This window comes from Carcharhinus amblyrhynchos, chromosome 1, assembly GCF_965287045.1.
Source record: "Carcharhinus amblyrhynchos chromosome 1, sCarAmb.v2.hapA, whole genome shotgun sequence".
NCBI classification, from domain to species: Eukaryota; Metazoa; Chordata; class Chondrichthyes; order Carcharhiniformes; family Carcharhinidae; genus Carcharhinus; species Carcharhinus amblyrhynchos.
In genome coordinates this window covers 177,367,957-177,478,665 of record NC_137324.1, presented here as the reverse complement: position 1 = coordinate 177,478,665, position 110,709 = coordinate 177,367,957, and the positions used below count along the sequence as shown (strand labels likewise).

At 46.4% G+C, this 110,709-nt stretch overlaps 2 protein-coding genes and 1 long non-coding RNA gene across 3 annotated transcripts; all 3 read right to left on the bottom strand.

Annotated features, from left to right (window-relative positions):
* Nucleotides 1–3,913: 3,913 nt before the first annotated feature.
* Nucleotides 3,914–40,135, bottom strand: LOC145342897 (uncharacterized). The gene is made up of 18 exons (XM_080188516.1): nt 39,994–40,135; nt 39,116–39,394; nt 37,455–37,531; nt 35,243–35,367; nt 33,250–33,309; nt 31,908–32,013; nt 30,669–30,861; nt 27,502–27,659; nt 25,546–25,632; nt 24,161–24,253; nt 22,430–24,058; nt 20,812–20,952; nt 19,358–19,524; nt 17,213–17,279; nt 12,086–12,171; nt 9,785–9,968; nt 8,360–8,459; nt 3,914–4,970 (listed from the first exon to the last, which is right to left on the bottom strand). The coding sequence occupies exons 1-18, from the start codon at nt 40,133–40,135 to the stop codon at nt 4,756–4,758; spliced, it is 3,909 nt and encodes a 1,302-aa protein (XP_080044642.1). The 3' UTR covers nt 3,914–4,755.
* Nucleotides 40,136–40,911: 776 nt separating this feature from the next.
* LOC145347866 (uncharacterized) lies at nt 40,912–49,565 on the bottom strand. Its single transcript, XR_013887865.1, has 3 exons — nt 49,472–49,565; nt 44,145–44,275; nt 40,912–41,063 (listed from the first exon to the last, which is right to left on the bottom strand). It is a non-coding gene; the product is annotated as an uncharacterized LOC145347866 (long non-coding RNA).
* A 4,410-nt stretch (nt 49,566–53,975) lies between these two features.
* On the bottom strand, nt 53,976–108,698 carry LOC145342839 (putative E3 ubiquitin-protein ligase HERC3). The gene is made up of 7 exons (XM_080188379.1): nt 108,671–108,698; nt 106,512–106,564; nt 102,686–102,769; nt 63,384–63,657; nt 59,067–59,223; nt 57,111–57,187; nt 53,976–54,211 (listed from the first exon to the last, which is right to left on the bottom strand). The coding sequence occupies exons 1-7, from the start codon at nt 108,696–108,698 to the stop codon at nt 53,976–53,978; spliced, it is 909 nt and encodes a 302-aa protein (XP_080044505.1).
* Nucleotides 108,699–110,709: the final 2,011 nt, after the last annotated feature.

Below are 110,709 nucleotides of genomic sequence, written 5' to 3'. Positions count from 1 at the left end.
TAGCATGGCCAATGCACCTAACCTGCACACCTTTGGACTGTGGGAGGAAACTGGAGCACCCAGAGGAAACCCACGCAGACACGAAGAACATGCAGACGCCACCTAGACAAGGGTTGTCTGGACTCAAAACGTCAGCTCTTCTCTCTCCTTACAGATGCTGGGACCCTGGCGCTGTGAGGCAGCAGTGCTAACCACTGTTTTCTCTCTCTCTAACCTCCTCCGGACCTTCTCTATCTCTCTCTCTGTAATCAGGAAGTATCTCTGTAACTATCACAACTCCCTCACACCCTACCCAGCTCTGAAACCATTTCCAGCTCTAAATCTCTCGGAGATCTCTGCACTCCTGAAATTCTTGCCTCTCCCCGATTTTATTCGCTTCAATTTTAATCGGTCCACCCATTGGGTGGCTGAGCCTTCAGCTGCCTGGTTTGTAAACTCTGGAATTCCTATCCTAACTCTCTCTTTAAATCCTGTCTCTCTCGGTCTGAAATCCTATTTCCTCCTTATGTTGTTTGATGGCCCTTGTAGTAAATCGACAGTGACTCGATGGGCTCGAAGTAGCAAAGGTTTTATCGCCAACGACAAATAAATATTTACAGGAAAGGGGCAGACAGAATGAGCTATGCGACTGTACAACGCTCCTGCAACACAATGTCTGCATTGACAAGCTTCTGGGAGTGTTCTCCCCCAACATCGAAACAAAGTTTCTGTCCTCAATGCTGTCTTCCTTTTCACAGGCACCCACGCTCAGGCCCTCTTTCACGATAGTGGTTTCCCACAAATGGTTTACCTCGTTCTAACTCGCTTACACCCGATTCTGCACATTCAGTAACCCAGACCAAGCCCACCGCTTTTTCTTAAGAGATTTTGGTTTGAGCCAGTACCTTCTCCTGTGTGGGAATAAAAAGCAAATTACTGAGGATGCTGGAATCTGAAAGCAGAAGAGAAAACGCTGGAAAATCTCAGCAGGTCTGGCAGCATAGGTAAGGAGAGAAAAGAGCTGACGTTTCGAGTCCAGATGACCCTTTGTCAGAGCTCCTCATCTCTGAGCTTTGACAAAGACTCACCCAGACTCGAAACATTGCCTGTATTCTCACTCCACAGATCCTGCCAGACCTGCTGAGATTTTTCAGTATTTTTCTGTTTTTGTTTGAGATTCCAGCTTATGCAATATTTTGTGTTTATTTTTATCATCATAGAATCCCTACAGTGCAGAAGGAGGCCATTCAACCCATCAAGTCTGCACTGACCACAACCTCACCCAGGTCCTATTCCCGTAACCCCTCGGATAAGAACATAAAAACATAAGAAATAGGAGCAGGAGTAGGCCATCTAGCCCTTCGAGCCTGCCCTGCCATTCAATAAGATCATGGCTGATCTGTCGTGGCTCAGTTCCACTTTCCCGCCCTCTCCCCATAACCCTTAATCCCCTCTCTTATCAAAAACCCATCAACCCGCGTCTTAAAAATATTTAGCGAGGCAGCCTCCACCACTTCAACGGGCAGAGAATTCCAGAGATTCACCACCCTTTGAGTGAAGAAGTTCCTCCTCAACTCCGTTCTAAACTGCCCCCCTTTTATCTTGAGGCTGTGCCCCCTAGTCCTACTGTCCTTTCTGAGCGGGAAGAGTCTCTCCACCTCTATCCTATCCATCCCATTCATCATCTTATACGTCTCAATGAGATCTCCCCTCATTCTTCTAAACTCTAACGAGTACAAGTTCAGTTTATTCAGCCTCTCCTCATAGCTCAACCCCCTCAACTCCGGTATCAGCCTCGTAAACCTCCTCTGCACTCCCTCCAAGGCCAAAATATCTTTGCGCAGGTGCGGTGCCCAAAACTGCACACAGTACTCCAGCTGCGGCCTCACCAATGCCCTATACAGCTGCAGCAAGACCTCCCTACTTTTATATTCAATCCCCCTCGCTATAAAGGCCAGCATCCCATTTGCCTTCCTGACCACCTGCTGCACCCGCAAGCTGGGTTTTTGCGACTCATGCACACGGACCCCGAGGTCCCTCTGCACCGTCGTCTGCTGCAGTTTTTCGCCCCGTAAGTAATAGTCCTTCCTACCATTATTCCTACCAAAGTGGACCACCTCACACTTGCCAACATTAAATTCCATTTGCCATTTCCTGGCCCATTCGCCCAGCCTATCTAGATCCTTCTGCAGACTCTCCACACCCTCCGCACAATTTGCCGTTCCCCCAATCTTGGTGTCAGTATGTGCCCTGATAATCCCCCTAACACAAAGGGGCAACTTATCATGGCCAGTCCACTTAAGCAGCATGTCTTTGGACTGTGGGAGGAAACTGGAGCACCCGGAGGAAACTCACACAGACACAGGGAGAATATGCAGGCTCCACACAGACAATGACCCAAGGCTGGAACTGAACCTGGGTCCCTGGCGCTATGAGGCAGCAGTGCTAACCACTGTGCTGCCCCAATATACTGAAATTTTACCTCGTCCTTTGTCCCTCAGCTTCTGGGGAACTGAGTCCTCACATCACCAGCTCAGCAACAACACTGATATTAACAGAAGGATGGGAGGCGGAGGGATGTCCTGACCATTGTTAGCAGCAGGGCCTCACCTGATGAAGGAGCAGTGCCCCGAAAGCTCGTGATTCCAAATAAACCTGTTGGACTATAACCTGGTGTTGTGAGACTTCTTCCTGTGTCTACCCTAGTCCAATGCCAGCATCTCCACATCATGGCTGATAGGATGGGCAGCACATTCTTTGTGACCAGTATTATCTGGTGCCTGACAAGCTAAAGATTGCAAGTATTTTCCTGCGGAAGTCCTGAAGATCGTCAACTTTGACTTTTAAAGTTACTACTGCACACAAATCTCACTGTGCATCAACCACCCTCTCTGCTACTATCTCTTATGAGGAGACAAGTTGGAGACTCAGTGTCTGGATAGTGAATGTGCTGATGGCAAAACTCCTCGGCCTTCTGGAAATGCCCAATTTTCACCTCTTTAATACTGAAATTGGCTTCCCACCGCGGATGGCCAGGTTGCCATCCCCAGGTGCATCTCGTCCTGGGAAAAGCAAGAGGATGTTCAAACCTGTTGGGGTGCCTGCCCACTCACGTTTCCTTGTGGGTGTCACAGTGGGTTAGCACTGCTGCCTCACAGCGCCAGGGACCTGGATTCGATTCCCGGCTTGGGTCACTGTCTGTGTGGAATTTGCACGTTCTCCCTGTGTCTGAGTGGGTTTCCTCCGGTTGCCTCTCACAGTCCAAAAGACATGCTAGGTAAGTGCATTGACCTGAACAGGCACCAGAGTGTGGCAACTAGGGGAATTTCACAGTAATCTCATTGCAGTGTTAATGTAAATCTACTTGTGACACTTAGTAGTGTTGAATTTACCTGTCTCATCCCCAAACCCTCTAATCCCACCTCGAGTGGCCGGTGAAAACTTCCTCAGCTGCAGGAGCTGAAACATTGAATACCTCCTGTCATTCTATCCGACACATGGTACATTTTATAAACTTAACACCGCCAGAATCCACAGCAGAATAAAAAGACACACAGGAAAGTGATGAAAGATCAAAGCTTTATGATAGTCATTGTCCTTATCACCGCTGACTCACACATTGTCAGCTGTGAGTACAACACCCACAATATGAATATGCAGCCAGTTAACTAAAAATAAAACACTTGTATATGTCCATGGAAAAGAGAAGTGTTTGGGACCAATGTTCCACGCAGAAACTTACGGGTTGACTTGTACAAGAGCAATATTCTCCAGGGATTTCCTTGAACTGGGCCCACACTGCATCCTGTCCATAGACTGACAATCTAGAAAAATCCAATGAATCATAGAAACCCTACAGTGCAGAAAGAGGCCCTTCGGCCCATCGAGTCTGCACCCACCACAATCCCACCCCATCCCTACCCCCATATCCCTACATATTTCACCCGCTAATCCCTCTAACCTAGGCATCTTAGGACGCTAAGGGATAATTTTAGCATGGCCAATCAACCTAACCCGCTCATCTTTGGACTGTGGGAGGAAACCCACACAGACACGAGGAGAATGTGTAATCTCCACACAGACAGTGACCCGAAGGCGGGAATTGAACCCGGGTCCCTGCAGCTGTGAAGCAGCAGTGCTAACCACAGTGCTACTGTGCCACCCAATGATTGGCCTGCTGTCTCTAGTTTGTTGCTAAGACATGGATGGGTGTATCCTGGCATGGGTGAGCGTACTTTGGCACAGGGTGGGCATACCTTGCCAATGTCCACTTTGCCACATTTGAACAGATTGCACTGTTTAGTTCTGAGACCCCGTGTGACAGGATGAGAACAACAGATCGGTCAGTTGTGGCAGTGCCTCCCGCAGTAGTGATGTTGACGGAGTGTAAATTCAAGGAGAAAACAAGCAGATCCCCAGCAAGGCTTTCGAAGGGCAATGTCTCCTCCCAATTTCTCAGTGAGCGTGGGAAGGGATCCTGGGGGGAGTGGGAAGGGGAGCGAGGAAGATATTATTCTGTGATCCCTGAAAAACTCAGGTCAACTTTTACATGAAGTGCATGGAAGTATGATCCTTGGCCCAAAAATAACGGGTCAACCTTTGCATGAGATTGACTTCCAAATGCTTGCGAATGATAACAAGAGGTTGTGCTTGGAAAGAAAGGGCTAAGAAACCAAGTGAAACCCAGATAGATTCAGTTCTTTAACAATCGATTGTCAACAAAGACTATATTGGGCATTAGAGCTAATGTGTCGGGACGCTTTCCTAGTTCCGTGGTCACTGAATGCCAAATGCTCGACTGCATCCAATTGCCCGGAGGAACCTTTCTCTCAGGACCTCCATGCTGCTGTACTCGGGAAGATCCAGTGTCCTGTTACAGGTGTGGGCAGATGGAAAGTACAAGTCAGGATCATCTCGTATGTCGCGGTGGATGACAATACTGAGGCTCTCCATGCCTCTGACTGGAACCCTGTCACAACCTGTCAGGAAGACTAGTAACAAGAAGCAAATGGGTATGAGTCAATGATCGCGACGCAGCAGGGTATGTTCCAAAAGACTGGCTTACTCAAACAACGACGAGACAGAGTACAGGAATGAGATAGAGAATCTGGTGAACTGGTGCGGCAACAATAATCTCTCCCTCAATGTCAACAAAATGAAGGAGATTTTCATCGACTTCAGGAAGCGTAAAGGAGAACATGTCCCTGTCTACATCAATGGGGACTAAGTAGAAAGCGCAACAGCTTCAAGTTTTTAGGTGTCCAGATCACCAACAACCTGTCCTGGTCCCCCCATGCCAACACAATAGTTAAAAAAGCCCACCAATGCCTCTTCTTTCTAAGAAGACTAAGGAATTGGCATTAGCTATGACTGTCACCAACTTTTACAGACGGCCCATAGAAAATATTCTTTCTGGTTGTATCACAGCTTGTTATGGCTCCTGCTCTGCCCAAGACCACAACGAACTACAAAAGGTTGTGAATGTAGCCCAGTCCATCAAGGCAAACCAGCCTCCCATCCACTGACTCCGTCTCCACTTCCCACTGCTTCGGCAAAGCAGCCAGCATAATTAAGGAACCCACACACCCCCGACATTCTCTCTTCTACTTTCTTCTGTCGGGAAAAGATACAGAAGTCTGAGGTCACGTACCAACCAACTCAAGAACAGCTTCTTCCCTGCTGCTGTCAGACTCTTGAATGGACACAACTTGCATTAAGTTGATCTTTCTCTACACTCTAGCTATGACTGTAACACTACATTCTGCACTCTCTCATTTCCTTCTGTATGAACGGTACGCTTTGTCTGTATAGTGTGCAAAAAACAATACTTTTTACTGTATACTAATACAGTATTAGTGACAATAATAAATCAAATCAAATACTCAGGATCATTCTCTTTGTAGAATTTCAAGACATTCCAAAGCCCTTTAAGGGTAGTCAGTGTTGTAATCATGATGTGGAGATGCCGTTGTTGGTCTGGGGTAAACACAGTAAGAAGAACCTGGATCTTGGGTTCATGTCACACTATCTGTAATCCCCATGACTGCCTGAACTTGCAACATCTCACTTACTGTCCTGTCTGGAGACAACACACATTTTGTTAACCTATGCCTAATGCTATCTCCACTCACACTGTCTGCATCTTTAAGACTTGATTAGCAGGTTAGCTGTAAAGACTCGCATTCTAATCAGTATTCTGCACTCTGTGTGTGCCTTTATGTGCTCTGTTTGAGACCAGAACTCTCCACTCACCTGACGAAGGGGCAAACCCCGAAAGCTTGTGGGTTTACTAACAAATAAACTCGTTGGACTTTAACCTGGTGTTGTGAGGCTTCTTACTGTAATCATAGAGCCCAGGAGGAGGCCATTCAGCCCATCGAGTCTGCACCGACCACAATCCCACCCAGACCCTATCCCCATGCATTTACTCTAGCTAGTCCGCCTGACACTAAGGGGCAATTTAGCAGGGCCAGTCCACCTAACCAATGTGTCTTTTGGACTGTGGGAGGAAACCGGAGCACCCGGAGGAAACCCACGCAGACATGGGGCGAATGCGCAGACTCCACACAGACAGTGACCCAAGCTGGGAATCGAACCCAGATCCCTGGTGTTGTGAGGTAGCAGTGCTGACCACTGTGCCACTGTGCTGCCCCATTTCCTAACGTAGGAAATGCAGTAGCCAATTTGTGCACATCAAGATCCCACCAATAATGACTCGGTAATTTGTTTTAGAGATGTGTTAATTGAGAAATGAATATTTGCCTAACTCCCCGCTCTTCTACAATTTAATGGCTGAGGGATGTTTGATATCCACTTGAGCAGGAAGATCTGGGTTTAACATCCCGTCAGAAAGTCAGCACCTCCAGCAGCTAATTACATCAGGAATGCCAAGAGATTTTGTCCGTGGAGTGGGATTTGAACCCATAATTTTCCGAGCCTGAGACAAGAGCGTTAACCACCGAGCCAACCCTGTTTCCAATGCCAACTCTCCTCCCAATCCCAATTCTGTTCCCAATCCCGACCCCTTTCCTAATCCCTACACAATTTCCAATCGTGACCACATTCCCAATCCCAACCCCGTTCCCAATCTCGACCCCGTTCCCAATCCTGGCCCCATTCCCAATCCCGACTCTTTTCCCAATCCTGACACCGTCCCCAATCCCAACTCTTTTCCCAAACCCAACCCTGTCCCCAATCCCGACCCTGTCCCCAATCCCGACCCTGTCCCCAATCCCGACTCTGTCCCCAATCCCTACCCAATCCCAACCCTGCCCCAACCATGACCCAAACCCGACCCCCTTCCCAATCCTGACACCCTTCCAATCCTAACCCCATTCCCAATCCGGACCCCGTCCCCAACCCTGAACCCCTTCCCAATCCCGACCCTGTTCCCAGTCCTGACCTCATTCCTGAACCCGACCCTGAACCCAACCCCATCCCTAATCCTGGCCCCATTCCCAATCCCAACCCCAATCCTGACCCTATTCCCAATCCCAATCCCAACCCTGAACCCCTTCCCACTCCCGACCCTGTTCCCAGTCCTGACCTCATTCCTGAACCCCACCCTGAACCCAACCCCATCCCTAATCCTGGCCCCATTCCCAATCCCAACCCCAATCCTGACCCTATTCCCAATCCCAATCCCAACCCCATTCCCAATCCTGAGCCCATTCCCAATCCCAATCCCATCCCCAATCCTGACCCCCATTCCCAATCCCAACCCCAATCTTGACTGTTTTCCCAATCCTGACCCTGTTTCCAGTTCTGACCCCATCCTCAATCCTGACCCCCATTCCCAATCCCAACCCCAATCTTGACGTATTCCCAATCCTGACCCCATTTCCTGTCCTGACCCCATCCCCAATCCTGACCCCATTCCCAATTCCAACCCCATTCCTAATCCCAATCCCAAATTCATTCCCAACTTCAATTCCAATCCTGATCCCATTCCCAATCTTCCCCCTTTCCCAATCCAGACCCCGTCACCATTCCAGGCCCCATTCCCAATCCCGATCCCAATCCCAACTCTGTCCCCAATCGTATTCCCAAATTGGACCTTGTTCCCAATCTAGATCCTACACCCAATCTAGACTCTGCCGCACTCTCGACCTGGTATCCAATCTAGATCCTGCTCTCGACCCTACAATCCCATGATCAAACAAACCCCCTCCCGATCGCTGATTCTCTGCTGATCAACCCCCAGCCCAATTGTTACAGCCTTCAATCTGCCTGATAATCGGCAGGAGACAGAGAATGAGATGCTTTGTCTAATTCAGCGATTCCCTGGGGAAAATCCACCCTTCTGGGTTTCCTGGTTGATTCTCACTTCCCTGGTATTCCCAGAGTCTCTGTAACTGTCTGTCATGGGAAGACCACTCACCAAGAAAACACTTCTTCTCTTCCTCCGTCAACCCATGGAACATCTCCCAGAAATTTACAATGATCCTATCCGTCTTTGAGTATCCACTGTACTGTGTGCCCTGTCAGAGAATGCAATGAAAACAGATATTAACGGAAGCATCACTGTGCACAGAACAGTTTCCAAAAGTTGTTTGAAAAATTGCATCATTTCCACAGGAGCAAACATGGCTACAGGTGTCGCCAAGGACACTAATTCCCTTAACACTTCAAACCATTTTAAGATGCTTTATAGCAGCAGAATCGGTGAAAGATTTGATACGGATCTCCGTAAGGAGGTACTCACCCCAGGCGAACAAATGCTAAGTCAAGGAGGTTAAGTAGTTTTTAACAAGTGTCTTAAAGGACGAGAGAGAGACTTTAGGGAGGGAATTCTAGAATTCTATGATGTGCAGGAATGGCTGTCAATGGGATGGTCAAGAGGACACTGAGGACTCAAATTTTTGTAGGTTTGGAAGGGGTAACATTAAGGGAGGGTCAAGGTCATGGGAGGATTTGAAAGCAAAGGTTCCAATTCCAATTCTCTCCCCGTGTCTATGGTGCACTATCTGCTTCGTAACTGGTAATTCTCCAACGTGTCACTAGTCTGTTGCCAGGGGGCTTATAAGTTGAGGGACACCACCCCACATCGAGCCATGGCCTCCCCCACTCTTACTGTCAGCCATCGGGGGCAGTCGGGGGGATTTGATCGGGCGTGGTTGGGGGGATTTGATTGGAGGCGGTTGGGAGGATTTGCAGGTTTACACTCAACCTGGTTGGCCGTGTTATGAACACACTTTCCAGAAAGCAAGGGTGAGAGTTTTAAAGTCACCCTGAGAGCCAGTGTTGGTCAGTGATGGGTCAACGGGACCTGGTGTGAGTTAGGACATGGGCAACAGATACTAGAGGGGGTAAGATGTTGGAGGCTGGACCAGTGACCATTTGCAATAGTTGTGTCTTGGTGGGGGTTGGGGGGTGGGTAACAAGAACAAGGGGGAGGGTTTCGCAGCTAATGGGAAAATAGACAGGTGCTGGGCAGGGCAATATGGAGCAGGCGGTTTTAGTAATAGGTCAGTTATGAGGTCGGAAGCTTGTCCAGGGGTCAAATGTGCCACCGAGGTAGTAAACAGTCTGGTTCAGCCTGACACAGTCGCGAGGAAGCGGGATGGAGTTGGCGGTAAGACTGTGAGGTTTCCCTGGGTGACCAGGCAGAGGCAGCAATCCCCAGTGTAAGATCCCTTCGAAGCAGCAACACTGTCAATCCACTAACCCCATTCTGAAACCTTTATAACAATGTAATGGTTGGTCTCCAGAGAGTTCTAATCAAGCTCTTGGTTGCTTATTTGAAATTCAGCGATAACAACACTTAAATACACAAGGCCCCAGGTAGGTAAAGGTGATGGCTCACTTCCACAAGTAGTTGCCAGTCATATTTGGTGTCTCCTTGGATCAGAGCCATTAGCTCAATGGGAAGAAATATGTCTACAATTGGCAGTGGGAAAGCCAATCGAAATCCGTCGGAAAATGCTTGAAAATGTTTTTCCACTGAAGTATTAAATATGTAATCCACATGGCAATCAACAAACTGCTTCCTGAAACAGAGAAATGGAAACAGGGCATTGATTAAAATAAATAATCCAAAATGCTTGCTAAACCCGGGACATAATACCTAACGTTAGATATGGACCTGTCATTGGACAGCACTTGCTGCATTATACCAAGTGTGTTCAGGATTACACTGACAATATAATGATGGCACAGTGGTTAGCACTGCTGTCTCACAGCGCCAGGGACCTGGGTTCGATTCCTGGCTTGGGTCTGTGCGGAGTTTGCACATTCTCCCTGTGTCTGCGTGGGTTTCCTCCGGGTGCTCCGGTTTCCTCCCGCAGTCTGAAAGACATGCTGGTTAGGATGCATTGGGCCGTGCTAAATTCTCCCTCAGTGTACCCGAACAGGTGCTGGAGTGTGGCGACTAGGGGACTTTCACAGTAACTTCATTGCAGTGTTAATGTAAGCCTACTTGTGACACTAATAAATAACCTTTAAGATTGGATGTGTTTGTTGCCAATACTGTATGTGTGTATTTTATTCTGGGTGGGGTTTAGGAGCCTGGGGGTGGGGGTTATGGTCAAGAAACCAGGAAGTGTGGATTTGTTCGACTGTCTTTGAGTTTTAATTGGATGAAAGCAAATGATTGGGATGCTGGAGTCTGAAACCAAAAGAGAGAAAGCTGGAACTATTCTCTACCTTTTATTTCTTTATTGTCTTTCTTTATTTCCCCCACCCCACCTTTCCCCTTTATGTTATCCCCCCATTTCCTACCTTCCCCCTCTTTCCTCCCCTTTTTTTCCAATTTTACCTCTGTCCCATCCATTCCCCCCCTTTCTCCTCACACACCTTCAGCTGTCACAACTCACCTTCTGATTCCCGCTCCTCTGCTGTTTGGCCATTCACCTTATATTCTCTCTATGGGCTGCCATTAGCAGCCTTTTCCCTTGTTTTTGTGACTGTGACTCATCTTTTATTCCCTCACTCTGCAGTATAAATATCTCCCGCTTTCTATACTTTTTAGCTTTAACCATGAAACCATTGTTGATTGTCATAAAAACCCGTCTGGTTCACTAGAATCACAGAATCCCTACAGTGCAGATGGAGGCCATTCAGCCCTTCGAGTCTGCACTGAACACAACCCCACCCAGGCCTTATCCCCCCATTTATTCTAGCGAGACCCCCTGACACTAAGGAACAATTTAGCATGGCCAATCCACTTAACCTGCACATCTTTGGACTGTGGGAGGAAACCGGAGCAGCCGGAGGAAACCCACACAGACACGGGGGCAATGTGCAAACTCCACATAGACAGTGGCCCAAGCTGGGAATCGAACCCAGGTCCCTGCCTAGGGAGGGCCAGACATCCAGCTTTAGGCCAGACAGTCTGTCTTTTGAGCACTCTGTCCTCTGTCCAGCACCACCTCGAGCCGGGCATTAATTTGTCCTCCTTTTTTGGGTCTGGCTAAAGGCTGTGACCGGCAGCTGGGAAAACCAATCGGAAGTTGATGCATCACGGTTATCCAATGGACACTCTGTGCCCACTGACTGACAGCTGCTTTATCCAATCCGTGAACTCCATTCCACTGAATTTAAAAAAACAATGAAAATGACACTCCCCGATTGAAACCAATCACAGAACACGCTGCTAATAACACACACCCCTCCGTGTGATTGACAGCTTCCTTAGCCAATCGCAACACACTAAGCTTGCATGACTCTCTGCCCAGAGTCATGGCGTCATTCAATTTGAACCAGGGCAATGTTCTCCTTCATTGGAAATGGCCACCCTACCCCTGGCACTGTGTGGCAGCAGAGCTAACCACTAATAAAGTGACCGTGACAGGACTCGAACCTGCAATCTTGTGATATCATCACTTCCACGATCACCAAAGTCAGACGCCTTATCCATTAGGCCACGCGGTCAACACATAAAGAAATTAGGCTCGAACTTGTAACCTTCAGAAGACACTGAAATCAAATGCCTAATGTCCTTCAGAAAAGGAAATCTGCTGTCCTTACCCAGCCTGGCCTACACGTGTCTCCAGAGCCACAGCAATGTGGCAGCCTCTTAAATGCCCTCAGGGGTGGGCAACCGAAGCTGGCCCAGCCAGTGACACCCACATCCCATGAATGGATCAATAAAAAAGGGAGGTCTTACCTGTTCTGCCTGTTTACGGGAATGTTTTTACCACCTGGAATTAGCTCATGCTCCGTGATTGTACCATCAATCATTTCCCTCTCAACCTGAAAGAGACGACAGGAGGAAACCAATTGGAGTATCGCTAACAACATGGATTTTGTTACAAAAGACAGGAACCTGGTTCAGAGGCGATTTTATCACTCGAGAGTTTGACACATTTGTATCACCCTCTCCGGCAACAATTTTAGCACAGGTATCAGCCCATTGGATGGGTCATAGAATCCCTACAGTACAGAAGGAGGCCATTCGGCCCATCAAGTCTGCACCAACCACAATCCCACCCAGGCCCTACCCCCATGTATTATACCCACTAATCCCTCTAACCTACACATCTCAGGACACTAAGGGGCAATTTTTTTTAGCACGGCCAATCAACCTAACCTGCACATCTTTGGACTGTGGGAGGAAGCCGGAGCACCTGGAGGAAACCCATGCAGACACGAGGAGAATGTGCAAACTCCACACAGACAGTGACCCGAACTGGGAATTGAACCTGGGTCCCTGGAGCTGTGAAGCAGCAGTGCTAACCACTGTGCTACCGTACGCTCCTGCTGGTGGGTCATTCTAGGAGGAGAGGTCATAGTCTGAGGATAAGGGGCAGCAAATTTAAAACAGGGTTGAGGAGAAACTATTTCCCCCAAAGGGCTGTGAATCTGTGGAATTCGCTACCCCAGAGTGTGGTGGATGCTGGGACAGTGAGTCAATTTAAGGAGGAGGTAGACAGATCTTTAATTGGTAATGGGGTTGAAGGGTTATGGGGAGAAGGCAGGAAAATGGGGATGAGGAACATATCAGCCATGATCGAATGGCAGAGCAGACTCGATGGGCTGAATGGCCTAATTCTGCTCCTACATACCTTATGAACTTATGAATTTATTGGGCATTACTTTGACTTGGTATTTTTGTGTGATAATCAATATATATTACTTTATGTTTCAGGCTAAATTTAATGTCAACCCCATTTATTTTACATTGGTCAATTCTCTCAGTAGAATAAAGAGGAATTCAATACACAGAATCCCTGCAGTGCAGAAGGAGGCCATTCGGCCCATAGAGTCTATACCAACTACAATCCCATCTAGGCCCTGTCCCTGTAACCCCACATATTTATCCTGCTAAATCCCCTGACACTAGGGGCAATTTAGCACGGCCAATCTACCTAACCCGCACAACTTTGGGCTGTGGGAGGAAACCAGAGCACCCGGAGGAAACCCATGCAGACACGGGGAGAACGTGCATCTACACACAGACAGGGACCCGAGGCCGGGAATTGAACCAGGGTACCTGGCACTGTGAGGCATCAGTGTTAACCACTGTGCTGCCCCACCAGGACTGCCAACCCTCCAAATGACTTGAAGAGGAAACTTCACACTCCCGTGCTCCAAGCCAGGAGATGTTTCCGTGGGACGAGTGGATGACAGCACCGACTCTCCATCACACGCTCCATCTGGGCGTCCCTTCCCACTGGGACTCCCAACCCTCCAGGATTGGCCTGAAGTCCCGGGAGTGACCTCCAGAACGCTGCTCTGAGAAAGAAATCCCAGAGGGGAAAATCATAAATTGTCCGGTTTTTTTCCCTTTCCTTTCCTTCACTAAGTTACAAAAATATTGGAGTTGGAGAAGGTGGCTGTTGGGTCTAAGGGTCGGGAATCAGTCAAACACTAGAGTCAACTCCACATTCCACTGGGTGGAGGGAGGAGGAGTGTCCTAAAGTTGGGCATGTTGGATGCCTAATGGCAGGAATATGTGGTGGGACAGGGCAGGCAGAGGGGAGGGATTATTTGATGAAACCTCCAGGGATACACACAACCAGAGTTGGCAACCCAACTTTCCACAGGGTGGTAGAATTAATGGTCAAACAATAAAAGCGCTTCTAGTTTTATGAATGGACGTGTCAGAAATGTCTGCGTGTAAAAGTGCAAGGCGATGGGCCAGGTTCTGGAACGCGGGGTTAAAACCAGTGGATGGTATTTTTCTCTCTTTTTTGGGTGGCACGGACACGATGGGCTGAATGGCCTCTGTCTGCACTCTAACTTTCCCGTGGTCTCAACAGAGTCCTGCTCCCAATGTGTTCTGACACAACTGTGATTAATTCCGATCCCTTGCCAAAACCATTGACCTTTTAACTAAAAGTGTGGATGGTGCAATGGAAGAATGGACTTTGACTGTCAAACACTTTCATCAGATATTGAAAAATACCACTGATAGACAGGCCTACCGTCTAATGAATTTTTCTAAAATGCTTTTGCTCCTTTACGCCTGGGCTTGATCTAATGGGAATGGAGAAACTACAACAAAATGAGAGCATGAATAATTACAAATTAGGCAGTTAATTTCTTAAGTTCTAATCTATGATTTGTTTGCTGGATCTGGGCCCCACTTATAGGCCATCCCAGTTACTGTACCATCGGGTGGCGCCCACTTCACGGGTCACAAGGGGTTGTCGTGGGAGGTTGCTATTCTCTGAAAGATGTTACTGACTCAGTGGGGTTTTTGCAACATTCCAGTCACTTTCACAGTCATTCACTTTGTCTCTGATATAGAACTGTACAGTACGGAAGGAGGCCATTTGGCCCATCATTGCCAGTACTGGCTCTTTGAAGTAGCAACCCAATTTAGATCCACTCCCTCCCCCTTCCCCCTCCACCACCCCTAGTTCACGTTTAAAACCTGCTGGGTGGGATCTGAGGTGGTTGGTTAACTTCCCTCTGGAACGGTTTAGTCAGCCACTCAGTTTAAAGGGCAGGAAAAGGGATGAGTAACAAATGTTGACATTTCCCACAACGTCCACACCCCCATCAAAAATAAAAATGTCCCAATCCCTGGGCAGTTTGGTGCTGCACCCTCTACCTCGCTGTGGCAAGGTTCTGCTTTCCCAGTTTTCAATTCCGTCCACACGCGCCCCACTTCTCCTGGCATCCAGAATCTCCTCCAATCCCACCAACCCATCACCATCTCGGTCCCCCTTACTTGTCCTCCATCGCTCCACCATTGGTGGCCGTGCTCTCAACCTCTTGGGTCCTAAGTTCCCTCCCTGGACCTCTCCTGCTCCATCATTAACTCAATGCAGAGACGTCCCTTCCGCCTCCCTAACCCCCCCCCCCCACCCCCTACTCCATACCTGGTCATCTGTCTCTTGGTCTTAAGGTTGTTGTACTTTTGTTGCAACCTCTTCCAGCGACACGAGAGAACCTAACAGCTTTTTCCCTCTCTCTCAGTTCTGATGAAGAGCCAACTGGACTCTAATGAAAGGGATGGATAGGGTAGAGGTAGAGAGATTCTTCCCGCTCAGAAAGGACAGCAGGACTAGAGGGCACAGCCTCAAGATAAGGGGGGAGGGGCAGTTTAGATTGGAGTTGAGGAGGAACTTCTTCACCCAAAGGGTGGTGAATCTCTGGAATTCTCTGCCCGTTGAAGTGGTGGAGGCTACCTCGCTAAATATATTTAAGTCACGGGTAGATAGGTTTCTGATAGACAGGGGAATTAAGGGTTATGGGGAGAAAGCGGGAAAGTGGAACTGATCCACTTCAGATCAGCCATGATCTTATTGAATGGCGGGGCAGGTTCAAAGGGCTAGATGGCCTACTCCTGCTCCTAACTCTTATGTTCCTATGGACTCGAAACATTGGCTGTGATTTTACAACTTCGCTCGATAGAAGCTCGTAAAATCCCGCCCGAATTCCATTCTGCGAGCCGTGCGCATGGAGGTAAAATTAAGAACATAAGAACATAAGAAATAGGAGCAGGAGTAGGCCATCTAGCCCTTCGAGCCTGCCCCGCCATTCAATAAGATCATGGCTGATCTGTTGTGGCTCAGTTCCACTTTCCTGCCCTCTCCCCATAACCCTTAATCCCCTCGCTTATCAAGAACCCATCAACCCGCTTCTTAAAAATATTTAGCGAGGCAGCCTCCACCACTTCAACAGGCAGAGAATTCCAGAGATTCACCACCCTTTGAGTGAAGAAGTTCCTCCTCAACTCCGTTCTAAACTGCCCCCCCTTTATCTTGAGGCTGTGCCCCCTAGTCCTACTGTCTTTTTTGAGCGGGAAGAGTCTCTCCACCTCTATCCTATCCATCCCATTCATCATCTTATACGTCTCAATGAGATCTCCCCTCATTCTTCTAAACTCTAACGAGTACAAGCCTAGTTTATTCAGCCTCTCCTCATAGCTCAATCCCCTCAACTCCGGTATCAGCCTAGTAAACCTCCTCTGCACTCCCTCCAGGGCCAAAATATCCTTGCGCAGGTGCGGCGCCCAAAACTGCACACAGTACTCCAGCTTCCGGCCATTAACTCTGTTTCTCTCCCTCCGGATGCTGCAAGACCTGCTGTGTTTATCCAACAGTCTCAGTTGGTTTCAGATTCCAGCATCCGCGGAATTTTGCTTAATAAATTCAAGTGCTCGCTCGGAAATGGAGTCAAGCGGATCAAAGAGTCACAGGGTCATTGTCCAATCCCAATGGTCCGAGTCAGGAACGGGATCATTCCATTGCCATCAATCATCCCCAGCAGATTCGCCAACAGTTCGAATATGTCCGAGAGTCTCGGGGAATTCATAGAATCATAGAAACCCCACAGTGCAAAAGGAGGCTATTCAGCCCATCGAGTCTGCACTGACAATAATCCCACCCCAGGCCGTATCTCCACAACCCCACACATTTACCTCGCTAATCTCTCTGATCTACACATCCTTGGACAATAAGGGGCAATTTTAGCACGGTCAATCCACCTAACCCGCACATCTTTGGGCTGTGGGAAGAAACCGGATCACCCAGAGGAAACCCACGCAGACACGGGGAGAATGTGCAAACTCCACACAGACAGTGACTTCAGGCTGGGATTGAACCTGGGTCTTTGGCGCTGTGAGGCAGCAGTGCTAACCACTGTGCCACCATGCCGTCCAGATAAATGGAAGATTGAATAAATATTGGCTCCAGTCTTCAGCTGTTGGCGTTCCAGAAATAACACATTATGCCAGTGAAGATTATTTAGAGCTTGTGCGACCTTATCTCAGTGAATTCGTAACCACACAGAGGAGAGAAAGAAAATCAGGGAAAGATGAAAAAAAGCAAGAGGGACCTACTGTGAAATCAAAGCAGAATATCTCTTCGATATCATCACCTTCATAATTGAGAAGATCCTGTAGATTTCTACAGCAAAAATAGAAAAATTAATGAACAACTGTTACCAAGAAAACAAACTGACCTTTCATGCATCTTCCATTTTAATCACTCTGTCTTGTGTCCCTACTTTTTAGTACCTTAAAACTAAGCTCTGGAATTCCTCATTCTCCCACAAAACCCAGAATCCTTATAGTGCAGAACCATAGAACCATACAATGCAGAAAGAGGCCCTTCGGCCCATCGAGTCTGCACCAAACACAATCCCACCCAGGCTCTACCCCCATATCCCTCCATATTTACCCATTAATCCTTCTAACCTATGCATCCCTGGACACTAAGGGGCAATTTCATTGGATAGGCATATGGATAATATTGGAATAGTTTAGGTTAGAGGGTCATTAGATTGATTCCACTGGTTGGCGCAACATTGAGGGCTGAAGGGCCTGTACTGCGCTGTAATGTTCTATGTTCTATCTATTTCTCAGCATGGCCAATCAACCTAACCCGCACATCTTTGGACTGTGGGAGGAAACCAGAGTACCCGAAGGAAACCCATGCAGACAGTGACACGAGCCGGGAAGCAGCAGTGCTAACCACTGTGCCACCCAGAAGGAGGCCATTTGGCCCATCCACCACAATCATAGCTGGAACCTATCCCCACAACCCCATGCATTTCCTGCAGCCCGTCTCCCTGACACTAAGGGGCAATTTAGCATGGCCAAGCCTAACCTTTGGAGTGTGGGAGCAAACTGGAGTGCCCGGAGAAAACCCGCACAGACACGGGGAAAATGTGCATGCTTCACACAAGCTGTCACCCAAGGCCGGAATTGAACCCTGGCACCATGAGGCAGCAGTGCTAACCACTGTGCCACCTCACCACCTCTCTTTAAAACCTAAAAATGTTAAAAGCTTTGGGTGACCAGTCCTAATACGTCCTTGTGTTGCAGAGTTTTCATAGTGCGCTTGTGATATATTTACCATTTGAAAGTTGTTATATAAACACAAGTTGTTCCTTTTTTAAACTTAAAGAGATGAACAAATGCAATTTTAGTTTTAAAATATCTTTTCTCTGCACTAAGAACAAAGGAACAAAAGGAAGCCATTTATCCCTTTAGCCTGCCCCGTGAGATCGTGGTTGAACAGAGAGAGACCTGCCTTCCTGAATATCCCTGAATAGTTAAAGATAACAAAAACCTAGCAATCTCATTAACTACTGATCTCGCAGTTTGTGTGAGAGTTCTGAATGTCTTTCACCCTTTGTGTGTGAACCCCTTCAAAAGGCAAGTTGTCGACCATTCGGTAACACGGACTATATTAATGTTTAGAGAATGGCGTAAAAACAGAAAATGCTGGAAAAACACCACAGGTCTGGCAGCATCTGTGGAGAGAGAAGCAGAGATAAGCGGTTATGGAAAAGGGTCATGTGGAGACATGACGTGAACTCTGTTTCTCTCTCTCCGCCGATGCTGCCGGACCTGTTGAGTATTTATTTCAGATTTGCTAGGGCTGATTCTCTAGCAGCACCACAGGCTGGGAGACATCCGCGGGAGGCCACTTAGGGGGTTCCCTGCTAGGGCACCACAGGCCATTCTCCAACTCCAAGTTTTCTGATGCATGCGCAGTGGCCCACTCAGCATTACACCGCCAGCTCTCCAGCTGAAAGAGGCCAGATTTGCAGCACATATCCCACCAAGGAGATCCGCAGTGCACAGACTGTGGGAGATGCATTCTGACAATCCTCTCTAAAAAAAAAACCAGCGGGAGTTACTCCAGTTTTTAGAACTTTTTCGGGAGAATCACCCCCTAGTATCTATATGTTGCTTTTATTTTAGGCACTCAGCTAACCCAGCTGTAGTAGTTAATAAACTGTGTTGAAGATTTTCTAACTAGAATACAGAGCAGCAGGTATAAAATCCAATGTGGAAATGTATTGAACCCAGATTCAACTTGTCAAATGGAGTTTGGATAATATGACTTGAACATTGCCAATGAATCCAAGCAACCAAATTGGTGGAAACCCATGTGACTACAAACTACAGGGTCTGTTAAGGATTAAAGGCTGTACGCCTTTTACAGAAGTTAATGAAACATTTGACCTGACTCACCGTCCTAATGTTGGTGAGAGATCCTTCAAGTCTTCCAGCGTTGGTTTAACATTCAGCAGCTTCTTGTAAAGGGCCAAGGGGAAGTGAAAGTCAGCGACATAGCCATGGAATAGAGCAAGCCAGCAGATCATCCCCATCAGGCGAAATATATCATCGATTTCTGGGTTCTGTGTAGAAGTAAAACTGACACTGTAACTACTTCTGTTCAAAGTCTGAATGTAATTTGGTATTCCTGAATTAACCAAGAATAACTCAGGGGGTTAGCACTGCTGCCTCACAGCGCCAGGGACCCAGGTTCAATTCTAGCCTCTGGTCACTGTCTGTGTGGAGTCTGTATGTTCTCCCTGTGTTTGCGTGGGTTTCCTCCGGGTGCTCCGGTTTCCTCCCACAGTCCAAAGATGTGCGGGTTGGGTGGATTGGCCATGCTAAATTGCCCCTTCGTGTTAGGGGGATTAGCGGGGTGAATATGTGGCGTAATGGGGATAGGGCCTGGGTGGGATTGTTGTCGGTGCAGGCTCGATGGGCCAAATGGCCTCCTTCTGCACTATCAGGATAAGGTGAGCATCTGGTTCGATATCTGATCTGTAACTTAGTTCCATCCACTCACCTGGGCCCCATGTAAAAATCTCTGGTTTTAAATGACTAATTCAGCTCGCTGCTACTGTTTTTCTCTGGAGTGAGTTCCACCTTTGTGTTTTTTTAACGCTTTCACAGGATGTGAGCTTTACTGCTTAGGCCCAGCATTTAGCTCCCACCTCCAGCTGACCTTGAGAAGGTGGTGGTGAGCTGCCTTGTTGAACCGCGGCAGTCCCTGTGGTGTGGGTACAGTGCTGTTAGGGAGGGAGTTTCAGGGTTTTGACCCAGTGACAATGAAGGAACGGTGATGAATTTCCAAGTCAGGATAGTGAGTGACTTGGCGGGGAACCTCCAGGTGGTGGCTGCCCTTCTAGATAGAGGACTCTGGTTTGGAAGGTGCTGTCAAAGGAGCCTTGGTGAGTTGCTGCAATACAGCTTGCTGATGGTACACACGGCTGCCACTGTGTATCGGTGGTGGAGGGAGTGAATGTTGAAGATGGGATTCAAATCAAATGGGCTGCTTTGTCCTGGATGGTTTTGCGTTTCTTGAGTGTTGTTGGAGCTGCACTCATCCAGGCAAGTGGGGAGTATTCCATCACACTCCTGACTTGTGCCTTGCAGATGGTGGACAGGCTTTGGGGAGTCAGGAGGTGAGTTACTCACCACAGAACTGCCAGCATCTAACACCCGGCAGAATGGACGACCCCAAAATCCAACCCTATGATTCATTCTGCCCCAGAATGCTGTGTACTCAAGTCCTGGAAATATGAATACAAAATGCAGACTAAAGCTACACTGCAGTGCCAAGTGAGTACTGCAGTGCCAGAGCGCTATACACACCATCTTGACTTGGAAATATAACTTTAAGATTCACACACCCATTCTGGAAACCAAACGAGCCTGGATTCCTTGTAGGTCTTCAAGGTCTTCGGTTGCGTGCACAGTTTCTCGGCAATGACGGAGAAGAATTCCTGCGACACTCCACCGCAATCAAAAGCTAATTCATTCTTAAAACAGACCTGGAATAATTGTAATAAACAGACCAGAAGTAAGAAACTGCAATCTTACTTTCTTCACCCTTGCACCTTCCTATTTTTTCTCTTTAGGCTTTTTGAGTGATTTGAAGAAAAGGATGAGGATTTTAGAATTGAGGCAATGCCAGGCCAGAACCCACACTGTTTGTGAGCACACGGTGAACGTGGTCTGGTGTGTTAGATAATGGGAACAGAGACTTGGTTGAGTTCAGGGTTATGGAGGTGGGAGGATGAAGGACAGGTCAGGATTGAAATGTAATATTCAAGTCTGGAGGTAACAAAGGTGTGAATAAGGGTTCAGCAGTGAATGATTGTGAAATAGTCACATCTCGCTGGAATGTCACATTGAGGAGGGTATTTAAGACAGGCTGTTAACGTGATAGATATGGCATGGAGCTGACAAAGACCAACATTTCAAATAAACAAAATTCTAAATATCACAAACAGAAAATGTTAGACATGTTCTGTGGGCGATACAGCATCCATGGGGAAAGAAGCAGAGGCCGGAATTCTCCGGCCATTCACACCCCACTGTCGCTGCCAGAGAGGATGGAGAATTCGGCGCCCAGCTGGATCTCCCTTCACTGCAGCAGGGCCGGAGAATGGCGTGAACAGCCAGAGAATTCTGGCCAGAATTAACAGATACAGAATCAGAAAGAGTGTGTGTGTGTGTGTGTGTGTGTGTGTGTGTGTGTGTGTGTGTGTGTGTGTGTGTGTGTGTGTGTGTGTGTGTGTGTGTGTGTGTGTGTGTGTGTGTGTGTGTGTATATGTGAGTGTGTGAGACTGACTGTGCGTGAGTGTGTGTATGTGTGTTCGTGCATGTGTGTGTGTGAGAGTGACTGTGTGTGTGTGTGTGTGTGTGTGTGTGTGTGTGGTGGCCATGAGGTGTGGGGGAGAGGGTGGGATAGTGAACAAAGGGAAAAAGTTGATAGTAAGGTGGAGGGTACGAGTGATTAAAACTGTGTAGAGTGGAGAGGACAACAAAGGTGGGATTTCACACCTCCCCCATCCCCAACAGTGTGTTTTCAGGTGGTGGAGGATGGCTTGTTTTCCAGTCCCACCGTGGTTTACTGTGTTTGCCAGGTCACCTTATTACTACCAGCTCTTATTTTTCACATTCAACAAATAAAGTAAAAGTAAAGTTTATTTATTAGTGTCATAAGTAGGTTTACATTAACACTGCAATGAAGTTACCGTGAAAATCCCCCAGTCGCCACATTCTGGCACCTGTTCGGGTACAGTGAGAGAGAATTTAGCACGGCCAATGCACCCTAACCAGCATATAGAGAGAGAAAGAAATTAAATTGTTATTTATGTTTTATCACTGTCTCAGGAAAGTTCTGCAAACAACTTTTGAATTGTTGTCCCTGTTACTTTGTAGAGGAACAGAGAAACAAAAAGTCAGCGCAGAGAGATCCCACAAACCGCCACGAGAATGCCTTTTTTTAACATGTAATCCTACCTTAAATGAACCACGAAGTTGTTTATCATTACACCCTCTTAATTGTGTCAATGTGTTCTGAACGATCTCTGTTCTGTCAACAACTAGGTGGCATTTGGGCTGGAAGAAAGCTGAAGTATTAATAGATTGTATCAAATCTAAAATCTCTCGAACATTGTCAAAATTGTAATCTCCATTACAATCAAAATAATCGTCAAGAGGATCGTAATAGTCTTCATCACAATTGTAATAATATTCATCAGAATCGTAATAATCTTCATAAAAATTACAATAATCTTCATCTGAAGTGGAACAATTTTCATCGTCAGCATCACCAGAATGACAAACTAAACTTTCAGTGGAAATCTCATCAAGGTTGACATTGTCCCTGGTAGAGGCATCATTCTTTCCTTCAGGGGCAACAAGGTTCCCCGTAGAGGTCCTGTTGATCCCAGTGAGGTCATCAGTGTTCTCATTGCAGATATCACCATTCCGAGCAGCAATACCAATGTTCCCAGGATTGGTGTTCTCAGTAAAGGCATCCGTGCTTCCAGTAGAAGCGTCAGTTATCCCAGCAGAGAAATAAATGTTCCTTGTGAGGGCATCTGAGTTCCCAGTGGGATTGTCAGTGCTCCCAGTGGGAGTACCTGTGTTCCCAGTGGGAGTAGCTGTGTTCCCAGTTGGATTATCAGTGTTCCCAGTGAGGGTATCTGTGTTCCCAGCGAGGGTATCTGTGTTCCCAGCGAGGGTATCTGTGTCCCCAATGGGGGTAATTGTATTCCCAGTGGGAGTGTCTGTGTTCCCAGTGGGAGTGTGTGTGTCCCCAACGGGGGTAATTGTATTCCCAGTGGGAGTGTCTGTGTTCCCAGTGGGAGTGTCTGTGTTCCCGGTGAGAGTGTCTGTGTTCTCACTGCGAATTCCTGTGTTCCCGGTGAGAATGTCTGTGTTCTCACTGGGAGTACCTGTGTTCCCAGTAAGGGTATCTGCGTTCCCAGTGGAAGTGTCTGTGTTCCCAGTGTGAGTATCTGTGTTCCCAATGGAAGTGTCTGTGTTCCCAGTGTGAGTATCTGTGTTCCCAATGGAAGTGTCTGTGTTCCCAGTGTGAGTATCTGTGTTCCCAGTAAGAGTATCTGTGTTCCCAGTGGGAGTGTCTGTGTCCCCAGTGGGAGTAATTGTGTTCCCAGTGGGAGTGTCTGTGTTCCCAGTGGGAGTATCTGTGTTCCCAGTAAGAGTATCTGTGTTCCCAGTAAGAGTATCTGTGTTCCCAGTGGGAGTGTCTGTGTCCCCAGTGGGGGTAATTGTGTTCCCAGTGGGAGTGTCTGTGTTCCCAGTGGGAGTATCTGTGTCCCCAGTGGGAGTATCTGTGATTTCAATGGGGGTATTAATGTTGCCAGTAGAGATATCAATGCTCCCAGTATGAGTGACTCCAGCAGACGTATCAACATTGCAATTAGATGCACAAATATTCCCAATTGAAGCATCAGTGATTCCAGTGGAGATATCAGTGTCATCATTGGAGCCATTAATGTTCCCATCAGCAGTTTCAGTAACAGGAACAAATTCCAGAGAAGCAAAATGAGCTTGTTGCACAGGATGATCGATGATTCCATCATTGCCAAAAATCATGAATTCATCAACAATTTCTCCTTCCTGGAAGAAATCAGGCAACATCAAAAAACATGTTTTACAAACCAACCTCACTAAAATGTCTATTAATATTCCCTCAACCAGAACAATGGCGATGATACTCACTCGAATTTGCAGGTGAGACAACCTCTTGAAAATCATAAGTTTGGTTTCCATATTGAAGATGCAGGAGTAGGGAATTAATTGTATAAGGGCTTTCTGCAAAAACATGATGTTAACAATTCAGATTCATGAACATCCATTAATCCTGGATTAATTATCTTTAAAATTACATCTGTAACCTATTCTTGAACACAAAAGGAAGAGGATAAGGCATAGAAAGGATATATGCCACATGAATTGCTGCCCATTTTTGAGGTAAGTTTTTCTTTATCCTTTTAACAGATTCTGAGCATTAATTACATTTAATCTAGTGCCAAATCATTCATCTTAACACTTCGCAGAGAACTGTACACATTTAGCAGTTGATCTCTAAAATCAGCTGTGCAGGAAATTATCATGGATTGTCCAGAACTATTTGTATTGTCTGGTCTTGATCGTAGGTTAAAGTACTGACTGAATGAGTTACATCTCTTGTTACGGTCTCGTCTGGGTGGATTTAACATTACTAAGTGTTTCATGACCCTTCAAGATTTGAAATAGATTGTTAGACAGGCATTGCCCTTCTTCAGGGCAATAAAAGTATAAATCAGTTGGACCCTAGGACTGTTGAACAAGCAATGTTTTCCCTGGGTGCAGTTGTTTCAACAAGAGGAATGGATGCCTGGGCTCTCAGCCAGATGTACATAAAGAGGTTTGGTTGTGCAGAGTCCCAAAGCTTAGCAGTAGGGTGTATGATGGACTACAATGAATGGGGGTTGGACAGGCTTCCCTACAAACCATTGGGTGTCACAGACACATAGGTTCACCATGGGCAACTGAGAGAAAAGGTTGCTTGACTTTGTAAGATACCATGGGCAACGTTGGGAGAACGGAGTCTAGCCAAAGAGACATCTCCTGCAGATTTCTAAGGATTTCAGGAGCTTCGTCCTGGCATTGGCCAGGGAGAGGGGGTGGAGGGTGTGTGTTGTTGGGACATGTTCTAAAGTCTCTCCAAAACAGGTCAAACAGTGTGCCATTAAAGGACCTGCGGGCACCGAAATATTTCCCAGAGTTTAGAAGAATGACAGGTGATCAAATTCTTCAGGTTCCTGACAAGACGCTGAGAAGATGCTTTGCCCCGGCGAAGGGATTTTACAACACAGTGAGGCAGTTTCAGGAAGATGGGCTCAGCCATGTTGGACTGAGATGAGGAGAAACTTCTTTACACAGAAGGCTGTGCATTTTTGGAACTCTTTATCCCCAAGAGGTGTGGCTGCCCAGTCTGTTTTCCAGTCTGACATTGATGGGTTTTTGGGAGACGATGGGAATTATTTGGATGATGACGGGAGGTGAAAGATGAGCTGTGATGGTGTCTGACAAAATATTGTTCATTAATTTACTGTACTCACGCAGGAGACAAAGTTACCACCAAAGACCTCTGCTGCAGCTATGTAGAAACTGTTCTCTGGGATTTGAAAACTTGAAGAGGAAGCCACCTGCGGACAGAATGGATCAAAAATATAATTTTTCCACAATATCGCAAGCTGTTTACATTTGCTGAAATTAAGCACACAGGTACAGCAGGCCGTAAAGAAGTTAAGTAGTATGTTGGCCTTCATAGCGAGAGGATTTGAGTATAGGAATAGGGATGTTTTGCTACAATTGTACAGGGAATTGGTGAGGTCACACCTGGAGTATTGTGTGTAGTTTTGGTCTCCTTATCTAAGGAAGGATGTCCTTGCTATAGAGGGAGCGCAGCTAAGGTTTACCAGGCTGATTCCTGGGATGGCAGGTCTGTTATAGGAGGACAGACTAAGTTGGTTAGGATTATATTCACTGGAGTTTAGAAGAGTGAGAGGGGATCTGACAGAAACTTATAAAATTCTAACAGGGTTAGACAGGGTAGATTCAGAAAGAATGTTCCCGATGGTGGGGGAATCCAGAACTAGGGGTCATAGTTTGAGGATAAGGGATAAACCTTTTAGGACTGAGGTGAGGGGAAATTTCTTCACCCAGAGGGTGGGGAATGTGTGGAATTCACTCCCACAGAAAGTAGTGGAGGTCAAAACATTATTTGCTTTCAAGAAGAAATGAGATTTCGCTCTTGGGGCTAAAGGGATTGAGGGATATAGGGGGGAAGGGAAAATCAGGATACTGAATTCGATAATCAGCCATGATCATAATGAATGGTGGAGCAGGCTCGAAGGGGCGAATGGCCTCATCCTGTTTCTAGTTTCTATGTTTCTAAACAATCCCTATTTTTTTGTGGGATCTTGCTGTGTGCAAGTCGACTGCCGCAATTTCTTCATTCTGACAGTACCTTTCAAACAGCACTCAAAGGTGTTGGAATGCTTTAGGAGGCCCTGAGTTTGTGAAAGTAAAAATGTGAATGCAACTCCTTCCTCTCTTAACATTGCAGTGCTGGACGATAGGGTGGACGAGAATTAGACGCACAGGGAGTTGCGTTGGGATGGTGCTGGTTAAATCTTCCTGGGGCAAGGCAGCCTCCGCCGCTTCAACGGGCAGAGAATTCCAGAGATTCACCACCCTTTGAGTGAAGAAGTTCCTCCTCAACTCCGTTCTAAACTGCTCCCCCCCCTTATCTTGAGGCTGTGCCCTCTAGTTCTGCTATCCTTTCTGAGCGGGAAGAATCTCTCTACCTCCAAGGGGTGAGATTTTTCAGCCACTCTCACCCCAAAACCGGAAAATCTCATCCAAGGTTAATGAACCTTTGCATGATCCATGTCCCACCCACTACTGCAGACCCTTTGTGGTCTTGGGCAGAGCAGGAGCCCATACCAAGCTGTGATACAACTAGAAAGAATGCTTTCTACGGTGCACCTGTAAAAGTCGGTGAGAGTCATGGCTGATATGCCAAATTTCCTCAGCCTTCTGAGAAAGTTGGCTAGTCGAGACCTGGGCTGATAATCAGAAACATGTGTTTAAATTCCATTTCAGGGCTTGGAAAATTTAGATCTGTTTAGTTAAATAAACATGGCCTGTGAAGCTCGCATGTGGAACAGCGACCACGTAAGCACTGGTTTGTTGCAAAATTTGTCTGGTTCACTAATATCTCTTAAGGAAGAAAATCCTTTCATCATTGCCCAGCGTAGACAGAGAGTGGGGCTCCAGATCAACAGTAACGTTGCCTCTGGAACGGTCCAGCAAGATTACTTGGTCGTGACAAAAATCTATTATCCACGCGGAGTGCGGCAGTATCGACAACTCAGCACCCACCTTCTGAAGGGCAATTGGCGATGGGTAATAAGATGGGCCCAATCAGAGATGATCCCACAGGGGAAGGAAGGAATAATATGTGAGACAGGTAGGGAGGAGGTCAGAAGACTTACCACCGGCGACCTCACCTTGTAAAGCCTCTGTAAAATACTCAGACAGTTGCACAGTTTATCAGGAAATTCCTTTTGCTTGCTGGAAGTCTGTCGCAGAAGTTGATAAGATGCACTTCTATACATGGTCACAAGCTTCTCCAAGAAAAAGTAATTGAGGCGACTCCACCAAGATTCTGATTAATGAAAAGAACATAGAACATTACAGCACAGTACAGGCCCTTCAGCCCTCGATGTTGTGCCGACCAGTGGAACCAATCTACTGACCCTCTAACCTAAACTATTCCAATGTTATCCATATGCCTATCCACTGACCATTTGAACGCCCTTAAAGTCGGCAAGTCCACAACTGCTGCAGGCAGGGCATTCCACGCCCTTACTACCCTCTGAGTAAAGAACCTACCTCTGACATCCGTCCTATAACTACCACCCCTCAATTTTAAGCTATGTCCCTTCATGTTAGCCATCACCATCCGAGGAAAAAGGCTCTCACTGTCCACCCTATCCAACCCTCTGATCATCTTGTACGCTTCGACAAGAAAAATAGGAAGAAGCAAAATAATGAAATCAGACAAGGTTCATTTTGATTTTTCAGTATCTTAAGAACGAAACAAAGCACTGGAAAAGTAATTTGCTTTTTTTTAACGAAGGATTTTGATTTTATTTTTCTCTGCTTGAATACTGCGCTCATCGAGGTGACGAGAGTGCCGGGACACTGGGATTATTGACCAGGTGTTGGAAACAATGTCCGTGTAAAGCTTCCGAGCAATTTGAAATTCAGGGGAATGTTACTGGAAGACGCTGAAGACTCCTGATTGAGGAGAGGATGGAAAAAGTTGATGGTTGTAGGATGGTTAGGTGTCATTCAAATGCAGAGAAATGTGGGATAAATTGTAACTTTCATGTGTTTGGTTAAGTTTCCAATCAGAATGTGTCAACCAGACAAAAGCAAAACTCAGCAGCCACTGGAAATGTGAAATAAACAGTAAATGTTGGAAATATTCACGACCTGCGCTGTTTCAGACTAAAGGCCTTGCTTCGGAATTGGAAGAAGAAACATATTGTTCTGATACAAAAATCAGAACTCGCCTCTAAACTCAACCCCCTGAGTGCCCTCTCCCACCCCCATGTAAAACCCTGTCATGGAATTCTCCTTCCACAAGGAATACAACAAGCCCCTCCCATGGAATCCACCCCCACTCACGCAACAACTCCCACAGAACATCCCCCTGGCACTGTCTGCCCTCGAATGCCAGGGGGCAATGCCAGGGCAGTGCTGGGGGCCAGTACCCCAGCGTGACCCTTCCTCTCCTGAGCCATGCACTCACCTGAACTCACCTGGCAGGTTCTCCTCACCAGGTTGCACATTATGGGAGACTTGTAGCCATTCAGGTGGACGTGTCCTCACATTGGACAATCTAATGGGCAGGGGGTGACTATCTGGCCTGATTATGACATTCACATTTATTCTAATGGGCACCCTGACTTCGATGTCTAGATTCCCGTTACATCAGCGACAGGAGGCAGGAACGATCGCCAAGAGAAATCCCGCAGAATAAATCACATTTCGGGCCTCCCATGGGATTTTTCACTCCTGACTCTGATCTTACCTGCCAAAAACAGGCGCAGAAAATGCTCCCCACCTCCCCCCCCCCCACCCCCCCATTACCTCTGTATCTTTCTTGACAAATGCAGCTCAACCTGCTGAGTGTTTTCCAGCATTTGCTGCTTTTTTTTCAGATTTCTGACAGCTGAGAATCTGGAATACAAAGCTAGTCTCAGTCAGACTGACAGTGAGATTGCTGAGAAAATCCAGGGATCCTTCAGGGAAGGAAATCTGCCGTCCTTACCCAGTCTGGCTGACACATAACTCCAAATCCACAGCAACCGTAGAAATGGTCGAAGGCTTCATGTTTTTAGGTGTCCAGATCACCAATAACCTGTCCTGGTTCCCCCCCCCATGCTGACACTATAGTTAAGAAAGCCCCACCAATGCCTCTACTTTCTCAGAAGACTAAGAAAATTTGGCATGTCAGCCACGACTCTCACCAACTTTTACAGATGCCCCATAGAAAGCATTCTTTCTGGTTGTATCACAGCTTGGTATGGGCTCCTGCTCTGCCCAAGACCGCAAGGAATTACAAAGGGTTGTGAATGTAGCCCAATCCATCACACAAACCAGCCTCCCATCCATTGACTCTGTCTACACTTCCTGCTGCCTCAGGAAAAGCAGCCGGCATAATTAAGGACCCCACGCACCCTGGACATTCTCTCTTCCACCTTCTTCCATTGGGAAAAAGATACAAAAGTCTGAGGCCACGTACCAACCAACTCAAGACCAGCTTCTTCCCTGCTGCTGTCAGACTTTTGAATGGACCTACCTCGCATTAAGTTGATCTTTTTCTACACCCTTGCTATGCCAGTAACACTACATTCTACATTCTCGCCTTTCTTTTTCTATGAACGGTATGTTTTGTCTATACAGTGCGGAAAAAACAAGACTATTTACTGTATAGTAATACATCTGACAATAATAAATCAAATGAAAAAATCAAATCAAAAACATGACAGACACTTACCTATTCCCAAGGACAATGATAGATGGACAATTGCTGGATCTTACAATCCCATAGAGGAATTTTTAAAAATCCCTATTTTTCTTTTGTATTAGAGTTATACTCGTTGATTCGGAGATTCTTGTTATTTTCAGGCTAGACAGCTAGCATGTGATTCACAACAACACCAATAGCATTGGGTTCGAATCCCATTTCGGCTGAGATAGACTCAGAGCCTGCCTGCTCACCTGTCCTGCAGTAAGAGCTTCACAGGAGCTGTGATTCTGCAAACTTCAAATAATGCAACTTGACGAACAAGGCGGCATGATAGCCACAGTGGTTAGCACTGCTGCCTCACTGTGCCAGGGAACTGGGTTCAATTCCCGGCTTGGATCCCTACCTGTGCAGAGTCTGTACGTTCTCCTTGTGTCTGCGTGGGTTTCCTCCGGGTGCTCTGGTTTTCTCCCACAGTCTGGTGGTTAGATGCACTGGACATGCTAAATTCCCCCTCAGTGTACCCGATCGGAGCGTGGCGACTCGGGGATTTTCATTGCAGTGTTTACGTAAGATTTCTTGTGGCACTAATAAATAAACTTAAACTTAAAGAAAGATCATTTCTATCACTCTTACCAAGGGTCTCCAGTTGATTTCCCTCCAGTGATGCAATAGCTGAGCTCAGCAGACTGGTCAGCCCCACAGCCTTGCTTTTCTCAGGCTGGATATCTATCAGCTCTGGGAGAACCAAATAGACTCGAAGAGCTTCCACAGCAACAGGAGATGGAGTTAATGAAGGGATCAATTTATTCTCTACCGCAGTTGTTGCCTATTTGGAAACAAACATAGAAGTATGAGGAATTGATATTAACAAAAGCAACTTAGAATTCCTACAGTGCAGAAGGAGACCATTCAGTCCATTGAGTCTACATCAACTCTCCAAAAGAGATACAGAAAGGTTCAGAGGGGCAATTCTTTCACACAGAGGGTGGTGAGTGTCTGGAACAAGCTGCGAGAGGTAGTGGTAGAGGCAGGTACAATTTTGTCTTTTAAAAAGCATTTAGACAGTTACATGGGTAAGATGGGTATTGAGGGATATGGGGCAAACACAGGCAATTGGGACTAGCTTATGGGTTTTAAAAACAAAGGGCAGCATGGACAATTTGGGCTGAAGGGTCTGTTTCCATGCTGTAAACATCAATGACTCTATGACCCAGGCCCTATCCCAGTAACCCCTCAATCCCCCAAACTTACACATCTCAGGACACAAAGGGACAATTTAACATAGCCAATCCACCAAACCTGCACATCTTTAGAGTGGCGGAGGAAACTGGAGCACCCGGAGGAAACCCACGCAGACATGGGGAGAATGTGCAAACTCCACACAGACAGTCACCCAAGGCTGGATTTGAACCGGAGACCCTGGTGCTGTGAGGAAGCAGCACTAACCACTGTGCCACCATGCCACACACTTGAATTTATATAGCACCTTTGATGTAGTAAGATGTCCCAAGTCACTTCCACAGGAGCAACGTTAGATGAAATTTGATACCAAACTATAGAAGGAGCTATTGGGACAGGTGTCTAAAAATTGGGTCAAAGAGGAAGGTTTTAAGGAGTATCTTAAAGGAGGAAAGAAACAGGGAAAGATTTTTGGATGGGATTCCAGAACTTAGGGCCTTGACGGCTTTGATAAAATTTACTTCACTGTTTGATTTATAGAATGAAACAACACAGGAGACCATTCAGTCCATCTTGCTTATGCTAGCTCTTGAAAGAGTTAATTAGTTCCATTCACAGAGCTCTTTCCCCATAGGCCCACAGATTGGCTCCTTTCCAAGCACAGAATCTCTGTGGTGTAATGTCGGAGATTACCTGTTGTAGAAGTCTGGGATTTTTGCCCAGTTTCTCAAACCACGCGGTCAGTGCTGACATGTCAATTCCTGAGGAAGTTGTGCTTGTTTTGAAATGGTGATCATTGCTGTTTCAAAACCAGAAGCAAAACAAGAGTTATCGTCACACAACAAACCATACATAGGTTTTATTAAATTAGAATTTACGCAAGTTCTCTTGTTCTAGGGTTTTGGCTCTGTGGCAGTGAAAGAGCAACAGTATAGCTCCAATCCAGGATGGCGTGACACAGAATCCCTACAGTGCAGAAGGAGGCCATTTGGCCCATCGAGCCTGCACCAACAACAATCCCACCCAGGTCCCATCCCTGTAACCCCACAGATTTACAATCCTAATCCCCCTGACACTAAGGGGTAATTTATCATGGCCAATCAACCTAAGCTGCATATCTTTGGAGTGTGAAAGGAAACCGGAGCACCCAGAGGAAACCCACACAGACACGGGGAGAATATGCAAACTCCACACAGTCAGTGAGAACTCAGGTTAATGTCCAACAGGTTTATTTGGTATCACGAGCTTTCAGAGCACTGTTCATTCACCAGGTGAGTCAGCCTTCCTGCAGTTCATGCGGTACACCCACAGTGCTGTTAGGGAGGCACTGCCAGGAATTTGACCCAGCGACAGTGAAGGAATGGCGATATATTTCCAAGTCAGGACAGTGAGTGACTTGTGAGGGGAAACTCCGGGTGTTCCTCAGCATCTGCTGCCCTTGTCCTCTGGATGGTAGAAGTTGCAGTTTGGAAAATGCAGTTGGAAGATGATTACCGAGTTGCTGCAGTGCGTCTTGTGGGTGGGGCGCCCCGCTGTGGCCGTGTGTCACTGGTGGAGGGAGTGAATATTGACAGATCAGGCAGGAAAGTTTCTGGTCGCTCCACCAGAAGAAACAGTTTCTCTCTATCTACCCTGTCAACTCTCTGAATTATCTTGAATACCTCAGCGAAATTACTCATAATCTTCTATATTCAACTGAATATCAACCTAGTCTATGCAACATGTCCTTTCAGCCTGGGATATTGCTGTTGAATCTGCACTGTCTTCCTCCAAGGTCAACACATCCTACTTGAGGTGCAGTGCCCAGAACTGAAATGCAATATCCAGGTTTCAGTTGAGGACAGTTTGGAGGGACAACATCAATGTTGTCGGCCTATCATTGACCCTGGCTCCTCTTTGCAAATGTGAAGCCACAAGACGTAACTGGTTGGCCTCACTCTCCCTCACACCACCTCCCACTCTCCAACCACCCTCCCTCTTCCCCTCTCTCCAACCTATCCATCCCACCTTGTCTGATCCAATGTCTTCCACTTGCCTCGTTTCCAGGAAGCTTCCATTGATGGACGCAGCAGAAGAAAAGAGAAGATTAATTTCCCTGTAGAGAATTAAACAGTGTCATTTTTAAGAATATCCGAGGATGCCATCAATATTTTTTACTAATTGAAGTGTGGTACATTTAAAAATACAAACATTAAAGAGGGTCATTTTATTTCACAATCTTCTACTTTCTTTGCCAGCTTTACAATCCTCTGAGATGTCTCCACTCCTTCAATCCTGGCTTTGTTAACACCCTCCTTTTCCATCGCTCCATCATTGGCGACCGTGCCTTTAGTTGCCTGGATTCTAAGCTCTGGAATTCCCTCCCTGAACCTCTCTACTTCTCTCTCGTCCTGTTAGACACTCCTGAAAACCTGCCCCATTGATCGAGCTACTAATCATCCATCTTAATACCTCCTCATGTGGCCCAGCGTCAAATGTTGTTTGATAATTGCCCCTGTGAAGCACCTTGGGACATTTTACCATGTTAAAGGTGCTACATAAATGCAACTTGTTGTTATGAGTGATGCCTCACTGAATTAACCTCTACAGTTGCTCACAACCCTGTGTTCCTTCACCCGCCAAGAGATGATTTATTTTCAGCCTCGAGTGTTGCCCAGATATTTAATTGTGGTGTCCTTCCTGACAAAAAAACCCTTATGTTTACGAGAGGCGCAGGTTGGGAAATTGTAACTATTCAAAATTCCTTTAAATATATGGATAGGAAAAAGACATCGGCTGGAATTTTACCACCATTCATGCCAGCGAGATTTTCCCCGGGGTTCAAGTCCAGGCTTGGGTCACTGTCTGTGTGGAGTTTGCACGTTCTCCCCGTATCTGCGTGGGTTTCCTCCGGGTGCTCCGGTTTCCTCCCACATTCCAAAGATGTGCGGGTTAGGGTGGATTGACCACACTAAGTTCTCCCTCAGTGTTCCAAGATGTATAGGTTAGGGGGGTTAGTCAGGCAAATGCACGGAGCTACGGGGATAGGGCAGGGGGTGGGGCAGGGTGAGATGCTTTGTCAGAGAGCCAACGCAGGCTCGATGGGCTGAATGGCACCCTTCTGCACTGTAGGGATTCTAAGTTCTGAGTCTCCCTCTCTGCCAGATGTTTCCAGCCCCTCCTCTGTTTCGCTGCTGTCACTGACACCTCCGTTGAACGTACTTTTTGCTTCCTAACTGGCCCCATGACCAGCACATTTTGTCCTTTCATTGCTCCTGCCTTCCACCCTATCACAAACTTATCCTTTGTACACTCCCTCCCCCCTTCTCTCCTGCCTCTGCACTTGCTAAAAATCCTGTTAAATTTCCAAACATCTGGGTTCTGACGGAAGGTCAGTGCCTATTTCTCTCTCAGTCTGCCTCACAGCAGATTATTCCCAGCATTGTTCTGTTTTTATTTCAGATTTCCAGCATTTTGCTTTTGTGTGAGTATCTTTGTATCAATCCTTTTTGACATTTATAATGGAATCATAGAACCCCTCCAGTGCAGGAGGCCATTCAACCCATCAAGCCTGCACTGGCCACAATCCCACCCAGGCCCTATCCCCATAACCCCATGCATTCACCCCACCTAGCTAGTTCCCCCTGACACTAAGGGGCAATTTAGCACGGCCAATCCACCTAACCTGTACATCTCTGGATTGTGGGAGGAAACCGGAGCACCCGGAGGAAACCCACGCAGACATGGGGAGAACGTGCAAACTCCACACAGGCAGTGACCCGAGCCAGGATTCGAACCCGGGTCCCTGCAGCAGTGCAAACCATTGTGCTACTGTGCTGCCCCATTTGCCTGATGGAAACAGTGAGGATAGAAGTTAACATTGTTAGAGAAGGATACACTGATCAGTAAGGGGATTAAGGGTTATGGGGAGCAGGCGGGAAAGTGGAACTGAACCACTTTCAGATCAGCCGTGATCTTATTGAATGGCGGGGCAGGCTCGAGGGGCTAGATGGCCTACTCCTGCTCCTATTTCTTATGTTCTTACTTACTGTTTGATGTTTGTCCACAGTTCCACATCACTTGTTGCATTCCATTTGTCCAGGAGGGAATCTTCAACTGTGGCAATTCTCTTCAAAGGAATGAACGAAGGTTGATCTTCAGGAGACATTGGAACCTACAGTTCGAGGAGGATTGTATGTTAACGGGCAGATCACTGTCATGAGACATGGGCATGGAACATGTGGTCAAAATGAAGTTAAAGCTGCCCGCTGTTATGAATGTACAATTGGTCCAGAAACTTGTGACGAGGAAGTGATTCCTTTTGAGTTGTGAACGGTCACAAGTTGTTGGGCAATTTGTGTTGTGCTACCATTAACCACACAAAAACAGCAGCTTCAACAATGCTGCATTCCCACATTCGCTTCTCATTAAACTCGCCACAGGAAGTGATGGCTGGTACTTAACAGCGTAAGGAGTCTTTCTGGTGAGATTTATATTCCTGTGATTCCAACAAACACACTCCAGCTCAGAAAGGAAATAATTAAACCTATGGAATCTCATTCCTACAGGTAGCAAATTGTTGGAGATTTACCTTCTCTCTTATTCCAATCTTATTTTCCCCCTTTTATGTCACTTTCTGCACCTGATTTAACTCTAATTTACCCCATTTCTTTCTCTGCCTTTGCTCTGTTTCTTTCTCAATCCTTAGACTGGATGTTTCCACCAGTAGGAAAAACTAGAACTCGAGGGCACAACCTCAGGCTAAAGGGACGATCCTTTAAGACAGAGACGAGGAGGAATTTCTTCAGCCAGAGGGTGGTGAGTCTGTGGAGGCCAGGTCGTTGAGTGTCTTTAAGACAGGAATAGGTAGGTTCTTGATTAATAAGGGGATCCGGGGTTATGGGGAGAAGGCAGGAGAATGGGGGTGAGAAAACGATCAGTCATGATTGAATAGTAGAGCAGACTTGATGGGCCGAGTGGCCTTATTCTGCTCCTATGTTTTGTGGTCTTATAGATATTGTTGGCTAACGAGATGCACTGCTGGTCGCCACTGAAGTCTCAGATGTCTTGTCCCTGTTGCACCTCCAGCAAAGTCTGGCGCAGTTTTGTTTCTGAGCTGAAGGAACAGAGACAAAGACTGACTAACTGGAGCCAGCCACGGGATGTCCCAGGTGAGTGATCTCTGTGGAAAACAGTGGTCGGGTCACCACTCGGTGAACATCAATGGGTCAGCGAACGGATGCTGTCTAAATGAGCATTCATCACAAATTCCAAAACCTTTTACTTCCGGGCATGTTTCACTGACAAATATAACTTTTAACAAAGGTAAGACTGGAAAATAGTTATTTTGAACTGTTTAATATCAAAATAACGGAGCCTGAAAGAGCTGGAGTGTCCATAAAATAATAGAAGGATGCAGAAGGAGGCCAGTCAGCCCCTAGAGTCTGCGCCGACAACAATCTCCCCCGCCCCCGGCCCCCACCCCATGTATTTACCCTGCTAATCTCCCTGACGCTAAGGGTCAACTTAGCACGGCCAATTCATCCAATTTGCACATCTTTGGAGTGTGGGAGGAAATGGGGGCACCAGAGAATGAAGTGCTGGAAATACTCAGTCTGTCAATATCTTAAACTCCCCAGCCCGACAACCCATAGAATCTCTACAGTGCAGAAGGAGGCCGTTTTGCCCATCAGGTCTGCACTGATCTCACAAAAGGGTATCTTACCCTGACCCACTCTCTAACCCCATGCATGGCAAATCCAACAAACCTACACATCTTTGGACACTCGGGGGCAATTTAGCATGGCCAGTCTGCCTAACCTGCACATCTTTGGACTGTGGGAGGAAACCGGGAGCACCCGGAGGAATTCCACGCAGACACAGAACTCCCACACACAAAACACCCACACACAGAATACCCGCACATAGAACACCCACACACAGAACACCCACACACACAGGACTCCCACACACAGAACACCCACACACACAGGACTCCCACACACACAGGACTCCCACACACAGAACACCCACACACACAGGACTCCCACACACACAGGACTCCCACACACACAGAACGCCCGCACACAGAACACCCGCACACAGGACTCCCACACACAGGACTCCCACACACACAGGACTCCCACACACACAGGACTCCCACACACAGGACTCCCACACACACAGGACTCCCGCACACAGAGAAGACTCAGAGAGGACAGCAGAGCATGTGTTGGTTTACAAAGATGCAAAGCTTCTTACCACATCAACACTGCACAATGCAAAACCTTGTTTGTTTCCAGCAAAAATCCGTCTGACCACTGGCTGGATTACACAATCTGAGAAGAACAATAAAGAAATACTTGCATTTATATAGCGCCTTTCAAGACATCAGGGCGTCCCAAACTGCTTTATGATCAATGAAGGACTTTTGGAGTGTTATAAATTATGTAACACAGCAGCCAATGCACACAGCAAGATCCCACAAACAGCAGTGTTATAATGATCCACATCATGTGTAACTTAATGATATTTCTTGAGGGATAAATATTGAACAGACACTGGGGAGAACAGCCCCCCTCTTCATCATGGGATATTTTGTATCTGCCTGAAACATGACACATCCAACAGTGCAGCACTCCCCCTGTACTGCTGCTGGCCTGATCGTCTCCTCACTGCAGTGAGACTGTTACGGAGCGAGGGAAATGTTACCAACTGAGCTCCAATTAGAGAGACTCCTTTGACAGCACCTTCCAAACCCGTGACCTCGACCACCTGGAAGGACAAGGGCAGCAGATACATGGGGAACACCACCACTTGCAAGTTCACCTCCAAGCCACTCACCATCCTGACTTGGAAATATATTTTGGTCAAAATCCTGGAACTCTCTCCCTAATAGCACTGTGGGTGTACCTGCACCATAGGGATTGCAGCGGTTCAAGAAGGCAGATTACCACCGCCGTCTCAAGGGCAATTAGGAATGGACAACAAATGCAGGTCTAGCCAGGAACAACCCGCATCCCATAAATGAATAAAGAGCATGGGTGGCACAGTGGTTAGCACTGCTGCCTTACAGCGCCAGAGGCATTGGTTCAATTCCCCACTTGGACCAATATCTGTGTGGAGCCTGCACGTTCTCCCCGTGTCTGCATGGGTTTCCTCCGGGCGCTCCGGTTTTGTCCCACGGTCCGAAAGACGTGCTGGTTCAGTGCATTGGCCATGTTAAATTCTCCCTCAGTGTACCCGAACAGGCACAGGAGTGTGGCAACTTGGGGATTTTCACAGTAACTTCATTGCAATGTTAATGCCAGCTTACTTGTGACGCTAATAAATAAACTTTAAACTTAACAAAAATCTATCAATCTCAGATTTAAAATTGGCAACTGATCGAGCATCAATTGCGATTGGTGGAAGAGAGTTCCAAATTTCTACCCATCAAAATTGTTTCCTAATTTGACTCTGTCTTTCTGAGCAGTGGAACTAGTTTCTGTCTTTGTACTGTATCAGCTGCCCTCACTATCTTGAAAGCTTCACTCTAATCACCCTACCACCCTGTCTCTGCCGTTATCGTGGCGTATGGGACCGACCGTGAGCTCGTGTGGCGCAGTGGGCGGTGTCCCTGCCTCTGAGTCAGGAACTCTGAGCTCGGGGTCCCCGCCCCCGACCTTCACGGGCAAGAAAGGTGAGTTCATAACACGGCCAAGCTCCAACGCCCTTCCGACACACACCAATGGTAAGAGTGGGAGAGAATCCTGGTGATGGACAGAAATTGGAGTCCCCACCATCGCTATCCAGCGTGTGTAACAGTGTACGTGGTCACAGTCACTCTGCACTCCCGGGGGTGAACTGTAACACGTCACCCACGCTGGGGCTGAAGATTGTCATGAAGACGGTTCGTATAGAATTGAAACCCAAACACTTACGTTTACTGGTAATCCCGCTACATCCAGTGTTCATACATGGCGTGTTGGACTCTGTATGTGTCACAATCGATGAACTTGTCTGCTCTCTCCTCTCTGTCTGCTGTGCCGACGGGACTCGATTCTTTGAGTGTCGATCTCCCCACTTACGTTTCCTGTTTGCTCTCGTTTTGTGTTGAGCCCTGTTCCCATTGGCGGGCTGTTCCCCTGCGGTCACCTTTGGCAACGCTCCACTGATCCTTACCGGTTTTGCCGTTGTGACCGCACTTTGCCTCGGTGTTGCTAAGGGGAACACAGGACGGGTTTAGACATGGAAAGGACCAATGTCACTGGCTGATTCCAGAGGTAGCTCACTGGAATAGGCATCTGGGGATTGTGGAAAGCCTTGCGGAAAAGCCAGACTTTACATCCGAATGTACAGTCCCGGTACTGAAGGGAAGGAGCTGGAATGTACACAACACCTTCACACAGCCCAACGTGTGCACAGCAAGATCCCACAAACACTGACGTGAGCCTGGCCAGATAATCTGGCAAAGTTGATTGAGGGTTAAATGTTGACCAGGGAGTTGGGGTTGAACTCTCCTGCTCTCATAGAATCCCTACAGTGCAGGGGACAGCCATTCGGCCCATCAAGTCTGCACTGAGCACAATCCACCCAGGCCTTATCCCCATAACCCCACATATTTACCCCGCTCATCCCCCTGACATTAGGGTCAATTTAGCATGGCCAATCCACCTAACCCGCACATCTTTGGAGGAACCTGAGGCACCCAGAGGAAACCCACACAGACACAGGGAGAACATGCCAACTCCACGCAGACCAGTGACCTGAGGCCAGAATTGAACCCGGGTCCCTGGCGCTGTGAAGCAGCAGTGCTAACCACTGTGCCACCGTGTCTCCTTGGAAAAAGTGTCATGGAACCTTTTGGGTTCATCTGAGACAGCGAGCCAGTCCTCAAGGGGGCATCGTTCCTGAAAGGCGGCACTTCCAGCAGTTCCTTCGGTGCAGCCCACCAGTAACATCCTGGATTACACATTCGAGTCTTTGGCTGAGGTTTGAGCCCACAGCCTGCCCCGGGGCAAGAGTGGGACCCGCTGGGCCAAACCTCTTTATTGAGAATATTCACAAGCTGGAACAACAACAACAATTTGCATTTATATTGCACCATTAACGTAGTGAAATATCCTAAGGCACTTCACAGGAGCGATTAGCAAAGGAGACATTTGGACAGGTGACCAAAAAATGCTCGGTCAAAGAGGCAGGTTTTAAGGAACGTCTTAAAGTGGGGAGGGAGAGGAAGAGAGGTCTAGGGAGGGAATTCTGGAACTTAGGGTCTATAGGCAGCAACCTATGGCGGTACGTCAAAACCGGGGTTGCTCAAGGCTTGGAGGAGCACAGGGATGCCAGGGGATCGTAGGCTGCAGGGAATAACAGGGATAGGAGTGTGGGGAGGCAGGGGGCGGAAGTCCTAGAGAGGTTTCCAAACAAGAATGAGGACTTTAAAAAAAAAGCGGCAATTCTGGATTGGGAGCCAATGTCGGTGAACGATTCCCCAAAGCGTATCCAACATCTATGCAGCACCAGTGAGGCGTGCACAGGAGCAGAGCGTGCGAGTGTCACTGCAACAACTCATTCATGTTTCTTCCCGATCCGTGACCTCTACCACCTCGTAGGACAAGGGCAGCAGGAAGCTGGGAACCTGCAGGTTCCCCTCACAGAACCCTCTTCGCTGGAACTAAATCCGGTCTCATATCTTTCAGGTTAACATACGTTTAAAATGTTCCAATCTTACCATGAGCTAGTCCCGCGTCGTCGGGTATCCCAATCAAGAACGTGACCGGGTGAGAGGCTAACTGATGACGGTTTCTTCCATTTCCCAGTTGCCCTTTCTCCAAATGACCAAAGGAGTAAATTTTGCCGGATGATGCCACAAGTACAAGAGTGTGATGGCTATAAAACAGAACCTTCCATTAAACCACAGCTCAAAACCCGGTAACGCCTGACTGCTAACGACACGTGGATCCATTGACAATGTACAACGAATAACAACTGTAGCACATGCTCGATCGATCCACAATGTCTATTCAGTGAAGAAGGGTATTTCTAACAGACAATAAGATTCACAGGCAGAATGCAGTCTTTCAGAGGACAAGAAATCAGTAAAGAGTTAACCGATTGTTAGACAAGCTAACACAAACAGTTTACGCATACGTGAATCAAAACAAGTCATTATGTTTTAAAACAGATATGCTGATATTTTAAATATATTGTTCACTTTGGTTAAGCAAGTTACCAAAAGGCAAGGGGGTAAATATCAATAGTTTAAAGCCAAAGTCTGGGAACAAATTAGTCAGTAGTTGTCTTATCAGGGAAATTCCTATGAGGTACACATTCTGCAACATTAATGAATAGATGCATTCACTGCCCAGACACAAGGATAGATATGCTCCTGGATACAGGACCTCATGTCTATTCAACTTGGCAGTGAGCCAGAGAGAACACCCATTTTGACCTTGCCGTAGCGTATGCAGTTACGATGCAACAGGGATATAGTGAGGGCCAAGAAGGGAAATGGCATCCTGATTAATTGGGTGAATAAGATGTCACGGTGTTATTAAAAAAAAGTTTACTTATTAGTCACAAGTAAGGCTTACATTAACACTGTAATGAAGTGAAATTCTCCTAGTCACCACAGTTCGGCACCGGTTTGGGTCAATGCACCTTACCAGCACATCCTTCAGAATGTGGGAGGAAACCAGGGCACCCCAGAAGAAACCCAAGCCAACACGAGGAGAATGTGCAGACTCCATACAGACAGTGACCCAAGCCAGGAATCGAGCTCGGGTCCCAAGCATTGTGAAGCAGCAGTGCTAACCCACTGTGCCATCCTGCCACCCAGTATCATAGCATCACATGGTTGGCTGAAGTTCTTGCCACAAATTGATGTATGACTGTTGAATGAAATTGATTTTAAGCTAATGAAAAGCGGAATTATTGATCAGGGAAAAAGTATAATTGATTTGTATTTGACAATGTACTTCAGATCTTTCGGACAGGCTGTGTAGCTCTACTCCCAGGGTTATTTAACCCTTTAGGAAGTCTCCGATCAGCTGTACATTTGTTTTGTTTTATGTTAAATAAATCTTGTTCTGTCTTTGTACAGAGATATTTGCCTTGCAAGTTTTGAATTGTCTAAGTTAAGACACAATTGGCCACCTCTTGAAACTTCCCCACAACAATCTGTCTCAGCGCATCAATCAGAAACAGTCAGCAAAAATGAGAGTGATTATTTGCAGAGTTGTCAGGAGTCTGGAATTGTTACTTTGCTTCAGATTATTCCCTTGTCAGGGAATCAAAACATGGTCAGAGTTACTCACTGATTTTAATGTGATCTACACAGATGTGATCCAAACACATTAAATCCTCACTCTTCGACATGCAGTTGGATCAGGGCACTGACTGAAACTGCTAATGATTCCATCCAAGGGAATAGCTAGATTTACCAATTCCTCCTCAGAATCCCAGCCAGATCTTAACCCCACACATTCACCCTTCTAGTCCCCCTAAAGAGGAATTTAGCATGGCCAATCAACATGACCCACACATCTTTGGACTTTGGGAGGAAAGCGCAGCACACAGAGGAAACCCACGCAGACACGGGGAGAATGTGCAAACTCCATACAGACAGTGACCTGAGGCCAGAATCGAACCCAGGTACCTGGTGCTGTGAGGCAGCAGCGCTAACCATTATGCTGCCCCAAAGTGATGGCATTTTTGGAAAATTTTGGGTGCAATTTGCTAACTCTCTGCCTCCAAGGGGAATTATCTCCAATGATTCTTTTCCCTTGCACCCCAAAAACTTTTGCCGACTACCAACTAAAGCCCATGAAGTCACATGGGATCAGAGGTGAGCTGGCAAGGTGGGTACAAAACTGGCTCGGTCAAAAAAGACAGAGGGTGGCAGTGGAAGGGTGTGTTTCTGAATGGAGGGCTGTGACAAGTGGTGTTGCTCAGGGATCAGTGCTGGGACCTTTGCTGTTTGTAATATATATAAATGATTTGTAGGAAAATGTAACCGGTTTTGATGAGTAAGTTTTCAGATGACATAGAAGTTGGTGGATTTGCGGATAGCAATGAGGACCATCAGAGGATACAGCAGGATACAGATCGATTGGAGGCTTGGGTGGAGAGATGGCAGATGGAGTTTAATCCAGACAAGGTAATGCATTTTGGAAGGTCTAATAAAGATAGGAAATATACAGTAAATGGCAGAACCCTCAGGAGTATTGATAGGCAAAGGCATCTGGGTGTACTGGTACACAGGTCACTGAAAGTGGCAATGCAGGTGGAGAAGGTAGTCACGAAGGCATACGGCATGCTTACCTTCATCAGCCGGGGTATCGAGTTTAAAAATCGGCAAATCATGTTGCAGCTTTATAGAACTTTAGTGAGGTCACATTTAGAATATAGTGTTCAATTCTGGTCACCACACTACCAGAAAGATGTGAGACTTTAGAAAGGGTACAGAGAAGATTTACCAGGATGTTGCCTGGTATGGAGGGCATTAGCTATGAGGAGAGGTTGGAGAAATTTGGTTTGTTCTCACTGGAGCGATGAAAGTTGAGGAGCGACCTGATAGAAGTCTACAAGATTATGAGAGGCATGGACAGAGTGGATAGTCAGAAGCTTTTTCCCAGGGTGGAAGAGTCAATTACTGGGGCACAGGTTTAAGGTGCGAGGGACAAGGTTTAAAGGAGATGTATGAGGCAGATTTTTTACACAGCCGAAACTTGTTGCCGGGGGAGGTAGTGGAAGCGGATCCAATAGTGACTTTTAAGGGGTGTCTTGAAATATACATGAATGAGATGGGGATAGAGGGATATGGTCCCCAGAAGAGTAGGGGGTTTTAGTTCATTCGGGCAGCATGGTCGGTGCAGGCTTGGAGGGCCGAAGGGCCTGTTCCCGTGCTGTAATTTTTTTTGTTCTTTGTTCCCTTGTGTATATGTTTAATGTGGTTTCTTATCAGCTTACCTCCCACACGCTATCTGAGAGACTTTACTCCCAAGGAGTTCATTAATGATGCGCGGTTTGATCTCATCACACGTTGTGCTGTGTCCAAGTTGTCCATAACTCCCAGATCCACAGGTAAAAACATGTCCTTCCTAGAAGAGACACAACATTTATACAGCACCATCAGTGTGGCAAAGTGCTTTGTGTTACCACTGAGCAAGGAAAGGAGACACTGGGCCAGAGTCTCTTGGCTTCTGGGGCGGCAAGCTGGGGGAGCTGGGCCGGTCAAAGCTGCCGGCATGTTGAGTGGGCGCTGGACCTACTGGTGGTCAGTTAGGAGGCCGGCTGGGGTAAAATCACCAGCCAATCCCATTGCCGGCAAGTGCAGGCTAGAGAGACACCTTTCACCCAAATATCAGAGTACTGAGGCTGTGGGTAAATATAAAGCATTCGGGCAGGTGTAGGTAGAGACAGGAGGATTCAGAATGGGGAATTAGGGCGGACCACAAACCTGGTCAAAGATATAGGATTTTTGGAGCATTCTGAAGGAGGAGAGAGAGGGAGGCAGTAAGATTTACGGAGGAAATTCCAGAGCAGAGTGTGACAAAGTCATTACCTCGCCAATGATTCCATAAATGTCACAAATAAATCATTGAGGATTGGCTTCCACGGAGCAGAGACGGTCAACGAGGGGTTTAACAGAGGGCGTTTGGAAATTAGAAAGGTTTTGCAGAGTAAATAATGAGAGATTATTTCCATAGGAACAGGAGTGGGCCATTCAGCCCATCGGGTCTGCTCCTCTATCCAATACTATCATGGCTGATTGGACAATTCAATATCTTTTACACCCACAATCCCCCATAATCCTTTAGGTTATTGTCGATCAGGAATCTCTCAATCTCTGCTTTAAACACACTCAGCGACTGAGCTTCCCCAGCCCTGGGGGGTGGAGAATTCCAAAGATTCACCACCCTCTGCGTAAAGAAACTCCTCCTCATCCCGATCCTAAGTGGCTTCCCCTTAATTCTGAAATTGCCCCCTGGTTCTAGACTCCCCACCCTGGGGAAACATCTGACCCCACATCCACCCTGAAATATTTGGTAGTTTCAATGAGATCCCCTCTCATTCTTCCAGACTCTAGAGAACACAATTCCAGTTTTCCCAATCTCTCTCCATAAGACAGTCCCACCATTCCCGGGAACAGGTCTGGTGAACATTTGTTGCGCTCTGTCTGTGGCAATAATATCCTTACTGAGGGAAGGAGACCAAAACTGCCCACAGTACTCCAGGTGCGGTCAAACCAAGCTCCTATACAAGACCTCACTACCCCTGTACTCAAATCCTCTTGAGATAAAGACTAACATTCCATTACCTCTGTAATAGCTCGCTGCACCTGCACACTACCCTTCAGTAACTTATGGACAAGGACACCCAGGTCCCTCTGTACATCTACACTTTCTCATTTCTTACCATTTAAGAAATAGTCTGCACGTTCCTTCTACTAATGTGGATAACCTCACATTTTTTCCACATTTCATCTGCCACATCTTGCCCATTCTTTAAGTCTGTCCAAATCCTCCTGTAGCCGCTTTACACCTTCTTCACGACACAAATTCCCGCCTAGCTTTGTATCATCCACAAACTTGAAAATATTACATCTGGTCCCCCCATGAAAACCATTGATACATGTTGTGAACAACCAGGGCCCAAGTATTGATCCTTGCGGTAACCCACTAGCCCCAGCCTGCCAACGTGAGAATGACCCATTTATTCCTACTCTCCGGTTTCCTGTCTATTAACCAATCCTTAATCTATGTGAGAATATTGCCTCCTATCCAATGTGTTTCATTTTGCTAATCATCCTCCAGTAGGGAACTTTGTCAAAAGCCTTTGAGAAATCCAAATATACCGTATCCATTAACTCTCCTTTATTAATTTTATTAGTAAGTAGTATCCTCAATGATTTCCCATTGCTAAATCCATGCTGACTATACCCAATCGGATCATGATTGTCCAATTCTCTATCACATCCTTTATAATAGATTCCAGCATTTTCCTTGTTACTGTTGTAAGGCTAACAGGTCTGCAGTTCCCTGTTTTCTCTCTCCTTCCCTCCTTACACAGTGGGGTGACATCTCCTACCTTCCAATCTTCATGAATCATTGCAGAATCTATGGAAGTTTGATCGCCAATGCATCCAATATCTCTCTAACGCTCTGGGATGCATAATCAGGTCCCAGGGCTTTACCAACTTTCAGTCCCATTCATTTCTCCAATACAACTTCCTTACTTATACTAATTTGCACCAACTCCGCATTCTCGCTTCGATCTCCACATTTGGGACATTTCCTGCATCTTCCTGAGTGAAAACACACACAAAGTGATCATTTTCCTTCTCTGCCATTTCCCTATACCCCATTATGAATTCTCCTAATTTTGCCCAAAATGGACCCACATTTGTCTTAGCCAAAATGCTTTCTCTTTGCAATCAGTTCCTTTTCCCATGGCGGCAGAGTGGAGAGCCAGATGACACAGAATTAAAAATACTTGCCTAAATAATCGGGCTAGGAGATGAGGATTTTTTTTTAACTTGGTGAGTTATTCTGACCTGGAACACACTGCCTGAAAGGACAGTGGAAGCAGATTAAATGACAACTTTCAAAAGGGAATTGGATAAATACTTCAAGGAAGAAAAGAGTTGCAGGGATAAGGGGATAGCACAACAGAGTGGGACTAATCGTACAGCCTTTCCAAAGCATCAACACACACCATCAATATCTTGAGGGTAACAAACCAAACCAGGACAAGCCATATGAATACTGTGGCTACCAGAGCAGGTCAGAGGCTAGGAATCCTGCAGTGAGAACCCATCTCCTGACTCACCAAGATTTGTCCATCGTCCACAAGGCACAAGTCAGGAGTGTGATGGAATAGTCCCCACTTGCCTGGACGGGTGCAGCTCCAACAACACTCAAGAAGCTCAACACCATCCAGGACAAAGGAGCCCGTTTGATTGACACCACCTTCAACATTCACTCCGTCCACCACCAACACGTTGGCAGCCAGGTGTACCATCTACAAGATGCACTGCAGCAATTCACCAAGGCTCCTTCAACAGCACCTTCCAAACCTGTCCCTTCCACAAGGATAAGAGCAGCAGATACTTGGGAACACCACCACCTGGAGGTTCCTCTCCAAACCATTCACCATCCTGACTTGGAAATATATCGGCCATCCCCTCACTGTCACTGAGTAAAAATCCTGGAATGCCCTCCCTAACAGCACTGTGGATGTACCTACACTACAGAACTGCAGCGATTCAAGAAGGCAGCTCACCCACCACCTTCTCAAGGCCAACTAGGGGTGGACAATAAATGCTGCCCTAGCCAGTGAAGCCCGCATCCCGTAAAAGAATTTAAAAAGCACCATTACGATGGGCTGAATGGCCTTATCCTGTGCTGTGTGATTCTATAATTCTCTGATTCATGGATACTAAACTGTCTCTAGTGGAGATCGGAGATTGTGTGACAGGATTCACCACGATTTGATCTTTAGAAACATAGAAACTAGAAGCAGGAGAAGGCCATTCAACCCTTCGAGCCTGCCCCACCACTCATTTTGATCATGGCTAATCATCAAATTCAATATCCTGATCCCACCTTCCTCCCATATCTCTTGATCTCTTTAGTCCCACGAGCGATACCTAAATCCTTCTTGAAAGCACACAACATTTTGGCCTCAACTACATTCTGGGGGGGGTGGCACGATGGCACTGTGATTAGCACTGCTGCCTCACAGTGCCAGGGACCCAGCGGGAAGGTGTGCCGTGAGGAATAGGTAAAGCGGCTACAGGAGGATTTGGACAGACTTAAAGAATGGGCAAGATGTGGCAGATGGAATGTGGAAAAAATGTGAGGTTATCCACATTAGTAGAAGGAACGTGCAGACTATTTCTTAAATGGTAAGAAATGAGAAAGTGTAGATGTACAGAGGGATCTGGGTGTCCTTGTCCATAAGTTACTGAAGGGTAGCGTGCAGGTGCAGCGAGCTATTACAGAGGTAATGGAATGTTAGTCTTTATCTCAAGAGGATTTGAGTACAGGGGTAGTGAGGTCTTGTATAGGAGCTTGGTTGGACTGTTCCTGGGGCACTGTGTACAGTTTTGATCCCCTTCCCTCAGTAAGGATATTATTGCCACAGACAGAGCGCAACAAATGTTCACCAGACCTGTTCCCGGGAATGGTGGGACTGTCTTATGGAGAGAGATTGGGAAAACTGGAATTGTGTTCTCTAGAGTTTGGAAGAATGAGAGGGGATCTCATTGAAACTACCAAATATTTCAGGGTGGATGTGGGTCAGATGTTTCCCCAGGGTGGGGAGTCTAGAACCAGGGGGCAATTTCAGAATTAAGGGGAAGCCACTTAGGATCGGGATGAGGAGGAGTTTCTTTACGCAGAGGGTGGTGAATCTTTGGAATTCTCCACCCCCCAGGGCTGGGGAAGCTCAGTCGCTGAGTGTGTTTAAAGCAGAGATTGAGAGATTCCTGATCGACAATAACCTAAAGGATTATGGGGGATTGTGGGTGTAAAAGATATTGAATTGTCCAATCAGCCATGATAGTATTGGATAGAGGAGCAGACCCGATGGGCTGAATGGCCCACTCCTGTTCCTATGGAAATAATCTCTCATTATTTACTCTGCAAAACCTTTCTAATTTCCAAACACCCTCTGTGTGGGGTCCTTAATTATGCTGGCTGCTTTGCCGAGGCAGCAGGAAGTGTAGACAGAGTCAATGGGTCAGGGGGTTCATATATTTGAGCCCCAGTCCGGAGACATGTGCACAAAGCCTCTGCTGCTAACTCCAGTGTGTTACTGAGAGAGTGCTGCGCTGGTGAGGGAGGTTACTTTATGACGGAGGTATAGACTAAAGGCTCCGCCTGCTTCTCAGGCGGGTGAAAGAGATCCTCTGGCACAATATATTCCCACGATTAACAACATTACATTTAATCTGATCGCTTATCACATTGGTATCTGAGCATCGCCGAGAAAAAGAGACATTTTGTTAAAATTTTCATCGGAGGGACAGACCCAAGAATACCAAATTTCAAAGGGAAATGCGTTCCATACTGCATGAGAAAAGAATGTTGATTGACCGGGAAGTTGACTCTGAGTGGTCATGCTGTATAACCTGTTCTGTACACGGCTGTTTGTGGGATCTTGCTGTGCGCAAGCTAGCTGTTGTGTTTCCCACATTGTTTTGTTGGCTGTAAAATACTGAGAAGCTCCTCAGAGATGGAAATATTTACAGCTCTTGAGGCAGGAATGTTTGTTGTGTTTTTGGATCAAACCTTGGAGAGCAGGGCAGTGTGTTGTGCTCCGCAGGATATGTAGATTATCTTCTTCCACTCCAACAGATTGACATATGTGGGGAGATAACGAACTGTGATGAAAAAGAGAAATAATCCTTTATTGCTGTGTTTCTAACACGCTCGGATACACAGCAGAAATATTGCACATATACAGAAGAGGTTGCAAATGGTGTATTACCATAGATTCCCTACAGTGCAGGAGGAGGCTATTTGGCCCATTGATTCTGTACCAACTCTCCGAAAGGGCATCTTACCCTCAGCCCATCTCCCTGCTCTATCTCCGTAACCCTATGCATTTACCATGACTAACCTCTAACCCCCACATCTTTGGACACTAAGGGGCAATTTAGCATTAAATTTAGCAATTTAATCCACCTAACCTACACATCTTTGGAGTGTGGGAGCAAACCGGAGCACCTGGAGGAAACCCACATAGGTGTGGCAAGAACATGCAAACTCCACACAGACAGTGACCCAAGCGGGGTCCCTGGCGCTGTGAGGTAGGAGTGCTAACCACTATGTCATGTTGGGCATTTAACATGGCGATGGTAGTTATGATGTGGAGATGCCGGTGTTGGACTGGGGTAAACACTGTAAGAAGCCTCACAATACTAGGTTAAAGTCCAACAGGTTTAGTTGGTAGCAAAACACCACTAGCTTTCAGGGCTCTGCCCCTTCCAAAAGTAAAAAGTCTGACAACACCAGGCTTTAGTCCAACCTATTTATTTGATAATATACTCACAAGCTTTCAGGTTCCAAAAGTAGCAGCGTTTGCTACCAAATAAACCTGCTGGACTATAACCTGGTGTTGTGAGACTTCTTACTGTGCATTTAATAACAGGGATGCCAACTGTGGTCCCATGTACTCCTGAAGATTTTATCAAGTGACCTCCAGGCATCCACTCCCCACAGCTCTGCCATTGGTCAGCTCATGTGTCCATTATCATCATGTCCCGCCTTACCATGGCCAATTCATTATCCGATTGGCTGATTCCTGACTGTCAATCAAGCAGACTTTAATCCACCCACCTCAGATCTCCAGGATGGATTTCTGATGTTGCGTTGTGTTAGGATTGTCCCTGTAAATTTAGGTTCTTGAATGGTTTCTTAGTATTTTATCTCTGTGACCATTTATAAAACCTATTACCTAAATTATTAAAGTAGAAAGAATGCAGAAAAGATTTATTAGGATGCTACCAGGACTTGATGGATTGAGTTATAAGGAGAGGATAGATAGACTGGAACTCTTTTCCCTGAAGCGTAGGAGGCTGAGGGGTGATCTTACAGACGTCTATAAAATAATGAGATCAGCTAGATAGTCAATATCTTTTCCCAAAGGTAGGGGAGTCCAAAATTAGAGGGCATAGGTTTAAGGTGAGAGGGGAGAGATACAAAAGTGTCCAGAGGGGCAATTTTTTCACGCAGAGGGTGGTGAGTGTCTGGAACAAGCTGCCAGAGGCAGTAGTAGAGGCGGGTACAATTTTGTCTTTTAAAAAGCATTTAGGCAGTTACATGGATAGGATGGGTGTAGCAGGATATGGGCCAAATGCGGGCAATTAGGACTAGCTTAGGGGTATAAAAAAAGGGCGGTATGGACAAGTTGGGCCAAAGGGCCTGTTTCCCTGCTGTAAACCTCTATGAGTCTATGCACATTTAAAACACAAATAAAATAGAGAGCACAGGTGCAAACTGACCACCCCGTAAGTGGTAAATGAACCAGAGGTGACCTTTATTAAGGCACGGACCTGGAACACACTGTCTGAGACAGTGATGGGCACAGGTTCATTCATAGTTTTCAAAAGAGAATTCCGTGTTTACCTGGAAATATTTATTGAGCTAGGGGATGGAGTTTAGAAGGATGGGGGGGGATCTTATTGAAACTTACAGGATACTGCGAGGCCTGGATAGAGTGGACGTGGAGAGGATGTAGGAAAAACTAGAACCAGAGAGGGCACAACCTCAGACTAAAGGGACGATCCTTTAAAACAGAGATGAGGAGGAATTTCTTCAGCCAGAGAGTGGTGAATCTGTGGAACTCTTTGCCACAGAAGGCTGTGGAGGCCAGGTCATTGGGTGTCTTTAAGACAGAGATAGATTCTTGATTAATAAGGGGATCAAGGGATACGAGGAAAAGGCAGGAGAATGGGGATGAGAAAAAAACGGTCATGATTGAATGGTGGAGCAAACTTGATGGGCTGAATGGCCTAATTCTAATCGTATATCTTATGGAGCGGGGTAATGGGATGAGCTGAGTTGATCCTGCAGAAAGAGGCAGCATGAGCAGAATGGGCAGAATGGCCTCCTTCAGTGCTGTAAGCATCCTATCTGAATATGTAACAAAGCTGCCCCAGAACACACTGTCTGAGATGATGATGGACACAGATTCACTCACCCAAAACCAGAACCCACACTCAGAGCTTCAGCTGCTATTCTCTCTCTTACCACCAGAGGGAGAGCTGTTGTTAGTATCCACACTGGAGCGACAGCAGCAACAACAACGACATGCATTTATATAGCACCTTTTTATGTAGCAAAGCATCCCAAGACATTTCACCGGAGTAATTATCAAAAATTTGATCCCAGGCCATAACAGGAGACATTAGGTCTGACAGCCAAATATTGGTCAGAAAGGGAGGTTTTAAGGAACATCTTAAAGAGAGAGGTAAAGAGGCAGAGGGGTCCAGGAAGCCCATTCCAGCTAAAGGCACACACTAAAATTGGAGATACTCAAGAGGTCAGGATTGGAACAATACAGATAATTTGGAGGGGTAGTGGGGCTGGGGAGGGCAGAGACGACGGAGGGATGTGAAACCGAGATTGAGAATTTTAAATTCAGGGACTTTCTGGGTCAATGTAGGTCCGAGAGCACAGGAGGTGACAGGTGAATGGGAGCTAGTGTGATTTAGGATAGGGGCAGCGGTGTTTGGGATGAGTCCAAGGTAGCAGCCTGACGTACAAACATGTAAAAGAGGAGCAGGAGTAGGCCACTCCGCCCCTCGAGCCTGCTTCACCATTCAATAACATCATGGCTGATATGTTTGTGTTGAGTTGCACATTCCTATCAACCCCCATATCCTTAGATTCCCTTGCCTGACAAGAATTTATTTACTTCTGACTTAAAAATATTCAGTGACTACCCCCCCCCGCACACTTCCACCACCTTCTGAGGCAGAGAGTTCAAAGACGCCCAACTCTCCGAGAGAAAAAAAAATCCTCATTGTTGTCCTGTGAGGGTGACACTAATTTTAAAACAGACCCACAAGATGAAACATCATTTCCACATCCACCTTATCGATCATTCAGAATGTTAAATACTTCAATCGGGTCGCCCCTCACTCTTCTGAGTTCCAGTGGAGACAAGCCCAGTCTGTCTGAGTTTTCCTCATGAGACACCCACTCATTCCAGCTATCACTACTTTTCACTGTACGCTAAAGCATGTGACATTGACAAATCAAATCAAATCAAACCCAGTAAGCCTCTTCTGAACCACTCCCAATGCATTCACATCCATCCTTAAATAAGGCCAAAACTGCACACAGTATTAGAGAGGTGGTTTCACTAATGCCCTGTATATCTGAAGTAATAGTAAGAAGTCTCACCACACCAGGTTAAAGTCCAACAGGTTTATTTGGCAGCACGAGCTTTTGGAGCGTTGCTCCTTCATCAGGTGAGTGAGGGCGGAGCAGCACTCCGAAAGCTTGTGCTGCCAAATAAAGCTGTTGGACTTTAACCTGGCATTGTGTGACTTCTTACAGTGCCCACCCCAGTCCAACGCCGGCATCTCCATATCTGAAGCATAACAGCCTTACTTTCATTTTCAATTCATCTCATAATTAAGTACAGCATTCCATTAGCCTCCATGATTACATGCTGCATCTGCATACTAATCTTTTGTGACTCATGCACTAAAACACCCAGATCCCTCTGCACCCCGGATTTTGCCGTTGTTCTCCAATTAAGTCTTTTCTTTTATTTTTCCTGTCAAAGTGAAAAACCTCACACTTTCCCACATTATTCTCCATGTGGCTGATTTTTACCCACTCGCTTCACAGATTTATATCCGTCTGCAAACTCTGTGGGTGGGATTTTCCAGCTGCACTCACCTCGAGACCGGAAAATCCTGCCTGAGGTCAATGTACCTTTGCAATGGTGCTGTCCCACCCACAATGATTCCTGTGGCAGGTGAGACAGGGAAATTCTGCTCTGTACGTGTTCTTCACAACATACGTTGTCACCTATCATTGTATCATTTAGTGACTGTGCCTTCACTCCCCTCATTTAAATCATTGATATAAATTGTAAAATGTTGAGTCCCAGTACAGACCCCGACAAGATCCCACTCCCCACATTCTGCCGATCAGACAAAGACCCATTTATACATACTCTCAGTTTTCTGCCAGCCAGCCAATCTCCCTGCACCGTAAGCCTTTATTTTTTTGCAATAATTGAAAAGAAACAAGTGTGGAAACACAGGAAGTAAGTTCAGTTTTCCTTACCTTTCGTGTCCCCGAGTCCCAGCTGTCCGCAGTTATTTCTTCCCCAACCAAACACCACGCCGGAGAGCGAGAGAGCGAAACTGTGTGCTCCTCCAGCAGCCAGCTGGGCTACGGGGATTCCAGCCAGCGATGTGACACATCGGGGCTTCAGCATCCGGTGGCCAATTCTGCCAAGGCCCAGCTGACCCCGAGTGTTCTGTCCCCAGGCAAAGACTCGACCATCTGGCAGCAGAAACGACAGAGAGAAATTTGTTAACGTTACTCGTTGAAAAATAAACCTCCCCGAGATTGGGCACATCTGGCTGCTTCTCTCCTGATGTGGAGACGCTGGTGTTGGACTGGGGTAAACACAGTAAGAAGTCTCACAACACCAGGTTAAAGTCCAACCAGTTTATCTGATAGTAAACCCACAAGCTTTCGGGAATGGTGTTCCTTCATCAGGTATGTGGAAGGTTCTGGTCAGAGAAGGATCTGATCATCTCCAATCACATTGTCTGCACCTTTAAGACTTGAATAGCAGGTTAGCTGTAAAGACTTAATCAGTATTCTGTAAACTGTGTGTGTCTTTATATCCCCTTCTCTGACCAGAATCTTCCACACACCTGACGAGGGAACACCGTTTCCGAAAGCTTGTGGGATTACTATCAAATAAACTGGTTGGATTTTAAACCTGGTGTTGTGGGACTGCGTTTACCCCAGTCCAACGCCAGCTTCGCCACATCATGCTTACCTCTCACCAGAGAATTTAGAAATTGTAGGGGTGTCCCCGGGTCTGAGCCCTGGCTCAGTGAGCAGCTAGCCCTGGGCCCTGAAGCTGGAATGTATTACCTAGGCGGACACTCCTAAGCCAGCACAGAGGAAGCACTAGGTCTGAGGCACTGGCTGCAGTTTTACCTGCCCCGGACTCAGGGCGGGCAAAGCTCGCAAAACGGAATTCTCCGTTGGCCTCCAGCGGGATTTTACGAGCCTTGCCCAAGTGAGGTCATAGAATCCCGCACACTGTCTGTTGAATGAGATGTTAAATCTGGGACCCATCGGTAATCTCACACCAGGGTTGACTGGCTGCTACTTGTAGGAACTTCCTGTCTGTTAATTGGCTCCAGCGTATCTTAGTGATTCGATTTCTAAAGTAAAAAAATAACAACCGTCATGGTACCCTGGGGTTGTGAAAAAAGCTGTGGAAATTCACGCCTGTCTTTCTGTTTATGATGCCGGTGTTGGACTGGGGTGGGCACAGTAAGTAATCTCACAACATCAGGTTAAAGTCCAACTGGTTTACTTTGGAATCACCAAGCTTTCGGAGTGCTGCTCCTTCCTCACCCGAGCAGTTTTTATTTTTATCTTCATTGACTCTGCTGCCATCACTCTTCCAGATCAGCAGAATTCTCTTTAGAATCATAGAATCCCTACAGTGCAGAAAGAGGCCATTCAGCCTTTCAGGTCTGTGCTGACCACAAACCCACCCAGGCCCTATCCCCGTAACCCCACATATTTACCCTAGCTAATCCTCCTGACATTAAGGGAGAATTTAGCATGGCCAATCCACCTAACCAACACTCCCTCAGAACTGACCCTCTGACAGTGCAGCACTCCCTCAGAACTGACCCTCTGACAGTGCAGCACTCCCTCAGTACTGACCCTCTGACAGTGCAGCACTCCCTCAGCACTGACCCCCTGACAGTGCGGCACTCTCTCAGTACTGACCCTCTGACAGTGCGGCACTCCCTCAGCACTGACCCTCTGACAGTGCAGCACTCCCTCAGAACTGACCCTCTGACAGTGCAGCACTCCCTCAGAACTGACCCCCTGACAGTGCGGCACTCTCTCAGTACTGACCCTCTGACAGTGCAGCACTCCCTCAGCACTGACCCTCTGACAGTGCAGCACTCCCTCAGTACTGACCCTCTGACAGTGCAGCACTCCCTCAGAACTGACCCCCTGACAGTGCGGCACTCCCTCAGCACTGACCCTCTGACAGTGCAGCACTCCCTCAGAACTGACCCTCTGACAGTGCAGCACTCCCTCAGAACTGACCCTCTGACAGTGCAGCACTCCCTCAGTACTGACCCTCTGACAGTGCGGCACTCCCTCAGCACTGACCCTCTGACAGTGCGGCACTCCCTCAGCACTGACCCCCTGACAGTGCGGCACTCTCTCAGTACTGACCCTCTGACAGTGCGGCACTCCCTCAGCACTGACCCTCTGACAGTGCGGCACTCCCTCAGTACTGACCCTCTGACAGTGCAGCACTCCCTCAGTACTGACCCTCTGACAGTGCGGCACTCCTTCAGTACTGACCCCCTGACAGTGCGGCACTCTCTCAGTACTGACCCTCTGACAGTGCGGCACTCCCTCAGCACTGACCCTCTGACAGTGCGGCGCTCCCGCGCTCCCTCAGCACTGACCCTCTGACAGCGCGGCACTCCCTCAGCACTGACCCTCTGACAGTGCGGCGCTCCCGCGCTCCCTCAGCACTGACCCTCTGACAGCGCGGCACTCCCTCAGCACTGACCCTCTGACAGTGCGGCACTCCCTCAGCACTGACCCCCTGACAGTGCGGCACTCTCTCAGCACTGACCCTCTGACAGTGCGGCACTCCCTCAGCACTGACCCTCTGACAGTGTGGCACTCACTCAGTACTGACCCTCTGACAGTGCGGCACTCCCTCAGCACTGACCCTCTGACAGTGCGGCACTCCCTCAGCACTGACCCTCTGACAGTGCGGCACTCCCTCAGCACTGACCCTCTGACAGTGCTGCACTCCCTCAGCACTGACCCTCTGACAGTGCGGCACTCCCTCAGCACTGACCCTCTGACAGTGCGGCACTCCCTCAGCACTGACCCTCTGACAGTGCGGCACTCCCTCAGCACTGACCCCCTGACAGTGCGGCACTCCCTCAGTACTGACCCTCTGACAGTGCAGCACTCCCTCAGTACAATGATGTTTTCTCTCTGTTTGCTGTTGGCTCTGAGATTATTGTAAAACTCTAATTGCTTTGCTGTCTGTGATCAGCCCTGACCTATCAGACCGGTAGCTGGTTTATGATGTTTGGTACGATTGCAGTGACCCCCAGCAGAATATCCTGACCTCTCCTGTGTATTTCCCCCTAGATTTCCTTACCTCTACACAGAGCCAGTGAGTGACTGTTTCCACAGGCAACCTGAATAACACACATTTCTGCTAAATCTGTCAGCAACCTGTGTAAATAAATAAAATCAGTAATCAATAATTTACCCTGGGACTTCATTTCAGAACACATTTGTACTCTAGTGACATCAATCTGCAGCCTGTACCCTAACCTATTCGTTCACCGTCGCACTGCTTGCTGACTCGTTTAAGCAGTGCCTTGATTTTAAACTTATCCTGGTGTTCAAATCCCTCCGTGGCCTCTCTCCTCCCTTTACCTGTAACAGCCTTGACTCCAGCCAACTTCTGAAATCTACCCTCCTCCAATTACCCTCCCTTCTTACTCATCCCTCACTCCATCTTTGGCAGCCGTGCCTTCACCTATTCAGGCCCTTCCCCCCCCTCAATCCTAGACCCCATTCCCCAAAACTCTGGATGGAAATTTACCAGCGCGTCCACCCAAGGTTCATACAATCCCACCCGAGGCCAATGGAGAATGCTGTTCTCCGAGCCGAGCCTGGCCCCTGGAATCGGGTCAGGCGTGCCGGTAAAATTCCAGTCTCTTTCCCCCATTTGGGATAAGACTTAGGACCAACCTTTTTAATTAAGAATTTGTCCTCAAGTTAAATCCTGTTCAGTAATCACTGATGAAGCACTTGGGATGTTTTCCTGTGTCTTACAGACAATAATTATAGAATCATAGAATGCCTACAGTGCAGAAGGAGGCCATTCAGCCCATTGAGTCTGCACCGACCACAATCCCAAACAGGTCCTATCCCCACAACCACATGCACCTACCCTAGCTAGTCCCCATGACACTGAGGGGCAATTATGGCCAATCCAGCTAACCCGCACATCTTTGCCCCACAGCAAAATGGCAAAAAGGCGTCCCTGATAGATTTTGCCCTCGCTGTGGCTCGGTATGAGGAATTATCCGGGTGCAGAGGGAGCTTGGACAAGGAAGATTAAAACATTTAATAGACACAACAGAACCCCCTGTTGCACCGTGGGCTCCACAAATCCATCCCAAAGTGTGACATGGTGAAAATCTGTTTCAGATTCTTTTTAAACTGTACTTGATGTGCGCTGAGTGCAATATTCTCCCATTGCTTTTTGTAAGAATACAGAAAGATATAGGAACAGGAACAGGCTGTGTTCCATTGCCATTAAGTGAGATTATCGCTGCCCTGCTAACTAACTTCATAAACCTGCCTTTGCCTCACATCCTTTGCAATTCCTCTTGCACAATTGTCTCTTGCGAAACAGTTTCAAACTTCGACCACATCTTGTGTGTGGAAACTCTTTCTTAATTTCTCTCCTGAAGTGTCTGACTCAGTTGCTTAGACTGTGATCCCCCAGCCCGAGACATGCCCAACCGAAGGATAAAGTTTATTTTTACCCAAATGATCAGATTCTCTTGATACCCTGACCTTCGAACTCTGAGAGAAAACAACATCACTTTGTTCCTCGTAATTTAACTCTTGAGACAACAGGGTGACACAGTGGGTTAGCACTGCTGCCTCACAGCACCAGGGACCTGCATTCGATTCCTGGCTTGGGTCACTGTCTGTGCAGAGTTTACACAGTAACGCCGGCATACCCACATCATGTGCAGAGTTTACACATTCTCCCTGTGTCTGCGTGGGTTTCCTCCCACCGTCTGAAAGGTGTGCTGGTTAGATACATTGACCTGAACAGGCGCCGGAGTGTGGCAACTAGGGAAATTTCACAGTGACTCCATTGCAGTGTTAATGTAGCCTTACTTGTGACTAATAAATTTTAAAAAAAGTTTATCATTCTGATAAATGTGTGCTGCACTCTCTCCAGTGACACCCCTTCCTGTATACACAGCTTTATTCCCCTCCTCCAGGGCACATAACCCCACGAATAATGTTGTAAAACAAGGATTGTCCATGATTTAATATCCCCTACAACTAAACTGACTCTTACCGTGGCACGGTGATACTAAATGGCTTTGCGGTTACTCTGCATTTCTTGCGTTGAACTTTACTGAAAAACACATTCCCTGCCTCAGAAACATAGAGAATGTACGCAGTTCCACTGTCCATGGTGTGAATCTTATGCTCTGTCAACTCTTTAACCAGTTCTGCGCAGAATAAAAAGGTACAAAATATAAGAAGCATGGAAAATGTAGCAATGTAATGTAACGTATATTTATTAATCGCAAGTAGGCTTACATTCACATTGCAATGAAGCTATTGTGAAAATCCCCCAGTGGCCACACTCGGGTGCCTGTTAGGGTACACTGAGGGGGAATTTAGCATGGTCCAATGCACCCTAACCAGCAAGTCTTTCAGGCTGTGGGAGGAAACCGGAGCACCCGGTTGAAACCCACGCAGACATGAGGAGAATGTGCAAACTCCGCACAGACAGTGACCCAAGCTAGGTATCAAACCTGGGTCCCTGGCACTGTGAGGCAGCAGTGTTAACCATTGTGCCACCGTGCCACCTTAAACACTGAGAAATCCTGAGCTTCGTGAGGTTTGGATCAGGCTGTAAGGAAAAGGGTTAATAAGACTTTAAAATCTCTTCATATTGTAGTTAACATTATCTTTTACCTTTGCCCATTAAGAGGGTTCCTGTTAAAGGAAAGAAGAAGTGTAATTTGGCAGGCTTACATTGGACATTCTCCAACCTTGCCTGTGGCTGGGATTCTCCAGTCCCGCTGCAGTGAATGGATCTTCGGCTGAGCGCCAAATTCTCCGTTCTCGCTGGCAGCGGCAGTGGGGCGCGTGAGGTTTTCACTACCAGACGATGGCCAGTTTGAACAATGGAGCAAATGAAAATTATTCCAGTGATGGACTGTCAATCTTTGGCCGGAGGACAGAGCTCTGACTTACCTCATCCTTGTCAGGAGCGGAAGATTGCGGTGGGAAAAGAATCCGTTAAAACTAAAGTTAGCCCACAGCTACAGGATAGGCTGGAGATCTCCCTTTGTTAGGGAGGCCTTGAAAAAGCACCAGCCTGAAAATGCAGCGCTGGTATGTCGTCAACCTCATGGTGGCACAGTGGTTAGCACCGCTGCCTCACAGTGCCAGGGACCTGGGTTCGATTCCCGGCTTGAGTCACTGTCTGTGCAGATTCTGCACATTCTCCCCGTGTCTGCATGGGTTTCCTCTGGATGCTGTCCCACAGTCTGAAAGATCTACTGGTTAGGGTGCATTGGGCCGTGCTAAAATTGTCCCTCTGTGTACCCCAACAGGCACTGGAGTGAAGCAGCTAGGATTTTTTTTCCCTACAAGGAAAGTGCTATACAAATGCAAGTTGTCGTTGTTGTATACTGAGTGCCTTTCATTCACGTTATTCCTCTCTCCCATCACCCAGCCCAACTTAGCCAAAGATAAGAAATATTGAAAAATCACTTTGAATCTGGACACAGGTGGAAACTAGTATGTATTCCCAAAGACCTATAGAGGGAAAGGATTTGTCCAGAGATTCCGGCGGGGGGGGAGAACTAGCAGCCCATCCCACTGGAGTGAAAGGGGGGACAATTGGGACCTCCCAGCTGGTCACATGTTCAGGGGGTGGTGGCACCTTGGCATTGCCAGCTGGTGCTCCTGGCACTGCCCATGGGGCAAAGTGCCAATGCCCAGGGGGTGCCTTGGCACTGCTCCACCGGGCATGGGCAGTAGGGCCTAAGGCAGGGCCTTTGGGGCAATGGGTGGGGTGGGGGGGGGGGGGGGGGACTCCCTCTGCCCAGGGATTAGTCGGGGAAGGAGAGAGGCCAGTAATGGGGGCTGCGGGGGACGGGGGGGGCAGTTAGCCCGCTGGAGGATCGGAACTGCTGGGGGAGGGGGCAGGGGATGGAGAGATCGGGGCAGGCTGGGGATGGGGGGGCGGTGGTCAGGGCTGGGCCTGGGAATAATTGAGGGGGCCAGCCATCGGTTTGTGGTGGTGGGGGGGGGAGGTGAGAGAGCGAGCGTCGTGGGGGTTGCGGGGCTGGTCAGTGATTGAGGCAGACAGCAATTGAGAGGCCATCAGTGTGGGGTCACTGCACGTGCGCTGACCGCGGTACTGACAGATCGGTGCCCGCTCTGCACACTGACTTTCGCCTCATTATAACAAGACTAATAACAAGTTATAACTTGTTACTAGAGTGGGAATAGGCCCCGCACCCTGAAATGTAACGATATTCACACTGGTGGCCTCTGCAGTGCACAGAATGTGGGAGATTCATCTCTGAACTCCCACTGAAAAATCAGGGTGAATTACTCCAGTTTTCACGCGAATTTGACACTTTCTTATTTGGGAGAATTCCGCCCCGGGGATACCGACCCTCCAGGGTCGTCCAGGAATTGGGATTCAATCTCCAGGGCATTGCTGTGTGTCACCCTGGAGAAAAACCATTGGGGCATCAAAAAAAAGACTTCAATTTGTTATTTTCTTTGAACATTTCTCTTTATTAGATATTAAACGATATTGAAAATGGCAAAAGGAGACAGTTTGTATGCTAGTCTGGCATCCTCCAATTGGTTAATGGGTCATTTTGCTTTCCAATTGGGCATTGGAAGGCAAAGCATTACAAGGGTGGACGTGTTGGTGAACCAATGGCGTACGTGAGGGTAAGTCACATGATGAAATCTCCAAAAATACTTTTAATCGCAGTTGTCAACCTGAGGAGGAAGTTTTTCTTTATTTACTCTATTAAAACCCTTCGTGATTTTGAACACTTCGACTAAACCTCCCTTTGGCCTTCCTGCTTGGAGAAGGACGATCCCCAGTCTCTCCACAAAACTGCAACCTCTTACCCCAGGACCTTCCTTTCTGTTATTTATTTTAACGCTGTGAATCGGGAAGTGAAATTCAGATAACAAAATAACCTGGGATACATTCAGGGAAAAAAAAAGATTCTGGACAGTGTGGACAGCTGTTCCCCTTAGGGTCAGTTACGAGGGGACCCAAGTTAAAAGTGAGGGGTGGGAGGTTTGGAGGGGGGCTTTGAGGAAAAACCTTTTTACCCAGAGGGTGGTGAGGGTCTGGAATGCGCTGCCTGGGAGGGTGGTGGGGGCAGGATGCCTCACATCCTTTAAAAAGTACCTGGACGCGCACTTGGCACGCCGTGACATTCAATAAAGCTTATTTGTCACATTAACACTGCAATGAAGTTACTGTGAAATTTCCCTAGTCGCCACATGCCAGCATCTGTTCGGGTCAATGCACCCTAACCAGCACGTGTTTCAGACTGTGGGAGGAAACCAGAGCGCCCAGAGGAAACCCACGCAGACACGGGGAGAATGTGCAGACTCTGCACAGGCAGTGACCCGAGCCGGGAATTGAACCTGGGTCTCTGGCGCTGTGAGGCAGCAGTGCTAACCCACTCAGGTGCAGACTTGATGGGCTGAAGGGCCTCTTCTGCACTGTAATATTCTGTAATTCTGAAAAAAAAACTTCAAATTTGTCAACACGATGTGATTTAAAATGCAAAAGTAAAATCGACAGTCTGACTGCACAGAAATTGCACATTTTCAATAAACATGAACCAAAAGGATAATGCGTGTGTCTTGGAACAGGTCTTCACCATGTGATCCCTGCCATAGTCCCTTTAACAGAAGTTTCCATTTCCAGGCACGGCACACTCTCTCACAGAACTGAAAGTGAAAGTAAGTACTGGGAGCAGGGCTGCAAAGCAAAACCCCGAGAATGTTAAAACTGAAACTCATTCCATGTAAACATTATCTGAATCAATACAAAAGGTTGCTGATGCATGGGACCCGTGACAAACCCTCCTCACAAACACTGGAGGATTCATCACCCTCTCAACTGTTCGCTGTTTAAATGGGGAGAGTGTGTTTGCCCCAACACAACCAGTTAGTTATTTCAATGCAACTTATTGTATGAAATAATCACGTTAAATATTTGTAAGTTACTGAATGCAAAAACAAACGTGACTGCTCTGGGTAAAACATTCGTAGTTATTTTAATCTGTCAAAAACTATTAACACAGAGTTCACATGCAATGTAAATGAGATTTACATGTCTTTATGTACAATTATTCTTTACAGCTGCTGAAAAAACATTTAAATATTTTACTAATTGCTTATACGAGTGCATGGGAAAGGAACGGGGGGACTGGATTAGTTTATGTATTTCGGGCAGATAAACAAATGATGGCACTCCGATAGAAACCAGGTATTTCTTGATTTCTCTTTGAATTAATAAAATAATTTCACCCGCCATAGGATTTCCCCCAAAGGGCTTCCCAACCCACGGATGTCCGAGAAGATCAAACGCCCTAATCTGACTTACCTGGCTGTCCTCTCCCTGTCTGGTCACTGACCAAAGTGTAAACTCTGCCATTCTTCAAAGCGAACACACTGAACTGAGACCCGCAGCACATCTGCTCAATCTCCTCATTTTCAAAAGCTTCGCCCAGAGGGATGGCTTGTGAAAGTACCCCGTTCCTGTCGCTTTCTGAGCCCATTTGCCTCCGGCTCAGCTCTCTGCCGTGTAAAACGCCGGTCCCCCTGACACCCCTTGCCTGTGCCCTGTGCATGGTGCTCACACCGGGCAGCTTCGCTTCCTGTTAAACCAAACCGAAGTATCTTAATTGGATGAGGTCCAGTTCCCTAGCTGATTACAGCAACCAATTAAAAACATAGGGAACTGTTGATAGAGGGGGTTTATTGTGAAGACTGAAATAGCAAACAACTCTGGAAAACATCTAGGAGAGGAACAGGAAGAAACAAGGAGGTGCTTTAAATGTGGGTAAAACAATAGGCTACTTACACACATGGGCTAAATGACCAGATCATTTGTCTTCAGAAAGAACAACTTCCATCTATTTAGGATTTTTAGTGACTATGGAATGTCTCAAAATACTTCACTGTTTAACATGGGAGACACAGTAAGAAATCTCACAACACCAGGTTAAAGTCCAACCAGTTTATTTGATAATAAACCCACAAGCTTTCGGAAACACTGTTCCTTCATCAGGTGTGTGGAAGGTTATCTGACGAAGGAACACCGTTTCCAAAAACTTGTGGGTTCACTATCAAATAAACCGGTTGGACTTAAACCTGGTGTTGTGAGACTTCTTACTATGTTTACCCCAGTCCAACGCTGGCATCTCCACATCATGATCTGTTCAAGACTTGAACAGCAGGTTAGGTGTAAAGGTTCGCATTCTAATCAGTAATCTCTAAACTGCGCTTTATATGCTCTGTCCGAGGCCAGAACTCTCCATTCACCTGACAAAGAGGGAAACCTCGAAAGCTTGTGCGTTTACTATCAAATAAATCGGTTGGACTAAAACCTGGTGTTGTCAGACTTTTTACTATCTCCACATCATAACATGGGAAACACAGCAGCCAGTTTGTGCACAGGGAGTGTCCGAATGTTAACAGTTAACATGGCTCCAGCTGGTCACATCTTCACTTCTAAGCTGGAAATTCTGATTCAAGTTTGGACAAAAAAAGTGGAATTCTCCGGTCACGCTGGTCTAAAAACCGGAAATTCCCGCCCTACTGTCAGTGGCGTTTTACATTCTCCGCAACCCGCCCGCCACTGGAATTTTAGTGGGCGGAGAATGTGAAACGCCATTGACGATCCAGCGGGAATTTCTGGGTTTTAGACCAGTGAGGCCGAAGAATTCCGCCCGTTTGTCCAAGTTCCCAGTGCACAAACTGGCTGCTGTGTTTCCCGTGTTACACAGTGGGATGGGAGAATTCCAGCCCAGGAGTGCAATAGTGACCAGATTATGTTGCAATGTTGATTTGCAGGGTAAATATTGGATGACCCCACAGTTCCATGGGATGGTTTACATCCAGGGACAGACAGGAGCCAGGAATTCTCCGGTCTCCCACGCCCCACCACTGCTGTTAACGAGAAGGGAGAATTTGGCACTCAGCTCAACCTCCATTTGTCGCAGCGGGACTGGAGAATCCCAGCTGCGGGCGCGATCGGAGAATTCTGGCCAGGATTTCAGTTTCAACACTTGACCCAAAAGACTGTGCTCCCAGCCTGTAGAGCACTCCTTCAATACTGCCGCAGGGTCAGCCGCGCTTAAATCCGGGAGTGCAATTTAAACCCACAATTTCTGGCTTAGAAGTAAAAATATGACCAGCTGGAGCCATGTTAACATTCTGACAGTGCAGCACTCGCTCAGGACAGCACTGGGGCACAAATCTGGATTTTATGCTAATTTGAAATGAAATAAATAGAACCATAGTAAAGTTAGAGCAAAGAAGGAGGCCATTCGGCCCAACTTGTCCATACCAGATGGACAATGTCACCTCTGAAAGCACCTTGTGTAATTAATGCCATCATTAAAATTCCAATCAGATGAATGCCTTAATAATTTTAGTATGAAGCCGATTTTATTTGAAGGAATCTCAATAATTTCATTACCTTCACAGACCGAGAATGGTCACAATTTGTCCTGTATTTGGACTATGAAATCTTCAGGACTAACTCTTACCCTTTGCACTCCTGGAACAGCTATGTACCTGTCAGAAGACCATCAGAATTTTGGACCAGGTGGATCAAGAGGTGGCACGGTGGCACAGTGGTTTTCACTGCTGTCTCACAGCACCAGGGACCCGGGTTCAATTCCCGGCTTGGGTCACTGTCTGTGTGGAGTTTGCACGTTCCCCCTGTGTCTGTGTGGGTTTCCTCCAGGTGCCCCGGTTTCCTCCCACAGTCCAAAGATATGCTGGTTAGGCGCATTGGCCATGCTAAAATCTCCCTCAATGTACCCGAACAGGCACCGGAATGTGGCAACTAGGGAATTTTCGCAGTAACTTCATTGCAGTGTTAATGTAAGCCTACTTGTGACACTAATAAATAAACTTAAACAAGTGTCTGCTCCATTTTCTGGTTATTAGTTCAAGTGAAATAAAGAAAGATTTGCATTTCGGTAGCGCCTTTTACAACCACAGGACATGTTTCACGGTCCACAAAGTACATTCCAAGTGTAGTCACTGTTCTAGGAAAAGGGGGCAGCCAATTTGTGCACAGCAAGCTCCCATGAATGGCCATGTGATAATGACCAGGCAATCTGTTTTTAGTGATGTTGGTGGAAGGGTAAATATTGACTCGAAGAAGCTGAGGGAAGTTCCACTGCTCCCTCTATGCAATAATGTCACAAGATCTCTTGTGTCTATTTGAGAGGGTTTCAGCTTCATATCTTATCCAAAAAGCAGCACCTCTGGCACTGCAGCACCCCTTCACTCGCGTGTCAGCCTACAATTTGATACAACTACCGCCTCTCACACATGTTGCCCCATTCCCTACCCCCCCATCCCCACCCTCTACCCCGCCCAGTCCCATGACCCGGAGTCAAGGCTGATAATGTATAAAAATCAACGTTACACAAAGTGGGAAATCCTTCATTGCGTGACTGGGGCTACCATTAGACCAAAAGATACAGGGACAAAGTTAGGCCATTCAGCCCATCGAGTCTGCTCCGCCATTCAATCATAGCCGACAGGATTCTCATCCCCATTCTCCTGTCTTCTCTCTGTAATCATTGATCCTCTTATCGATCAACAACCTATCTGTCTCTGTCTTAAACACACTCAATGACCTGGCCTCCTCTGTGGCAAAGAGTTCCACAGATTCACCACTCTCTGGCTGAAGAAATTCCTCCTCATCTCTGTTTTAAAGGATCGTCCCTTTAGCCTTGAGGTTATGTCCTCTGGTTCTAGTTTTTCCCACTGGTATAAACATCCTCTCCACATCCACACTTACTCGCAGTACCCTGTAAGTTTCAATTAGATCCCCCCTCATCCTTCTAAACTCCATCGAGTACAGACCCAGAGTCCTCAACCATTCCTTATATGACAAACCCCTCACTTGTGACACTCCGTTTTATTCCAGCTGTCCTGCTCTATCCTAGGGGAGAATTCTAAGGTGAGTGATTGGTGCTAGTCATCCCACTAGTGGGCATCGAACTTGCAGCCGCTGACTCCCACACAGCTGCTGGGCCATCAACGCTCACCTGGAAGTTGTTTAGCAGTGAGGGGGAGGGGGTGGATTTCCGATCACCCTTTGAATGAAGACCTGTCAACCCAACCAGACCCAAGGCTAGCACTGGCCAGGAGCAGGACTACAGCACTCTGCCTGAGACTAAGCCCCAGGGCTGAGGAGTAAGTAAGTCCTGGGGATCCCGGGGTGGGATGGAGGGTAGAAAACCCTGGGGTGGGGGGGTCAGTGACTTTGGGGTGTTCGGGTGGGGGAAGAATGCAGTGCTGTAGACTAGGGGTGGGGGGGCGGGGGTGGTGATCTGCTTACCCATGGGCCTCCCCTTGCCACCATTGGGATTTTACCCACAGCAGTGAGGGGTGGGTGGGGAGGGAGGGTCGGGGGTAGTTGGAGGCTTGCCAGGTGAATCCTGGTGGGACCAGGGAAACGGCTGGTCATTTGATTTTTCCAGCAGCTTTGGACTTGCTCCCACGATGGAGGCAGAGACCCGTGGTCATTGAATGTCTGCAGCGAGAAGTGTCCAAGTGGCAATGGGACACCCGCCCCCAGCTGGACATTCAGCCCATAGCAACTCAGTCTCTGCACAGTGGTTAGCACTGCTAACACACAGTGCCAGGGACCTGGGTTCGATTCCGGGCTCGGGTCACTGTCTGTGTGGAGTTTGCATGTTCTCCCCGTGTCTGCATGGGTTTCCTCCGTGCGCTCTGTTTTCCCTGCCACTGTCTGAAAGACATGCTGTTTAGGTGCATTGACCTGAATTGGAACCCGAGTGTGGCGACTAGAGGAATTTCACAGTAACTTCACTGCAGTGTTAATGTAAGCCTTACTTGCGATTAATAAATTAACTTTATTAAAGAGATACTGAGTGAAAGCTATTGACATGTGCAGTATTCATCCGCCCATTAACTCAGTGATAGTACTCTGTTACTCTGCATGGCAGACAGACCTGCTGATAACTCATTGCTTCAAATATAAGTCACTTTGGGTTTGTGTAACTATATACTGACTGCCTGTTCACACTCATCTGCCATGTGGACAGTCCCAAGGTAGTCTCATCAGTTGGAATAAATTTAGCTTTCCAATCTGAGCTGGTGCCAGCATTAATATTTAGCCTGGCTATGACCAATATATGGAGACACACACATTGGATGTCACGTAGAAATGAAAGGTATATTCATTTTCCAATCACTACGGGAAATAAAAATAGTTTCACTCACTTTCTTTTGTCTGTCTGTAAACATTGAACTCAACTAATTCAAATGATGTTTTCTTTTTGAAAACTGGTTGACCTATATTTAGATTACGCCACTGTCTAAAACGACTCAGGGTTATCTCCCTGAAAGTGGAGTCCCAGGTGGACAGAGTGGTGAAGAAGGCATTCGGCATGCTTGGTTTCATCAGTCAGAGCATTGAATACAGGGGTTGGAACGTCTTGTTGAAGTTGTACAAGACATTGGTAAGGCCACACTTGGAATACTGTGTACTGTTCTGGTCACCCTATTATAGAAAGGATATTATTAAACCAGAAAGAGTGCAGAAAAGATTTACTAGGATGCCAGTGAGACTTGATGGTTTGAGTTATAAGGAGAAGCTGGATAGACTGGGACTTTTTTCTTTGGAGTGTAGGAGACTGAGGGGTGATCTTATAGAGGTCTATAAAATAATGAGGGACACAGATCAGCTAGATAGTCAATATCTTTTCCCAAAGGTAGGGGAGCCTAAAACTAGAGGGCACAGGTTTAAGGTGAGAGGGGAGAGATACAAAATGGTCCAGAGGGAAAATTTCTTTCACACAGAGGGCGGTGAGTGTCTGGAACAAGCTGCCAGGGGTAGTAGATAATTACATGGTTAAGATGGGTATAGAGGGATATGGGCCAAATGCGGGCAATTGGGACAGGCTTATGGCTTAAAAAAAGTGGTGGCATGGACAGGTTGGGCCGAAGGGCCTGTTTCCATGCTGTAAACCTCAATGACTCTATGGCTATTTCTCTAAAAGGAATCTTAATGAATAAACATGTTCTCCTTGGAGCAGAGAAGGTTGAAGGGATGCTACACAACTCCAGATTCCTGAACGACAAAGGAAACCTACACTCAGCTCCAGATTTGTGCGCTCCGACCCAGTTGGCCAGACGGGTCCCTCCGAAATGTTACCCCTTACAGGACGGTGCTACCACGAACACCAATGGAGGGGTGAGGAAAATTAAGAGATGTACAGATGGTCAGAAATGATGTAATGCAGAGTATTCCGAGTATTTGTATGGCTGGAGGAGATTACAAGAGTGGGAAGGAGCACGGGCTACGGAGGAATTCAACCATAAGGATAAGATTTTTATCCAGAGAGTGGAGGAGCCCAAAATCCCTAAATGTAAAATACTCTCTTAAAACAAATTCAGGAGAAACTTCTTTATGCAAAGGATGCTGAGAGAGGCAGTGGTTCAAATGAATAGTACACTTGCATTTAAGGGGAAGCTGGATAAACACAAGGTGGAGAAAGGAATAGAAGCTGAAAGGAGAGATAAAGATTAAAGTTTATTTATTAGCGTCACAAGTAAGCTTACATTAACACTGCAATGAAGTTACTGTGAAAATCCCCTAGTCGCCCACACTCTGGTGTCTGTGCACTGAAGGAGAATTCAGCACCGAACTAGCACATGTTTCAGACTGTGGGAGGAAACTGGAACACCTGGGGGAAACCCACGCAGACACGGGGAGAACATGCAGACTCCGCACAGACAGTGACCCGAGCCAGGAATCAAACCCAAGTCCTTGGCACGATGAGGCAGTAGTGCTAACCACAGTGCCACCCTGCCACGGGTAAGATTGGGGCAAGTTCATCTGGGGCAAAAAGACCAGCATACAGCAGTTGGGCAGAATGGCTTGTTTTAGTGTTGTAAATTCTCTATAATTTATGTAATCCTATGTGAAATCGATTGAACATTAACCTAGAAATGATATGCCTTTGAATCGTCAAAGACATTGCAGAAAGGTAAAGAAGAGGATTGGCAGTTCTGTAAAACATTGAAAAATTACGCGGTGACACAGATTTGAAAATGCTCAGGCTTTCCAAAGGAGAAGATATTTGAATCTTCCCCAGAAACATAGAATCATTTCAACTGAATTTAGAATGTGATTGATGTGTGGAAGAATTTAACGAGAGCTTGTTTAAATTTAGTGAATGTGGAATAATCGAGGGCAGTGAAATGAGAAGGCAATAATCTCGTTGGAGGCATTTGAATGGCATCATAATTCTGTGAGAGGAATTCTCCACTGGTTTATACAAGTCATTGGAGCACCAGGATTGAATTCCTGCTTGTAACATTCTCCCAGTTATCCCTCTTAAATCATTTTATTTAGATTCTATTTGCAGGTTATATTTGTAACAGTTTAATTTTAAGATTCCCACTTCTGGGATGGTCAGAATTTGGGATATACCAAAGGAGGTTCTTAAAAGGGTTGTTAGCACCAGCGTTAGACACACCTTTCAGGTTTACTTTGATTAAGAAAATGAATGATAATGGATAGATAGATAGATCCGTCACGCAAATCAGCCTCCCGTTCATTGATCCGTCTACGCTTCCCGCTGCCTTGGAAAAGCAGCCAGCATAATTAAGGAGCCCACGTACCCCGGACATTCTGTCTTCCACCTTCTTCAAAAACCTGAGGTCACCTAAGAACAGCTTCTTCCCTGCTGCCATCAGAGTTTTGAGTGGTCTTACCTCGCATTAAGTTAATCTTTCACTACACCCTAGCCATGACTGCAACACTACATTCTGCACTCACCCTCCTTTCCTTCTCTATGAACGGTATGCTATGTCTGTATAGTGCGCAAAAAACAATACTTTTCACTGTGTGCTAATACATGTGACAATAATAAATCAAATCAATAGATAGATAGATAGATAGATACTTCCCTCCATCAGAAGGTCAGAAGTGGAATGTCCGTTGGTGATTGCACAATGTTCAGCACCATTTGTGACTCCTCAGACACTGAGGCAGTTCATATCGAAATGCAACAATATCCAGGTTTGGGCTGACAAGTCAGCAGCCTTTTTCCAGAATTGTAGCCTTGTCCTATCAGCTGAGAACTGAAGTAATTGCATTTGTATAGCACCTTTCATGACATGAGGATGCTTCAAAGTGCTATAGAGCCAATGGAACACTTTTGAAATGCAGCTGCTGATGTAATGCAGTAGCCACTTTGTGCACAGCAAGATCCCACAAACAGCAGGGTGCTAATGACCAGATAATCGGTTTCACTGAGGGATAGATATTCGCCAGAAAACTGGGTAGGACTTTCCTGCACTAATGCCATCTTTTACATACACCTGACTGACCATGCCTTGGTGGAACATCTTATCAGGAAAACAGCACACCTGACAATGTGACACTCCTTTAGGACTGCACCAAGGTGTCAACCTAGACATGGAGTTCAAGTCTCCAGAATAACATCTGGGTGCACCACCTACAGCCTCCCAGCTTCCTGTCATTGTTCACCTGAGCCACTCCTTTACACTGGAAGCAGGAGTGTTCCTCAGAGGACTTTCTGTCTCTGCAAAATAACAGGAATTCCAGCCTACTGTGCACTGTCTGAGTTGGTTATAATGCTACAAATCCAAGCAGCCTTTCCTGCAATCATTATCTTATCCTGAAGTTTCCTTACCGCTGGATTCCTAAGTTCCACTGGCTCCATTCTCCCCTCAATCCTGTGCTTACTGACCTACCTTGCTTACCAGTCTCACAACATCTCAACTTAAAGATGTTCATCCTTCTGTTGAAATTCCTCCAAGTCTGTTCTCCATCCTCCAGCCAGGCAAAATCTCAGTGCCCTTCCAATTCTGGCCTCTTATGGATCTCTAATTCCCAAATGTCGACCATTGCCTTCAGCTTTTAGGGCCCTCCCTAAACCAGTCTGCCTCCTGATCTCTCTCTCCTCTCCTCCTTTAAGATGTTCTACTCTTTGGCCAAGTTTTTGGTCACCTGACCTAATATCTGCCCATGTGGTTCAGTGTCACTTCTATTCTGATAGCACTCCTGTGAAGCACCTTGGGGATTTGATACCAAAGAAGCTGTGTAAATGCAAGTTGTTTCTGATGTCCTTTCAAAGACATGAATAAGCAAGTCCAATCTTCATTCTCACCTCTCACCCCCCACCACCCCCCCAAGGCCACCTGTTCTTTGGTGCAATTGAATTTTTGGGTCAACGGATCTTTGCTTTCACTGAATATGGCCAATAACAACCAGATATGGCGAATGGGATGCTGGCCTTCATAGCGAGGGGGATTGAATATAAAAGTAGGGAGGTCTTGCTGCGGCTGTATAGGGCATTGGTGAGGCCGCAGCTGGAGTACTGTGTGCAGTTTTGGTCGCCGTACTTACGCAAGGATATTTTGGCCTTGGAGGGAGTGCAGAGGAGGGTTACTAGGCTGATACCGGAGTTGAGCGGGTTGAGCCATGAGGAGAGGCTGAATAAACTAGGCTTGTACTCGTTAGAGTTTAGAAGAATGAGGGGAGATCTCATTGAGACATATAAGATGATGAATGGGATGGATAGGATAGAGGTGGAGAGACTCTTCCCGCTCAGAAAGGATAGTAGGACCAGAGGGCACAGCCTCAAGATAAAGGGGGGGCGGTTTAGAACGGAGTTGAGGAGGAACTTCTTCACTCAAAGGGTGGTGAATCTCTGGAATTCTCTGCCTGTTGAAGTGGTGGAGGCTGCCTCACTAAATATTTTTAAGACGCGGGTTGATGGGTTTTTGATAAGCGAGGGGATTAAGGGTTATGGGGAGAGGGCGGGAATGTGGAACTGAGCCACGACAGATCAGCCATGATCTTATTGAATGGCGGGGCAGGCTCGAAGGGCTAGATGGCCTACTCCTGCTCCTATTTCTTATGTTCTTATGTTCTTATATTGGTCTGGGCATGTGGTTGTTGAAAGTTTATGATGTCTCACAGCACTCCATCATAGAAAGGATATTACTAAACTAGAAAGAGGGCAGAAAAGGTTTATTAGGATGCTTCCGGGATTTGATGGTTTGAGTTATAAGGAGAGGCTGGATAGATTAGGACTTTTTCTCTGGAGCGTAGGAGGCTGAGGGAGGATCTTATAGAGGTCTATAAAATAATGAAGGGCACAGATCAGCTAGATAGTCAATATCTTTTCCCAAAGGTAGGGGAGTCTAAAGCTAGAGGGGATAGGTTTAAGTTGAGAGAAGAGGGATATAAAAGAGTCCAGAGAGTCACATTTTTCACACGGAGGGTGGTGAGTGTCTGGAACAGAGGTATAGTAGAGGCAGGTACAATTTTGTCTTTTAAAAAGCATTTAGATGGGTAAGATGGGTATAGAGGGATATGGGCAATTAGGTCTAGTTTCGGGGTTTAAAAAAAAGGGCGGCATGAACAAGTTGGGCCAAAGGGCCTGTTTCTATGCTGTAAATCACTATGACTCTATGAACATCATGTTAAAATCCAACAGGTTTATTTGGAATCATGAGTTTTTGGAGCGTTGCTCCTTCATCAGGTGAGTGAAGAGTCCCTGATGAAGGAGCAGCATTCTGAAAGCTTCAAAATAAACCTGTTGGACTTCAACCTGGTGTTGTGAGACTTCTTACTGTGCCCACCCCGGTCCAAGGCTGGCATCAAAGTCTATGATGTTCACTGTGCTCAGCAAAGCCAGACAGACTGAATGTTAGTGATTGGGTGCCATCTGTTAGAAAAAAACCCAGGGAGAAACAGGATGACAAATGCCAAACACATTTCTGAGTTACTGATGACAGATCCGTCCAGCTCCTATTACTGTTTTAGAAACAGAAAACAGCTTAGTGATGTCAGTTATTCAAAAAGTCTCTTCGTCCAGCTAGACATTTACTCATTTTCGATTGAAATTATTTTTCACTAAAAGTGGAAGGACCTTTTTCTCTGAAATTGCAGAATTAATTAATGCCGATAGTGCATTTTACAATGTCCGTGTTTTATCGTAATGCTGAGCGGGCAACTGCACGTATGCATTCTGAATCAGGTTTGTATTACAGTCGGGAGAGATATGTTGAATCTGTGTTTTAGGATTTACCGTGGGCCGATTTACACATTCCTCTGGTTAGTCAAACTTTTACACCTGATTGACTCAAGGGCAAAATCCTCTGCTTGTGCACCAGTCAAAAGCATACCAGATAACTGGGTCAGGTTCTGCTGTAGTGATGAGTCCAACAGCCTTTGCTGTCAGTTAGACTTCTCCCTGCAGCTCAAAGGTTTTGTCTCCATTAGGTTTGTGAAAGTCTGCAATGCTAACAGGTCAGCGAGGGATCTGAGTGAACCAGACACCCAATAGAATATCTCTGTATATCAAATGGAAATTAAAAGCACAAGGATTGAGGAGGGGGTGTGAGTTACAGTGAGTGAATTTGATGACAAATCAGGCACGGTGGCACAGTGGTTAGCACTGCTGCCTCAAAGCACCAGGGACTCGGGTTCGATCCTGGCCTGAGGTGACTGTCTGTGTGGAGTTTGCACATTCCCCCCGTGTCTGTGTGGGTTTCCTCCCACAGTACAAAAATATGCAGGTTGGGTTTGATTTGACTTATTATTATCACATGTATTGGGATACAGAGAGAAGTATTGTTTCTTGCAGGCAAAGCATACTGTTAATCGGGGAAAAGGAAAAGGAAAGGGTGCAGAATATAGTATTGCAGTTACAGGTGGGGTGGATTGGCCATGCTAAATTGTCCCTTAGTGTCCAAAGATATGTAGGCTAGGGGGATTAGCGGGGTAAATTCGTGGGGTTATGGAGATAGGGCCTAGGTAAGATCCTCTGTTGGAGAATCGGTGCAGAATCAATGGGCCAAATGGCCTCCTTTTGCACTGTAGGGATTGTAAGATTCTATAACTGTCCTTTAGGGAAGGAGATCTGCCTTCCTTACCCGGTCTGGCCTACCTGCGACTCGAGACCCACAGCCACTCTCAATTCCCCACTGAAATGTTAAGAGCAACATGTTTGGGTGGTAGATGCTATCCTTGACTGTGATCTCCACGTCCCAGAAAGGAACAAGAAACAAGATACTGGGGTGCAAAGGAGTTAATCTGAGCAATTTCATTTTAATTTTCCATGCCTTTGGTAAAACCTCAAACTTTGTGTTGCATTTTTTAAAATTGCAGTTTACTACAGTCACATCCAGTTTATGAGATTCCAGAACCGGTTTCCACTGGAGCAATGAAGATTTTTTTTTGGACTGGTGCACAAGCAGAGGATTTTGCCCTTGAGTCAATCAGGTGTAAAAGTTTGACTAGCTAGAGGAATGTGTAAATTGGCCCACGTTAAGCCCTAAAACACACGTTCAACATATCTCCCCCGAAGGTAACACAAACCCGATTCAGAATGTGTTCGTGCAGAGAAAGAAGTCCTTCCATTTTTGATTGGAAAATAATTTCAATCAAAAATACGTAACCGCCTAGCTGGACAAAGAGACATCTCGATTCCTGGCTTGTGCCACTGTCTATGAGGAGTCTGCACATTCTCCCCGTGTCTGCGTGGGGTTTCCTCCGGGTGCTCCGGTTTCCTCCCACAGTCCAAAGATGTGTGGGTTAGGTTGATTGGCCATGCTAAATTGACTCGAGTATCAGGCGGATTTGCAGGATAAATATGTGGGGTTACGGGAATAGGGCCTGGGTGGGGTTGCAGTCGGTGCAGACTCGATGGGCCGAATGGCCTCCTCCTGCACTGTAGGGAGTCTATGATTCTATTCGAAGCTGGGATTTCATGAAGTTCTCCCTTTTCTCAGTTAGTCTAAGTACCTGGAGACAAGTTGCCCCAGTACAGGGCAGTTTATTTCAATATTCTGCCGCCATCTCAAACCTAACACAGCCTAACCCAAAAAGGTCAGTGGCTGGTGTTCTGCGGGGTATTCTGAGCCTACTTTGATTAATGGCGGAGGCCACGATTTAACATCTGCTCCCAAACAGTTTAACCACAGGTAAACTGATCTCCGCTACATGCTAGAGGCAGTGATTTCAAAAGCCAACTAAATTTAACCTGTTCGCAGGAGGCTGTGAACCATTAGCCCGAACCGCTAGACCAAACGGGGATTATCTGGGTGTGGGGGTTATTTTTTAAATACAGTGGCACAGAGGCTGTGTGGGAAGGTCCGGCAAAGTTTGAAATAATAGGCTTTGCACACCCGGCAGGAATGAGACTAAATATTGGCAGGAATGTCACCAACAAGCAGCAATAAAACCTGTACCTGAGCCAATTAGATAAGGGATATCGGAGTGAACAGTATATCTGGTTGCTATGATACTGAGCCAAAATTGGGGAAGGGTCCCATCAGATCACATTACAAGATGAGAGACACAAGTATCTTCTATATGAAGGTTTGCTCTAGCTATGCAAGGATTGCTCACTCAAAACAAAGGGCCCCAAACTTTCACTGCCATATAAGTCCACACCATGTAGTTAATATCCTTCTCATAATGGGTTGTAATTTGGGAGTTTTATGTCCTTCTGGTTTATCTGGAGAACGGTCAATGAAATGTGGTTGTCAGGCCGAGGAAACTAAATTAGAAACAGAGCAGTTGTTAATTGACACTGCTGCATATTAAAGTTTATTTATTAGCCACACGTAAGGCTTACATTAACACTGCAGTGAAGCTACTGTGAAATTCCCCTAGTTGTCACACTCTGGCCCCTGTGTGGGTCAATGTGCCTAACCAGCCCGTCTTCCAGAATGTGGGAGAAAACCGGAGCAGCTGGAAAAAAAACCCACGCAGACACGGGGAGAAGGTGCAGACTCCGCACAGACAGTGACCCAAGCCGGGAATTGAACCTGGGTCTCTGACACTGTGAGGCAGCGGTGCTAACCACTGTGCTACCATACCACCCTGAAGCTATGGCTCAGTGGGATCTGCTCCCACCTCAGGTTTAATTCTCACTTCGGCACAAAATCTACTCTGTTGACACTCCCAGTGAAGTACTGAGGGAATGCTGCACTGCCAGAGGCACCATGTTCAGAATAAGGTATTAAACTGTGGGCCCCTTCTGTTCTAACCAGATAACCAAGCGGTGAAGACCAGGACTGGAGCCTGGACGTTATGAGCTGATATTAGTGCTTCGCAAACCTTTCTCCCCACCGTGCCAGGATGGGGAGGTGTGAGAGTGGAGAGGGGGACAGGTAAAAGCAGTGGGGAATGGTGAGTGGAAAGGAGAATACGAGCGTGAGGAGGGTTGTGAGAGTGGGGGCAGGGAATGAGAGGGAGAGCAGCTGTGAGAATGGGGGGGGGAATGAGAATGGGGGCAAATAGCAGTGAAGGAGTTGTGAGCGTGGGGGGGAATGAATGTGGGGAGTTGTGACCGTGAGGGGGGGGTTGGGGGATCTCCAGAATTATCTCCAGCAAATAGGAGAGAATTTCTCTGCTGAGCTGGTGACATCCTGGCTTGCTTCTTCTCTGCTGCCCCAGTTAACCCCAGGGTAACCAGCCAGAATCTGTCTGTCTGGGGACTTGTATTTTTGATCAAAGTGACCCAATGTAACCCTTCCAATAGAGCCACCCCACAGCCAGTATTACAGGCTTAGAACTTGTGGCCACAAAACTCTGGCCTGGGTTCCCAACAGGGACAATGAGCCATGGTTTGGGAACCCCTGACTGATAGTAAGTCCTCACTCAGCATTAATATTTGTTCATTTTAATGTCATTAGTCTAAAAAGAAGTTTATTTATTAGTGTCACAAGCAGGTTTACGTTAACACTGCAATAAAATTACTGTGAAAATCCCTTAGTTGCCACACTCCGGCACCTTTTCGGATACACTGAGGAAGGATTTAGCACGGCCGATGCACCTAGGATAAATAGGAAGGGTACATCCATTTCAGGTTGTGAGTTTTACTCTAACACCTTTTGTCGCAAACCATCCTGTGGCCTGAGTGTGTACATGATGTAGTCCCAGAACTTCCATCCCCATCCTCAGAGCTGAACTCCCTCTTTACCCCCACTTCCCCCCACCCCCCCACACCCCCCAGCTCCCACATTCACTCCTCCTCACATTTCCACCCCCCATTCTCACTGTTAAAGTTCTGTGTCCACTGCCACTGCTCCCCAGCTGTTCCTCTACCCCTCGCCCCCACTCCCGCTCTCCCAGCGCTGAAATCCCGGGATTCCTGCAGCTGTCATCTGCACCGACTAACATCCGCCACTAGATAGAGCCTGTCAGAAACCACTGAGTGCAACTTGACTTCACAACAAGTATCTATACTACTTATTCCATGTTTAGCAATTTATTTTCTTTTACAAGTTATTTCAGCTGGAAATGCATGTGTGTCGTGTCTTTCAGGGAACCAACCACAACTTTAAGTGAGAATTTACTGGAGAAGCTTTCATTTTCAGAGAAGCAGATTATCCAACTTTCACCCTCCAAAAGTTTCAGTCTGTGTCTTTACAGGAGGACTGAAACATTCCCAATTAATAGCCCATTGCCTATAAACTTGAATGCAGATTACAGGGTCAACGGCAGGGTTCTGAGGAATGTGGAGGCACAGAGAGATCTTGGGGTTCATATCCACAGATCTCTGAAGGTTGCCACTCAAGTGGATAGAGCCGTGAAGAAGGCTTGTAGTGTGTTAGAGTTTATTAACAGGGGGTTTGAGTTTAAGAGCCGTGGGGTTATGCTGCAACTATACCGGACCTTCGTGAGACCGCATTTGGAATATTGTGTTCAGTTCTGGTCACCTCACTATAAGAAGGATGTGGGAGCATTGGAGAGAGTGCAGAGGAGATTTACCAGGATGCTGCCTGGTTTGGAGGGTAGGTCTTTTAAGGAAAGGTTGAGGGAGCTGGGGCTTTTCTCTTTAGAGTGGATGAGGATCAGAGGTGACTTATTAGAGGTTTATAAGATGATGAGGGGGATTGATAGAGTGGACGTGCAGAGACTATTTCCTCAGGTGGATGTAGCTGTTACTAGGGGGCATAACTATAAAGGTTCATGGTGGGAGATATAGGAGGGATGTCCGAGGTAGGTTCTTTACTCAGAGAGTGGTTGGGGTGTGGGATGCACTGCCTGCTGTGATAGTGGAGTCAGACACTTTAGGAACTTTCAAGTGGTTATTGGATAGGCACATGGAGCACACCAGAATGATAGGGAGTGGGATAGTTTGATCTTGGGTTTGGACATAGCTCGGCACAACATTGAGGGCCGAAGGGCCTGTACTGTGTTGTACTGTTCTATGTTTCTATTTATGTAAACACTTAAACATCCAACTGATAAACACCAGTGCCATGTGTCCCCTCATATGGACATTAATTTTTGATTATATTAACTTAATGAAGAATAGGAGAGTTCACCCAGACGTAATGTTAGTTATTATTCCTCAACCAACACCTGCAAAAAGATTATCTGGCCATGTTGCTGTTTGTGGTATCTTGCTGTGCTGCCACATTTCCTAAGTGAAAGTTTAAAGTTAAAGTTCATTTATTGGTGACACAAGTAAGGGTTACATTAACACTGCAATGAAGTTACTGTGAAATTCCCCTAGCCCCCACACTCCACTGCCTTTTTGAGTAAATGTACCCCATCTAACAAGCACGTCTTTCGGATTGTGGGAGGAAACCGGAGCACTGGGAGGAAACCCACACGGACACGGGGAGAATGTGCAAACTCCACACAGTGACCCGAGGCTGGAATTAGAACCAGGTTCCTGGCACTGTGAAGCAACGGCACTAACCATAGTGCCACTGTGTTGTCACAAATGAAGTGGAGAATGTGGGCGTCTAATACTGAGAAAGCATTGCCTTTCCCTTATGTCTCCATCATTGAGAAGTAATAATAAACTCTTTTGAAGATGGGAAAATGTCACTTTGTGGAATAACTTTAGACATTAGTGCGGCGCAAGGCACTGTTAACATGTTTATCATACACTTGTTAAATGTCTCAGAGCAGAATTCATGCAATAACCTCAATGGGAACTCTGCTTAAAGAGCCTGCAACCCAGGTGTGTGAAGTTATAACAATAACTCATATTAATGTACAATCTTCAGCACAATGACAGGTCTCAATCCACTTCACAGGAGCGTTATAAAACAAAATGTGAAACTGAGGGTAGATGAGCAAAAGCTTTCTCAAAGAGGTGGGATAAAGGTGTGTCTGAAAATAGGAAGACAGCATGGAGAGGTTTAGGGAGGGAATTCCAGAGCTTATGATGCAGGCAGCTGAAAACAGGGCTACCAATGTGGGAGTGATTATAATTGGGATACTCAAGACGTCAAACATTGAGGAGTACAGACATCTCAGAGGATTATAGGGCTGGGGGAGATTCCAAGGATAGGGAAGTGCAAGGCCATGGAGAGGGGATGGGAAATTTAAAATGAGGCTATATCTCGACAGGGGGTCAGTGTGGGTCAGTAAGCACAAGGGTGAGAGGTGAATGGTTCTTGATGTGAGTTAGGTGAGATGAAATAGAATCTACAGCACAAACCTTTTGGTCTAACTGGTCTATGTCAAGGTTTATATTCCATGTAAGCCTCACCTTTCATCTCAGCCTAATCAGAGATCTTTCTATTTCTTTCTCTCTCAGCCACTTACCCCACTTTCCCGTAAAGGCTCCTATGATATTTACCTCATCACCCCCTGTGGCAGCAAGTTCCCCAAACTCACAACTCTCTGGGTAAAGGAGTGGCGGGGAGGGCGGGGTGGGGGGGAGGGACGGTGGCACAGTGGTTAGCATTGCTGCCTCACAACACCAGGGACCCACGTTCAACTCCCTTGGGTCACTGTCTGTGGGGGGATCTGCACATTCTCCCCGTGTCTGCCTGGGTTTCCTCCAGGTGCTCCGGCTCCCTCCCACAGTCTGAAAGACGTGCTGATTAGGGTGCATTGGCCGTGCTAAATACTCCCTCAGTGTACCCGAACAGGCATTGGAGTGTGGCAACTAGGGGATTTTCACAGTAACTTCATTGCAATGTTAATGTCAGCCTATCTGTGACACTAATAAATAAACTTGAACTAAAGACCTTTCTCCTGGTTGCTCGACTGAATTTATTAATGACTGTGACATATTAAAGGTGTCAAGGGGTGAGAGCAGGAGTATGGCAAGGACTAGGGGGCACAGCCTCAAGATAAAGGGGAGGCGGTTTAGAACGGAGTTGAGGAGGAACTTCTTCACTCAAAGGGTGGTGAATCTCTGGAATTCTCTGCCCGTTGAAGTGGTGGAGGCTGCCTCGCTAAATATTTTTAAGAAGCGGGTTGATGGGTTTTTGATAGGAGAAGGGATTAAGGGTTATGGGGAGAGGGCGGGAAAGTGGAACTGAGCCACGACAGATCAGCCATGATCTTATTGAATGGCGGGGCAGGCTCGAAGGGCTAGATGGCCTACTCCTGCTCCTATTTCTTATGTTCTTATTGAGATAGAGCAATGATTCCCAACCTTGTATCTGTCAGGTCACATCTTTCTATTACAGAACATTTTGAGACACACCCCCTATTCTCTCTCTCTTTTTCCCTTCCTGGGAACTTTATTTTTATCTTCTTCCTGTCCTCTTGTGTGTTTATTTTTAACATTTCCCTGTCTCTTGCCTCTCCCGGGGGTTTTTGCACCCTTTTAGAGTTTGGCTTTGTGTGCGGGCTTACGGGGATCTTTGCTTCAGCTCCAAGTCCCATTGACCAACATTACAAAATCTGTAACCATGCGTTCTGTGGCTCTCTCCCAGCTGGTGGGAGGCCCAAGATTGGTCGGGTCTTGGAGAGAGCAACTACAGGGCTAAATACGAAGGTTAGTTTTAGTTTAAATACGTGAATTTTGTATCATTCTGGATCTTTTTTAGTGGCACACTTGGAGGGGGGGTCTTCACGGCGCTGCAGGGTGCCATGGCACATCGGTTAGGGAACCTCTGAAAGAGAGCATCGGTCATCATCGTACTGAATGGTGGAGCAGGCTAGAAGGGCCAAATGGCCTACTTCTGCTCCTATTTTTTTCTATGTTTCTACTTGTGGTCTGAGTTTCCATTTTCTCCGTAAGTATTAGGGGCAACACAGTGGCACAGTGATTAGCACTGCTGCCTCACAGCAGCAGGGACCCGGGTTCAATTCCCAGCGTGGGTCACTGTCAGTGTGGAGTCTGCACATTCTCCCCGTGCCTGCATGGGTTTCCCCTGGGTGCTCCGGTTTCCTCCCGCAGTGTAAAAGACGTGCTGGTTAGGTGGATTGGCCATGCTAAATTGACCATTAGTTTCAGGGGGATGAGTTAGGGTAAATGCGTGGGGTTGTGGGGGTGGGGCCTGCATCAGATTATGGCTGGTACAGACTTGATGGGCTGAATGGCCCCCTTCTGCACTGAAGGATGCTACGATGATTCTAATAAATATTTTCTTTATATCTCTCACAGTGAACTCCTTCCGTATTTTAAAAGTTTCTATCAGGCCACCTCTCAGTCTTCTCTTTTCCAGAGAAAAGATTCCCAGTTTGTCCCATCATTCCTGACAGAAAGCATGCTGGAAGGAATGGTTTATGTTCCAAAATATCTAAACGAGGAATGGGAGGCAGTCAATATGTGAATTGAAACATGGCTACATAAAAAACAGAATTTGGTGGTTTTCCTCGGGATCTTTTGGATTTCTGGAATCTAAATCACTGGATCAACTGGATCCCGCATGCCTGCCAGGAAAACGTCACCTTATTGGACAGCCTTCTCGACAATTCCAATTCCCCCTAACCCCTGACCTTCTCCATGAGGCTTTGACATTCACTTCACAGCCAGAAACCGTTCCCCACACAACCTCCATTCCCTACTATTTCCCATTCCTCCCCCAAAACAATTCTTCCGATTATCCCAAACCGACGATCCTCAGATCATCCCCAATCTAGGCTTTTAACCTTTCCCATTCCTGGCCTCCTAATCTTCCGCATGGGGACTCCAGGTCCACCTCTTTCTCTAGATCCCAAGATCATAAGTCCAGCCCATTCCCCACTCCCCGGAATGCACACTGCCCTCACACCTAGAAACCTGAGATCAGCTCCCTAACATCAACGTCCATAGAATCAGAGAATCCTACAGTGCAGAAGGAGGCTGTTCGGCCCATCTAGTCTGTACTGACCACAATCCCACCCAGGCCCTATCCCCATGCATTTACCCTAGCTGGTCCTCCGACACGAAGGGGCAATTTAGCACGGCCAATCCACCTAACCCGCACATCTTTGGACTAAGGGAGAAAACCAGAGTACCTGGAGGATACACATGCAGACATGTGGAGAACATGCAGATTCCACTTAGACAGTGAACCAAGCAGCGATTCGAACCCAGGACCTTGGCGCTGTGAGGCAGTAGTGCTGCCCACTGTGCCACCGTGCTACCCTACGGTTCTATGGTCCACACAGATGCTAGTGTATCCCCCCCCTACCTGGGATTGATCCCTGTCTGCCTGCCAATCAATCTAACTTCCAGGTTGGGAACCTTTCAGTGACATCACATGCACTGTGGAATCAAACCCTGACTCCAGTTTCCCTGTGTACCCCCAAGCTCCCTTCTCCTGGTGAACCAGGTCAGTTAAAATCCAGCCCCAATCTTCAGCATCACTCCTGATGCCTGCACCATTATCCAGAGCACTCGCACTGGCATCAACTCTTTTTGAGCAGGTAATACTTTCACCTTTGACACAGATGCTTTCAGGTCCACTGAGTTTAGTACATTAACCTCAGCTGATACAGTATGGATGGAATGCTGTACTGGCAGAAATGCTGCCTTTCTGTTCTGTTTTAAACTAATTGCCTGTCTGCCCTTTCAAAGAACAGCAGGGGAGTTCTCCATAATGTCTTGAACAATATTAATGGGTGGCACAGTGGTTAGCACTGCTGCCTCACAGCGCCAGGGACCTGGGTTAGATTCCAGCTTGGGTCACTGCCTATGTGGAGTCTGCACATTCTCCCCGTGTCTGTGTGGGTCTCCTCCAGGTGCTCCAGTTTCCTCTCACAGTCCAAAGATGTGTGGGTTAGATAGGTTGGCCATGCTAAGTTGCCCTAGTGTCAGGAGAATAGCAGGGTAAATGTGTGGGGTTACGGGAATAGGGCCTGGGTGGGATTGCAATCAGTGCAAACTCGATGGGACAAATGGCCTCCTTCTGCACTGTAGGGATTCTATGATTCTAATATTACCTTTTAATCAATGTCATCAAAACAGATTATCTGGTCATTTATTTCATTGCAGTTTGCAGGAGATTGCCATGTGTGGATTATCTGTCATATTCTGTACATTGGAACAATGACCATCGTTTGAGAGTACCTCAAAGGCTGTAAAGCACACTGGGCCATTGTGAGGTTATGAAAGATTAGACCAGTGGCAGCAAAAACACCCAGAACCTTCCATTCAATCGAAGGAAGGTCTGCAATAGAGGAGGATCTTGAATGTCAATGAACAATTCCTGTAAACAACACATGGGGCCCTATCCTCAGACATTTATCTGCGGTATTCGAATGTGATGACAGACAGCAAGTCTGAACTTGGACTATGACCTGAAAGCAATGCCCTTCCCACATCCCTCAAACACCAAGAGAGCAGACAGGCCAGACCATGTGTCACACTGAATATCCTTAAACAATGAGTTGGAACTTTGGCCTCTCACTGGGTGCAAAATAATCCTACTTTGCTCTGTGCGACTCTCCAGAATCAAACTGGAGTCTCGGGGGCATTGCTGTGAGTATAAAACCAGGACAAAAATCAAAGAAGGTGTTAAAAAAATGCCTTTATTTTCTTTGAATACTTTCATTCATTAAATTATTGAAGACAGAGTCAGCAGATTTTTTTGACAAACAGGCATCATCCAGTCAGGGTATTAAGATCTAGTTTGCTTTCCCATAAGTGCAGCAAAGCAGGACATCACAAAGATGGACGAGTTTGGCAACCGATGGAGAGGACACAGGTGTGATAGGCCAGTTGGAAGTCATGTGATGAAAGCTGCAGGAAAACGTCCAGTTGGAACTGGGAATCCCCAGGTACCTCAGTATCTGGAAGACCAATTCTGAATTGAATAGGAAGTGTGCTCTCGAGTCATAGGCCAGAATTTTAAAGACACGCTTGTAAGATCGCGTCCGAGGTCGATGGAGAATGCCGTTCTGCGAGCCTCTCCTGCCCCGATTTCACACAGCCAAAGAGTCATAGAGATTTACAGCATGGAAACAGGTCCTTTGGCCCAACTTGTCCATGTCTCCCTTTTTTACCACTAAGCTAGTCCCAATTGCCCGTGTTTGGCCCATATCCCTCTACACCCATCTTACCCATCTAACTGTCTAAATGCTTTTTAAAAAACAAAATTGCACCCACCTCTACTACTACCTCTGACAGTTTGTTCCAGACACTCACAACTCTGTGTGTGAAAAAATTGTCCCTCTGGGCCCTTTCGTATCTCTCCCCTCTCACCTTAAGTCTATGCCCTCTAGTTTTAGACTCTCCTACTTCTGGGGAAAGATGTTGACTGTCTAGCTGACCTATGCCCCTCATTATTTTATAGACGTCTTGAGCCTCCTACACTCTGGGGAAAAAAGTCCCAGTCTATCCAGCCACTCCTTATAACTCAAACCATCAAGTCCCAGTAGCATCCAGTAAATCTTTTCTGCACTCTTTCTAGTTTAATAATTATTAAAGATAGGCTCGCAATAGGCTGTAATTGTGAATCCACTGGCAAATTCCCCAAGTAACAGATCGATAAAAAGGAACTCATTTGATTGCTCCAATTCAAAGGTGTATTTGAAGACAGGATGAAGCCCATTACATTGTGTAAGGAATTTTTACTTCTAGCTGCAGATGCGGAAATATGGAAGGGATGGGAAGCTAGGTGCCATTCATTCCAAGATGTATTTCTCATGGGAAGCGATAAAGAATTTTGTGAGAGCTGGGCCCAGAGAGGATCCCATGGCAACACCATCTATTTGGGCAAACATGATGTCATTAAAACTGAACTCAACTGAGCAAGTTGCTGAGTTCACAAGTTCAATGAGTACAGATTTAGATAGTGGTGATGTGTCTTAGACCATCATGATGTCGTGACTCAATTCAATTGTGTATGGCTTCCTTGAGTGGCACATTGGTGAATAGTCTAGCAATGTTGGACGGCCACATGTATGTGGCCTTGCTACTGATATGCAAGTCCTGTATGGTCTTTGCAAAGCTGCACCATGTATGTGGGAAACTTGTTCAGACCTGGTTGTAGCAACTCGCCCAATCATTCGACTAATTCATGTTGTGCAGAACCATTCATAGCTACCGCCTTTCACTGCCTGGGCCTAAGCTCTGGAATTCTTCCCCTCAACCTCTCTACTTCTCCACTTACAAACCCTACATCTTTGACCAAGCTTTGGTCACCAGTCCTAACACCTTCCTACATGTCTCAATCACTTGATTTTATTCGATAATTGCTCCTGTGAAGAGCCAAGGCATGGTTTGAAAGTGCTTTATAAATGCAAGTTGTTGTTGTATTGGGATATAATTAGTAATTTTTTTTTCTTTTTTTGTGTAGTAATTTCTAGAACCATGGATCACACAAACCAGAGTGCAGTATGGAGCTAGCAGCCATGATTGAGGGGCTGAATGGCCTGCTGCTGGTTCAGGTGGTTCACAGCTGAAAATGCTGCCTCAACCCATCAATCATTGTGGCTCTCTCACTTTACATAAAGCAAAAAGCAATTAAATCTTCTGGTCACCCTACTATAGAAAGGATATTATTAAACTAGAAAGAGTGCGGAAAATATTTCCTAGAATGCTACCGAGATTTGATGGATTGAGTTATAAGGAAAGGCTGACAAGATTGGGACTTTTTTCTCTAGAGTGTAGGAGGCTGAGGGGTGATCTTATAGAGGTCTGTAAAATAATGAGGGGCACAGATCAGCTAGATAGTCAATATCTTTTCCCCAAAGGTAGAGGAGTCTAAAACTAGAGGGCATAGGTTTAAGGTGAGAGGGGAGAGATACAAAAGTGTCCAGAGGGGCAATTTTTTCACACAGAGGGTGTTGAGTGTCTGGAACAAGCTGCCAGAGGCAGTAGTAGAGGTGGGTACAATTTTGTCTTTTAAAAAGCATTCAGATAGTTACATGCGTACAATGAGTATAGAGGGATATGGGTCAAATGTGGGTAATTGGGATTATCTTAGGGGTTTAAAAAAAAGGGCGGCATGGACAAGTTGGGCCGAAGGGCTTGTTTCCATGCTGTAAACATCTATGACTCTAAACCCCTTTGACTATCTGGATAAATCCATGCCCACCTCGACTGGTGGCATATTAACTGGCACAGGATCTGAATTCAGCAGGTGAGAAATGATTGGGAGTATTGGCTAACCCTCTTACTGCTGAGAAAGCATCTCTCACAGCTGGGAATACATTTGATGCAGTTAGTCCCACTGCCAAAATATTCTGTCCCAAACATCTTTTTTCACAGATACATTATATAATAAGCTATCACCAGCCTTCGAGCCTGGGAGACAGGATTCCCAAGCCATCTATTTCCTGATTTGTTTCAAATGTTTTCACACTATAAGCTAGGGTAGGTACTGTGTGTGTGTTAATCTGTGGGGAAGGGGTTCAACTGGGACTGGCTATAGACTTTAAGATGATATAATGGACATACCAGATGGTCAGAGTAATGTCCTTCTGGAGCTCCCAGGCACTATTAGGTTTCACGTGTACTTGATGCATTTAAATGCTGCATATGGACCAGATTTCATTTTCTGAAGTTAATTCTGATCTCAGACCAGAGAGGTTTGTGCCTGTACTATGGTTTCACACTCCCAGGATATCCCAAAACCCTTTCCAGTCAATGAGGTCAATGGGTGGCATGGTGGCACAGTGGTTAGGACCATGGATTCACATTGCCAGGGACCTGGGTTCGATTCCAGCCTGGGTGACTGTCTGTGTGTAGTTGGCACATTCTCCCAGGGTGGGATTTCCCAGACGCACTTTCCCAAAACAGGCAAATCCTGCCCGAGGTCAACGAACCTTCACACGGTGAGCTCTCCGCCCACGACGCTTCCCGTGGTGGGCAGGACAGGAAAATCTCCCATCCCCGCGTCTGCATGGGGTTTCCTCCGGGCGCTCTGGTTCCCTCCCACACTCCGGGTTAGATAAATTGGCCGTGCTAAATAGCCCCTTACTGTCACGGCATCTAGCTAGGGTTACGGGGGTAGGGCCTGGGTGGGATTGTGGTCGGTGCTGACTAGGTGGGCTGAATGGCCTCCTTCTGCACTGTAGGATAGTATGATTCTGCGATTCTATGACGTGTAGGTTAGGTGGATTGGCCATGGCAAATCAGTGTCCAAAGATGTGTAGACTAGATGGATTAGCCATGGTAAATGTGTGGGGTTACAGGGATAGGGCGGAGGAGGGGGTTTGAGTAAGATACACTATCAGAGGGTTGATACAGATTCAATGGACCGAATGGCCTCTGCTATATTGAATAGTGAAGCAGGCTCAGGGGGCTGAATTGTCCACTCCTGCTCCAAGCTCTTATGTTCCAATCTTTCTTTTTACTTCTCAATTTTTTGCAAAATCCAATTCCGTGTTTCAGTGGCACAGCTGTGTTTGCCCTGCTGTTACCCATCGTAAGGTTAGCTGTTTTCGTTCCAGCTGGAAACTTCCTTCACCTTCAGGCAGGCAGAGTGAGGCAGAAATTGACGACCCTCGCTCATTCAGATGTCAGTGTCAGTGACGGGGGAAATTGATTGTCTACGTTGTTCAGGGGAATGTGGAGCTGCACAGCATGGCACAGCACAAAATCAGAAAAAAAACCGCTGCCCTGATCATGACCCTTTGCATTGCCCCAAAAATAACAGGCACCTTAAATAGAATCAGGCTGAGAAATGTGTGCGAGCTCTTACTGAAGGTGAAACTGAAGGTAGAGTACAGGCCGCACATCATTACACAATTGCGTGCTTCATTGAATACTATACAACCTCACTCTTTACAGACCCATTCCCCTTGGCACCATGAACACAGTTGCTTGCTCTGAAACTGTCAAGTGTAACTCTTTGGAGAAAAACTTGCATTTTTACAGCGTCGGTCACAACCACTGGATGTAAGTGTGGTCACTGTGACAATGCAAAACTAGCTCCTGCAATTAACAATGTGATAATCACCAGATAATCTGTTTTTATGGCGTTGATTGATGGATAAATATTGGCCAAGATGCCACAGATAACTTACCTGCTCTCCTTCTGCCTGGGAGGTCAGAGAGGGGCCACGGTTTAAACAACTGTTATTTGTCATTTATATTAATGGTTTGGATGAAAATATAGGGGGCATGGTTAGTAAGTTTGCAGATGACACCAAGATTGGTGGCATAGTGGTCAGTGAGGAAGGTTATCTCCGATTGCAGTAGGCTCTTGATCAATTGGGCCAGTGGGCTGACGAATGGCAGATGGAGTTTAATTTAGACTAATGAGAGGTAATGCATGTTGGTAGATTGAACCAGGGCAGGACTTACTCAGTTAATGGTAGGGCGTTGGGGAGAGTTACAGAACAAAGAGATTTAGGGGTACATGTTCATAGCTCCTTGAAAGTGGAGTCACAGGTGGACAGGGTGGTGAAGAAGGCATTCAGTATGCTTGGTTTCATTGGTCAGAACATTGAATACAGGAGTTGGAACGTCTTGTTGAAGTTGTACAAAACATTGGTAAGGCCACACTTGGAATACTGTTTACAATTCTGGTCAGGCTATTATAGGAAGAATATTATTAAACTAGAAAGAGTGCAGAAAAGGTTTACTTGGAAGCTTCCGGGACTCGATGGATTGAGTTATAAGGAGAGGCTGAATAGACTGGGACTTTTTCCCCTGGAGCATGGGAGGCTGAGGGGTGATCTTATAGAGGTCTATAAAATAATGAGGGGCATAGACAAGATAGATGGTCAATATCTTTTCCCAAAGGTAGGGGAGTCTAAAACTAGAGGGCATAGGTTTAAGGTGAGAAGGGAGAGACACAAAAGTGTCCAGAGGGGCAATTTTTTCATACAGCGGGTGGTGAGTGTCTGGAACAAGCTGCCAGAGATAGTAGTAGAGGCGGATACAATTTTATCTTTTAAAAAGCATTTAGACAGTTACATGGGTACGATGGGTATAGAGGGATATGGGCCAAATGTGGGCAATTGGGATTAGCTTAGGGGTTTAAAAATAAGGGCAGCACGGACAAGTTGGGCTGAAGGGTCTGTTTCCCTGCTGTAAACCTCTATGACTCTATGATCCTACGACCTCACATGGAAGATGGCATCTCTGCCAGCGCGACAGTCCCACAGCGCTGCACGGGAGTATCAGCTGGAACTTTTATGCTCAGGTTGAGGAGCAGGACTCACGCATACAACCCTCTGACTCAGAGGTAGGAGTGCTTCCCACTGACACACAACTCTACTGGCAAGGCCCAGATTTCCATTTTGTTAATAAACGAGCAACCAGAAGACAAAAAATTGTGAGCAATCGTTGTATGTCACATATTCAAGAGAAATTATGATTGAAAAATAATCAATAAAAACTTATTTTCTTCTGACAAAATGCCTTTATTTCTTCTTTCAGATCTTCATAAAAGATATGCAACCCTCCTTTATTTGCATTAATTTTACATTGCATCCATAATACACAGTTATAATTCTGCATTTGAGTGAGATGCAGTCAAAGCTTTAACCTGCAAAAACACGGCTAGTTGAGGCATCAAATTGTGAATTGAGGTGATATATTGGGGCGATGTTGTGTGTCTGGGTTTTCCATTCCATCCATTCATGGCTCTCTGCTCCCGAGCCACGCTGTCTGTCTTTCAGGTGAGATGCTCAGTGTCCTGTCTGCCCTCTGGTTGTTGGGAAAAGTGTCTGTAGACACTAATTTAAAGAGGAACAAGAATTATTCCTGGTGTCCGGGCCAATGACCTATCCATCGACTACAAGCATATTATCCGGCCACTATCTTGGGGTAGTTGGTGCCCACAAACCGACTGCTGCATAACAAGTGACCCAACTCCAAAAAGTACCTCAAAGTACTCGGGGTCATACTGAGGTCATGCAAGGTGCTACAGAAATGCAGGTTCTTGCTTTCCCCACATAAAGGAGGAAATGGTAAATACATCAACAGGCAGTTTCAAGGAGAATGAAAGTGAATTAGACAATAACATAGCAAGGTGCATCTCAGCTGTAATTAAATGAGAGTGAGAGCATCTAAACAATGTGTTTCTAAATCAGGTCTTAGAAGTTTAGAGTTAACACCATCCAAAATCTTGTAATGGATATTGTGGGTATCACGGTGGCACAGTGGTTAGCACTGCTGCCTCACAGCGCCAGGGACCCAGATTCGATTCACTTGGGTCACTGTCTGTGTGGAGTTTGCACATTGTCTGCGTGGGTTTCCTCCGGGTGCTCTGGTTTCTTGCCACATTCCAAAGATGTACGAGTTAGATGAATTGGCCATGCTAAATTGCCCCTTAATGTCAGGGGGGCTAGCTAGGGTAAACGCATGGGGTTATATTGCAAGGATCTAGGTGGGTTGTGGTCAGTACAGACTCAATGGGCTGAATGGCTTTTTTGTGCACTGTAGGATTCCATATCACTTTGCATTTAAAATTTCAACCCAGCGTTTTTTAAAAGAACTGTGAAATGACCTTTTTTGTTCTGTGAGGCTTTAAATTTACACTCTATTTGTATCGCAAAGTGTAACATGATGGTGTTTCGAAGCAATCAAATCTGCCAGATAAATGGTTAACCCTGCCGCCCCGCTGCTGCTGATTTATGACCCTCATCAATTCGTGATGTGGGTATGCCGGTGTTGGACTGGCGTAAACACAGTAAAAAGTCTGACAACACCAGGTTTTAGTCCAACCTATTTATTTGATAATATACTCACTAGCTTTTGGGGTTACCCCCTTCGTCAGGTGAATGGAGAGTTCTGGCCTCAGACAGAGCATATAAAGCACAGACAGTTTAGAGATTACTGATCATTAGAGATTACATGATCAGTAATCTCTAAACTGTCTGTGCTTTATATGCTCTGTCTGAGGCCAGAACTCTCCATTCACCTGACGAAGGGGGTAACCCCGAAAGCTAGTGAGTATATTATCAAATAAATAGGTTGGACTAAAACCTCATCAATTCAACAGGAACACCTTACAATCTGCTGCCCTCAAAATCACTTCACTTTCAATGTTAGCACAACCTTTTACCCTTCTCAGTACCGATCAGCTGAGGGTCTGGCATTGGACATAGCATTTTGTCAGCTGCATGCCATGCTAATTTGTATGCATGGCATTTGGAGATTGTGTGTCCTGCGAAAGACCCAGTCACATAGCTGGAGGGATTGCAATACTTTTTTGGAAGCTGGGTAGATAAGTTAACTGACGCTGAAAGCCCTCCGCAAACTCTTTTTTTTCAGCAGAACATTAGACTTGGTCGGAACTTTTTGGGAAGCTATTTGATAATCTGCAGCTTGGATTGTATCTTTGTATATTCGAATTATTAATTCTGTTTGGCTGTCCTGGAACTCACAACTCTGCTGCAAGCAACACTTTAGAGAATAACTGTTGGGCATTTAATATAATTGTGTATGACTTTGAATCCCTACAGTGCAGAAGGAGGCCATTCAGCCCATCGAGCCTGCACCGACAACAATCCCACCCAGGCCCTATCCCCATAACCCCATGCATTTACCCTAGCTAGTCCCCCTGACACTAAGGGCCAATTTTAGCATGGCCAATCCACCTAACCCGCACATCATTGGAGTGTGGGAGGAAACTGGAGCACCCGGAGGAAACCCACGCAGACACAGGGAGAGAACATGCAAACTCCACACAAGAAAGTGACCTGAGGTTAGAACAGATCACTGGAGCTGTGAGGCAGCAGTGCTAACCACCGTGCCACCAAACTGCCCAATTTCCTTTGTGTTACATTCTCATCCTTTAGACTTAAAATCTGTTTGATCAACAGTCAAGATTCGTCCAATCGGGTAACAAAAGGGAAAATGCTGGAAAATCTGGCAGCATTTGTAAGGAGAGAAAAGAGCTGATGTTTCGAGACCAAATGACCCTATTTGCTGTCCAATTGGTTTCAAAAGGTGAGGCACCATGGGGATGGACATGTTGGGTGACCAATGGTGAAATTGGGATGCAGGACAGTTGGCAGGAGGTGTCATGAAATGAAATCAGAGTTGATAATGGTGGAACTGAGGACAGGTCCTTTCAACACGTGCTCACAAAATGTGGCAAAGTACAATTAATATTGTTACGACTCTTATTTCTTGATCAGCTGATTGTGTTTTATCCAAAAAGATGAAATGCAATGTGTAAAAAACTCTCTAATTGTGGCCACATGGCTACCCCTGTTCTATTCTTTGCTTCAGCTTTGTTCTGTGCTGTAAATCTAGCCTCAGCGTTGGGTCACATTCTAAGTAAGCAATGGAAAGGAGTCGGTGAGTCTGTCTAGCGGAGGGATTGTCAGTTAATTCCCTCTTCAAAAGTCATGTTGGGCCCTTGGGTGCCCAGAAGCAGAAGGATCACCAGGTCCTGATGATTTATCTCCCTGGCCCTGCCTAACTCACATTTACTCCCAGGATTAGGCTATTGAGTTGGTCAATCAGCCATGATCGTGATGAATGGCGGAGCAGGCTCGAAGGACCAAATGGCCTCCTCTTGTTCCTATCTTCTATGTTTCCATGTTTTACACTTGTGCACAGTAGAAATGACACTAGTATAAATACATTGCCAGGCCAGTGGCTGTAGATACAAAGTAGATTCCTACTGCCTTCTTTCATTCCCATTACTTTCTCAAGGGGAATTTGGATCTTTTGCCCATCTTCTAAATACTAAACTTTGGAATTCTCTCCCCAAACCTCCTCTTCCATCATTCCTCTATCAAAACCTTCCTCTCTGATCATGTTCGTTGTCACCTATCCCAACACACAGGCCTGCATGATATACTTTCCTTTAATGGTGCTCCCACAAAGTACCTTCAGACTTTTTTTAAGGGTTATTGATGTTGGAGTACATCACAAGTGTACTGTTAAAGGAGCAACACTCCAGAATCTCCACTTTTAACGAACAAAGAACAGTACAGGACAGGAACAGGCCCTTCGGCCCTCCAAGCCTGTGCCAATCACATTATCCTATCCAAATCATTCGCTTATATCCCTCTATTCCCCATTTGTTCATATACCTATTAACATAAGTCTTAAATGTGGCTAATGTAACTGCCTCAACCACCTCACTGGGCAGTGCATTCCGGGGCCGCCACCACCCTCTGTGTAAAAACTGCACATCCCCACTGAACCTTTCCCCCCTTATCTTGAACTTGTGCCCTGGGAAAAACCTTCCAACTGTTCATCCTATCTATACCTCTCAAGTTTATAAATTTCTATCAGGTCGCCCCTCAGCCTCTGTCTTTCCAGGGAGAACAATCCCAGTTCATTCAATCTCTCCTCATAGCGAATACCCTCCATACCAGGCAGCATCCTGGTGAACCTTTTCTGCACTCTCTCCACAGTCCTCCTGCTGTTGTGGCGACCAGGGTTGAACACGGTATTCCAAATTTTAGTGAGCAATTGGCTGGTTGGGGGCACCTCGTCGGGTTAAATCAACGACAACTGTAAAAAGGTCACTGATACACAGCTTGCAAATACAGCACAATGGTTTACTGCCCTGTTCTATCTTTAGTTACCCAGGGCTTAAAGTAAGATCTGATCCCAGCTTCACTCAGCATGTACTGGAAAGCAGTTGTATTGGCTTCAAGTCCGTGAGTGAAATTCCCAATGGGATTCTGTTTAATGAATCCCACAGCTGGCAGCCATGTCCCTGTAACCTGGTGTGCAATTTTCATATGGCAGGTATTAGTTTTCGTTCTGCCCTGATTGGCACACTCCAGTAACTCAAATAAAGTTGTTCGCTGTCCAAGGAATCAGGAATTTCATGTCCCTGTGTTAAAACTTACAAGGGTATTAAGTGATGTTGGGTAGCAAATGCGTCTCACACAGGGAGACTTTCAAGTGTAGCTTCTTGGACAAAGCTCTCAGTTATACAAGGCAAATCAACAGATGTTGGCAACAGACACAACTGTTTAGATATTAGCGCCGAGAATGATCAAAGAATATAGCTGTGTATGAAACAGAAAACAAAAACAATAGGATCACCAATCACTGACCAAAGAAATGGGTTGAGTTAATCACTGAAAACCTTTGTACCCTATTACGCAATGTGCATTATCATAGAATCCCGACAGTGCAGAAGGAGACCATTCTGCCCATCAAGCATTCACCGACAACAATCCCACCCAGCCCCTATCCCCGCAACCCTACCAATCCTCCTGACACTAAGGGGCAATTTAGCACGGCCAATCCATCTAACCCACACATCTTTGGATTTCGGACTGTGGGATGAAGCTGGGACACCCGGAGGAAACCCACGCAGACATGAGGAGAATGTGCAGACTCCACGCAGTCACCCAAGGCCAGAATTGAACCTGGGTCCCTGACGCTGGAAGGCAGCAGTGTTAACCATTGTGCCACCGTGCTGCATTTTGGTGAAGGAATAATCCTGCTTTTATCAGGAGACGTTGCTGCAACATTGGATTCTATTTGCTGTAATTTGTAGTGACTCCAATTAAATAGACTGTAGACTGTTTACTACAGCGCATTGTTTAAATGCACTCTATTTAATGAATTATTGGACATTTTTTGCTTTAAACTAGGCTGTTTGTTATTAGTCTTGCTGTAAGTCTGACCCAACTTCCATCTTATTGGTTGATACAATGGCTTTGTCAGCCTTCTGGCAGTAAGATTTTCCAGTCCCAACGAAGCTAATGGATGTTTGAATGGATCACCGTTTCCCCAAGGCAGGTCAGAAAATCTTGTAATCATTCTACAGAGTCCAGCAAATGTCTCCTCCTTTATTTTTTTTCTATGTTTAGTAAAATAATTCTTCCAAACCCCGTTGCTGCTTAAAAGGAGAAGATTTGCCCTTTCAATTTTTATTACAAATTAACGAGCAAATAAAATCCACTGCAGCAGGTCTGTAGGTTAATGCCATTTATATTCATTGGAGCTTGTTTAGGAGTGCAAGTTAACACTTACCATAAGATTAGAACTCCACAATCAGCAAATACACTTGATCTAACACATGGAAAAAATGGAACACACTCACCCACCCTCCCCCACTCATCCCAATGATGTAATGGTCAGTCAGGAGATTGTTTGGGGTCGGTGGGGGGGGTGGGGGGTTGTCCAGTCCATGTCTCCTTGCCAAGTCAAACATTAATCATCTGCTGCCTCTTTATTCTAGCCATGGAAAAGTGACAGTCACATCTGATAGGGAGACTAATGTCAGACCCAACCCCTGTCAACAGGAGACAACTGGAGGGCTACATTCTCTTACCCAGACTCTCTGACAGACTGTGCGACTGCCACATTTAACACCAAACTTCCCATCCCCCCACCACCAAACAACTTTAAATAGACATTAATTCATCCAAAGGTTTCATCAAGTTGTACTCCAAAATTTCCAAACTGCTTAACCAGACAACACTTTCCATGTGCTCAGTTTCAGTTCCTATTTACACTGCAGCATTGAAACCATTTCTACCAACAGAAAACACACAAACTATTTTTGTGTTGCTTGTGAGTTTATTTTGGATGTATTTTGGGACAAAAATGTATGATGATGAAAGTGGCAGAAAATTACAGGCCATTGTTATTTATATGTTTGTGCACAGATGCCATAGTAATATCAGGCATAAAATAAAGTTAAAGTTTATTTATTATTGTCACAAGTAGGCTTACATTAACACTGCAATGAAATTATGATGAAAATCCCCTAGTCACCACACTGAGGGAGAATCCACCTAACCACCACGTCTTTCGGACTGTGGGAGGAACCAGAACACCCAGAGGAAACCCATGTTGACATGAGGAGAATGTGCAGACTCCACACAGACAGTGACCCGAGCCAGGAATTGAACCTGGACCTTTGGTGTAATGAGGCAGTAGTGCTAACCACTGTGCTACCATGCCGTCCCACAGGGTAGATGTGTGGAGAAGCTTAAAGATCCAAACGTTTCTCAGTTAGCTTTACAGAAATGCAATACAGAAACTTCTCTGCCTGCCTCAACATTGAAATGTGTGAAGTTGATATTTTTGTGTCATTAATACGGACTAAATTTGTCACGAAGAAGTTATGTCTTGTCCATTTCAGGCTAAGTACCTCTTTAACAAAGTATCAATTATTACTAATCATTACCTCTGCGTCTCTGAAATCTAACTATTACAAGTGAGGAATCTGAATCCTTACCGTCTTAAATGCTGTCGAAGATTTTTTAAAACGTAAAATCTAGAACATAATTTAAAAATAATATTTTCCTTTTTTCACTCTCTCAACCGAACCTTTCTTTTCTTCTCTTTACTTTGTTTTATTTCTCTTTCTGTACCTGATTTGCCATTGAGTTTAGCCATTCTGCCTTGGGGTAGCAGAATGACACAGTGGTTAGCACTCTTACCTCACAGTGCCAGGGACCCAGGTTCGATTCCTGGCTTGGGTCACTGTGCCTATGGAGTCTGTATGTGTCTATGTGAGTTTCTTCCGGGTGCTCTGGTTTCTTCCCACACTCCAAAGATGTGATGGTTAGGTGGATCAACCATGCTAAGTTGTCCCTTAGTGTCAGGGGCACTAGCTAAGGTAAATGCATGGGGTTATGGGGATAGGGCCTGGGTGGGATTGTGGTCGGTGCAGACCTGATGGGCTGAATGGCCTCTTTCTGCACTGTAGGAATTCTATGCCTCATGTTGGTCCCTGCTCTCTTCAGTTTGCCATCCTTCAGTCTGATTGCTCATATTGATACAGTGGCTTGTCCTGTTTATTCAGGTCCCAGTTACCCAGTTTCCCTCACCGTGACCATATCAGCTCACACTTTCCACAACCTGACATGCAAAAAACATTAAAAACACTAAACAAGCAAGAAGCAAATCTGTCCAGCAAAAGATGCTGTTTAATGTTCATCCACAGCACACTGCCACTCAGAGTAAACAAGGGAGGGGTGGGACAAAATTAAACTGTGTGACAAGTTTTATCTTTCCACGAGATAAGCACTGAGGTAGATCCAGAAACAGATTTATGTTGTTTGAATGAACTAACCAGTCACAATGAGAACAAACTCATTCTTCCCCTCATGCCCCCAACCACATCTCAAATGCACCATGCAAAATTCAATTTTGTGGCATTATTGAAAATTACAAGGTAAATACTAACGAGGAAAGTCACTTAACCCATCTTAATTCATCTATCCAAAACATTACTGCGCTCTCTCCCCCATCATTTTAAATTCACAAAGTGGAGAAGCCGGGGTTCACTGGGATAGACACAGTAAGAAGTCTCAGAACACTCTGGTGAGTGACTCACCTGATGAAGGAGCAGCGTTCCGCAAGCTCGGGATCCCAAATAAACCTGTTGGAAATTTAACCTGATGTTGTGAGACTTCTTACTGTGCTTATCCCAGTCCAACACCAGAATCTCCACATTATTGTTCCCAGACAAAGGTGCCCTGCCTTCTCACTGTAAAGACTCTTTAAAACCTGATTGGATAATTCTTGACTTTGTTGTTTCCCCTCGGCAATATTCTCTTAACCAGAAAATAATTTGTTCAAAGAATTGTTTTAAAAACATCAAACAGAGTTTGACACTAAGAACATAAGAACATAAGAAATAGGAGCAGGAGTAGGCCATCTAGCCCTTCGAGCCTGCCCCGCCATTCAATAAGATCATGGCTGATCTGAAGTGGATCAGTTCCACTTTCCCGCTTTCTCCCCATAACCCTTAATCCCCTCGCCTACCAAAAACCAAGTCATGTGAGGCATTACTAAGACAGATGACAAAAATTTTGGTCAAAGAGATAGCAATAGGGGAAAGTGGTGGCCTAATGGTATTACTGCTAGACTATTAAATCCAGAAACTCAGCTAATGTTCTGGGGATCTAAGTTCAAATCCTGCCGCAACAGATAGAGGAATTTGAATTCAATATTAAAAAACAAACTCTGGAATTAAGAATCTACTGTTGACCATGAAACCATTGTCAATTTTCTGAAAAACCCATCTGGTTCACTAATGTCCTTTAGAGAAGGAAATCTGCTGTCCTTATCTGGTCTGGCCTACATGTGACCCAGAGCCACAGCAATGTGGTTGACTCTCAATTGCCCTCCACAGGCAACTAGGGATGGGCAATAAATGCTGGCCAGCCAGCGACGCCTGTGTCCCAGAAATGAATAATTTTTAAAAAATGATGGAGCATCTGAAAGAAAGAGACAGGGGTGCAGACATTTAAGGAGGGAATGGCAAAGCTTTGGGTCCAGGCAGCTGAGGGTACGGCCATCAGTGATGGAGCAATTAAAATTGGGGATACACAAGAAAATTAGGGCATCGCAGAGAGGTCGGTTGTAGGAGATTGCAGAGATAGGGAGGAGTGACATCATGGAGGGATTTGAACAGGAAGGTGAGAATTTTAAACTTGAAATGCAAATCCTAGATTTTCAAGTTTATGTGTAGCTGCTATAAGTTCCTGTTTGATTCACTCCTTAATAATAGTGAGTGTTGGGAGCCTCACAGTTACTATTGTGCCAGGTCACTATCTGGGTCATTTTCACATTGATATTGTGGGAGCTTGCTGTGCACAGTTTGATTTCTTCATTTCCCTTCATTAAAGCAGTGACCACACTTTCATTGGCTGTAAAGTACTTTGGGATGTCCAGCGTCTATGAAAGGTGCTATATAAATGCAAATCGGTCTTTCTTGTATCTATACCATAGTTTTCTTTTTAAAACTCTAATTTGAAAGGAACACCAGCAGACTGAAGGTCCTCCACAGTATCCATGTCAGTACAGTGTCGCTGCAGACTAGTACCTTGAGATACAAGAGACAACCATCTTACTGACAGAGATCACTCCTTCATTCAGATGCCTAACTAAACCACCAGTGACCAATCAAATAGTTTCAGCTGCAGTCCTCCCAGCTGAAGCATCATCCTCCCAAAAGCATAGAAACATAGTAAATAGGAGAAAGAGTAGGCCATTCAGCCCTTCGAGCCTGCTCCACCATCCAATAGGATCATAGCTGGACATCTATCTCAGGCCATTCTCCCGTTCTCTCCCCATGCCCCATGACACCTTTAAAGTCTAGAAATCTACCCATTTCTTTCTTAAATGTATTCAGTGACTTGGCCTCCACAGCAGGTTTACCACCCTCTGAGTGAAGAAGCTTCTCCTCATCTCAGTCCGAAGTGGCCTATCCATATCATGTCATCAAAATCTACAATGGTGACATAAAAAACCCTAACATTTCTGTGCATTGTTTTTGGCACATTTGGTTGATTCAGTGCTGGCAGAGTATTGAGATCACACCCAACTAACAATAACATTGACTGACTCAATGACATAAAGCAGAGAGACTGTGAGGAGATTTGATGGAGGTGTTTAAAATCATGAAGGGTTTTGATAAAGCAGATAAAGAGAAACTGCTTCCAATGGCTGAAGGGTCGACGACTAGAGGAACAGATTAATGATCGTTGGCAGAAGAAGCAGGGGTGACATGAGGAAAAACATTTTTACACAATGGATGGTTAGGATTTGGATGGGTGATGGATATAGATTCAACAAGAACTTTCAAAAGAGAATTGGAGAAAAACTTGAAGGGGGAAAATTCAGGGAAATTGGGAAAGGAGAAAGATGTGGGACTAACTGGGATTTCTCTTTGAAAGAACTAGTGTAGACTCGATGGGCTGAATGGCGTCTTGATCACAGGACTATGGTATGATTCTATAAGATGTAGCTACTATATCACCCAGTATGCTTTCAACAGCTGAGAGGGAGGGGGGTTGGGCGCTTGTAATGTTTGTCTGTGTGGCTATCTCTCAGCAGTAAGAATGTAAATAGCAGAACAAAGCAGAGAGGCAGCTCATTGTGCAGGGTTAGAAACTGGATGTATGGGCCCATAGCTGCGGGCCCAAAGCTTCTGTCACTAATCAAAGAATCATTAATGTTGATGAGAAAGAACCAGAGCAGAGTTAAGGCATCAGTTTTAGCACCAGTTACTCACACTGTGATCTCTCAGTCCCACTCCAAAAACCCGAGTACAGAAACTGCGGCTGACGTCCAGAGCAGGGCTGAGGGAGTGCGGCGCTGCTGAAAGTGTCTTTTGAAAGAGACATTTAACTGAGGCAAGTGGGTGCAAAAAATCCCCTGAGGTTGCTATTGCCAAGTTGGCAGATGACACAAAAGTTGGTGGGAAGGGTAGTGGTGAGGATGATACAAAGGGCGGAATTTTCCCTTCCCTCCAGCCATGGGAATCAAAGCGGGTGGGACAGGAACGTGCAAAGGTCCATTGATCTTGGGCAGGACTTTCCAGTCTTGGGGTGAGCTTGATATAAACAAGCGAATGGACAGAAGCTTGGCAAGAGGAATATCATGTACAAAGAACAAAGAAAATTACAGCACGGGAACAGGCCCTTCGGCCCTCCAAGCCTGCACCGACCACGCTGCCTGACTGAACTAAAACCCCCTACTCTACTGGGGACCATACCCCTCTATTCCCATCCTATTCATGTACTTGTCAAGACGGCCCTTAAAAGTCACAACCGTACCCGCTTCCACTACCTCCCCCGGCAACAAGTTCCAGGTGCCCACCACCCTCTGTGTAAAAAATCTGCCTCGTACATCTCCTTTAAACCTTGCCCCTCGCACCTTAAATCTATGGCCCCGAGTAATAATTGACTCTTCCACCCTGGGAAAAAGCTGCTGACTATCCACTCTGTCCATGCCCCTCATAATCTTGTAGACTTCTATCAAGTCTCCCCTCAACCTCTGTCGCTCCGGTGAGAACACAAAAAATGTGAAGTTGTGTACTTTGGTAAGAAAAGTAAGGGAACTGAATATTATTTAAATGAAGAAAATCTACAGAAAGCAGGGAGGTATTTAGGGCTCCTAAATCCCAAAGTGCTAGTGTGCAAGTTCAGCAGGTGGTAGGGGAGGCAATGGAATGCTGGCCCTTATTTCAAAGGGAATGGAGAATAAAAATACGGAACTCTTGCTCAAACTAAACAAAGTGTTAGTTAGATCACACCTGGAATATTGTGAAGAGTTTTGGTCCTGGTACCTAAGGAAAGATATTCTGGCATTAGAGGCAGTCCAGAGATGGTCAATTCTGGCTATGGAGGGGTCTTTTTTATGAGGAAAGGTTGAGTAGGTCCGGCCTGTACTCATTGGAGTTTAGAAGGAGACATTTCGGATTCTCAAGGGGCTTGACAAGTTACATGCTCAGAGGTTGTTTCCCCTTGCGGGAGAGTCTAGGACCAGAGGGTATGATCTCAGAATAAGGGGGTCACCCATTGAAGACAGAGATGAGGAGGAATTTCTTCTCTCAAAAGGGAATGAACTTTGGAGTTATTTCCTGCAGAGGGCTGTCTAAGCTGAGTCATTCTGTATGTTCAAGGCTGAGATTGACAGATACTTAATCAGTAAGGGGATCGAGGGTTATGGGGATAAGGCAAGAAAGTGGAGTTGAGAATTATTGCAACCGATCAGTCATGATCTCACCGAAGGGCGGAGCAGATTTGACGGGCTAAATGACCTACATCTGCTCCTATGTCATATGGTCTTAGGGCACTATAATAAAAGCAGGGAACCTCCCTACAGTATCCACATCACCAAAGCCGGTGACCTGGTGATTCTTGTGGTTTGTGGGTGCCTGCTGTGCGCCGATTGGCTTCCACGCTCCCTGCATGACAAAACCTCAAAAATACTTCAATGGCTGTTAATTGGTTTGGAATATCCTAGCTCAGGACAGGCGCTATACAAAGGCAAATTGTTTAACACCCCGCAGCAGATAGCGATGGAATGATTCTTGTGCTGTAAGCTGTATGTTCAGTTGGAAACTGAGAAGGATAAAAAAAAGTCATCATGTGTGTTCCAAGGACCTGGATGAGATTCCTGGCATCCCGAATGTTGACATGATTGAAGCTGCTCCTGTTATTGTAGGCATCTACATTCTCTGCAGGTTTACACATGGACGTTTGGCCGGAGTTGATGGAACTCAGCACTGAGGAAGCAAACAGTGTTAAAGAATTTCATCTGGAAAGATTGGAGCAGCTGAGATATTTCTACTCAGGGCAGAGAAGGTTAGGGGATGATTTCAGAATGTTCAAAATTGCAAAGGGTTTTGATAGGGGTAAATAAGAATCAATTAGTTTCTGTGGCAGAAGGGCTGGTAACCAGGGATTTAAGGTAACTGGTCAGAGAGTCTGAAGTGAGATGAAGAAAATACCTTTTTAACACAGTGAGTTGTTATGATCTTACGTACATTGTGTGGAAGAGTGGGGGGAGCAGATTGAAGACTAACACTCATGAGAATTGTCTGAATACACAAAAGAGAGCACATTTCCAGGGCTCAAGGAAATAGCAAGGGGAGTGAGACTAACTGGCTGGACCTTTCAAAGAGCCAGCATGGGCACAATGGGCTGAATGGCCTCCTTCTCTGCTGCTTCATTCCATGAGCAACGTGGTGTCAATTTCACAAAGTGTCCTTGGGAAGCGATGGCTAACTGAAAACAAAAGTGTTCATAATCCGAGCATGGGAATGAGCTGGGGGTCATGTCACTCTGATTTGGAATCTTTCTGGATCTGAATGCGCTAAACCATTTTATGCTTTTTCAAATGAGACATTCCTGAACAGATTGCTGTCTCTCACTGCCCTGGCACAGGTTGAGAATAGAACACTATATGAATGGATGGCCATCTGATAACATCAATTGATGCTGTACACACACAGCTGCCAAAGCGACACAGACGCATTGTCTCACTGAACTACACCAGTTCACATAAATCTCCTCCCATTTTGCTCTACCAGTGTTCACATGTATTCCTTTTCTTCCCTCATGCACTTATCCAGCTTACACTTAAATGCACCTATGCTCCCTACCTCAATAGTCCCCATGGGAGCGAGTCCCACATTCTCCCCACTCCCTGTGGGAGCAAGTCCCACATCCTCCCCACTCCCTGTGGGAGTGAATCCCACATTCATAAGAACATAAGAACATAAGAAATAGGAGCAGGAGTAGGCCATCTGGCCCTTCGAGCCTGCCCCGCCATTCAATAAGATCATGGCTGATCTGTCGTGGCTCAGTTCCACTTTCCCGCCCTCTCCCCATAACCCTTAATCCCCTCTCTTATCAAAAACCCATCAACCCGCTTCTTAAAAATATTTAGCGAGGCAGCCTCCACCACTTCAACGGGCAGAGAATTCCAGAGATTCACCACCCTTTGAGTGAAGAAGTTCCTCCTCAACTCCGTTCTGAACCGCCCCCCCTTTATCTTGAGGCTGTGCCCCCTAGTCCTACTGTCTTTTTTGAGCGGGAAGAGTCTTTCCACCTCTATCCTATCCATCCCATTCATCATCTTATACGTCTCAATGAGATCTCCCCTCATTCTTCTAAACTCTAACGAGTACAAGCCTAGTTTATTCAGCCTCTCCTCATAGCTCAACCCCCTCAACTCCGGTATCAGCCTAGTAAACCTCCTCTGCACTCCCTCCAGGGCCAAAATATCCTTGCGCAGGTGCGGCGCCCAAAACTGCACACAGTACTCCAGCTGCGGCCTCACCAATGCCCTATACAGCTGCAGCAAGACCTCCCTACTTTTATATTCAATCCCCCTCGCTATGAAGGCCAGCATCCCATTCGCCTTCCTGACCACCTGCTGCACTTGCAGGCTGGGTTTTTGCGACTCATGCACAAGGACCCCGAGGTCCCTCTGCACCGTCGCCTGCTGCAGTTTTTCGCCACGTAAGTAATAGTCCTTCCTACCATTCTTCCTACCAAAGTGGACCACCTCACACTTGCCAACATTAAATTCCATTTGCCATTTCCTGGCCCATTCGCCCAGCCTATCTAGATCCTTCTGCAGACTCTCCACACCCTCCGCACAATTTGCCTTTCCCCCAATCTTGGTGTCATCAGCAAATTTCGACACCCTACACTCGGTTCCCTCCTCCAGATCATCTATATAAATGGCCCACTTCCCATGGGAGCGAGTCCCACATCCCCCCCAATCCCCGTGGGAGCGAGTCCCACATTCACCCCACTTCCCATGGGAGCGAGTCCCACATTCTCCCCACTTCCTGTGGGAGTGAATCCCACATTCTCCCCACTCCCCGTGGGAGTGAGTCCCACATTCTCCCCACTCCCTGTGGGAGCGAGTCCCACATTCTCCCCACTCCCCATGGGAGTGAGTCCCACATTCTCCCCACTCCCCGTGGGAGCGAGTCCCACATTCTCCCCATTCCCTGTGGGAGTGAGTCCCACATTCTCCCCACTCCCTGGGTCAAGAGGTTCCTGAATTTCTTAATGAATTTATTCGTGACTTGCTTTTATTTAGCATTCCCAATTTTGGACTTCTCACAAAGTCTATCGTCTACCCTCATGATCCTTCATAATTTAAAAACTTCTCTTTAAAGGTGACCACCCAGACTTGTTTTTACAAATAAAGTGATCCCCCGGCTGACCAGACTTCCCTGATCATTGTAGCTTCTCACATCTGCATGGACAGAGTGGATAGTCAGAAGCTTTTTCCCAGGGTGGAAGAGTCAATTACTAGGGTGCACAGGTTTAAGATGCAAGGGGCAATTATTAAAGGTGATGTACGAGACAGATTTTTTACACAGCGAGTAGTGGGTGCCTGGAACTCATTGTCGGGGGAGGTGGTGGAAGTGGATACGTTAGTGACTTTTAAGGGGTGTCTTGACAAATACATGAATAAGATGGGAATAGAGGGATATGGTCCCCAGAAATGTAGCGGGTTTTAATTCAGTCGGGCAGCATGGTCAGTGCAGGCTTGGAGGGCCGAAGGGCCTGATCCTGTGCTGTAATTTTCTTTGTTCTTTGTAAATCTGCTTTCCCTTATTTTGAGGTAATTTCTCACCCTAATTTCTTGAGCTGACTTTCGTACAACCTTGCAATGATCCTTTAATGGAAACAATAGCTTTCAATCCATCCGAAAGATAGCATCTCCAACAATGCAGCACTCCAACAGTACTGCGCTGGGGTGTCAGGTTCAAGTCTCACAAATGAACCCAAAAGCCCTCTGACGCAGAAGTGAGGATATAACCCATCGAGCCATGGAAGCACCGTGATTATTTTCAGGAGAAAGCAGTACGAGACTCAGAGTGTGGGTGGATGAACTGGAGTAGATGCCACTGTTTGGTATTTTGTTCCAAGATCTGTTATTTCTTGCTAAATTGACATAAGGTTCACTTGACCCTCCTTCATATTATGAGCCCTGCTGTACTTACTGTACATGGATTGTTCGATATCTTACTCATCAGCAAATTGTGCTTTGATGGGGTCAGTCATTTATCAGATGTTAACATATATCATTTTAAGACAGCTATGTAACATAATAGCGTGCTATTAATGTACTCCCATGAATCTATCTCAAACAAGAACTTCCCAGGCAAATTTTATTACTGTGAAGCGCTTCCTAGAGTTCAAAACAATATCTACCAAAATCAGACTGTTGCCTGCAAAATCCAACACAAAACAGGAGAAAACAATGAGTGGATCATAGTTTGCTGTCACAGAGTATTTAAGAGCATCAGCTGTTGATTAGTCTTGCCCCTACATGTTTAGGTTTTTAGCTGTGCGGGCTGGTCTCTTGCAAGGAGGTGGGGAGACTGCCTTTCTGGCTCCCCTGAGGCCACGAGAGGCATCCCCCCCCCCGCCACCCCCCCCCCACTCCACCCACCAGGTCAACCTCATCCCTTTAGAACATAGAACACTACAGCACAAACAGGCCCTTCGGCCCACAAGTTGCGCCGACCTTTAACCCTCTTCGTTCTGGAGTCGGTGTTAGCTGTGGCTTGGTGGGTTGCACTCTCACCTCAGGGTCAGAAGGTTGCAGATTCAAACCTCAATCTGGAGACTTGACTTCAACTTGATTTATCATTGTCACATGTCTTGGTATACAGTGAAAAGTGCTGTTTCTTGCGTGCTATACAGACAAAGCGTACATAGAGAAGGAAAGGAGAGAGTGCAGAATGGGAGCACAATATGTGAATTAAGACTCCCACTGCAGTTCAGTATTGCAAAGTGCTGCACTGTAAGAGGTGCAGTTTTCTAGACGAGATTTGTACTTGAAGACCTAGGTGAACATAAAGGACCTATGTCACTTTATGAAGAAGTGCAGGGGAGTGTCCCGGCTAATCCATTAACCAGCATTTAAAATAACTGTTGCTGTTTGTGGGAGCTTGCTGTAAAAATTAGCTGCTTTCATTCTTACATTCAAACAAATGCTTCAAAACTACTTCATTGTCTGTAAAGCACTTTGAGACACCCTGAGATTGCGAAAGGCAGAGTCTAAACAGCAATTTTCTTCAATTCACTCATGGGACATGGGCGTCACTGGCTGGCCAGCACCTGTCGCCCATTCCTTGTTGCCCTTGAACTGTGTGACTTGCTCAGCCACTTCAGGGGTCAGTTGAGAGTCAACCATGTTGCTATGGCGCTGAAGACACATGTAGGCCAGACCAGGTAAGGATGGCAGATTTCCTTCCCTAAAGGACATTAGTGAACCAGATGGAGTTTTTCCAACAACTGACAATGGTTTCATGGTCATCAATAGATTCTTAATTCCAGATGTTTTAAATTGAATTCAAATTCCCCCAGCTGCTGTGGTGGGATTCGAACACAGGACCCCAGAATATTAGTTGAATTTCTGGATTAACAGCAGTAATATCACTAGGCCATCACCTGAATAAATCCTTTATTGTGCCATATTTATAAAAAAACACTGCCGCATTAGCCATTTCATTAGGGTTTTGACTACAAATACAGATAAAGCTAGGCAGTGGATATCATATTGTCTGTTTGTGCTTGTCCTGTAATACGTGAGCAGCGCTAGAACATATGTAACTCAGAGTAAATTTCATACAGACAACATAACATTAAAGGCAATAACCAGAATCAGCCCCTCACACACACGAACGATCAGGCTGGGAAACATTGGATGCACTGATTTCAGTCTTATTTTACCAGACGTTTATTACATGCCACCCTGCTGTAGTCAGATTAACCTCCTTTCAGCAGCTACTAACACTGTTGTGGGATCTTTTAAAGATCAGGTTTAAATATATAACAGCAACTGTGGTTTTGATGTTTGGATGCCTGTAATCTGCAGTGATTTCCTCTGTTTTTATGTTACAGCATCATAGAATGTTTATGTGGGGACTGATTGGCTTGTTTGGGTAAATGGCTACAGTGTGGATCAGAATAACGGCAGCAACGTGGATTCGATTCCTGCTCCGGCTGGGATAGACACTTACCTGAGGTAGACACCTGATCGAGGTACATGCCCAGCTGAGGGAGACACTTACCTGAGGTAGACACCTGATCAAGGTACATACCTACCTGAGGGAGACACTTACCTGAGGTAGAAACCTGATCGAGGTACATACCTACCTGAGGGAGACACTTACCTGAGGTAGACACCTGATCGAGGTACATGCCTACCTGAGGTAGACACTTACCTGAGGTAGAAATCTGATTGAGGTACATACCTACCTGAGGGAGACACTTACCTGAGGTAGACACCTGATCGAAGTACATACCTACATGAGGTAGACACTTACCTGAGGTAGACACCTGATCGAGGTACATGCTTACCTGAGGGAGACACTTACCTGAGGTAGAAACCGGATCAAGGTACATACCTACCTGAGGGAGACACCTGCCTGAGGGAGACACTTACCTGAGGTAGACACCTAATTGAAGTGCATACCTACCTGAGCTGCCTGAGGGAGATATCTACCACCTCACCCTGCCCAGGACAGAAGAAAGCAATCTCAAAATGGCAAGAAAGCAGCTGAGGATGAAGAAAGAGCAGAGAATTAGCCAAGGAGCTGCCTCCAGACAGAATGAAAAATGGTTACAGCACAGAATGTGGCCATTCCGCCCATCACACTGGTGCTGGTTCTCTACAAGAGCAATTTACCTAGGGACTCCTTCCCTAGTTTTAATCCCTGCAGCTTTCTCAATGGTTTTCCTCGAGTAATTTACCCAAGCTTTGATTGAATTTGCCTCCATTACACTCACGGGCGGTGTCAGATATTGTAGGGGGCGGTGTGTCGGGGGAACGGATCAGTGTGGGTGATCCCACCCAAAGCGGTTAATCAGCCATTTCTTTGGATGCACCCGGAGAGCTGGACAAATACAAAATGGTTAAACCCAACGGGACATTCGTGTGTTCTATTTCCATGTCATTATTATATTGGGAGACAGTCAGGGCAGTCACAGTGACTGGCTGCTACTGGGGAGAGTCGACATGTGGTTCCATGTTTAAAACACACCTGTCGTTAGCTATGTGGCCGCCCCTTCACCCCCGCTAGCAAAAAAGAGATACTGCACTTCACATCCAGATACTGAGCCAGGGGGCACAGGGCAAGTGAGGCTCAGGTTTCTCCCTCCCTCATATCTACTGCTCCTTATTTTTAATGTGGTATGGTGATTATTCGTCTGCAGATGTATCCATTGCTATTCAGGGTGAAGGAAGTCTAAACCGCGGGTCTGGCTTATTCCAGTCCCTCAGACAGACTCAGTCATCGGATAGGATACTGGTTTCTATAAAATACAGCCCCATGCCTCATCAAATCAATTCTAATTTAAGCAATCTAGATAATGCATAACTTAGATAATTTCACAGTGACTTCATTGCAGTGTTAATGTAAGCCTACTTGTGACTAATAAATAAGTTTTAGCTTTTGACTTTAATTTTATAATGCTGTACTTACTGCTGTAAATATATCGTCTGATGCTAAATAATTCACACTGAATGATTTAGACATTCACAACGCCCTGTCCTTTTGTACCTGGAGAGACTGTACATATTTGGACAATAATTCGATTGCTATTTTGTCATTTGAGCTCGGGCACATTGCGTTACTGTCTCTTGGAGAAATTTAATGATAAGTGGAATGGCTTTAGTGAAAGTCACATCCACACATTCAGCATCACTTTCACTGCAAAGCCAATGTCACGGAGTGGTTATAATACAAAACATCTGTTATATATGAAGATTGCTGTTTTTGTGCAGACTGGACAACGTGCGATTATCCTGGATTTATTGACTATTTAATCTGCTTTCCATTGTCATGGGTTCGAGTCCCGCCAGAGACTTCAGCACAATAATGCTAGGCTGACACACCAATGCAATACTGAGGGAGTGCTACACTTTCAGAGGGTCAGTGCTGAGGGAGTGCTGCACTTTCAGAGGGTCAGTGCTGAGGGAGTGCCGCACTGTCAGAAGGTCAGTGCTGAGGGAATGCCACACTGTCAGAGGGTCAGTACTGAGGGAGTGCTGCACTGTCAGAGGGTCAGTGCTGAGGGAGTGCCACACTGTCTGAGGGTCAGTACTGAGGGAGTGCTGCACTGTCAGAGGGTCAGTGCTGAGGGAGCGCCGCACTGTCAGAGGGTCAGTGCTGAGGGAGCGCCGCACTGTCAGAGGGTCAGTGCTGAGGGTGTGCCGCACTGTCAGAGGGTCAGTGCTGAGGGAGCGCCGCACTGTCAGAGGGTCAGTGCTGAGGGAGCGCCGCACTGTCAGAGGGTCAGTGCTGAGGGAGCGCCGCACTGTCAGAGGGTCAGTGCTGAGGGAGCGCCGCACTGTCAGAGGGTC

What these genes read in the sequence shown, in the direction of transcription:
- LOC145342897 (XM_080188516.1), bottom strand. Translation starts at nt 40,135, where the DNA reads ATGTTACTGGTGGGCTGCACCGAAGGAACTGCTGGAAGTGCCGCCTTT. An exon ending in CTGTGGACAAACATCAAACA is followed by an intron (nt 33,310 to 35,242) that starts GTAAGTAAGAAC and finishes AATTCTCTACAG; the next exon opens with GGAAATTAATCTTCTCTTTT. An exon ending in GTGGTAACTTTGTCTCCTGC is followed by an intron (nt 24,254 to 25,545) that starts GTGAGTACAGTA and finishes ATGTTTTTGCAG; the next exon opens with AAAGCCCTTATACAATTAAT.
- LOC145342839 (XM_080188379.1), bottom strand. Translation starts at nt 108,698, where the DNA reads ATGTACCTCGATCAGGTGTCTACCTCAG. An exon ending in GACAGGGAGAGGACAGCCAG is followed by an intron (nt 59,224 to 63,383) that starts GTAAGTCAGATT and finishes TATTCTGCGCAG; the next exon opens with AACTGGTTAAAGAGTTGACA. An exon ending in CTCACTGGCTCTGTGTAGAG is followed by an intron (nt 54,212 to 57,110) that starts GTAAGGAAATCT and finishes TTCTGCTGCCAG; the next exon opens with ATGGTCGAGTCTTTGCCTGG.